Source organism: Trachinotus anak, unplaced genomic scaffold (assembly GCF_046630095.1).
Source record: "Trachinotus anak isolate AG129_WGS33_773 ecotype Australia unplaced genomic scaffold, CSIRO_AGI_Tana_v1 ptg000021l, whole genome shotgun sequence".
In the NCBI taxonomy this organism is placed as follows: domain Eukaryota; kingdom Metazoa; phylum Chordata; class Actinopteri; order Carangiformes; family Carangidae; genus Trachinotus; species Trachinotus anak.
Window position 1 is genome coordinate 28,952,428 of NW_027273872.1, and position 144,179 is coordinate 29,096,606.

Genomic DNA, 144,179 nt, shown 5'->3' on the forward strand with positions numbered 1-144,179 from the left:
GTTTTCTCTGCTTGATGCATGCCAATGATTTGACCCTTCTCAAACAGACTAACATCTTTTCCACGACCACAGAATGTGTCTTTCGACATGGTTGTTTAAGAAATGAGAAGCAACTCATTGCACCAGTTGGGGTTAAATAACTTGTTGCCAGCTGAAAGATAGTCGCCCATGCAGTAATTATACAATAGGAGGCTTGTACCTATTTGCTTAGTTAAATCCAGGTGGCAACTTTTTTTTTCGCCAGGCAGTGTATTTTTGCCTGGTTATGATTTTTTTAAATGTTGATTCCAATGTGACTTTAGGCTCTAAAGCTTCAAACTGAATGTTGTTGCTGTTGCTGTTTGTATAAATCCGTGGTTTAAAGCCCCAGGCCAGTCCTGTATTAGTCTATTACGCATAATAAAGTCTGCTAGCAGAGCACTTGTGAATGCGCAGCACCAGATCGAGAACATTTTTCGCTCGTTCTCATTGGCCAAAGGCATGATGGGAGTGACACTACTACGCAGTCTCTATGGGCCGCATAACGCAGAAGTAACCCGGAAGCCAGAAACTTTTTCAGTGTATGCGCCAGGCGAGCAACTTGTATTGAACTGAATGGTCTGGCATCCAGGTCTTATAATACATCCATGGGGTCCGCATGGTGAGGAGATCGGCATAATGGATGATCAACAGCACATCAGCTCAGATCAGGAAGCACTTCCATGTGTTGTTCCAGGGTCACAACATGTGATTTATTTTGTAATTTAAAGTTATAATCTGTAGCTTTTCCACATTAAAATGTCTAAAAAGTACTAAACCTATGTTATATATGTTTTTGAGTTATCCCAAATGTATCCATCAATTCTGAAACCAAGAGAAATACATAATTTTAATGATGGTAACGGTCCGTTTCATTTAGTTGACTGTCGATGATGTCATATCCTCTCTGCTGATGCATTGGTGATGTGGTTGCCCACCAGAAGCTCAAAACTGACTTGTAATCAGGTTGAAGTCACATTTTTAAGATACATTTCTGTTACATCTTGGTCCTTTTCAACTCTATATTTTTACAGGATGAAGGATTTTAGTTGTTGAATATCTGGATTTTAAATTATCAGAGGAAAGAGCCAGGCAGATGTTAGGGACCTCAGCTCCCGTAAAACATCCTGTGACTGCTGCAGAGCGTCAGCAAATCAGTGACTTTAAATGTGAAACTGTTTGATTCAGTGTTTTTACTGGTTCTAATCAGCTACTCTGTTTGTTGTGGGGAGGAGGAGACCTCTGTGGAGAATTCAGCTGCTGGTCAAAATATTCTGAACCACTGACACTGAAGTATCCAGACCTGGAGGAGACTACAAAAGAGAGACAGCTCCAGTCAAACAACATGGTTGATCCAAGTGTTGGGATCTCAAGCCATGTGTTCTGAAAAGAACAATGGAGAGGCCTACATGTCCCTCCAAAAGCCTGAGCCAGAGTTGGTCGACCGTTTGAAAAATGGTGCCACGACCTCCCACAATTCACACCTAGGTCTGAATCGGAGGTTAAATGTAAACTCAGCATCAGCATTGGCCAAGGCCAGGCACTCTCAGCAGGGATCCACGGCGACGTCACTCAGGTAATAAAGACGTCTTTGTTAAAGACAAAACAAAGCACACTGTCCCTCATCTGTGATCTTCTCTGCTGCCACCGAGGAACTCATCACATTGTCATCACCAGGAGAGCGAGACACGAACCGCCAAGCTCCCAGCCAAGGACCCAGCTGTGGATAATCAATGCAGACTTTCTTTTTCTAACTCCGAAGGATCGGAGCAATTCAAAGTAAGAGGCTTATGTCTGGGCAGAGACACAATTAGTGTAGCGTTTTATATTTGTAATTTGACCTGTAAGTGCTGCATATCTTGTTGTTTTAGATCGTCCACTGTGATCATCTTAATAAGCCAAATATCACTAGTTAAAGGACCAATATCCCAAGAGATGAACTCCGGTTCGCTGGCTCTGTTATTGTGTAGTGATATTGTGGTGATTATTAACTGCGGTGATGATCTCTTGTGGACTCTTTCCTCTCTTCACGTCTATTCTCCCTCTTTTCTCTCAATCACACACCTCATCTATGTACACATCTCACTCACATTAAGGTTGCCCCAGGGTGTGATCGCATGATAACACGTAAAGCTCAAGGGCCCCTCCCTTTGTTCTCGTTGTTCACGCCATTCACATTCCGTGGCCAGCCACCATCTTGGCTCTAGCGAGTACGTAACCCATGTCACGCTGCCGCCATCTTGGCTCCTACTGACATGTCACACATGTGACTCCGCTGCCATCTTTTCTCTCTCTCTCTCTCACTCTGTCCCTCACACACACACACACAGTTGTTACATGTGTGTTTGCCTGTGATGATCTAGTTTGTACCAATGTTTGTTGTAGTCACAATTGAATTTTAATAGTGTTTTATATCAAGTAATGTTATTTTGAATAATTATTACTCTTATAAATAAATCCTGTTATAATTTAACTCGTCGTTGTCTGTGATTATTGTGGGTATATTTGTGATAACAGCTGGATTCAGAACAGTCAGTGCTCGAATTTACCATTCATTTAACCTTCTGAGACTGCATTTTGAGCTATCAATTTGGTCATTGGTCCCTGGTGACAGGGTGGTGCTCCAAGGTTACTACTTGTAGTAAACATCTATATTTATATATTGGTGATTATCCCTGATAATCATCAATTTTATATGCCAATAACCAAATTGTCCCTACTTGTGCACAACACAGGTGACTTGATTTGTGTGCAGGGGCCATCATCAGTCACTCACATCCAACTGGTATTAAAATATCTCTGCAACTAATTCCCTTAATTATTATCCCCCTGTGGTCAGGGTCATAGTAAACCTGATACTTCTAAAGAACAGACAGGGTGAGATCTGATCATCAGATTAGCTCTTTACTTCCTGGTTTTTAACAAGTGTAATTTTGTCATCACTAAAACCATCCACTCATTTAATCAAGAGTTCCACTGGTGGTGACTGTCACTGCTGGAGACCAGCTAGCTGAACATTTACAATAACAAATTCTATATAGAATGACTTTCTGTCATGCTCAGAGCCCTCTGAGCCACAAACAGAGGTGACACATAAAACAACACAATGAAACATTTCAAAAGAGAGCTACCCCTGTGGAGTTGGACAATGTAGCAGATATATTTTTGTCATCAGATTATTTACACCTAAAAGAATAAAGCTAACATGTAAGCTAATGTATGCTAACGTAAGCTAACATGTAAGCTAACATGTAATCTAATATAATATATAGCTAATAATATCATGAACACAACAGGACTGGGTTCAAAAAAGGTCTATAAACACAGGATAAATGACTATAATCAAGATGCACCATTGGAAAATTAACAATGTTCATCAGGAGCTGGTAAAATGAACAGTGTCATAAATTGGATAATGATAGGAGAGAATATGTTTAGGCTGTGTATTGTTGGGTTGTTCTACTAAAACACACTAAGCTGTCTGTTATTACAATTGAAGACCAACAATTTTATTGTGATATCAACCCAGTTATGAGCAAGGAAAAAAAGCTTTTGGAGGATCCTACCCAGATACCTGGCTTCTTTCAACATGGAGCAGTGGCTCTGCCCTGAGCTCCCTCTGGATGTCAGAGCTCCTCCCTCTGAGTCTGAGTCTGAGTCCAGACCCGCTGCAGAGGAAACTCATCTTAGCCTCTTGTATCTGTGATCTCAGTCTTTCAGTCTCTACCCTGAGCTCATGACCACAGGTGAGGGTGAGGACGAAGATCGACCTGTGAACCGAGAGCTTTGCCATCAGACTCAGCTCCTCCTCTTCATCACAGCGGTCCAGTACAACCCCTGCTTCACTGCTGACACTGCACTGATCCACCTGTCTGTCTCCACTCAAACTGTCATGACCCCTCAAGTCACCTAGGCAGGGTAAACAGTTGGTCCACTGTTCCTCCTCCTGAAGCCAAGGTTGGTCCTTTCCAGCAGCTTTCCCCGGCCAGCTGAGATACCTGGCCCACTTCTTTTGAAAATGGGATCCAGCACCCTGGTCTGCCAGTCCACAGGTACTGTCCCCAACCTCCATATGACAGTGAAGAGGTTTGTCAATTCACCATGAACCACTGCATGTGTTCAGATTTATTGGACTATACATTATATAAATGCCTAAAAAGATAAGTTAATTACACTGAACACACACAAACACTGTTTATACCATGTAGAGGACAGAAGGAGGAGAGCTATGCATCAGTGTGAAGAGAGGAAGAGCTCGATGTGATTCTGTTGTATTGATGTTTGGTAAAGACGGGATCTGCTCAGAAAAGTGTGATCCAACTCAAATATGATCTATAAGATGTATAAGATTGATTGATTAGACATGTTTGTTATAGAGGTAATCAATACAATCAACTATCTAATCAGACTACACTAATACCATGATGAATGTGTTTTATTCTTCATCTTCCTCCTGTTTCATGTGAAAGCTTCCTGTAGAGATGTTTGAGCTTTTTTCATCCTGATGAGCACAGTTCAGGAGGAGAACACTGACTCTTGTCAGTCCTTTGAATATGGTGAAAAATGCTAAACATTTTGACCCTTAACTGTTAATAATTGTCTTGTCAAGCAGCACTCTACAGTCTGGTATTCAATGAAAACTGCAGAAGTGTATCTTGTCTTTAAATTCTTGTGATTCTGAAACTTTCAGGCACAAACCATCTTCTCCTGCTAATACTTGTGTCATGTACACTCACAAAACAACAGCCTCAGACATGTAAACAAGTTAATTAGGCAGCTAGTCTGGTTAGTTGGCAAATTACCCTGGAAGTGGGTCCCCATGCATTAGCTACAAAAACTAATCCAGGAGGGAAAGGCCTGTGTTTACTTTAATGCTGTGTCTGAAATCACTTCCTATTTACTGTATTTTATTTGGATCCATTTCTGCTAACAATCCCAACACTCCACATTTCATAGATGTGGAAACTAAGTCCAGCAAAACTCCACCTAATGGTGCTGACAAAAATGATGATTATTCATGAGCAGGCTTTGAATTACAGGGTGGATTGAAGGGTGTAATATGATTTCAGATATAAATGCCATTTCTTAACCTTGACGTTAGTTGAACATCTTGTCTGCCTGCCTCACTCCTGCAGTGGCTCCGTCCTATGGATGTATTATAAGAACAGGATGACGGATCTAAAAATGGTGCCCATTCAGTCCATTATGAATTGATCGCCTGGCGCGTACACTGGAAAAGTTTCTGTCTTCTGGGTTACTTCTGCGTTATGCGGCCCAGAGATTGCACACTGTGGTGTCACTCCCATCGTGCCTCTGGGCAATGAGAACGAGCATTCTCGATCTGGCCCCAGCATTCATGAATGCTGTGCTAGCAGACTTTATGGATGTGTAATAAGACTTCTATAGGACTGGCCTGGGGCTTGAAACCACGGATTTATATAAATGTCCAGTCAGGACTGGATAAGGTCTTATTCATGTTTGAGCCCTATGAACTTTCAGCTATTACAAGCCAAACCTCCAGTGTCACACAGCCTTCTCCGAAAGTGACATGTCCTGTCCCGCCAATCTCTGCCTGTCAGGAGAAAACATTTACTTATTTATAGTGGAGCATATCAAATAAAACACCTGTTGATTATTTGAGCGTGGCAATTTTTTTCATTGTCTTTGATCCACTAAAACTTTTCAGTTTTACTCACATTTGAATATATATTTATTTATTTATTAAGTCACTGTGAAATACTAAATTGTATTTAACATTGTATCAGTAAAATTTAGCACAAAATGTGAAAGTGAAGCTGTTATTTGTGACTACTTTCTGTCAAACTGAGCCACATGTACTAACGACCCTGCACTTTAACATGTAAACCACTGTATGCAGACTGCAGACTGAAGGACACAAACTGTGATGTGGGTTCATCACATAACATTTTCCACTTTCCACCTAAGAAGGAAATTAAAGTCGTTTAATTTACATTATGTGAGTTAAATTAAATATTTTTAAGGTAATAAATAATTGTCGTTATTGGATGATACACCATAATCATTAGACTTTAATATTCAGATTCTTTCAGCCTGCATGAAACGGTTCAACACTTTTACAATATTCCCTCAACATTGCAGATGTCCACAAATGTAGCTGTCACAGAACCCAGGTGAAAATACCTGGAACTACATGAACTACATTATTGTCACAGATATTTGATTTGAAAATGAAAAATAAATCAAAAGGATTTTTATAAAGATTTAATTTAAATGATAATGAATGCCACTGAAGATTTCACACACTGTATACTGAGCCCACACTGATGACATGGGGAGTTAGAGACATGATGAGGAGGACATCCATGACGGTTCTTCCCCTCAGGGACAGGAGGGAGAAGGGGAGCAGGCTGCACCATCACAGGCCACCACTGCTGACCCTGAGGATGCTGCATCCAGGCTGAAGTCAGTTATAATTTCAACATGAGACAGTTGAAGTCATAAAATAATGTATAAGATAATAATGCAGTCAGGCTGGTGAGCTTCAGTCAGGATGAGACACTGCTGGCACACATCACAGAAACTATCACATATAAGATGAATTACTCACAGAATTAAAATACCCTGAGGAAATCTGTTATGGGAGTAGTTATGAAAAATCATATTTGTGTCTTATGAGGGAATCCTGTCATTATGCGGCTAATATATTGATTAAAAACAATTGCGTTCCAGAAAAAAGCCTAAGAAGTGACGAATAACTGTGACACAGAATCACAAAATCTATATACCTTGATGTGTGTAGAAGACAACTTGCCTTTTCATACTAACTTTTGCTTATCCTTACAGCGCTAGCAGTAACCTGGCAACCATCCTCGTTCCCAAGACACAGCACAACCGCAGATAGAGCGCACGTACATAGCGGTGATGTCATTCAGAGAAAAAGAACTTTTCTGGACTTTTTCTGGGCTTTGAAAAACTTTTACAAAGATGAAAATCCCATGGATTAAAAATATACACTAGAAAGATTGATATTTGACTGTGTGTACAGCTGGAGGTGTCCCGACAACAGTTTTATAGGCATCTCTTTTACTGTTGCGGTCTATGGAAATTTTTTTTCACTGCAATACCACGAGGGGCCACTAGGAAAAATTGGCTGCAAGTCTGAGCAGTGGTGACGTATCCAGGTCTTACAATACATCCATGCTCTGTCCTAAGTAGCAGTACCTAACTATGTAGGTTGTTTAATACACTTTACTTTCTTACCTCCAGAGTCTCTGAATTAGATTATGTCAAGTAAATAAATAATAATAAATGTTAGTGTTAGCTAGTTTTTAACTTAAGCCTTAAGTTACAGTTTAGCTTACTGATAATAACTTTCAGCTGACGTTACAGTTTAGCTAACAAATGTTAGCTAGTATCTAACTTTAGCCTGACATTACAGTTTCACTAACTAATGTTAGCTAGTTTTTAACTTTAGCCTGATGTAACAGTCAAGCTATCTCATGTTAGCTAGTTTTTAACTTTAGTCTTCATTACCAATATAAAATTTCATATATGATCTAATGTTAGCAAATGCTGGTGCTCAGTCATGAGCAGTGAGACAGTGGAGGATTAGTTGTTGCAGAGATACGAGCTGATATCAATATAGAGTTTATTATGTCGTGTTAATAGTCTTTTGTGTGTCTGTGGTGGTTCAGTTAGTCTTTTAGATATTAGCTTCTATAATAGACACTTAAGTTAATTTGGACAGCTTAAGGAAATTGCTCTGAAATACAGGATTATACAGAGGCTGCTTTTCCAAACAACAGAGTTGTCGAGTGCACAGTTAGTGTGACCCACAGTCTGTAACAGCTATGAGAGTAAGTACCAGGCTGTACTGAGGCGCATGTAACCCAGAGTTAATGACACCAAAGAGCTTGATCAGACGCAGGGATGACAGGACGTTCGTTAGGTTGTCCCTGTTCCCTGAATCCTGTGAATGAAAGAGTGGAACTGTCAGCTTTTCTTGGTTTGAGTTGATTGAAGTGATGGTGAACCAACCCATATCAGAATCCTGGACTCTGGGATTTATGGACTGAAGAACCAGAACCAAGAGCTGCCACCCTCATCCCTTACCTGTCACAGTGGTAGGGTCAAAAGATCATAAACTGGATCAGTTTGTAGAAGAACTGATTATTATGATTAATCCATTGTGCCTTTGTGATCCATTGTGATCCTTTGTGACCCTTTGTGACCTTTTGTGATCTTGCTGTAACAGTGGACACTGTTGGTAAGGTTTGGAAACACTGGAGCAGCCAGTGTGTTTTAGTACTGTCTGACAGCAGTACAACTCAATTCACAATGTTATAGAAGTGATATAGATGAAAACACAGTGAGTGAGAAAAGAAGATTGTTGCTGAATTGAAACAGATATTTTTTATTATTAATATTTTTACCAGCAAACATTCTTTTTGTGATGACGCACTACAAAAAAAATGAAGCTGATGATGTCTGTAGTGAATTTCATGGCTATCCATCCAGCAAAGGTTGTATATTTCAGTCTGGACCAAGGTTGAGACAGACTGACAGACAGGCATTAGCATGAAAGGCAGTGATGTGATAGAAACAGCAGGACAGAATATCAGAGTGTGTATCGGCTGTGGAGCCTGATATCGGTGCAGCTCTGCACTGTGAGCAGAAGAGTGGGATGGGAGTGTACTTGTGTGTCCATGCATGCGTGAGTGGACTGTCAGTAGTCACAGCAGTGCCAGTACTTCATATTCATGTCTCTCTCTCCCTCTGTGTCTTCATCTCTCTTTCTTTCTCCCAGCGTCTCTCTCACCTGTTCATTTGTCGCTGCTTGACAGTTCTCATTATTGCCTTGGCACTAGCTCAGCATGTCCTGCCAAAGCAAGACACTGAAATGGAATTTGAGAAAGAGGGAGTGTGTGGGAGATTGTAAATGAAGAAAGGGAGGAAGCTGCTGACAGAGAGAGGGGGGAGAGAGAGAGAGACAGGAATCAGGAAAAAGGGAATCAAATGAGAGAAAAAAGAAAAAAGACAAAGAAGCAGGGAGCAGTGTTAGAGAGGCAGCAATGCTGCAGCATAATTAAAAGTCCTTAACTCTCAGCAGAATGACAATGAAGCAGCACAAACAACACTGACAGAGGTATTAACATGGACACGTACACCTCTACACAGACAAACACCCACACTGACAATACAGACACAAGTCAACACCGCTGAATATCAAGAGCAACACTGTACACACTCTAGCCACACTCAAACAATAACACAACAGCAGTGCAAGGCTTCATGCTAACTGAAGGTGACTACTGTAAAACACACACTCAGGTTAAAACCACTTTTTCTCTGTGGTGTTCTTCTTTCAGCAGCTTCACCTCAGTCTTCAGCCCAGAACACAGGCCTCTTTGTGACTGAAGGTAAATTCACACAAACATGACGGCCGACATTGTGACATTAGCTGTAGCTAATTACCAACATCTGGACCAACCATGTGTGTGTGTGCAGTGGTTGTGTTTGTCTTTAGGTTAGCCAGTTGTTTCCTTCTCTTGTCTGTGTGTGTTCATGAAGAGGTAGAAAATCACTGCAGATTCATGTTGTTCAGTTCAGTCACTGACTCTACAGTTTGTTCATTTTTTTAAGACGTCACATCACAGTTAAAATGTTCTTCTGTAGATAAAACATAAGTGAATGCATCACTCTTCAGACAGCTGCAGCGTTCAGCTCTGACTGTCCTCAGTCAGTGATACTGCCAGGATGTTATTCTCAGTCTGTATATACTCAGTACAAACCTCTGTATTGAGTTTTCAAATATTGAATTTCACACAAACCCTATTTTCCCAATAGGACACTTCGCTCTCTAAATGCAGGTCAACTTGTGGTTCCCAGAGTTTGTAAGAGTAGAATGGGGGGCAGAGCCTTCAGCTATCAGGCTCCTCTCCTGTGGAACCAGCTCCCAGTGTGGGTTCGGGAGGCAGACCCCCTCTCTACCTTTAAGATCAGGCTTAAAACTGTCTTGTGTAGTAAAGCTTATAGTTAGGGCTGGCTCGGGTATGTCCTGGCCCATCCCTTAGTTATGCTGCTATAGAGCTAGACTGCTGGGGGATTCCCATGATTCACTGGGCGCTCTCTCTCTATTTCTGTCTCTCTCCCCCTCTCTCTCTCGATGACTTCATGCCATTAACTTTGTATTTTTTCTCTCCCGTAGTTTGTGCTTCTCCTCTCTCTCCCTCTCTCTGTCCTCATTCTGCAGGTATCTCTGCCTTGGGAGCAGCAGGATCCAGATCCACCACTACTCATCTTTACTATTAACCACTGTTATCTGTCATTATTATTGATAACACCATTACCGACACAGCTGTTCCTGGTCTCTCTCTCTCTCTCCTCTCCCCTCTCCTCCCCCTCCCCCTCTTTCTATCTCCTCCTAAACCCAACCGGTCGAGGCAGACGGCCGCCCACCCTGAGCCCGGTTCTGTTGGAGGTTTCTTCCTGTTAAAAGGGAGTTTTTCCTCCCCCCTGTCGCCAAGCGCTTGCTCTTTGTGGGAACTGTTGGGTTTTTCTCTGTAACAAAGTAAGGTCTTGACCTTACCCTGTAAAGTGCCTTGAGATAATGTATATTATGATTTGTAATATCCACACACTGACAGACAGCAATGAGCAGGACTAATATCCACACACCAACAGGCACTGAGTCTAATAACGACCCCTCTGCAGTCCTCTGACAGTAACATAGACAAGTCAGTGAGGATGTCACTATTTCCTGGAGACAGTATGCATCGCTGTGAACTTGCTTCATATCAAACCCACAAAACTAACAGTGTTCAGTAATATGTTCAGACTGTTGCTGGTCCAAGTTATTACATTCCCTGTACCCATCAGGTCAGTAACCTGTTATCACATTATCTCTGTGGATTTCATGTGTTTTACTGATGTGTTTTACTGATGTTCTGATAATCACAGCTGAGCTGAGTCATTAGTGCTGAAAGCTTCTGAGTCAGTCAGTTCACATTCACTCACTTCTTTCATAAAGCCACATGATCCACACGCACACTTTTTACTCAAGCTAAAATATTTTACAGTGACACAGAATCACCTCAGTCATCCAGAGCTGAAAAATCTATTTTGAAATAATTTCAAAGTTTCATCTACATTGACTCATGTCAGACTCGTCAGACATAAGGTTGATCAGTGAAGCTTCAGGTCAGAAGAGACCTTGGTGTCAGGACTCAGTTCTAAATCTGTTTAATAAGTGAAGGAGATCAGGCTAAAAAGTGAACTGAAAGTCAGAGTCATAGCTGGGTGGAGGACTGAGTCAGGTCAGACTTGATGTTTCTGATGTTGTCTAGAGCAAAGAGTCAGGACCTGGGCAACACCAACCTTTTAATCAGAGTCTGTTCTGCTGCAGGAACATTAGTGGAATATTCATTTTCATGTTAACACCTGAGGACATTGTCTTTTTCTGGAAAAAAGGTAAAAACTGGAGTATTTTGTTCATGTAAACAAAGTGATTGATTAAATCAGAAGAAGCATAGAAGAAGTTGAAGGTGGAAGTGGGTTATAAAACAGCTTGCAGAGGAAGCAGGACAGTAGGAGACTGAAGTAGCTTCAATATATGTATGAGATTTCCAATTGAATTCATAGAAGGGGATCAGCTAAACCGTCAGCTGGTGTCAGCTGACAGTGACATCTGCTGCTATCAGCTGATCATGGGCTGAGATTGACTTTGTTTCCTGAACTCATGTTGTGTTTTCATTAACTCTATATGCAGTCACCAGACAAGTCAAACTCACTTCATGTTCTGTGTGAACCACCTATGATTAGACATAAAGTGGACCCACTCACATTTCTCTTACACAAAAGACAACAAAGAGAGAAGTTAATCAAATGATACTATATTACTGTATTAAAGGTTGTATGTTAATGTGTGTATATATTTAAGTGTGCATATTAAAGTTTGTATATTAAAGTTTGTTTAATAGAGTTTGTATGTCCCTCCCACACACTGATGTTTTTCTTCAGGCAGTGTGATTTGTCAAAGTGGTGTTGTAGCTGTCCTAGATGGAAGACATATTCACATATGCAGGATGCAGATCAGGCACCAACCCAAATGGCAGTGACATCATCAACCACAGAATACTGATGGGAAAAACCTGATTTCTCAGAAACAAAGTTAATTAATGCTGATGGTCATGACATAAACCTGTAACATGGTCACACTCACTTACACTGCAGTCTTTTCGCCTCCTGGCAGAGTAACAACACACAACACTATGACACTACTACACTACGACATGTCCTCCCATGAAACCCACAGCACAGTTCCATACATAGAGTCACATATTAGACATGCAGCTTTGTGTGTGCACACACACACACACACACAGACACACACAGGCACAGACGTTATGCATACACATAGGCGTGAGGAGTCTGCATTTACAGGGAGCTTAACTGTATTCTCAGCTCCCACTTCATACACACACAAACACACGTTTGAAGGGACTGTATTGATTATGATGAGTCCATCATCATGTCAGGTTATTAAATTATTGATCAGAGACAAAGACTTTTAATGCAATCCAAATGTCATGGTGTGTATATGTGTGTAAATATGTAGCTGTGTGTGTGCGCTTGTGTTCATGTATGAATCTAAGTTTCTGGTGTGTATGTGAATGTGCTTGTGTGTGCATGCGTGTGTGTTTGTGTTTGTACATAGAGAGAAAACACAGAAACTTCCTCCTCTATCTCTGTGTCGACTGATGATGCACACACACACACACACACACACACACACACACACACACACACACACAGTCATGTCTCCATGACTTCGGAGGACATAACACTAACTTACATTCATTACCTGAAGACTTGCTCTAACCCTAACTATGACCCCAGGATTTTTTAACCTGCTCCTTATTGTCCCATGTTTTTGGGTGTAAATGACAGGGGACAGCTCACAGATAGCTACTCAACGTACTGATGTGCTCCCTCCCTCAGATCCAGCTCCTCCAGGTCCTGCAGCAGTTGATGTGAGTACAAACACCACCCTGGTTCCATCCCACCAGGAAACTGAGGTGGAGGTCTGGTTCAGCACATTTCAACAGGCTGCTGCTGCTTTCCCTGGGCTCAGGATGCCTGCCCCCTACTGCTGCAGTCCAAATTGGCTAGTGAGGCACCAGAGGCCTGGGCAGGGCTCTCTCTTGATGATAGTCTGAAGGAGTGAAAAGCACCTTTCTTAGGGCTTATGAGCTGGTAACTGAAGATTATTGGCTGTGTTTTCAAAGCATGAGGAAGTCTCGTTTGCATTTGAAGAACTTGTCAGGGAAGAGAATATATTTCAATTCAATTCAATTCAATTTTATTTGTATAGCACCAAATCATAATATACATTATCTCAAGGCACTTTACAGGGTAAGGTCAAGACCTTACTTTGTTACAGAGAAAAACCCAACAGTTCCCACAACGAGCAAGCGCTTGGCGACAGGGGGGAGGAAAAACTCCCTTTTAACAGGAAGAAACCTCCAACAGAACCGGGCTCAGGGTGGGCGGCCGTCTGCCTCGACCGGTTGGGTTTAGGAGAAGATAGAAAGAGGGGGAGGGGGAGGAGAGGGGAGAGAAGAGAGAGAGAGAGAGAGAGAGACCAGGAACAGCTGTGTCGGTAATGGTGTTATCAATAATAATGATGACAGGTAACAGTGGTTAATAGTAAAGATGAGTAGTGGTGGATCTGGATCCTGCTGCTCCCGAGGCAGAGATACCTGCAGAATGAGGACAGAGAGAGGGAGAGAGAGGAGAAGCACAAACTACGGGAGAGAAAAGGAAACAAAGTTAATGGCATGAGGTCATCGAGAGAGAGAGGGGGAGAGAGACAGAAATAGGGAGAGAGCGCCCAGTGAATCATGGGAATCCCCCAGCAGTCTAGCTCTATAGCAGCATAACTAAGGGATGGGTCAGGACATACCCGAGCCAGCCCTAACTATAAGCTTTACTAAACAGGACAGTTTTAAGCCTGATCTTAAAGGTAGAGAGGGTGTCTGCCTCCCGAACCCACACTGGGAGCTGGTTCCACAGGAGAGGAGCCTGATAGCTGAAGGCTCTGCCCCCCATTCTACTCTTACAAACTCTGGGAACCACAAGTTGACCTGCATTTAGGGAGCGAAGTGTCCTATTGGGAAAATAGGGAACTATAAGCTCTCCAAGGTACGATGGTGCCTGACCATTAATGGCTTTGTAGGTGAGGAGGAGGATTTTAAATTCGATTCTGGATTTTACAGGGAGCCAATGCAGAGAGGCTAACACAGGAGAGATGTGATCTCGTTTCCTAGTTCCTGTCAGTACTCGTGCTGCCGCATTCTGGATCAATTGGAGGCTTTTTACTGAATTTTTGGGACATCCTGACAATAAAGAGTTACAGTAGTCCAGTCTTGAGGTAACAAATGCATGAACTAGTTTTTCAGCATCCTTTAGACATAGAATGGGTCTGATTTTAGCAATATTGCGCAGGTGGAAGAAGGCTGTCCTAGAGACTTGCTTTATATGTGAAGTAAAGGACAAGTCCTGGTCAAAAATGACACCAAGGTTTCTGACTGTAGCACTGGAGGCCAAGGTGATGTCATCCAGAGTCAGTATATTATCACATAGTGTATCTCTGAGGTGTTTTGGGCCAATTACAATAACTTCAGTTTTGTCTGAATTTAAGAGTAAGAAATTACTGGTCATCCAGATTTTTATGTCTTTAAGACACGCCTGAAGCTTGGCTACCTGGTTAGTCTCACCTGGCTTCATGGATAAGTACAGCTGGGTGTCATCTGCGTAACAATGAAAATTCATCTGGTGCCTCCTAATAATGTTTCCCAGAGGAAGCATATATAGACTGAAGAGCATTGGTCCTAGCACAGAACCTTGTGGAACTCCATGACTGACTTTAGTTATGATAGAGGAGTCATTATTAACATGAACAAACTGGAGTCTATCTGACAGATATGACTTAAACCAGCTTAGTGCGGTTCCTTTGATGCCGACCATATGTTCTAGTCTCTGTAATAAAATCTTATGATCGATGGTGTCAAATGCGGCACTAAGATCTAGTAGGACAAGTACAGAGACAAGTCCATTGTCTGAAGCTATGAGGAGATCATTGGTAACCTTAACCAGAGCAGTTTCTGTGCTGTGATGGACTCTAAAACCTGACTGAAAATCTTCAAACAAACCATTCCTGTGCAAATAATCACATAACTGGTTTGCAACGACCTTCTCAAGGATTTTGGAAATAAAGGGGAGGTTGGATATAGGTCTATAATTGGCTAAAACATGAGGATCAAGAGTAGGCTTTTTAAGTAGAGGTTTAATTACTGCAACTTTAAAAGCCTGCGGTACATAACCAGTTGATAAAGATAAGTTAATCAGACTTAATATAGAGGTGTCAAGTAAAGGAAAAACCTCTTTGAACAACCTTGTTGGAACGGGGTCAAGAAGACAAGTTGATGGTTTAGATAAAGAAACTGTTGAAGTGAGCTCAGGGAGATGTACAGGAGAGAAACAGTCAAAATATAAGCCAGTTACAGTGGACTCTGAGGCTGCTGAACTGGACAGTACATCTGAGCCAGCTGTGGGGAGGAGATGGTGAATTTTTTCTCTAACAGAGACAATTTTATCTGTAAAGAAGCTCATGAAGTCATTACAACTGAGGGCTAAAGGTATAGATGGGTCAACAGAGCTGTGGCTGTCTGTCAGCCTGGCTACAGTGCTGAACAGAAACCTGGGATTGTTCTTGTTTTCTTCTATCAATGATGAATAATAGGATGTTCTGGCTTTACGGAGGCTTTTTTTATACGCCAATAGGCTGTCTTTCCAAGCCTTTAGAGATTCTTCCAGGTTAGTAGAACGCCACTTCCTTTCTAGCTTCCTTGAATTTTGCTTTAAAGCTCGTGTTTCTGAGTTTTAAATATATTGATATTGAGTTTTTGATAGATGGTTCCTCACAAACAAATCTGCTGACTTTAAGTCAGTGAATTAAGTGTTGTTGGAAGAATTTAAGAATAGTGTTATAGAGAGAACTACAGTGCACCTGAAAGAACAAAAAGTAAACACCTTACAGTGAGCTTCAGTCCTGGTGGAGGAGTTTACCTTCATGCACAAAAGCATCTTTCTGGGTTTGGTGAAACATCTACTCATGAGACTACTAACAAAAATCCTAACTTTCAGTCCCAGTGACCCAAAGAGACCCCTCCAAGTCCAGAGTCGGACAGACAATGTTTCTGTTGTCATATGACTGGTCATGTCTCTGCTGATTGTCTGGCTCTTAAGGTTAGACAACAGCCACCAGCAGCACAGCAAAACAGGGTTGTCAGTTTAATTAAAACACTGAGGTCTTCTGACTTATAGGAAATGCTTGTTGTGCTTGATGAATGTTTCAAGTCATTCATTTTTGCAGCCATTGTTCATACATGGCTTACAAGGTGAGCCACAAGGTGCACCAGAGAGGAGGCATCAGACCCTCAAAGGAACGATGCATGAGTACTGTCTTGAAACACAAAGAGACTGGGATCAAGGTCTGCTGCTTGTGAAGCAAAGCAGAAGTCTCTTTACTAGTGTATTGGAGAGTGACATCAATGTTGGCAGCACTTCCTCCATCAAACAATACACCTTCCAGTGTCCTCCAACTAATAAAGAAAGAGGTGGAGTTTCTCTAACCCTGTGATGTCCTCTGAACTTTCCCTGATTGTTGTCCTATGATTTGGACTGACGCGTGTACTGTGGAGATAGCACAGGTGCAGCTGCATACAGAACTAAATCAAAACAACTCTGAGATCTCAGTTCACGATTCAGGCAGAAAAAATAAATCACATATCAGAGCAGTGAACAGACTGCAGAATATAAAGGAAAAGGGAAGTTTCTTCCCATGGGAAACACAGACTGAATGGTCATGGCAAAGCTGCTTCCTCATTTAAAAAAACAAAAGGCCTTTACATGGTAGGAGGATGATCATTTATTCACAGCAGACTTTCATAATATTTACCATAATTTTCCTCAGGCGTCCGACCAAGTTAGTTCAGGTGTGGAGAAGAAGGGGCTTCAGGCTCTTCTTAGATCAGGCACGATGGCTACACGCTGCTTAATTTGCTAGCTGGGTGGGCCTGCTTTCCTCTGAGGGACTGAAAACTAAATCAGATGTACAATGATGTACAAAGACCTGCAAATACTGCATCCCACTGCATTGGTAATTCTTCATAGCTGCAATACACTTAATTACATTCTATATTAGTATCCTGATGAAGTTGGGTTTCAGCCTGCAGCCCAAATTAGTTACATGACAAAAAGCACTGGAGGCCTCAGCTGAATCTGTATGCAACATGTTCACTTTAAAGGTCCCATGATGGTTGTCAAATATGCCTCATATATAATCGACATTTTGGGAAATACATTTTTTTTACCTCTTTAGTCAGATGAGAAGTTTTGTTTCTATATATCCAGAACAGAGATGCTGTAAGTATGTGTTTAGCTTAGCTTAGGTTAGGTAGCACAAAGACTGGAACAGGGGGAAATACTAGCTTAGCTTTGTCAAAAGTGAAAAATTACACCCTCAGTAGCTCCAATGCTGTTGTGTGTACATGTTGTGTCTTGTTAGCTAACAAGCTAGAAACACAATTATAATATGGCCCTGTTCAAACCTGACAAATAATGGCTGTTGACGATGTTCCTCTGATGCTAACTGCTCCCAGGTAGCTACTTGTGCCCAAACTCATTGTATCACAGACAGTGGTGATTTTGGCCTGAATTTAGGAGGATCCTGAAGACGACTCGCCTTCTTCCAACAGGTGTGTTTGAGAGAAATTAGTGATTAACCTGACAGTGTATCCAAGACAGGTGAACCTAAAGCAGACACATGGGAGAACCCATTAGAGATCTGGATCATTTACTTTGAATTAGAATTTTGGTCTGGTGTATGTTGTTTGATCTGGTCTTGGTGGAGGTCTGCACTCTCCAAGTGTCCGTTCTTTACAGTCATCTGTAGCTCGTGACCTAATTTGTTTAAGTGACTTTAAAACTATTTACAATTATCTACAACTTCTGCTTGGCACAGTCCTCTGACCCTGCAGGTCACACCAGTCAGTGAAGAGGGACATCACCAGACCTGTATTCAAGATTTTTCACTTTTTTCTTTCTCGGGGAAGGTGACAGTACTTCCTGTTGTTGTGGCCTTGTCCTGATGATCTGCGGAGCTCAGTTACAGGCTCAGGTAAACATCCATCAGGCCTTGTTTCAGCAGACTCCACCTGCAGCACTGAGCCACAGTATATTCAGTCACTCTGCAGCACCACAACCAACACAAGGAATCACACTGGTAAACATCAGGAACATGAATGTGTCTCTCCAAATACAAGCACTTCCATGTTTACACTGTGAGACCACCTTACTGGTGCTCTATACAGTATAAATATGTGTTGTATTTAAAACCAGGAGGGTGTCGGAACAAGGCTGGATAAAGTTCTGGTGTTCTGGATTATTCCTCTAAAGTATCTGACTCCTTCAGTCTGATCCACTTCGCCTTATTGTTCTCAGATCCATCCAGCTGTTGTTGTGTTGGTATGTCTGCAAATGTTTCTCAATAAAAGACATGTTAACAAATGGAGGATGTGTGAGTTCTATATTTGAAATGGCTACAGGAAGTATTGAGTTTGTATTAACAATACAATTCAATTTCAATTCAATTTTATTTGTCTAGCACCAAATCATAATGTACATTATCTCGAGGCACTTTACAGGGTAAGGTCGAGACATTACTTTGTTATAGAGAAAAACCCAACAGTTCCCACAAAGGGCAAATGCTTGGTGACAGGGGGGAGGAAAAACTCCCTTTTAACAGGAAGAAACCTCCAACAGAACCGGGCTCAGGGTGGGCAGCCATCTGCCTCGACCGGTTGCGTTCAGGAGGAGAGAGGGAGGGTGGGCGGAGGAGAGAGGAGAAAAGAGAGAGAGAGAGACCAGGAACAGCTGTATGATAAACCCTTGAGAATTCATCACCAATGCTGGTTCATGTTTTGGTTCAGTCTTGTTCCAGTGTCATCATCAGCATGTCCCTATGTTTCTACCAGATCACTTTATATTTCCAGGATGCTGCAGACAGTGTTCCTACAACACAGAGTCATTGCAGGATTGTTGATGTTGACTGATAGCAATGAATCGCACACCCCTTGTCTGTGGTACTTTGCTAGCATGGGTGTGCAGTGTGGAGTCTTCACCACCTGCTTCAAGGTGTCCATGCCAGCTTGACAATCACTGGTCCAGTTCCACTCAACTCCCTCCTTTTTGAGATGATTCAGTGGATCTGCAAGGTTAGCAAAATGGGGAATGACTTGGTGGTACAAGCCCACAAGTCCCAGGGAATGGTGTAAGGATTTGACATACTGAGGTACTGGGACTTAACTCCTGCTTAAAAAAGTTTTACTTTTTCATGCTGAGAGTGAGGTTGGTTGCCTGTAACCTCTGGAAGATCAATGCCTGATCACAAAGATACTGTTTAAGGGAGTGAGAGTGTATGATAATATCATCTATATAGACAAATCATATTTTCCATCTTGACTCCACCAAGACCTTTTCCATTAGCAGCTGGAAGGCTGCAGCTACATGATGTAGTCCAAATGGCATGAACTTAAACTAGAAGAGGCCTAGAGATGTTGTGAAAGCAGTCTTCAGCTTGCTGTCCTCTGCCAGAGCCACCTCCCAACTGCAACCCTAACCCTGACCCTAATTGCAAAGGAGGCACCATCCAGTGATTCCAAGATGCTATGAATGATTGGAATCAGACATGTGTCATCTACTTGCCTGTAGTCCACACAAAATTAGTCGTAATCATCAGGTCTAGCCACAAGGACCACACGGGAGGCCCAGGATGACTGGGAAGGCTCAATAATCATCTTTAACCTTTTCTTCAACAGGCTCTTCAATGATTCTCTTCTCCCAAGAAGACACCCAATAAGCCCTGGACCTCACTGGCACGTCATCCTGCGTGAAGTTGGTGTGTTTCTCCACAGCTGTCTTACCCAGTATATCAGAGGCGACAGAGGGTCAGTCTCTGCTGACCCGTCGGAGCTCAACAAGACAGTCTGTATTAATGGACAGCAAGGGTTTGGTTTCTATAGTAGATGCCCAGCAAAGAAGTAGCTCCCCAAAAGTAAGGCTTAGTAGAGGTTAACAACTTGTTGAGAGTAAGACAATATAATAATATAAACTAACCAATCAAGACAGCAGTAACTCCTGTATCATGACTATGGATAAGTACCTGGTATAACCCCCCTGAAAAATATCTGCTTTAAGACATTTCTTTACTTTGAATGGGACAAATTGGAATTGTCTTAGAAAATCCAAAGATGGACAATGGAAATTCCAACAAGAGGTAAGGCTTCCGAACAAGGACAAAGATTCAACAAGATCCTGGTGCACAGGCATTTAGTTTGCAGTCAATTTGTTTGTAAATCACAGACCTAACACTTGAATAAGTCACAGTGTCATTGGTACGCCTTAACTTTAACAAGGCAAAGAGAATCGACTTAAAACGAGGCTTTGTACTAATATACCAGAATGATCAATTCTACATCTGAAAACCAAGAAAGTTATACATAAAGACTTGCCATAACAATGTTACCTCATAACAATGTTACGGCCGCCCAGCCTGAGCCCGGTTCTGTTGGAGGTTTCTTCCTGTTGAAAGGGAGTTTTTCTTCCCCTCTGTAACCAAGCATTTGCTCTTTGTGGGAACTGTTGGGTTTTTCTATATAACAAAGTAATGTCTCAACCTTACCCTGTAAAGTGCCTCGAGATAATGTATATTATGATTTGGCGTTATACAAATAAAATTGAATTGAATTGAATTGACAGTAGACTGAAACCAGCTGACACTAGGCTGAAGCTCCATAACAGTTTTCAACTATATCCTAAATTTCACTCATCAACCACCATCCACAATCCAGACATATACTATGTTTTGACTTTGATGTCTTGTTTGTAATTCTTCAGATTTGCTTGTAGTCTCATCATGACTATGTCCAACAATAATCAATGTGCTAGATAAAATCTATTGAAAATTTAAAAGTATCATTAATTTTAAAAAAAACTTAAAAACAATCATAGTGCTCAATCACTTTACATTTGAACAACCTTTTAATTTTATTAATGAAATATTGACAGATTTCCAGTGACAGTGTTACCTGACGACATGATGTGTACTGACTTGATCTAAAGTGGTGGGTACATATGTTGTACAGGCTTGTGTCACTGCAGGGTAAGCTGGTGTGGATACAAGCCCAATGAAATAAAGTCTGTGTCTGAAAACACAAACTGTAGACACGGTCTGTTGTTGGGACCTATCTCCATGGACACTGCTGTCTGTCTGTCATCCTTTAGCCAATCCTTCATTCTGTTGCTCTTCTTCATCTCCTCCTGTCTGTCTGTTTGGTGCTTCTCTGTGATGTCAGAGCTCGTCATGCCTCCTACTGTGCAGTTTGATTTTGAGACAGAAAATGATGCAAGTGAAAGCAAGTAAATAAACCAGTTATATACATTACCTGCTCTCTATTTCTCTCCCTGCCTGTCCCTCTCTATTTTGATTACAGACACACACTGGAACAAAGCTTGCTGAGACTGAAAGCGTATGCCACAGCTCTGCACACCATAGTAAGATGAAATACAGGAGAAGGAGGAGGAGGTGTGAAAGATAGAGAGGCTCTTAGGTGAATTGTTTTGTTGGATTAATGTTGAGGATAAATAAAGAGAAATCTGAGATGTCTGTGAGCTGTGATGAGCTCCATCACTCCACTGCCTTAATGAAATCACCCAGCTCTTCATATTTCACTCAGCTACACAGTCTGACTAAGACCTCTTCCAAATATGGACACAGAATCACACACTCACACATGTGAGCAGGCACAGCTCTGTGGATGCATACACATCAAATATGGAGACATATGGCCTGGAAAGAGGAATGAAGGGGAGGGAGAAAGAGGAGGAGGGAGGAAGCTCAGAGGAGAGGAACTGAGTGATGAGCTGATCTCACAGGAAAACACATATGGTCCTATCATGCAAACACAACCTTCACACCAGCTCCTTTGTGCTGTGTCTACTGTGCCAGCATGATATCAGAGAGATCACATTACAGTAATATTCCTCCTTCTGTCAAAGAAAAGTGCTGTTATTAGTTGCCAGTCAAGCAGAAAATAAGTTATTACTTTTGTTTTTAGTACATCACATTGTCTGTCGCCTCGTCTTCACTCTTCCTCAGAGAAGGAACAACAGCGTCTTTCACATGGTTATTGTAACATTAGGTCAGAATGCTGAACCCAGACACACACACACCAAAAAGATGAAATTAATGATAGAAAGAATTTATGAAAACAAACCAGGAAGGAACAAAAACCATAAAGTCCAAGAACTCGGGAAAACATTGGAGCACAACGAACAGGAAACACAAAAAGGAAGTGACCTCACAGGAACACATACGATGACAACAAGGAAACACTGGAGAAAAAACAGAAGCAAGAAACATAACAAAACAGACAAACTGACAAAGACAAGGGAGAGCACAGAGACTAAATACACACAACGGAGGCAGGGTGATTGAACACAGGTGAAACACAACAGGGCGGGATAGACAGTCAACAAGGAGGGAAACACAGGACAAAGACAGAAAGTAAATGAGCATGAGACATACAAGGGACGTGGTTACAAAATAATAGAGGAAAAAACCTAGAAGTCCAAACACAGAGTCCTCCAGGGCAGACCAGGAACAGGTTTACACGCAAACATCACTCGTACCTCCCCCTAAGTCAGAAAGATGATGTGTGTCAATTTGTCAAGTTGAGCTTCTGTCAGACAAACACAACAGTGACATGTGAACATAGAGGATATGATGTCATTGACATCATGAAAGGGAGCGTTACCATGATTAAAACAATAGATTTCTCTGGATGCATTTGGGATAAGGTTTGTGTATGTGGGTATATAACCAACCAAGAACCAAATACAGATGAAACGTGGCTACTGAAACCAAACCCTCAGCTCAGATCAGCCATCAGGGTTAACCAGGACTGGGTCATCCCTCCTCCTGACTGAGCCGTGTGGGTCTCCTAACAGAAATGTTATCAACAGTACTTCAAAGAAAGGCTCTAGCATCTGGGCCTCCGGACCCTCTGAGCCCCTGTTTGGTGATCCATCTGTGGTTGGAGGAAGTATTATCAATACTTGGATGAGAAATGGCAGAAAAGGTGAAATCTGGAGTTGTCCTCAACCAAAGCTAATGTCTCTACAACGGATCAATGGGTCAGTGAGGAGAAAAAGAAAACGCATATCTGTGTCTTATTTAACCTACAGCAACTACAGTGAGTTATTTTATTGTATATAATTCTACTGAGGCTGATGTTTCCCACATACACACACACACACACACACACACACACACATATATGTATGCACACACACTCACTGGCCACCTGTTCAACTCCTTATTAACGCAAATATCTAATCAGCCAATCACAGGGCAGCAATTCAGTGCATTTAGGCATATAGACATGGTCCGGACAACCTGCTGAAGTTCAAACCGAGCATCAGAACGGGAAAGAAAGGTGATTTAAGTGACTTTGAACGTGGCATGGTTGTTGGTGCCAGACGGGCTGGTCTGAGTATTTCAGAAACTGCTGATCTACTGGGATTTTCCTGCACAACCATCTCTAGGGTTTACAGAGAATAGTCCAAAAAAGAGAAAACATCCAGTGAGCAGCAGTTCTCCTGGATAAAATGCCTTGTTGATGCCAGAGGTCAGAGGAGAACAACCAGACTGCTTCAAGCTGATAGGAAGGCAATAGTAACTCAAATAACCACTTGTTATGACCAAGGTATGCAGAAGAGCATCTCTGAACACACAACATGTAGAACCTTGAAGCAGATGGGCTACAGCAGCAGAAGACCACATTGGGTGCCACTCCTGCCAGCTAAGAACAGGAAACTGAGTCTACGGTTCACACGGGCTCACCAAAAGATTGGAAAAAAACGTTGCCTAGTCTGATGAGTCTCAATTTCTGCTGCAACATTCAGATGATAGGGTCAAAATTTGGGGTCAACAACAAGAAAGCATGGATCCATCCTGCTTTGTATCAACGGTTCAGGCTGGTGGTGGTGGTGTAATGGTGTGGTGCATCGTTTAAATTCCACAGCCTACCAAAGTATTGTTGCTGACCATGTCCATCCCTTTATGACCACAGTGTATCCATCTTCTGATGGCTGCTTACAGCAGGATAACGCACTATGTCACAAAGCTCAACATCTCAAACTGGTTTCTTGAATATGACAATGAGTTCACTGTACTCAAATGGCCTCCACAGTCACCAGATCTCAGTCCAAAAGAGTACCTTTGGGATGTGGAGGAACAAGAGATTCACATCATGGATGTGCAGCCAACAAATCTGCAGCAACTGTGTGATGCTACCATGTCAATATGGACCAAAATCTCTGAGGAATGTTTCCAGCACCTTGTTGAATCTATGCCACAAAGAATTAAGGCAGTTCTAAAGGCAAAAGAAGTCCAACCTGGTACTAGCACGGCTGTACCTAACAAAGTGACCAGTGAGTGTATATATATATTTTATTTTATTTTTTTTTCATATTGTCAACTAATCCCATGAAAAACTAATATGTAAATCCTAAACCCAACTGGTCGAGGCAGACAACCACCCACCCTGAGCGCGGTTCTGTTGGAGGTTTCTTCCTGTTAAAAGGGAGTTTGTCCTCCCCCCTGTCGCCAAGTGCTTGCTCTTTGTGGGAACTGTTGGGTTTTTCTCTATAACAAAGTAAGGTCTTGACCTTGCCCTGTAAAGTGCCTTGAGATAATGTATATTATGATTTGGTGGTAGACAAATAAAATTGAATTGAATTGAAATTCACTTTTAAAGAGATGGACAGTTTTTAGCCAATGTAACTTCCTGTCATGTTTTACACTGAATTGCTAAAATCTAAATGTAGAACTTTATCTTCCTTATTATTTAATGATAAAATTATATTTGATATTCAGTGAGTGACATTTATCAAGTAAAAACATTAGGTGGTTTCTGCTTCTAAAAGTGAACAGTTTCTCATATCATCATATTCATCCCTGTTGTCTACACCAAATAAGCAAACTGATGTCACCATGGTAATCTGATGATTGGATATTAAAGAATTTACAGATAATGAAATAATCCTTAGTAACATAAACTGTATTTTTATGAGGATCATTCAGATGAGCTGGTGTCACTGCTGATGATTCTGATGAAGACACATTAGACTGGATGAAAGCTCAGGTGTTCACATGTATCACTGAGGCGATATCCTGTCAAGGGTGCTTTTCCGGTATTTTGTTTGTCACTTCCTGTCTTAGATACACACTTCATCTCAATTAGGGGATGACGCTTTGCTGCTGAAGCCCCTGTGGGTGTTTTAGCCTGAAAGGACAGGAACATTTTCAAATCAATACCTGCATAACACAGCTCTCAGCTGTAGACAAGTGCTGTCCTCTGCGATATTGTTAATTTATTAATGTTGGCTTGGCCAGAAAGTTCCATTAAAAAAACAATATAACTAATCAAAGAGCAGGAGAGCGAGAGGGGTGGGGGTAGGGGTTTGGGGGGGATGGGGTAAGGAAATAGATGGTTGGGTGAAGATACTGAAGATTTTAAGATTGCAGAGATCTTAGGTTTTACATGGGCCTGATAAATTGCGTAAATCTAGGTGAAACATACCACAACGGTTGATTCACCCTATCCTGATGCCTACATCAGACATCACTTTGCATCACTTCTAATGTGTAAGCCCATTTCCCTCACCGCCAGCTTCCTGATTCATAACTGTGCTGCCATGGCAATACCATCCAATTAAAACTCACAATTTTCACAAGAAAGCATCATCCAGGTCTCAAGATTTTTCTGACCATGTTTGAGGTGAATGTGGTCAACCGACACTGGTTGCTTCTTGGGCCTTTATTGTAATACAACCTGTTTCCAAAAAAGTTGGGACACTGTGTAAAATGTAAATAAAAACAGAATGTGACGATGTGCAACTCATGTATACTCATATTTAACTGAAAATAGAACAAAGACAAAATATCAAATGTTGAAATGCTGAAATTTTATTGTGTTATGAAAAATATTTGCTCAATTTGAATGTGATGCCAGCAACACGTTTCAAAAAAGCTGGGACAGGGGCAACAAAGACTGGAAAAGTTGTGTAGTGTTAAAAAATAACTGGTTGAATATCTCACAACAAATTAGGTTAATTGGCAACAGGTCAGGTCAGTAAGAGGTTCACCACTCTGTGAAAGACTGCCTGGGCAAATAGCGCAACACTTTAAGAATAATGTTCCTCAACGTAAAATTGTAAAGAATTTGTGAATTTCAGCATCTACGGTTCATAATATTATCAAAAGATTCAGAGAATTCAGAAAAATCTCTGTGAGAAAGGGACAAGGATGAAAACCAGTATTGGATTGTCGTGATCTTTGGGTCCTCAGACAGCAGTGCATTAAAAACAGACACGATTCTATAGTGGAAATCACTGCATGGGCTCAGGAACACTTCTGAAAACCATTGTCTGTGAACACAGTTCATCGTTTCATCCACAAATGCAGGTTTAAACTCCACCATGCAAAGAAGAAACCATAAGATGGTCTGAGGTGAAACGGAAAACTGTCCTGTTGTCTGACCAATCAAAATTTCAAATTCTTTTTGGAAATCATGGACGCCGTGTCCTCGGGGCAACAGAGGAGAGGGACCATCCAGCTTGTTATCAGCGCACCGATTAAAAGCTAGCATCCGTGATGGTGTGGGGAGGTATTAGTGCCCATGGCTTGAATAGCTTGCACAACTGGGAAGTTTCAAAACTACAGTAACTGATCTCCTCAGCTCCCAAACATTTCAAAGTCAAGTCAAAGTCAAAGTCAAAGTCAGTTTTATTGTCGGTTATGCTACACATACAGGACATACAGCACAATTGAAATTTCAGTCCTCTCTGACACACGGTGCAAATAAAAAATATAAAAATATAAACATAAAATATAAATATAATGTAAACAACACATTTTTACAAAAGGACAGTGCCATGTAGTGCAATGATATCGTCCAGTGATACAGTGCATAAATAATCATGACAGTACATGGCAGTTAAAGGTGAGGTAGTGTGATAGTGCAATAAGCAGAGGTTAGTGAGGTCCCTGAGTTGGGGAGGGAGGGAGTTGAGCCTCCTGACAATCTGGTGAATGAAGCTGTCCTTTAGCCTGCTGGTTTTGGCCCGGAGACTCTGCAGTCGTCTTCCTGATGGAAGCAGGCTGAAGAGGCAGTGGGATGGGTGGGGTCACCTGCAATTCGGAGGGCTTTGCGGGTGAGGTGGGTGTTGTAAATGTCAAGAATGGAGGGGAGAGAGGCACCGATGATCTTCTCAGCTGCTCTCACTATGCGCTGCAGGGTCTTGCGGCAGGACACGGTGCAGGCACTGTACCACACAGTGATGCAGCTGGTCAGGATGGACTCATTGGTGCCCCTGTAGAAGGTGTGCATGATGGGGGCTGGGGCACTGGCTCTTTTCAGTGTACGGAGGAAGTACAGGCGCTGTTGGGCTTTTCTGGCCAGTGATACAGTGTTCTTGCTCCAAGTAAGGTCTTCAGAGATGTGCACACCCAGGAACTTGGTGCTGCTCACTCTCTCCACTGCAGCACCGTCGATAGTTAGAAGAGCATGCTGGGTGTGCACTCTCCTGAAGTCCACAACAATCTCCTTTGTCTTCTCCACGTTCAGACAGAGATTGTTGTCTTTGCACCACACAGCCAGTCGGCTCACCTCCTTCCTGTAGGTGGTCTCGTTATTGTTGCTGATGAGACCTACCACAGTCGTGTCGTCCACAAACTTGATGAAGATGTTGGAGCTCTCTTTCGGTGTGCAGGCTAAATTGATTAATTCAAACATTTTTTCAAAAATGACATTTTTATGACAATCATAATCTTTCGTCTCCAGGTGTGTGAGGGCTGAGTGAAGGGCAGTGGAGATGGCATCATCGGTTGAGCGGTTGGCCGGACATGCAAACTGGAAAGGGTCCAGGGAGGAGGGGAGGGCAAACTTGATGTGCAGCATGACAAGCCGCTCAAAGCACTTCATAAGGATGGGAGTGAGTGCGACCGGGCGGTAGTCATTGAAGCAGGAGGGAGGCGACTTCTTCGGGACCAGGATGATGGTGGTGGCTTTGAGGCATGTGGGGACAACAGCCTGGCTCAGTGAGGTGTTGAAGATGTCAGTAGCACAGTCTTTAAGGACACGTCCAGGAATGTTGTCAGGACCCGGGGCTCACGCTGTCTGGGGAAAGCGTCAACACCTGGTCGCCGGGAGGAGGTGGAGTCTTCTGTGCCGGGGTGCTGTTGTCTGCCTCAGAGCCAGCGAAGAAGTCGTTCAGCTGGTTTAGCAGGGAGGTGGAGTTGTCACAGGTATGCGGTGGGGGCTTGTAGTCCGTGATGGTCTGAATGCCCCACCACAGGTTCCTAGTGTCTCTGCTGTCGCTGAAGTGGGTGGCTATCCTCCTGGAGTACTGTCTCTTGGCCTTTCTGATGCCACGTCACAGGTTGGCCCTTGCTGTTCTTAGGCCCACCTCATCCCCAGCTCTGAAGGTGGCATTTCCTCATGTAGACAGTGACAGTCTCTGTGTACTCATGGAGGTCAGTGGAGTTGTTGTAGGTGGCTGCCTGTCTGAAAATGTTCCAGTCTGTGGTGGAGAAACAGTCCTGGAGTGCCTCAGAGGACCTCTGGCCACACACATACCTGCCTCCTTACTGGTTTGGTGACTTTTACCCGTGGTCTGTATGCTGGCATCAGCGGCGCAGAGAGAGGAGGAATGACGCGCAGGAAAGAGTCAGGCTGGTCGGGAGTCAAACTGGCACTCGCCTGCTAAGAGCATCAGCTCACTCCACCATTAGGCCGCCCCAGTCCCAACTTTTTTGAAACATGTAGCTACATCAAATTCAAATTGAGCAGATATTTTTCATAAAACAACAAAATTTCTCAGTTTCAACATTTGATATGTTATCTTTGTTCTATTTTCAATTAAATATGGGTTTACTTGATTTGCAAATCATTGCATTCTGTTTTTAATTACATTTTACACAGTCCCAACTTTTTTGGAAACAAGGTTGTATTACTGCTGCTAGTATTAATAATAATAATCCATATAATTACAATAGGATCTTCACACTGTAGGAAGAAGTGAACTGAAAGTCGAGGTCAGAGCTAGTTAGACATGTTAGGGTGTTAGAGGTGTTAGGAGAGGAGGTGTTCTTTGAAGGGATGAGTCATCAACAGGATCTTGAAGATAGTGAGGGACGCCCCTGCTCTGATAGACTTCAGGAGCTGGTTCCACCATCAGGGAACCACAGACCAGAACGGTCTGGACTGAGACTCTCTGTGTGCAGGGATGGTGATGACAGGCCACATTAATTAGAGGAACACAGTGGAGGAGTAGGAGCATCAGACTGACTGACTGAGTTCAGACCCAGAAGTCTCTCTGAAGGCAGCGTCAGAGACTGGATCTGGTTCAGGGTCAGGGGGATTTAGTGGAGGTGGATGAGGAGCAGAGTGATGAAGATCAGACTGGTTGCTGCTTCTGGACCATCTGTAAGGGTTTCACTGTGAGTGAAGGGAGGGCTGTCAGAAGAGGTGAGAGAGAACCAGGACCTGGACGAGGATCTGGGTGGAGGACTGAATCAGGTCAGACCTGATGTTTCTGATGTTGTACAGAACAACGAGTCAGGACCTGGAGACAGAGACAACTCTGAGAAGGAGTGAGACAGACAGACTGAGGTCGACAGTCACCTTAAGGTCGATGAGTGACATTATATGTGACCTAGCAGTGGGTGGTTTCGGGTTTCTATGTCTGATTTCTTTACTGCACAAACACTTCAGCAGAGTTTATGTTCATTATAAAGAGTGAATTCAGAAAATATTCAGATCTCATCGAATCATATAAAAAAATGTTTTTCTTCTTCAGTCTACACTCAATGCCCCATAATTATAAAAGTGAGGAGATTTTGTGAATTTTTTTTAAAAAGGAGAAACTGAAGTATCACACTGACCAAAGTATTCAGACATAAAAAATATAAAGCACCATCCATGTCTACTTTCCACCAGAGACATATCAAAATCTTTAGGCCATGAAATGTGCGTTAACATTCAACCCTGTAATAAAGATACACCCTGTGAAACTTTACACTCATATGTGTTCTAACCTTTGTGTTTGCTATTGATAAATCTGGATCCACCAACATTAATAACATTATTATTATTATTATTATTATTATAAAATGATTATATAATATCATTACTGTGGCGGTGCATGCAGATGCAGCGGCCCCGCTCTGTCCATATGGTGACACGGCAGGGGCTGAGGGAAACGTTCAATTCCTCTGCCTTGTACATGCGGCAGAATTAACAATAAGGTTGACTTTGACTTTGACTTTTTTATAAACAGTATTTTATAATATCATATTTATATTATATCTTGTGTGCTTAAAACAGTTACTTGTACACTCAAGATAAAAATATCATGTCTCATCATCAGGGTCTCCAGAGGTCAGACTTTGAAGTCTATAAACCATCATCTTGTTCCTCTCTGCACTGTTTCATATGACAAGGCGTAATAAAGTTTACGTCCTCTAGGGGCCGCTCACAGGGCTCCAGACCTCCACTCTTCTTCTTATTATTATTGATATCCTATTCTGAACTGTAATGCCTTTTGTGGGCATCAGTCGATTCCATTTCATTGCTTTTTGCAGAGTGAGGCTGAATTAGACCTGGGGAGAGACAGATGTGGGGGGGGGGTGTACAGCTCCATTAAGACAACAGTTAAAGTAGTGGTGACTACAGAGCAGAGAGGAGACAGCTCTGAACAAGAGTTATTAGTCAGCAGCTCACTACTCAGCAGCGAGCGAGGCCGGGCCCAGGTCTCCTCACCATGCTCTAGTACTCCAGCCGACATGTCTTGTGTCTGAGCCAAACACAGCCCTCACTGCTACCTGCTGAGGGCCTTCCTCCTGCCCTGATGATGATGATGATGATGATGATGATGATGATGATGATGATGACATGTTTCAGCTGTGGTAATGAAGATTTGGCCTCCACCCTGGATGGAGAGCAAACACTCACCAGATTTTTCCACAGTTCGTGCTGTGTTCAGGTCGCTTTGACATTAACAGACTTTTCTTCATCCAGATGAAGAGGAACTTTCCCTCCTTCTCCTCCTCCTCATCATGTCTGGGTCTGAGGCCCTGACACAGTGAGCCATCAGCTCCTAATGACAAAGGACTAAATCTACTGCTGCACTGTTCTGATACTGTAATGAGACTGAACAAGCAGCGTGTGTGTGTGTGTTGTGTTATCGTTGTCTAATAGTTAGTCTTAAGGGCTCAGATGAAGATTCAATTACTGTGGCCTGTTGTTGTTCACAGCCCATGGCTACACAAACACACACACTCACATGCACACACACTCACACACCAGCATGGATCTATATTCTGTCACCAGATTGCCCACACACACTTCAGACAATGCTCATAGTTCATTGATTCAGTGAAATTTGAATGCTCTCTACACACAGATAAACAAGTGCGCGGCCACACACTCACAACACACTCACAGCACACTCAACAACAAAGTCATTTGAGAGCCCTGAAGGAGCAATATCCAAATCTGCCAAAGAGAAAAGAATGATAATTCTATTGAGAGTCAATCTTGGGGCGTTTTGTGATTATGGTTATTTATTTAGAGCGGAGCCGTACAGTCAGCGTCAGAACTAACGCAAATATCGATCTCTTTTAGGATATGAAAACACCTGCAGGCCTCAAATCATTCCTCGCAGTCTCCCTCCACAACACTCATTCATTGGCTCCATCTCAACTCCTCCTCCCCTCCCCTCCCCTCCTCCAATTCTGCCACCACTTTACTTTCACTCGCTCGTTACCACCTCCTCATATTCTTCAGTCGATGGGTCATCTGAGGAAACATTTACCACTTGTGTTAGGACAGTTGTTTATGTGGCTCAGAATCACGTTCTCCTTCCCACCTCCACAACAAACCACCGTACGTTAAAGGGAACAGCAGCAGAGCCTGAGTACACAGACTCTGGTCCCTGTACTGGTCCTTCTGTTTGTAATGATTTAAATACCCTGAAGGTTCTTGGCCAAATGCCTGGTTCCTAGAGGAAGAACCTATTTAACTTATGTGTTCTCAGGACCTTGTTTGTGTCATGGTCTCAGCTGTGACTGTGGTTTATCTTGTGTTTCCAGTGCCCGTGTGTTCAGGTTCACCAGATCGGTGCTTCAGTCAGTCAGGATCAGTCTGTCACCTGCTCACAGCTCACCACCCTAAAACCTGCTCGCCTTCACTGGTCTCCACCTTCCCACCAGCCGCCATCCAACCCTACCCAGCCTTCACTCCCTGCTCTGCTCTGCTCTGCTCCGCCATTTCCCTCCTCGCCCTCAGCCTTTGTCTGCCAGAAGCCTCATCATCATCATCAGCCCCGCTCATCATCAATAAATAAAGTTTGACAATAAAACTTTATTTGATCATTTTCTGTATCTGGGTTCCCCTGGTTAAAGGCCCATATTTTAAGTTCTTCTGTGTTTTATCTGAAGTATTGATAGTGAGAGGAGATGATCTCTTCTGATTGGCTGAGAGCTCCAATACAGCAAATTTCAGGTAAACACTCAGCGAAACCAAATCCTGCAAGGTTGGATGGTGGGTGGGGCTTTGGGCCTAGACCTGCTTTATAATCAATAACACATGGACATCTACATTTCAACTGTATGGACCTTTAATCAAACAGTTTTACTGCCTCTGAAGCTCAGTTTAAAAAAATCAGCAGCAAGTTTCAAAGAAAAGCTCAAACATCATTACTGTGTTCACTTACTGGGCTCAGTAGAGCTGATCCAAGTTTTAGTCTGGTCCATGTGTCAGTGAGCTAAAGGTTTAAATTTGTTAAACCAACCCACTCCACACCACAATAGTCCAGTTGGCCCAGTCCAGGGATTCTCCATATCAGCCAGTTTAAGTTCAGGGTCTGGACCAGTCCAGCTCAGTCCAGCTCGATCCAGCTCAGTCCAGCTCAGGACAGCAGAACTTCAGAACTTCAAAATAAGAGCAGTGAAACATTTATCAATAAAACATCATCCTGACAGTGAGAGCAATAAGAGGGACAGGACTGAGGAGGAGGAGGAGGAGGAAGAGGAAGGATGCTTGATGAACGAAGGTGTGTCTGTGCTACACTAACTTCAGGATGATCTGTAGAGGATGTGAATGATAAAATAACAGCGATCATCAGCACAGAGAAGAGCTGATGAATTATTCACAGGGTGGAGGGATTTACAGTACAGGCCAGCTGACTTAGCTAAGGACCAGTCTCATTATTTACTCATCCCATCATCATCTCTGTTTGACCCACACCCTCCACACTCTATAACAGCTTGTTCATTTTTTATGCTGTCTTTATGCCTTCCCCAATAATTTCTGTTGTCTCCTCCTCCTCCTCATGCACTCATCTTTCATCTGTCCATCCTGGATTTCCTCTCATGTCTTCCTCCAGTCTTTCATCAGTCAGGTTTGTAGTTTCCTCTTGGTGTACACATTTGTGGTCCAGAGTATGAAGCCTCAGACACTGGTGATAAGTGTAGCCCCTACTGTGTGGGAGGCCACCACAAGACAAAGAGCACTGAATGGAGGAGATACCGTCCCTGCTCAAATTATTTTACTGCAGTCACACTCTACTCTATTAGTGAAACAAAATCACTGAAGTCAAAGTTCTGCAACAAAACTATATTGTTGCATATCATTTGAATGAGTTCACAGAAATCCTGGAGCTTTCTCCGTGGGTGTACAGATGACCCCCCTGATCAGCACAAAGAATGTCTGTTTGTCTTTTGCCAGGTATTTCATCAGAACAAAGTTCTGGACAAACAGACATTGTCATAAGAATTACATTGTTGTAATTGCATCACATATGCAAAAATAGGTTGTATTTCCTCCTTTGGCTGAAATAACCTCAATGAGAGGTTTCCTATAACTGTCCACCAGTCTCTGACATCGGCTGGCAGGAAGTTTTCCTCACTCTTCACTGCAGAATTCTTTCAGCTGTGTGATGTTTGAGAGGGGTCTTCCAAGCAGACCCCATTTCAAATCCCCCCACAGCCTCTCAACAGGATTCAGATCCATGCTTTGACTTGGCCACTTCAGAGCTCTCCATTTCTTTCTTCTGAGCCATTTCTTGGTGGATTTACTGGAATGTTTTGGGTCATTGTCATGTTGCAGGGTCCACCCTTCTTCAGCTTCAATTTCTGGACAGATGGTGTCACATTGTCCTCAGGCACCCTCTGATACATGAAGAATACATAGTGGATTCTATGATGGTTAGCTGGCCAGGTCCTGTTGCAGCAAAGCAGCCCCAAACCATAACATTTCCACCCCAAGGCTTCACAGTTGGTATAAGGTTCTTGTGCTCAAATGCTGTCTTTGGTTTACACCAAACATGTCCTCTGTTACTGTGCCCAAATAATTCAACAGCAAAGGAAACTGACAAACAGCTTCTTTAACACCAGTACACAGCTCATTCTCTACACTGCACCATACCTGCACACATCTCATCAAACAGACAGACTGAAGCTCACTTCTGTGAGCTGTGTGATCAGGACATGAATAAAACCATTAAATTGTTTCTCCAGTTAAAAGTTTATTATCTGACGTCTGATAAGTTGAGCATTACCACTGTTTTGCACAGATGATGATTCACCACAATGGACTCATGTGACGGTGGTTGTGCGGTCTGAGTTTTAAAAAATCAGCTTTCATTCCTCAAAAACAGAACGAGCACAGATTTTTATTTCGCTGCAGGAAAGTGAACAAATGAAAAGTTTTCTGGACGTTTATTCAGTTTATATGATCTTTGTTCTCTGGTTCTATCTCACCAAGACAACAGCAGGGAGCTCGTTTCAAACCGTCAGTTATGGGAAATGTGAAATTCTTCACCAAAGCAGGGGGAGTGTGTGTGAACTGGATCGCTTCATCCTCACTAACAAACAAAGATGGTGAAGAGAGAGTGTGGTCTCAGCTTTAAGCCCCCTGCTACAGTGATCCCTTCACACTGCCTCATGGTTTAAGATGGGAGGTAACACACCAGATGCTCTCTTGTGGGAGAGACGCTGCCAAGAGAAAGAACGGCATCAAAGGAATCAGTGAGGTTTAATAATGCATTCTGCATGTAACTTTAAAGATGCTCAGTATGGTCCTCACCCACATCCACAGTTTACATTCAGAGAAACTTTGTTGTCGTTCACATGTTGTCTTTGATGTACACACCTCACAGACACACAACCAAAACATACAGGATCATAAACAGGCCCTGTGTGTGTTTTATACTGACTTTCCTGCCTATGTTCCTCACATGTTTAATCAGCCTGGTTAATTATTTTTGTTACCAAGCAACAAAAACTACAGCCTCTAAGCCGACAGTGGAGTTCACACACTTCCTGTGTGAAGTGTGAAAAGTTTGAACAGCCTGAGGTTAAAGACGAAACCATGGCCTCATTCAAATGTTTTATGTTTGAACCTGACAGAGAAAAATAAAAGTAGATCAGGATGAACAATGTCACTGTTTGACCTGAACAATTGAAACACCTGATGTGTGGGTCAGTTTGAGGATCCTGAAAAAAGACCTGTGGAGATACAGATGTTAATCTGTAAACAGTGACAGTGACAGTGAAATGACCACAGTCACAGTCACCTGAGTCTGCAATGAATCACTTTCTTTATCATGTCATCTTGTCCTACACCGTGTCCTTCTGTCCCTCTGTCCCTTTTTATTTCTGTTGTTATGCTCATGTTCTTTGGAAGTGGCTCAAATGAAACATGATAATTAGTATTTACCACAGTGTCTAGAGTCTAATCACAGTACATAATGAGACACCAGTATAGTTAATCATGTGATACCAAATGAAAAGTAATTTTCCAATCTGATAATCATATTGTAACAACAGTGGGCTCCTGACCTGCTGTTATTGTCTCACAGTGTAAAGTCGTCTGTTCTCAGAGAGCAGATCTCAGATCAGTGAGTGTCCATGCAGCTGCAGATTCAGAGTTTCCACTTCTACAGAAATGAAAAGACAACCAGACTGAAGATTACAGAGTCTTTGTGTTTCTCCAGGCTCACAGAGCTCAGCACTCCGAACACCTGACACAGCTTGTAAAGGCCCAGTTTGAAGGTTTTCAGACAGCTGTGGAGATGCTACTGTCTCTGTCAATGGGCTCTCAGGCTGCTCTCAGCCTTTGTGCTAAGCTAGGCTAATCAGGTCCTGGATCTGTCTCTGTCCTGGACACGCAGAGATGAATCTGATCCTATGACCCTGGGTTAACTGAAGGTCATGTTAGGACCAGCAGGGGTACCGCCATACATCACACTGGGTTCAGTACAGTCTCTATAATTCACCATGTGGTGTCACTCACCTGCCGTGTGTGTGTGTGTGTGTGTGTGTGTGTGTGTGTGTGTGTGTGTGTGTAGATTGTGGTGACAAAGAGCCACACTTGTAGTGAACAGGAGTACTTTATCAGACCAACGTGTCTCAGCTGGTGGCCTTCATCAGGGTCGTCACAAAACACATCACAGGTAACATTTAAAGATATATTTTTGGGGGCATTTTTTGCCTTTATTGACAGGATAGTAGAGAGTGACAGGAAAGGGGCAGAGAGAGAGGGAGAATGACACGCAGGAAAGAGTTGGGCCGGTCAGGTGTCAAACCGGCACTCGTCTGCTAAGAGCATCCGCTCATGTGGTACGCACCCTAACGACTCCGCCATCAGGCTGCCCCACAGCTAACCTTTAAATCAGGTAAATATGAGACAGAAAAAATAGTGTAAACACATACAGACCTCTCTATAGGGCTTCCTCAAAGGTCATGTGACTTCAGGCCAATCGTTGTCTGAATTGTGGAGGACCTGGGTCAGTCTAATAAAGTTCTTTGTTTACTGCAGTGTTGCTGTAATTCTGGCCTCTGTGGACACTCTCCTCTCCTCTCTCCATGTACCTGAAGTTGTTCCAGAAACCTTTACACTGCTTAGATTCTGGTTCAGTGTGATGGATGATCTGGACTCAGGTGAGGTCGTCCAGGTGATGCTGCTCCTCTCGCTGACAGGTGAGTTCTCACATTGTTGTGGTTGTAATGAATGAGGCAGACAGGTAAGGAATCCAGACCAGACCACCTTGGTCTCCTTCACAGTGAATGAAGGAATGAAGAAGGTTTCGAGTCCTGTTGATTGTCAAAAGAAAATGTCACAATGTGATTGTATTTTATTCATGTAGCATCTTTCATTGAATAATTCCTCTTTAATTTTCCAAGCTCCTCAGGCTCTGTCTTAAAAACATCAGGTTGTTTCTCAGATGAAAAATCGTCCAGATATTTACTGACTCTCTGTGGAGGATGATGTCAAACTGGTCTAATCTGGACTAATAATTTCTGTTTGTTTAAAATGAGGATAACAGAACGTTACAGTGACTGACTGTTCATCCAAATACAGTTCTGGAAAAAATTAAGAGACCACTGCAGTTTTTTCTGAAATGTATGCATGACAGCCATTACATTCCAGTGTCTGTTGAATTCCAACACAAGCACATCTCATTCTACTTAATGAGGTACTTATTAGGTGATAACCTGAACCAAATCTTATTTAATAACTCGAATGTCACTCAACAACCGTAGGATGACATCAAGTGACCTACAAAAAGAATGGCAAATGGCAGATGGAGTGAAGTGCACGGCGAGAACGGTTGGAAACAGGCTCCTAGGGGCAGGGCTCTAGTCGTGTAAAGCTCTTCATTAATGAGAAGCAAAGAAGATCCAGGCTGAGGTTTGCAAAAAACCATAAGGATTGGACCATAGAGGACTGGAGTAAGGTCATCTTCTCTGATGAGTCCAATTTTCAGCTTTGCCCAACACCTGGTTGTCTAATGGTTAGACGGAGACCTGGAGATGCCTACAAGCCACAGTGTCTCAGACCCACTGTGTTATTTGGTGGAGGATCGGTGATGATCTGGGGGTGCTTCAGCAAGGCTGGAATCGGGCAAATTCGTCTTTGTGAAGGATGCATGAATCAAGCCACGTACAAGGTTATCCTGGAAGAAAACTTGCTTCCCTCTTCTCGGACAATGTTCCCCAACTCTGAGGATTGTTTTTTCCAGCAGGACAATGCTCCATGCCACACAGCTAGGTCAATCAAGGTGTGGATGAAGGACCACCAGATCAAGACCCTGTCATGGCCAGCCCAATCTCCAGACCTGAACCCCATTGAAAACCTCTGGAATGTGATCAAGAGGAAGATGGATAGTCACAAGCCATCAAACATACCTGAGCTGCTTGAATATTTTGAACCAGGAGTGGCATAAAGTCACCCCACAGCAATGTGAAAACATGCCAAGACACGTGAAAGCTGTGATTGAAAATCAGGGTTATTCCACCAAATATTGATTTCTTAACTCTTCCTAATTTAAAACATTAGTATTCTGTTGTTTAAAAATTAATATGAACTTGTTTTCTTTGCGTTATTTGGGGTCTGAAAACACTGCATCTATTTTATTATTTTGACCATTTGTCATTTTCTGCAAATAAATGCTCTAAATGACAATATTTTATATTTGGAATTTGGGAGAAATGTTGTCAGTAGTTTATAGAATAAAACAAAAATGTCCTTTTTACTCAAACACATACCTAAATATGGTGAAATCAGAGAAACTGAAACTTTTGCAGTGGTCTCTTAATTTTTTCCAGAGCTGTATATTCACTCTACATGACAGAGGTAGGTGTGCTGCCATGATAACTACCAGGTGTGCTGTCATGATAACTACCAGCTGCTAACCTGGGTCAGTGATTAGTTGCTTTCTTTGATGATATCATTTTTAGAAATATCATAATTTTTTTTAAATTAGGACAAAGTGATTTGTTGTGTTTACATATTTTAAACACAACAAATGTTTAAATAGCCTGGTACAAAAACTGTTTTGGTCTCTAGAGCTAATTTCCTCCTCCATGACAACTGTATGTGTTGAATTTTATATAACTCACCTGTTTACATTCTATTAAGGACTAAAGTTTGAACTTTGTTCCCACGATGTTGGACTGCTTCTTTAAATCTGACTCAGATGCAGAGACAAAGACAGAATGAAGTCATGCATTTTAAACTACAAGAAAACCTAAAAATATTGTTGAGAAAATAATGTGAAACAAGTCCAGCCATGACATCAACCAATGACTATTGACTGCCTCGATCTGGCCACAGTGGGCCCATTCACCAGCAGTTGATCCATGATGAGCAATTAGATGATTATTTCCTGAATGGTCCTGGGAGATGAGAAGCGTAAGCTTCATAGAAATTCAACTTGAGTCTCTGCTGCATTTTAACTTGTTTCAGAGGGAGAGTGAAAAAAAAGATTTGGAGATTTAACACAAGTAGTTGAATGTGAAATTTTCATTCCATGCAGCGGAGATGTCAGGCACGTAGCCAGTCAGTCAGCCAAACAGTGTTATTAAGTTTTCTGCAATGCTTCAGTTCTTCATAAAACCATAATAAAGGATCTGCTTTATGGATTCTCATCAGGATGCAGAGCCATATCCACATAACACTTCCAATTCAGCTCATTAATTTCTAGGCATTACAATAGTTGCTGGTACTCTGTGTATGTGTGTGTGTGTGTGTGTGTGGGCAGTCCAGGTAATACTCATATTGTAGGGACCTAAACCTGTTCCCACAGTTACATTATGGAGACAAAACATGTAACATGAACCATTACTACAGACAGGTACGAGTTATTGTTAAAGTTAGAGAGGTGCTAGTCATGGTTAAGGTTAGAGAGGTAGTAGTTATGGTTAGAGAGGTACTAGATATGTTAAAGTTAGAGAGGTAGTAGTTATGGTTAAAGTTAGAGAGGTAGTAGTTATAGCTGCACTTATACTATATACACATATACACTATAAATAGAGCTTATCTGGTCTAGCAAACAACACAAAGTCTCTGCAAGCTGATCATAACTAAACTATAACTGCACACTGTACACACACACTTACACACACACACACACACAGACAGACAAACACAGCCATCAGAGGCAGTTTGATTTCAGTATCTGGCCCACATACACTTCGACATGTGGACTTGAGGAGCCAGGGATCAAACCCTCTGATTAGTGGACATCCTGCTCTACCTCCTGAACCAAAGCACACAAGTGTGTGTGTGTGTGTGTGTGTGTGTGTGTGTGTGTGTGTGTGTGTGTGTGTGTGTGTGTGTGTGTGTGTTTGCGTGTGTGTGTACAGTGTGCAGCAGCTATAGTTTAGTTATGATCAGCTTGCAGAGACTTTGTATTGTTTGCTGTATCAATATGTAATTAGAAGCTGGGAGCCACTGCAGTCTAGACCAGCTGTGTGTGTGTGTTTGTGTGTGTGTGTAACGGCATGAAGTTCTTTATGTGCCATCATTATACTTATGAGGTACAGACAACAGCCCTGCAGCCACTGGAGTGTGTAAACACATACACACACACACACACAAACGGACGGTTTGCTGGTTAATGGAGCTCTTCTCTTCTTTAATGAGCGTTGTAGTCGTTCTTCTCTCCATTGTCCCCCTCATTACCTCTCCACACTCTCGTCCTCTTCTACTCTTCTGCTCTTTTACCTGCACCTCCCTCTCTCTTCTTCCCTCTTGTCTTTATTCCATGTCATCTGCCTTTTGTTAATATCTCTTCTTCTTCTCTTGCAGCTTTCTTCCTGTCCTTTTTCCTTCTTTTCCTGAATCATTTAATCTCTCTCTTCTTTCTCTCCTTATCTCCTGCCCTTCCTCTCTTCTTCTCACTCTGTTCCTTAACAGAACAAATGGGACAATGTCTCAGTGACACATTTCCACTGCAGCGACATTGATGTTTTCATTTATCTACAGCATGAGATCCATCTCAGACTGGGCTCAAGTTATGAGCAACTTCTCCTTCAAAAACAAACTCTGTCTTATGCTTATATGAAGTTGTCACTGTCATTATCTCCAGCAACATAAACGCAACAATGACGACAGTGTGGTATGCTGCTGGAGGTCGTTCAGTTAACCTCATGTATCTTTGAAAGGACTAATTAACTGGAGCACACTGATTAATGTACAAGCTTTTATCATGACAACAGATTAACACATGAGCTGTGATGGTGTCTCATCAGCAGAAGGCAGCCCACTGCAGATGTCTGATTGGATCAAACATATGACAACTAGGTGAGCTCACTGGACGATTCGAGTTGTGACAAAAAAACTGGTTTTTACTCTACAGCTATCACAGGAACCAAAAACTACTCCACTACAACAAAGTCAGAGAGGAAACCACATAGAGCAATAGTTTACCCAGATAATCTGAACCACTTCATTTGGAGGTCAAACCAACAGTGAGCTTCCAATCAGGTCAAAAATATATTACACAAACATGTTCGGCTTGTGGCCTTCATCATCAGTCATCCATCCCACCTGACAAGTCGTTAGTGATCACTCTCACACAGGAAACTGTGTGTAAGCATGGCAATTAGAGAACTGTCTGTCAAAGCTGAAGCAGGAGGAGGTGTCTATAAACTGTGACGGATGCTCACCTCTGTTTTCTCTTCCAGAAGAGTTTAACCTGGAGGTCTGTTTACAACCTGTCTGATCATCTGACTGAACCCATCATCACAGTAATTAACTAGCAGTGAGAGCAACTGATCAATACCATGGTCAGTGAAAGTGTGGGATCATCAGTCGATGAAGTCTGTTTCTGATGATTTGCCTCAGACTGAGCATCTGCAGCCTCCAGCAGCTGTGAGAATGCACTTTGCCATTGCAGCACAGCTGCACACACATTAATTAACACCACTGTGCATGTGCCAGTGTGAGTCAGTGGACTAATTTTATACTCTGGTCCTTTGGCAGGGTGTTATGAAACCACTCCAAGTTTAGCACATTAACATTTACTAACCACCACCACTGGTGTGGTCTAGTTTATTGTAGTGGACACCACATAAGCCATCACACATCACACTCCTGAACACATACAGTACACACACACACAAGTAACTGAGGGTGTTCTGAAAGACTGGGTTAGTGTTATCAACAGTTTATTCTGAACAACACAAAGCTTGAAAAGCCAATCACATTTGAAGCTGAGGAGAGTTCAACTCCACTGTTTTAATCACCATCGCTGGAGATTTCACTCGACTGGAAAAGACAGTTGTTAACAGGGGGGGTTAATCAGAATGATAAACCTTTTGGTGATTTTCATGAACTTTGACTGGAGTCACCATCTGTCTGTAAGTTCATCCAGGAGTCACATGATCACACCTGAGGCCTGGAGGATAGCTCAAGCACTCCTACCTGGAAAGGCACCGCCCTCCTCAGCTACAACCACCCCACCATGATGAGAGTTTATACTTCCTTCTTCCTTTGTTCTTTTTTGACCTCACCCATGTTGTGTGTATCCTAGCAATCTAGCATTGATCCTTTGAACCAGATTTAAGAGTAAGTCTTGGAAAACAGATGACGTTGACCAAGCCTGTGCAAGAGTTGCAGGATGTCCCCACTGAGTCTCTACCACAATCTGGGACCGTGGCAGTATCACCTGAGCTGCAGTGCAGGAAGCCATTGCTGCACTACCTACTCTATTCTACCTTGGAGCCCAACCCAAAGTGCACCAGATAGCCCCCTTGTTGTACTTATGGTAAGAGGCAAAGGAGACCTTCTACTCACTTGAAAGACTATGAAATTGATTTTATAAGAAACAACATGATTGAGAACTGCCACAGCAGCATGAGGAAGAGGAGGCAGAAAAATATAATAGGAAGTTGGATGACCAGGTTCATGAGGTTTCCAATGCTGCAAGTGTCTCACCAACCACCTGTCCAGAGTAAGGAAGCTTAGACAAGCTGAACAAGATTTGGAAGGGGCCAAGCGTCTTTCTTCTTTACTTCAAGAGAAAGATTTTGTGAGTTCCAGCCTCAGTCAGATGCCTCCCTCCTCTCATTCACTTTGTACCAAGACATCCAGTGCCCCTCATCTTCCACAGCGTTAGGTATGCCCACCAGGTCTCTGGCAGCTGCTAAATATGTCTTCCATTCCTGTTTCCACATCAGCTTCTGATTAGGCTTCACTTCAACAGCAGCTATCTTACCCTATACATCTTATCATTATCTGTTTGGTCCACCATTTCTGCCTCCAGTTCCAGCCAGGGTTAGGGGGCTTTGCTTCTCCCAAGTCCAGCATACTGAAGAATCTCTTCAACAGTGAAGTGGGTCTTGGCCTCACCTCCACAGCATTGTTTCTCCACCACAAAAACCACAACAGGGTTCTCTTCCACAATCTGGGATCAGGTCAAACTTAACAGCATTGCTGGTTTCTTCCTTCTTGGGGGTCCCAGAGCCACATCTCCCTTAACCCTAACCCTTTCTTCTTTTGTTTTGTTTTTTGACTTCCTTCTCATGAAAATGGCGTTAATAGTTGGCCCAATCTTTTTGAGCAATATAAGTATCAGATCTTGTCTGAGCATCTGAAACATCTCAATATTACAAACTTAACAACAGAACTTATGTTTATGACAACCAACCATATACTAAAGACATGGTCAACCACATCAACTTATCAATTCCAACATTATTGGAAATGTTGTAGGATTCAGCCTCTTTAAGTCCTCCACAGATCCTGCACCAGTACTGTTGCCTGGGTGGAATGTAGAATGTAACCAAGAGCATCATACTGACTTGCAAGAACTCTGTAAATCTCCCTCAGAGGAGCTGTAGGAGATGAAGTTCACAGGGCCCAGCACTTGTACCCCAAAATTTCTATGGCAGTTGTACTGGTGCCCTAAATTCACAGGATTTAGAGATGCTGGATTACCCACTGATGAATTTCAAATCCTTCTGGAAGATCGTTAGGTTGTCCACAAAGGACTGAGCAGTATTCACAGATGGAAACTTTGCAGACAGTTGTCCATATAAAAGGACTGCTCACTAGATTTTCAGAGGTCATCATCCTCTCAGCCTCTGGTGAGTTCATCAGCAGGTTAAAGGGAACTCTCCACATATCTCCAATCCTCCAATGTTCTCAGAGGTGTTGCTTCCCATATGATATGACTCATCCTCTCCTGATCAGCAGTGTGTTAACAGAGAATTTCATGAATGTCCTCTGAGAGAGCTTTACTCTGAAGACTTGCATGGTCAGGTATCCATTGCTTTCATCATTTCATCTGTCTGTAAGTCCATCCAGGAGTCACATGATCACACCTGAGGCAAGGAGGATGGCTCAAGCACTTCATGGTAAGGAACCGCCCTTCTCAGGTGCAACCACTTCACCAAGTAGAGAGGTTATATATACTGCCCTCTTCTTTTGTTCTTTTTCAGAAGACCTTGGATCCTACTTTCTCCTCACAGACCTCTAACATATATCAGGAGATATAAAGTGAGCCTGTGATCACAAGAAATGACTTCAAGAAAAAGAAGGAAGAAAGGCAGCATGCATCAGCGTTTCAGCGTTTATGGAAACATTCACATCCCCTTGCCTTCCATAACCCTGATTAATGTCCAGTAATTGAGGAAGGCTCAATGGGTCAGGCTTACAAAACACTACATGAAGAGTTGAGTTTGTTTTTGTTACATATCTCTTTTGTTAGTACATGCTACGATACTTCAAAGGAGCTATTTGTAAGTTTTGCTATTGCTACATAGCTAATGTTAGCATTAACGTCTGTTTACTCACCAGTCTAAGGAACTTTGTGAGTTCAGCATCAAACTTTATTCGTTACTCACCAACATGTCTCCAGTGGTGGAGACCAGTGTTAACTCTTGTGTCATGGTTTTTCCTGATGGACATTTCATGTTTGGATTTTTTGCCTTATTTCCTATTTCATTTTGACAAAGTTTTCCCTATGTATCTCTTGTTGTTTTTACTTCCTGTCTTTGTGCTGTTTCCCTCCAGTCTGATTGTCTGCCCTGCCCTAATGTGTTTCACCTGTGTTCTATTGCCCCTGCCTCCCTTGTGTATTTCTGTTCTGTTTTTCACTGCTTCACTCCAGCGTTCCCCAGTTGTCACCCAGTGTTATTCCTGTGGACATCTTCTGTTTTGTTTCTACCTCTGCATATCGTGTTTCTGTGCTCCTGTGTTTGGGACTACCTGGCTTTTGTTCCTGTCTGGTTTCTTTGGACTGGATTTTGTAAGTTTCTGTCTGGCATTAAATACACCTTTTTTCTATTATCCTGTTTTTGATATCTGCATTTTGGTCCTACTAGCCCTCAAATGTTAACTCTTGTCTCTAACATCTTTTCTTCTGCTGAAGTTAGCATACTAACAGTTAGCCCCGGTCCATCGCCTCACTGTAGCCTCCAGTCTGTCCTGAAGATGTATTATAACCTCGGGTCTTATAAAGACAATGATGACTGAAGCTGTTGTCAGGTGACCACCACCTGCTGCTGACAAGAAACCAGGTCCAGTAGCAGAGGAAACTTGTGATTTACAAATAGCACCCTCAACATTAACTTTAGCTAATCAAAAACTTGCAACACTATAGAGCTTCTGTTGAGCCAGGCAAATGACTGTCACGCAAGAAGTACAGGTGACCTCACAGCCAAACAGGATTCAGATCCATACTTTGACTTGGCCACTTCAGAATCCTCCATTTCTTTCTTCTGAGCCACTCCTTGGTGGATTTACTGGAATGTTTTGGGTCATTGTCATGTTGCATGGTCCACCCTGCTTCAGCTTTAATTTCTGGACAGATGTCTCACATTGTCCTCCAGCACCCTCTGATACATGATGATGACCAGGTCCTGCTGCAGCAAAGCAGCCCCAAACCATGACATTTCCACCCCCAGGCTTCACAGTTGGTATGAGTTCTTGTGCTCAAATGCTGTCTTTGGTTTACACCAAACATGTCCTCTGTTACTGTGTCCAAATAATTCAATTTTAGATTAATCTGTCTGTAACATATGGTTCCCAAAGTCTTGGTCTTTGTCTAGTTGGTCTCTGGAAAATGTCAGTCTTGCCCTAATGGGTTTTTTTTTTTTTTTTTTTTTTTGTTTGTTTTTGTTTTTTTGTTTTTTTTAAAGCATGGGTTTCCTCCTTGCACACCTCCTATGTAAACCTAACATGTGCAGTCCCTCTCTGATGCTAGATGCTGTTAATGTTGATGTACTTTGACATCAACTGTGGCAAGAGCTTCCTGTAGGTCCCATGATGACATTTTAGGATTGTTGGAGACTTCTTTAAGCATCTTGCGGTCTGCTCTTGGGCTGAACTCAGTTAGACAGCCTGACCTGGTCATGTTGGCAGCTGTTTTAAATGTTCTCCAGTGGAATGGCTAACTTCAAATTCTCTTTTCTATCTCTTCCCAGACTCATGTCAGTTTTCTATAGTTTTTTTTTTTTTTCTGAAGGCCTCAGAGAGCTCTCTGGACCTCAACATGGTGATACCATTCACTTCAACAGTCACAAGCAAACCAAACTAAATGTCTGTGGTTTTAATAAGACAGGCACCTCCAAAATGCTCTAACAATGTTCTAATAATTTGTACCTGATGTGGTTCACCTGAATCTAATGCTAGGCATTTTCAGTAATAACATTCATTTGGATTCAAGGATGAATTGATTAGATTTTGGCAATCAAAAGTCAGGGTCACTGTGACCTCACAAAACAGACTTTTAGCCATAACTCATGAAATCATTCACTAATTATGGCAGAATTGAACTTAAATGTGTACAAGGATAAAATGAAGTGATGACATTTTATATCCAAAAGGTCAAAGGTCAACTTCACTGTGACATCATAATGTTCTGTAAAAACACTTCTGGTTATTATTCAGCTGTAAGTAAATTATTTGTGTTGTCTATTTTTAGATTCTTTTTCACAGTGTGACACACTGACCAAGCTGAAGTGATCTGATCATCTCCAGGTCTGTGTCCATATGAAGAACTGCTCAGATGACATGTGGACTATCAGACCTCCTGTGGTTTCTGTGAGATCAGTGATGTCATGTCTAATTTTGAGGTATTATTGTAACTGCAGTGAAAGTATCTCAGTGGACCCAGACCACAGTGAGGACAGAGGTGATGCTGTGGAAAGCAGCAGGATGTTTATGTGGCATTTAATAGTCGCCAAGGTTACCATGGCAGTGCACCTGCATCTGTCCTGACGAATATAGCTGCAAGGTGCCAAGAAAAAGTCATGTTCACATCAAACAGGTGCAATTAGGCCTCATCTACCCACTGACACAGCCCACTTCCTGTTTGTGTGTGTGCTGTTGGCTCAGCAGCAAGACATAGGCTCACTGTGCTGCTCTCTTCTATTAACACTGAACATTTCCGGCTCACCTGGAGTCCAGGTAAAAGTCAGTTGTGTTTGTCTCACACCTCAAACCACTCATGAGTTAAATGTTCTCATGTTAATTCAAATGTAAATTATGATCATTAAACTTAGTGTGGCATCTTTAATCCTCCACCAAGAACATCATGTGACTGAATCAGCTTTACCATCATCCTCATCAACAGTCCACGCAGATGGTTACTACTGATTATTGTGTTGACTGGGCTCCAGTGTCCAGGTGCATCACATATTATTCCTACAGCAGCAGCTGGTTTACCCTGTTTGTATGAAATTGTGACTGTGTGTGAAGACAAAGGTGTTGTGAGTGATCACACAGTCATCAGGGGACGAGTCACACAGTGATGTTAGTGATAGACACTGTCTGTCTCTCTGTGGTGCTGCTCTTAGTTTGACACCAACAGATGAAGCTGTAACAGTTATTAAAACAGTTGGATCCGTTCCATTGACAGACAGATGTTTCCAGAGGCTGTTTGAAAATCAAACACCTTCAGTTACACTGCTTTATATCAATAACACACTGGATGGATTTAAACATGCACTACCCATTAATCAAAACAGTGGAGGTCAGTAACCACTGGATGTTCACCTGAACATTTAAAGTTGTGACCTGAGCTCTAACAGAAATAATGTTTTCTGATCCATGTTGTTGGATCTGTTCTTTAAATAACCATATGGAGTTTGTTTGATTGATTGTTTGTTTGTTTGTTTGTTGGACAGGGATAGTGCAAGTTAACACAACTCACATTATGACACACTACTACAAAATAAAGTTCACAAATAAAAACAAACTTTTTTTTGCTGAACATGTTAGAGGTTCAGATTCAGGTGCCCTTTCCTTTCCTCTTTCTTCATTCCTCTGTCCTCTTTCTTCTGTCCTCTTTGCTCTGTTCTTGTTCCTCTGTCCTTTTCCCTCTTTCCTCTGTCCTTTTCTCTCTTTCCTTTTTCCTCTGTCCTCTGTCCTTTTCCCTCTGTCCTCTCATTGGACATCAGGACTGAGTTCAGGTAGTGTTCATGTTGAGTCATGAGTCCTGGAATCTCCTACATGAACATGAAGTGCACCCTGCTCTTCGGACCTGTCCACAGCAGTATGGAGGACAGCAGATGTCTTTCAGCTGGTGGTGAGACAATGAGACAGTGTGGACTTTATAGATGCAGAGCTCATGTCACGTGCTGCGTGGTGGAGTGGAGCTGCAGTGATTGACTCGTTGGCTGTAATAAGCTCGGATCAGCAGTATGGAGTTAGTTGAATCTGGTAGAATCTATTAGTTCTGGAGAATTTCAAGTGAATGTGCAAATAGAGGCGACACTATCAGCTGGCTGCACACCTGGGGAAGGAGACAGAGAGGGGGTGAGAGAGGCAGGGGAGAAAAGGGGAGAGAGAGTGGTGAGATGATGCTTAATGTGGTGTGTAATGCTGTTTTTCTGTCTGTGATTGGCTCCATTTAACCCTGAGTAACTCCCTCCCTCCCCACCCCTCCTCAGCTTCATAATGGGCTAAGCTGCTGCCAACCTATAGGCTGCACATTTTAGGTGGGTGGGGGGGGCACTGCTGAGGCCCCTAAATGCTTATCTTTATCTGTCCTGACCCAGTCGCTGTTACCTGTCTAACCCACATCTGCTGTGAATCAGCAGAAACCAGAACCCATCACTGGTCCTGGGAGGGGTTGGTGAGGGGGACATCATACAGATCCATCATGTGGAGAAATGGACATCTACCCTTATAGACTGGTGACATCATGATCATGTGACCTCGGGCTGAGAGGGTGAGAGGCTGTGACTGTAGCACACCGTGTCAGCTGTTGCATTCAGGGGGGATTCTATTCCACGGACTGAGGGTGAATTAACATTCATCACACTGAACTGATCAGTCATTACTACATTTTAACTGTTCCCAAGAAGAAAGGGATTTTATTTTACCCTCCACTGAGGGCGAGCTGCAGCCAGAGAACAGAGTAGCTGTGGTGTCCTCTCCTGGTTCAGATACAGTCCACCTAAAGGGGAAACAATAACAGTGGTCTCTGTATGTCCCTGCCAGATGATGGACTCAGGTAGAAGATCGGATCCGTCCCTTAAGGTGAAACACAATCATTGACACACACACAGAGATCCAGATCCTCAGTGGTTTGATTTTTCCCTCACTGTGTTTGAATCTCAGCATGTGACTCAGTCGGACGTGACGTGTCAGCAGGTCCCACATCAAGGAAGAAAAACCTCATTCACTTCTAAACCACTCTTAGCCAGCTGTTGTTAATACATTAGCTTGAGGGAGCAAGAAGAGGCGGCATTAGGTGACTTTTTATTTCTCTCCATTGAATGATGTCTCCATGGTTACCCAGTACGAATGGCACTTCCAGCTGAGGTATCCAAATGTGGTCTGGCTGATCCAGTTGTTTTGGTCTTAGTGGGCTCTGGGTGCAACTTGTATTGATGTGTTCGTGTAAATATAGAGAAACCTGGTCCCCCATCTAAACCACTCACACACCTGGAGTCAGCCTTTCATGACTGACTGAAATTCTGAGCACAAGGTGGAAACCACCCAACATCTCATGGCTAGTTTGCTCCGTTGTCATACTGATGATGATAACAGGTGGTGAGGGAGAACATTCCTCCACCTTGATCTGTCCAAATCTTGTCATTGACCTTTGACCTCCTCCCACTGGGAGCAGTGTTGTTCTGGTCCTGATGTCGCAGAGAGTCAACACTGACACAAAGAGAACTAAACTGGTGGAACAACAACACTGGACAAGAGCAGTGCTTCATCTGTCCAACATGGAGTCAGGGTTCAGAACAGCACAGGTTCAGGTTAAACCTAACCAAGCCATGACCATTATTATAGTAACAATGGCAACGAAGGTAGGTATGCCACTCTCAGTACAGTCCACATGCTTATTATTGTAACCATGATAACCAAGGTCCGGTACGCCTGCCGCTGTAGGAGTGCTGTTTCAGGAGACACTGCTATGGGTCGTATCAGAGGGTTGATGGTTGGTCTGGCTGGAGGACTGGTTGGAGGATTGGTTGAGAACTGGTTGGAGGACTGTTTTGGACTGGTTGGAGGACTGGTTGGAGAATTGGTTGGACTTTAACAGTAAAGATGATAAAGACAGAAACTCATGTCACAACTGTTTTGAAGGTGTTCAGTCTGTAGTTTTGTCTCTTTGTGGCTGCTCCACAGCTCTGACTCTATCCCATTAACCACCAGGTGTAACAGTATAAAACTGACCTGTAATAATGACCTGAAGAAGAACCAGTTTCAGCAGGTCATGAATCTCAGCGTAAAATGAATCAGTGTGTTTTGGAGAGAACCTTAGAGACACAGTCTAATATACATCCTGGTTTATTGTCCTCAACAGTGACTCGGTTTATTTGCACATTGCCAGATGACTATTTTAAGAGCTAATATATTTTTCTTTGTCTTCTCCTCTTTCTGTCTCTATTTCTCACACTGTCACTCTGTTCTCCCCTTAATTCCCAGCTTCTCCCACTCCCCTCCCTCCCTCCCTCTTCCGAGTAGCGCCCTGTAACCAGCAGTGATTTGATTACTGTGTGCTGCTACGGTCTTTCTTTGTTATCAGCCTTCATAAATGTTTAAGGAGCATTAAGGAGACGCAAACAGAGCAGACAGACAGAGGGGATATCTTAATGCCTAAATGACCATTACCCTTCTCCATTTACAGATTAAAAGCTTTACTCTGTTTCCTCTACCTATCCCCCTGCCCCACCCCCCACCGCCCCGCGCTCACATCATCATCCCTCTCTCTGCAGTCGTCCTTCAGACCTCTGGAGAATCACTTTTGTTTAGATGGTGGAAGTAATGAAAGATCAATGGGAGAAGAAGAGGAGGGACAAAGAGGAGGGGCAAAGAGGAACAAGTGGGACAGAAGAAAAACTAAAATGGTTCATATCTGAATCTGATGAAGTGATTTTATTGAAGATCACACCGATACAGTGGCAGTCATGCAGTGATGATGTTGTTCACAGAGAAACAGTCTGGATGGGTCAGGATGAGTCACTGTGTTACTGGTGCTTTTGGTAGTTTACAGGTTTCCACTGGTGATGTTTGGTATCTTAGTTTAACCTGACCCCGACCAGTCATCTCTGCTGCACTCAACCATAACCTAAACCCTCAATAAAGAAGGACATAGCCTCTGTGACGTCACCCGAAGGTTTCTGACTGAGCTGCTCCACTGTTGCCATCTTGGCAGTGCCTGACTCCCCCCCTTACTCCCAGCTAATCCAAAAATGGTCAAAGAGGTGGGGCACGTGGAGAGCCGGTTTGTAGAACATATATGAAATGAAACACTTGTCCTGTAGACTTTGGTAAAGGAGAGTAGCTCTGCAACATTAGCAAGCTGATGTGGACAAAACATGGTAGAGGAAGAGTTTGATTGGTGTTTGATCAGCATCCCTTAGAAATGGCCCCAACACCACTCTGCAAGATTAGCTCAGGATGTAGTCTGAACTACAGTACATTTTGTTATTTTTATAAACCAGTGCAACCATGAATACCTCTGAGACTGTTTGAAGGTATGCACCCTTATCCCCATTTGTACAAGTTGATGCAAGACAGACACACAAAGGTCACAGTTCTTGGAGAGAGATGAGGGATACAGTGAAACTCAGCCAAAAGAAGACTCTGATGGTTCTGATGACTGATGATTCTAATGACTCTGATGGTTCTGATGACTCTGATGATAGTTCTGATAACTGATATTTCTGATGGCTGATGACTATGATTATGATGACTCTGATGGTTCTGATGACTCTGATGCATCTGATGGTTCTGATGACTCCGATGGTTCTGATGACTTTGATTACTCCAATAGTTCTGATGACTCTGATGGTTCTGAATGTGCTGATGGTTCTGATGACTCTGATGGTTTTGAATGCGCTGATGGTTCTGATGGCTCTGACTCTGATGGTTCTGATGACTCCTATGGTTCCTATGACTCTCAAGACTCAGATAGTTCTGATGGCTCTGAATATGCTGATGGTTCTGATAACTCTGTTAGTTCTGATGACTTTGATGAGTCCATTGGTTCTGAATGCTCTGATGGTTCTGATTGCTCTGACTTTGATGGTTCTGAATGCTCTGATGGTTCTGATGACCCTGACTCTGATGGTTATGATGACTCAGGGGTTCTGAGGACTCTGATGGTTCTAGTGGTTCTTTTGGTTCTGATGGTTCTGATGACTCTGATGGTTCTGATGACCTGTTGAATGACCTACTGCTTATCAAGCCTTGAACCCTTCAGAACTTGCTTCCAAACTAAAGGATGCATATCACTGTGTTTGGGCACAATGCCATAGAGTTGTCCACCTTCATCCCAGCTACTCAACAGTCAGCTGACTGGAGGTTACTGTTTGATGAATCCAGCAGGATCCCATCATTAGCTCCCTCCATCAATGAAATGGACACCATCCACTCCTCAACCGCAAGTACAGATTCTGTTCATGAAAATCAGAAGCAGAGTTGGTGACCAGCCAGAGCTTTTGTTGAGCCCAGCATTCATTGAGAACATGGCTGACTAACTACCCAGTGTAGCAGTGGAGCCCTCAAGGTCTTCTAGGCCTTCAGAGGAGGCCAAACATATCAGCATTTTAAATGTTAGATTTAATCTCTTTCATTTCGTAATTATTCTCTTCTAATTCTAATTTTCTAATTTAATTTACCTTTTATCTACCAGGTTTGCTTCAGAAATTAAAGAGTTACTGTCCTAAAACCATTAAAACAGAGTTATCCAATCAGAGCTTTCAGAGAAAAGGTTAGCTGTATCACTCATTGGTTAGAACTTCATAACCAGGACAGAAGGCTTGAAGCCAAGTAGCAAGTGAATTAACCAATCATAGTTTGATTTACAGTGGGTGGGAGCCAAGACCTTCCTAAAGACTCAAGACCAGAGCTGTCTCCCAGTGTTTCTCTTCTTCTGTCCAGGACTTCAGTCACACAGTACAGATGGTAAAGTGATAGGACAGTCAGCAATAGACTTCACAAGACAATATTCACAACCTGGCTACTTTAACGAAGACCCCTTTGATTCTTTTGATCTGTGGACTCTTCAGGACTAAAGGAATATAACTAACTGAGGAACAGACAGACAGTTGGATTCAGACCTCTTCAAGGTAGGGAGTCACCACCGCTTCTCCTCTTGCTTGGTTTATGATGCTGGTAAATCTGAACATTTGAATTATGGAGAATCTACCTGAGCTAACAAAAAGCAAAAATTTAAGCATTTATATCTGTAGGTTGCTGTTTAGCTTGAGCTTTAAAGTTGTCACCGGCAACCAGAATTCAGACAGTGAGCTGTTAGCTGCCTCAGACCCGTTACATGGATCCATCTCATCCCAGGCTGGTGCTCTTGGCAGTGTTGGAGCCTCTGTGTGAGATGCTTCGATCAGTGATTGTGTGTTTTTAAAATTTATCTCGGGGCTGCAGCTCACTCTCCGGTATTTCTGGTTTAATAGCACTGGGTGACAGGCGTGTTTACACCACTGGTTCCCAAACTTTTCCAACTCATGGCCCACTTGAAAATCTCAAATATGTTGGCAGCCCACATCCAACCCCCATAAGGAATTCTTCAACATTTCCAATATTTTATTGATCGTGTCTTTTTATAACATTCAAAAACATTATTTATATTTAGATTTTTTTTTATGATTACATTTTTAACCAAAATTGTACTGTTATGCTCATTTGTCAGCCCGCTTGCAATACCTTTGCAGACTAGCAGCAGGCCCTGACCCACAGTCATGTTTACATCACTGCTGATCAGAGTTGATAAATACCTGAGACTATTGCAGAGTTATGTGACCTGGGAGTGAGTGCTGATTGGACCCTTTTATACTGAAGACAAAAGCCCAGGTGTTAGTGGGTATTAACAGGTTTTTTTGACCAGTGTTAAAGGGGCTATGGTTTTTTTCCCCCCTCTACTCATGGTTCATCACTACAGCCCAGTTTCTTTCTGTATTAAGTTGATTGGACAATTTCACGCCTCACAATTTCTGTGCAGGACCAACTGCAGGACATAGCGTGTCCCCTGTGTATCAGCACAAAAAGTATGTATGTGGAGTCATACATACCTGAACCCTAGTTATCTCCCATAACCGCCATTTTTCCTGGACCTCAACTGTTGCCCTGAGTAGATAATAGGGACTGGTGGTTGAAGGGATGGCTACAGTGTGACATGTATGATGTAGATTCTATCCTGACACTTCTCACCTTTGCAGCCCAACTGTCTACTACAGGACAATGACCGGTTTGCTGTAGCAGACAGTTGGCCTGCCGTCAACTGTCAACTGTCCCTAATGTACAAAGACGTTGGCACTGGGCGTTACTCTGGGTTTTGTTGAATCATCCAACATCACAAGTCTTGTCCAGCAGTAGGGTTGGACTATTGCAGCTAACCCTGAGGAAGACAGGAATAAATCTTCTCCAGTCCAGGATGGTCTCAGTCCCATGACCCCCCTGTAGAGACTTTGCAAAGGTGAAAAATGTTTCACTGGTCCAAGACCAGCACAAAATCCACAATCCTCCTTCTAATCCACCAGCTAGAGATTTAGACCTTTGATTATCTTGATATTTGTCTGGACTTGAGTCTTTAAAGTTAATATGACATTAAATAAATTTCTCCTGCAGCAAAGCTCTGACTCACCCTCCTCATCAAACCTTTTATATCTGCTCCTGCAGACATCTGGGGCTCTATTGTTGTGAATCAGTGGTGCACAGCTCAGGATCACAGGGTGTGGTGCTTGATGTGTGGCAGTATTTGTGGCCTAAGGTGCTCAGTGTAACTGCAGCAGAGATGCAAACAGCATGGGATTAGTCAGAATAAATTAACAGCTTGTGTGCTGATGACCAATCACATCAGCCTGTTTTAAAGTAGAGCATCATCAGAGCAGAGAGCAGCTATCTTGTGCAGAATGAACATGTGGTGAGTGACCTGCTGTAGTCGTCAGAGGACCGCTGCTGCATGGAAAGCAGGGATTCATAGAGGATGAGGTCAATGTCTGTGGCTGTGCATTATGGTACATGATGACTCACACTACACATGACTTAGTGGGAAGTAGGTTGTCCTGATTGTGATGTGAGTGTGAAGTGAAATTAAATTACAACAATTCAATTCAATTCAATTCAATTCAATTTTATTTGTATAGTGCCAAATCATAATATACATTATCTCAAGGCACTTTACGGGGTGAGGTCAAGACCTTACTTTGTTACAGAGAAAAACCCAACAGTTCCCACAAAGAGGAAGCGCTTGGCGACAGGGGGGAGGAAAAACTCCCTTTTAACAGGAAGAAACCTCCAACAGAACCGGGCTCAGGGTGGACGGCCGTCTGCCTCGACCGGTTGGGTTTAGGAGGAGATAAAAAAGGGGGGATGAGGGGAGGAGAGAGGAGAAAAGAGAGAGAGACCAGAACAGCTGTGTAGGTAATGGTGTTATCAATAATAATGACAGGTAACAGTGGTTAATAGTAAAGATGAGTAGTGGTGGATCTGGATCCTGCTGCTCCAGAGGCAGAGATACCTGCAGAATGAGGACAGAGAGAGGGAGAGAGAGGAGAAGCACAAACTACAGGGGAGAGAAAAAAAAAATTTAATGGCATAAAGTAGTCAAGAGAGAGAGAGAGAGAGAGAGAGAGAGAGAGCCCAGTGAATCATGGGAATCCCCCAGCAGTCTAGCTCTATAGCAGCATAACTAAGTGATGGTTCAGGACATACCCGAGCCAGCCCTAACTATAAGCTTTACTAAACAGGACAGTTTTAAGCCTGATCTCAAAGGTAGAGAGGGGGTCTGCCTCCCGAACCCACACTGGGAGCTGGTTCCAGAGGAGAGGAGCCTGATAGCTGAAGGCTCTACCCCCCATTCTACTCTTACAAACTCTGGGAACCTACACAGCTGTTCCTGGTCTCTCTCTCTCTCTTTTCTCCTCTCTCCTCCCCCCACGCCCCCCTTTTTTTATCTCCCCCTAAACCCAACCGGTCGAGGCAGACGGCTGTCCACCCTGAGCAAGGTTCTGTTAGAGGTTTCTTCCAGTTAAAAGGGAGTTTTTCCTCCCCCCTGTCGCCAAGCGCTTTCTCTTTGTGGGAACTGTTGGGTTTTTCTCTGTAACAAAGTAAGGTCTTGACCTTACCCTTTAAAGTGCCTTGAGATAATGTATATTATGATTTGGGGCTATACAAATAAAATTGAATTGAATTGAATTGAATTGAATTGAACCACAAGTAGACCTGCATTTAGAGAGCGAAGTGTCCTATTGGGAAAATAGGGAACTATAAGCTCTCCAAGGTATGATGGTGCCTGACCATTAATGTCTTTGTAGGTGAGGAGGAGGATTTTAAATTCTATCCTGGATTTTACAGGGAGCCACTGCAGAGAAGCTAACACAGGAGAAATGTGATCTCGTTTCCTAATTCCTGTCAGTACTCGTGCTGCCACATTTTGGATCAATTGGAGGCTTTTTACTGAATTTTTGGGACATTCTGACAATAAAGAATTACAGTAGTCCAGTCTTGAGGTGACAAATGCATGAACTAGCTTTTCAGCATCCTTTAGACACAGAATGGGTCTGATTTTTGCAATATTGCGCAGGTGGAAGAAGGCTGTCCTCGAGACTTGCTTTATATGTGAAGTAAAGGACAAGTCCTGGTCAAAAATGACACCAAGGTTTCTGACTGTAGCACTGGAGGCCAAGGTAATGTCATCCAGAGTCAGTATATTATCACATAGTGTATCTCTGAGGGGTTTTGGGTCAATTACAATAACTTCAGTTTTGTCTGAATTTAAGAGTAAAAAATTACTGGTCATCCAGGTTTTTATGTCCCTGAAGTAAAGTAAACACTTTACTTCATCACTGACGTGAGACAAAAGTCACAAGCCAAAAGATAGAAATTTATATTGAACAAAACAAGAATCTAAAGGACCAGATGTTGAAACTTTTCTCTGAGACTCTGCTCCATGTTGACATGACTGCATCACATTCATGCTACAGGTCTTCTGTTCTGCCACATCCCAAAAGGGTCCTACTGGATCCAGGTATGGAGACTGAACTGGACTCAGTGTCATGATGATGAAACCAGTTTGTGACATGGAGCATTATCATGCAGGAGGTAGCCGTTAGAAGATGGTGAACTGTGGCCATGAATGATGAACATGGTCAGCAACAAGACTCAGACAGACTGAGACATTCAGACCAGGACTGTTTAGTGTTAAGCCCCAAGCGAGTCCAGAAAACATCCCCACACCATCACACCACCACCACCATCTGGACAGGTTGGTCCATGGATCCAGACTCTGACCCTACCATCTGCTGCCTCAGGAGAAATCCAGATCCCTCAGACCAGGTCTTCACCTGTCCAGTGTTGGTGAGTCTGACACACACACACACATACACACACACATACATATGTATATGTATATATATATATATATATATATATATATATATATATATATATAATGTCCAGGGGTTGTGCTGCTGTTTGTGATTTAGCTTCCATTCAGATGCCTGTGTATCTGCTGACTGACACAGTCTCACTTCAGAGACTGAAGGCAGTGAATATGATTAATGGAAGAGTAACAATACAACCACATATCTGCAAGTGTGTGTGTGTGTGTGTGTGTGTGTGTGTGTGTGTGTTTGTGTGTATGTGCTTGTTTTCTTTTGTGCCATCATCAAATGAGTTGTGAGATATCAGTGTGTTTTCATCAGTCCCACACTGACAGCCTCTATTAAAAACACCCTTGGACTCATTCTCGTCACAGTGTGACAGGAGCTGTTCCCACGGCAGCAGGCTGACGAGCCGAGGAGCAGATAGGAGTTAACACAAATCCAGGTTCAACCTGATTTATTTACCTCAGGCCAACATGAACGTGCAGCTCCTCAGCTGATAAATAGGAGTGACAGGACAAATTATGTTTGTGAAACTGAAGAAGAGTTTCCTCTGAAGCTGAGCAGATGGTGATGTGATGGTGATGTGATGGTGATCCGATGGTGAACTGATTTTGATCCAGTGGTGACCCAATGGTGATCTGATGGTGATGTGATGGTGACGTGATGGTGATGAGATGGTGATGTGATGGTGAACTGATGGTAAGCTGATGGTGACCTGAAGCTGAGCTGATGGTGATGTGATGGTGAACTGATGGTGACCTGAAGCTGAACTGATGGTGATCTGATGGTGAGCTGATGGTGATGTGACATTGACCTGAAGCTGAGCTGATGGTGAGCTGAAGGCAGTCATGAAGATGTTATCACTGAGGCTGGATCTTGCTTATATCAGGCCATTTGTGTGGGCTACAATCTGTCCTGTGTTTAAACTCCTGCCTGAGGGAAAATCAATCTGTCTGTACAGTCAATTTAAATGACACTGATCCCTCGGTGTACTACGTGTGCATCATTATGTATGTGCATGCTTATTACTGTGGCCATATGTTCATGCACCCAACACCCTCAGCAACCAGTGTGAATATCACTCTGCCACACTGAGACTTGATAAATGCAGACTTTGGCAGATGCATATAAATGTTGACTGGTCGTCGTCATCCATCAGTGTTCACTGGTCAGAGCCACAGTTAGTGAGGCTGTAAATCTCATACATCACTGTTCACTCACACCCTTGTGTCTCTATGTCCACTGCTCTCATTATGTTTTAACTCTGAACTCTTCCTTTTGCAACAGCTGAGACACAATCCTGTGAAAACATCACAATTACCACGCAAGCTTTTCTAATGGAAGCAGTGATGCAGAGGTCTGTAGACACCATCGTCAATGGATACCAAATAAAAACAAACAAAAACTTAAATAATTAATAAAATAAAAAAATGATGATGATGTTCTTATTTTGTTGCTAATGCTGCAAACATCAAAACTATCACGTAATAAATCTCATACAGTGAATATGTTAGCAAACACATTCTAAATACAGGCAGCAAGCATCATCATCATCTTTGCTTTTCAGTGGTGATTCTGATTAACCTCTTTTAGCTATGATTTTTGACTCCACTAACATCCCATCTCTGATTGGCTGCTGAACACAGTGGAGTCAGACTGTGTGTCTGCTGAGCAGGAAGTGGGCAGTGGCTTTATCAGAGCTTTTCTGAAAACATCTGCAGCTGGAAACGACACTGATGAGAGTAAACCAGGGGACTGAAGCAGAAGTCACCAACAGGAAATTAGAAAAAAGTAAAACTAGTCATTTTGTTCTGTTTGAAAAGTGACAGAGTTACCTGTTATGTGTCTGGATTTGAAATGACAGAGTCTGTGAGGGTAAAGTGATGAGCTTCACATTAACACAGACTGAAGCCTCATTCAAACACAGTCTGAGCCTCTGGGGACAAACAGACAGCTGGACACCTCAAAGCGAGACTGTAACCACTTTAACACAGATCCAGGCTACTGCAGCACAGAGTCATAAACAACAGAGAGAGGAATCAGAGAAATCTAGAGTTAGACAAATTAAAGAACACTGGAGGTGGGGGTATGGAAATGTCAGCTCCTACATTTATTTAATTCTTCACATGTGAACATAGCAGAAGCATGGTGTGTTTCCTGTTGGGGGGAGTCCAGAGGGGCCAAAGGTCAACAGAATGGTCAACAGAAAGATTTCATGCAGGGCCACAGACACGTCCCGTGGAGGGGAGGGGAGGGGGGGGGGGGATTCAGCCTCTGTCAACATACTCTAAGTGGAGACATTTATCTCCACCTGCTCGGCCCCAGGGCCCAAAGAAAAGTTTACAGAGACATCATCCATCTGACAGAGAGGATGAAAGACAGCGGACAACTTCTCATCCAATCACTGAGTGTGTGTGTGTGTGTTTAGAGTGTCATCCTTTCAATCTCCATGGCGATGATCTCCCATTCAGCCAGGCACCTGCCAGGATAAGAGGTGGAGGAGGAGACAGGAGCGGGTTCAGTCAGTCAGGCAGGAAAAAGAAGGATCAAGATGGCTGCCGGCTCCTCGCCAGGTGTCAGAGGATTGAAAAGAATCAGAGCTCCACAGATCATTCAGCTCCATTTACCTTTAGGGATCACCCAGGGTGCAGCAGCCGGGGGCAGATGGGGGGAGACGGGGGTAACCCTGGCAATGCATGAGGACAGTGACGAGCGTGTGCATCTGTGTCAGCTTCAGAAAACTTGCTAAAAAAAGCCTTCAAAGAGAAACATGTCTCAGACAGTTCAGAGAGGAGAGAGTCCACTAATCCTCCAGTCCACCTGTCCACCAGTCCACCAGTTGGTGGACTGATGGACTCGTGGACTCCAGGAGTCTGATACAGTGTGACTCTGACTGATACACACAGCTGCTTCAAACACGTAACACAGTATGACAAGAAGGGAGAGGTTGTGTGTTTGACCAGTGTTTGGATTAAGTAGATGTTAGTCAGAAGTCTCTGTCCAAAACCATAACCACAGCTGCTGAACATGGTTTACTTCTGTCACCTTTTACCATCTGATACACAGACACAGGTCCTGATACAATACAGGAGCTGAAACCCACCTACAGTCAGACTGAAGAGTCAACACACTCTTCCTCACACGGGTGAAAAGTTTAATTCATAAGAAATAAAACTTCACTCAGTGGTTTAACTTGGTTTGGTTGACTAGTTATGGTGATTAATGAGCAGACTCAGATGTTTTTGTGTTACTGGGACATTGTTATGACTTTACATTATTAGTGTTTTCTTAACATTAGCATCATCTCATTAGTGCAACTGGGGACCATTGTTTATTTATACCAATCATCATTTATCTTATCCAGAGTCACATGATAAGGTCATCAGTTCAGGCACAGTAGATCAGCCTGGTTTAGACACAGGCTGTAAGCTGGGGAACAGATCTAACCTAAATCTAGCAGTTAGCTAGCAGCTAACCTTCATTTAGCAGTTAGCTAGCAGTTAACCTGAAGTTTGCAGTCAGCTAGCAACTAACATTCATCTGGCAGTTAGCTACTAGCTAACATTCATCTAGCAGTTCGCTAGCAGCTAACATTCATCTAGCAGTTTCTCCTGCTTCCAGTATGTTTTATTAAACGAGGCTAACATGTCACAAACATGACATAAATGCCCAGTTAGAAGGTTAAGCACCATGATAAAACACAGTCACACTGGTTGTTGTGTGACCACTGGTAATGAAACATGTCTGACATTTCAGGAATAAAGTTTAAATATTTGAGAAAAGAAGTTGTAACAACAAAGGAAAGTTCAGAATATGAAACACATTGTTGCTGCTTTTCCCTCAGTATCAGTCAACGGTGACCTGATACTCTGATGGCAGCTGTAGAAGCCTCACATTGACTGTGTCTGAAATCACTCACTCCTCTCTCTATAGTCCACAATACAGTGGGTTCACCACTCTGTAGTGCTGTCTGAATGTACAGTGAGAATTATTATACCCTATATAGTGACTCACAATATCCTATAATGCATCATAAAAAGTTGTGTACAACCAATGGTCACTAACCAACAATATATACGATCATGCACTGCGCTTGTGGTGAAAGACAGAAAAACGATTCAGAGATTACCAATGTAGAGTCTGAAAGTGTTTTTCATTTTCACTGATGAGCTCAGTGTATTGTCCTCTACATAGACTTGTCTGGACAGTGAGGAGGGAGGAGGGAATAAATACAGTCTATGTTTCAGACACAACCAGTGACTGCACCATGTGACCTCAGCAGAGCTGTTCAAACACACACTGACATGTTTTGGAGGACATCATGTTTGTGACTGACAGCGGAGAGAAGTCCAGGACTTCAGTGACAGTGTGTGTGTGTGTGTGTGTGTGAGAGTGAATTGGAAATTGAAAAAGGACAGAGGCTTTGAGTGTGTCTGTGAGTGTGTGTGTGAGTCTTTGAGCACTGATGCTTTGGGACCTACAGAGTGTGAAATGGAGCAGGGACACACTGCAACACACACACGCGCGCGCGTCTCTATCTCCCCCCCCCCCCTTCCCCTCTCCTCTCTGCCTTCATTTTCCTCTCCTCCCCTGCTTTTCCCACTTCCAATTCCACCCCTTCCCCCTCTTTCTCTGCCTCTGCTCCATCCCAACATTCTCCCTCTCTTTCCATCTTTTCCACTTCCTCTGTATCTCTTTGTCGCTGCTTTATTCCACCACTTTATCTCTGTGGATAAAGCTCTCCCTGCTGTGGAGTTTGTTTTTCCCCCAGCTCCGTCTTTATCTTGTGTTTGGATGTGGTTTATTTGCAGCAGCATGGAGAGGGGGGGGAAGCTTCCCCATGTCAGGCCAATGATGGATTAGAATACTAAAATACTGGAGAGAGAAAGCAGACACACTAGATGCTCCAATCTGACATGGTGTGTGTCTTTGTGTGTGTCTTTGTGTGTGTGTGTGTGTGTGCATGCACTTTCCTGTGTGTAAATAACAGTAATATAACGATAAAAGATGCTTCTTTCCAAGCACACATGGACACACACACACCTCGACCTGGAGCCCCCCACCCCCGTCCGCCTGCCCCTAGGTTGATTTAATGCATGGATTCTCCACTTGTTTATTTCACTACATATTAATGTAAATCACTGGTGTCCACTCTCTCTCTCTTGCTCTCTCTCTCTCTCTCTCTCTCCATCTGTCTGGATGACAAACAGCTGAGACAACAATTACGATGAACAATGGTGAACATAAAGGGCCGGCCCCCGCTGGCCCCGTCAATCACATGCTTGCACTCCCCTGGTGACCTCAATTAACCCCTACTATTGGGTGGTAGGAGGTGGGAGCAGGGCTGAGGAGGAGGGATATCTCCACCTCAGATGTAATTCAGTCAGCTGACACATGTGCAGCGATGATATGATATGATGATGATGATGATAATGATGATGACTGAGACATTCACTGACCACAAGGAAACATGAAGCTCAGAGTGAGTGGACAGGACCCGGACTGGACCCAGTTGGAAGGTGGACTCAGAGCCTACAGGTGGATGCCAGGTGGAAGTGGACACTCCTGTGAGCAGCAGGAGAGTAATCAGACCACTGAGCTTCTGAGGGGTGTCCATCAGTCTCCATGTGCACCCCCACTTCGATGACAACCTTTGGGTCACATTTTATCTGTGACATTCATGTGTTTCAGGCTAACGTCAGCCATCTTTGTCTGTAGGAGGTATCACTGATGTCTAAAGGCTGAGTGTAGCTATCTGAGGCTAACTGACATAACTAGTTAGCTCATGTAGCTAACCGCTAGCTAACCAGGAACATGATAGGACTTATCAGGCCAAGCTATAAGCTGCCTGGCTTGCTAACTGCTAGTTAGTAGAGAGTTAATCTGGTTGTTAACCAAATGATTTGTTTGGATCCATGTCAGCCAGAGTGGACTGGAGATGACTGACCAGGTGTAACCAGATGTGACCAGGTGTGACCAGATGTGTGTGACCAGGTGTGACCATGTGTGTGTGACCAGCTGTAACCAGGTGTAGCCAGGTGTGACCAGGTGTCAAAATACTAAATCCAGTCCCAGCAGGTAACAGACTCTTATCAGAGGCAGTTCTTTATGTCTGACTCCTCTGTTTGATTTGTAGAACTGGTCTCAGCTAGATTTTAGTACGAAGCCATGTTACAGCATTACGTGTTAATACAAACTCACTTCTTGTGAGTACTTCCTGTGAGCATTTCAAAAACAAGATGTAGACTGGTTCACACCACCATTGTGTCAAAGTGTTGAAAGGTACATTATGTTTAATTACCATAATGTACATCCCTGAAGTGACCCCCCCCCCCCCCCCGCCATTAAGTGAGAACAAAAGCAGCAGGGTCAGCATGTAACTGCTCACTGTACTTTTTTTAACAGCAAGAAACAGGGCTTTTGTTGGGGACTATTTTCAGCAGCGGATTAATCCACATTTGGTGCTGTAGTGAGTTTTTGTAGCAGCAGGACAATGTGTGTGGGACTGAGTTAGAATGATTGTGTGTTCATGGTGATGAAGGAAGGTGTGTGTGTTTCTGAAAGGGGATGAGTCACAGACACAAGAACCTCTTCTCACGTCTGTTTCAGTCATTTCATGAGATTTATTGACAACATGTAGAACTTGTGTTTTACCTTTACACAGCTGTCAGGACCTGCGTCTATAACCTTTACACAGCTGTCAGGACTTGCGTCTATATAATGAAACACCTGATGAGTCATTACAATAAATGAATGTTTCATTGTAATCAGAGTCTGTTAGATCAGCCTGATTACTGAGGACACACTCCTCATCAGTGTCAGACACCAGGTGAGTTCACTGAGGGACACACACACGTGTGTAGGTCTTTGTGTTTCTTAGCAGTTCTTCACAGCGGAGGTTAAAGTTCACTACAGACCTGTCCCCTCTCTCTCTCTACTCATCCTTTCTTTTCTTTTGTAGTTTGTGACCTCAGCAGCTTCAGGAAGCACAGCCCCCCCCCCCCGCGCAGATGAGGTTAATTTTACGTTCTCAAAAAATAAAGGAACGAGGAAGAAAAACATTAGTGTCAGCAGAAGATTTATAAGACACAGAGAATCAGGAGCTGATCATTCTCTGCTCACTGCTCTGGGGTTTTTCTGTTGTCACTATACTGATACCCCCGACCACCGCCACCTACCCACCCAACCACCACCCCTCCCCCCAGGAGGAGCCTGTCAGATGATAAAGAGATGATGTCAGGGTCTGATTATTAGCCCCCAATTCTAAACAAGTAAAACATCAAATGCACAAAGACATGGCCTTATTTTGTTCTTCATTTCTCCTCTGTACATCTCTCCCCCTCTTTCTCCCTTTCTCTCTTTGCCCCCAACCATCTCTCTCTCTCTCTCTCTCTCTCTAACGCTGGTCGTTTTGTCTCCGTGTGTTTTTGCCTTATGCGGAGTTATTTGATTTGTTCTGCTGTTTTAGAGCTCATATTGTTTCATTGTTTCTGTTGTGTTGTTTTTATTATTCATATCAGTGCCTATGGCAGCCTGGGTCCTGGTCGTGGTCCTGAGTCAGTGGGGAGGGAGACAGGGACGGAGCAATAAAAGCAAGAGCTGCATCGGCTAAATACATGGCAGGTGGAGGCGTGTGTGCGTGTGTGTGTGTGCTTGAGTGGGAGGGAACGATGAAGTGAAGATTTATATTATAACAGAAAGCTTTACCCAGTGTTCTTTGCAGTCTCTGGCTCCCAGCACACAAACACACACATTACACACTTGGCACAAACACACACAGCACACACTCAGCACATGCTATTCATTAAACAACAGAGACGAGTGTGTGATCTGTCATTCACTGTGGCAGCACCTAAACATCAGCATCACTCTGATGTCAGGTGACCTAACACAGTCTCCACATCAGGGGCAAGCCATCGTCCATCAACACGTTAAACATCTCAATCACTTTCTGTTTAGAGAAGTTCAGTATTTTACAGTCAGTGTCCTCACAGGCTGCTGTTAGCATGCTAACTGTTAGCATGCTAACACAGATGTTACAGATGTTTTGGGAACATTAAAGTGAAGCAGCAGGTTGGCTCCTCAGAGGTGATGTCATCATCCTGCTGACGAACTGTTGCTTCAACAGAACCCTTTCACACGGGGGAAGCAGCGGCAGTGAGCAGTGAGGAGTGAGAGGAGAGGAGAGAGGAATCAGGACTGAGGAGGGATCTCTGAAGGACTACCCCCCCATTAGAGAAGAGTTATTGATTGGACGCTTCTGATCAGTTGATCATCTTGGTGTATTGAAACATATTCTCAGAGAGAGGAGGCGGAGTCAGAGTTTGACTGTGTTGTTGTTTCTGATCAGTCTGATGTGAGAAACATGACACAGCAACAACACAACCTCACCTGTGAGTCAGTGTCTGACTCACCTGGATGATGTTTGCATGCTAACACCTGAGTGAGCCGCTCACACTAACATACTGTCTATGATGTCAATATCTACATGAAGCTGACTGGCTGACGGCAGCATGCACACGCCCTGCACAGCTCACTCTCCTGCAACTGCAGTCATACCGGGTCGACCAAGGAGCCGTCTGCAACGGAGTGAGGGAAGGAAGCAAGGTAGGAAGGGAATGACTGAAAGGATGGTATTGACATAAGGTGAAGTCCAGGTCTCCACGATGATATCTGTTTACAGCGATCAGTCCAGGAGGGTCCATCACATGTGAGCGTGTTTGTGTATGTGTGTGTGTGTGTGTGTGTGTGTGTGTGTGTGTGTGTGTGTGTGCACGTGTGTGTGTGTGCTCGCTTTAGCCCCAGCTGAATGAGGCCGATAGGAGCAGGAGCAGCAGTAGAGTGGGTTTAGCAGGGCCGGTGTTGAAGCTCGGGGCCACCCCGGTCCCTGAGGAGCCCAGGTTGGAGACAGTTGCCCTCTCTGAGTACAGAGGGATGATGTCGAACTGGCCACCTTCCTCACCCTCCTCCTCTTCTGTCTGTGTCAGATCCTCCTCTTCCTTGCTCTCCACCACCTGGCAGGGAGACAGAAGATCTGTGACCATCCTCACATTCCACTGATCAAACTGATCATCAGATCTGATTATAGATTATCAGTTTATTAGAGATGTGTCTGCAGATGATGAGTCAAATTTCAACTGAAATGATCAAACAGAATTTATTATTTTTCATATGTTGAAAAATAATCTGTGAGTTTTGCTCTGAAGAACAAACCAGCACAGATTCATCATGAAAACTGCTTGTCCCGACTTCCTGTCGAAACAATGAAAAAAATCTTTTAAAAAACCATAGGAAAAGGAAGTTTTTATTTATTTGGACAAGAAGGAAGAACTGGTGTCTTAATAAAAGCACACAGTCTAAGACCTCTGTCACATTCATGTTAAAGGTCCCCAGTGTTTCATCTGAAGTGTTGATATCCAAGAAGAACCAAAAACCATCTCAGTGTAGTCTTAGATCTTCTCTCTCTCTCTAGTAACAACAGGTTGTTGAACTCTGAGCTTCTCCTTAATATTTCATAATATAAACAGTTATCCAATCAGATCTTTTGTTTGTCGTTGTCTCTAGGCAGAGTAAAGGTTACTTAGCTCACTCATTCGTTAGGACAGAAGACCTGAGATTTCAGACCTGAAAGCTAAGCGGTGTGCATCATGTCAATGCTGACAAAAGTTTCAACATTTATATCATCATATATTTTGTTTCGCTGCTTTGCACGAGCTTTAAACTAGTCGCCGGTGACCAGGGGGGTAAATATTACAACTTAGGGGGCAGAGCCTTTTAAGATTGGATGGTTGGCTCAGGTGGGCAGTGCTTGGGGCGTGGCTGAGGGTCGATGACTGTTTTGTGGTGACATCACAAAGTTCCAGAAGTCCTGACAGCTCATTTTAAGGCTCAGTTTCTGAATACAGGCTGTCTGCATTTCTCTGTGGACTGAGGCTTTAATACTTTCACAGTATTAATATAGAACCTAGACCTGCTTTAAAATTGTCTTTTTTTCAGATTTAGCCATTCAGGAGGAGCTGGGGCAGCTGCAAAAGCTGCAGGAGCTGCAGGAGCTGCAAACACAGCTGATGTCCTGCCTTCAGGCTGCAGAGATGGATCATGGGTAGGTTCTTCTCCCTAATTTTGTTCATCAGTAGTGACACAGATTCCAGTCTGTGTCATGTACTGTCATCAAAGATGAAAAGTTAAAGAAATTAAACCTTTTTTCCTCCAGTTTGATCTGTCTCTGTCTTTTATCCTTTGATCTGCTGCTTTTATAAGTGACTGGTGAGGGAGACTGAAGAACACTGTTCATGTTTCTTTGAAGATAACTGGAGTGAACAGGACATACTTGGTCTTTTAAAGGAGCTCTATTTAAGTTTTGCTGTTGCTACATAGCTAACGTTAGCATCAACAGCTGTTTACTTGCCAGTTTTATCAACAGCTTCATCCATCGTTGTCTTTGTAAGACCAGAGGTTATAACACATCCTCTGAGCAGATACGTCTTCAGGATAGACTGGAGGCTACAGTGAGGAGATGGGCCGGAGCTAGCTGTTAGCATGCTAACTTCAGTAAAGTTAACACTGGTGTTTGTCTCCACCTCTGGAGACAGATGTTGGTGAGTAAAGAATGAAGGTTGATGCTGAACTTACAACGTTTCTTCTAGACTGGTGAGTAAACAGCTGCCAATGCTAACGTTAGCTATGTAGCAACAGAACAACTAACATACAGCTCCTTTAAACTGACGCTGAGCTAGTGTATAGTTGGAGGACTGATGGGGGCTGACCCCAACATATAGTCCAATAACAGACAATGTGGGAACAAGTGGAGCCACAGTGAACAGCAGGTGGATATCATCAGGGTAAACCACCTTCACCTGACAACAAACTACCTGTACATCAACTCAGGATACGAGCACCATCCTGTTACCACTTGGAATGATTTGAATGCATTTGAATTTTGCATTTTGAGATTCAAACAAGATCAAAAAAGGTTATCAATACCAGGTATAAAATGGTCAGACGTCACAGATCCCGTTAATACCAGGTAAAAACAAGGTTGTAAAGATACTTATAAATTATATTATAGATTGTAAATACAGTCTACTAATTATTATGTTTTCCCAGTTTTTACACAATGACCGGAACATTAACAAATAGGCTGTCGGTTTTTTTAATACTCAAATGAATATGATTTTTGCATTCCGATTGGCTGCCCAGCACTCTGTTGATAAAGCTCAAAACAAATATGAACATCTCTGCAAATGACGATAGTAACAGGCTGTAAAATGACGTTAACATCCCCCTCCCTACACATTTGACTGTAGAAGTGAAACAGTGAAAACAAAGAGCTCGTCTGTGCCTCTGAATGTGACAGATTTCCTCTGCTGCTGCAGAGACTCTGAACCTTTCAAATTCTGGAAAAATCACTTTAGAGAAACAAGCAAAAGCTCCTTGGAGAGACAAGACACACTGCTGAGTGAAGGACAGATGAGATGTGGAGCAGGTATGGATGGTGGGGGAGCAGGAGGGGAAGATGTAACACTGAATGAACTGAGCGAACGAGTAAAAGAACAAAAGGTAGGATGGAGGAGCTGAGGAAAGGAAGAAGGAGCTGAGGAAAGGAAGAAGGAGAAGGAGAAGAAAGTAAGGAGGGAAGAGAGGGATTTGGGCATAGAGGAGACATATGGTGTTGAATAAATTCATACTAATGAAGCCTGACTGATGCTCAGCTTCTAACCAACACCTCATCTAATCCGCTCACTGGGAGAGAGACACAGATGGACAGAGAGAGAGAGAGAGAGAGAGAGAGAGAGCGGAGGAGAGTTAGTTGGAATCCCCTCTTGTCTGGAGGCCCAGATTATCTCTGGCAGTGAGGCATGCTGGGAGCCAGGGAGCCACAGTCACAGCAGACTGTTGTCTGGCCAAGGTTACAGTAGCCAGGACCAGGATTGGATTGGACCACATTTAATGGTCAGTGTGGACGAAGGGCAGCCCAGAGCTGAGGCTCTGACTGCGTGTGTGTGTGAGTGTGTTACTGTCTGCACATCGCTGAGCTGCAGACACAAACGTCATCCAACAGGACTGAGACCAGAACACTTCAGGGCCAAGACTCGACTGTGTGCTGCAGACTGAAGGCTGATTGGCTGGGAGAGACCAATTAGACAGACACAGTCAGAACAGTCTGAACATTTGTTTGCTCACAGTTGAGTTTGGACCCTGGTCCTTGTGTGTGAGTTCACATCTGAACACACACAGGTGACCCTGCTAATAAAAGCTGACTGACCTCTTTCAACTAACAGTCGAGTTTGTCTTTCTAGGGTTAGGGTTCTGACCCTGATCCGAGCCAATTGGAGCCAGAGTCTATAAGGAGCTGCTAACAGGAGATGCTTTACATATCCATATACACCCTTTCAGTATGCTTGTGTAGTTTCTGATGAGGCAGGTGTAGCGAACCTGTATTAGTGTGTTGTCTACTCAGAGCTGTGTGTTATTGCCATGGATGTATTATAAGACCTGGATACGGCGCCGCCGCACAGCCTTGCAGCCAATTTTTTCCAGTGGCCACTCGTGGTATTGCAGAGAAAAATCCCCTGCAACCCAAAAAGCATTTTTCCCATAGACCACAATAGTAAAAGAGAGGTCTGTAAAACTTTTAACAGGAAACCTCCAGCTGTGCACACAGCCAAATATCAATCTTTCTATTCTACATTTTTAAGCCATGGGGTTTTAATCTTTGTAAAGGACATAAAGCATCACTACAGCACTGCACAGTTTTGTTTTTGTTTGTTTTTTTTAAAGAAGACATGATGTATAAATATGCTTTTCAATGAGTGAAGGAAAACTTAATAGCTTTATCTGATGAGTTGTAGTTGTCTGTTACATACAGCATCTATGTCTTAAAAATGCCTAAAAGACTATTTAAACTCTGCCTGGTTATGATTTTTTTATGTTGATTCCAATGTGACTTTAGGCTCTAAAGCTTCAGTCTGAATGTTGACACGTTTCCCTCTAACACCAACAATAAATGAACTCTTTACACGTGAATTACCAGCGATATCAACGACTGTCGGGTTTAAAACCACCTTACTTATCAGAACATTATCTTCACTGTTTGTTGCTGTTGACATTTGTATAAATCCGTGGTCTCAAGCCCCAGGCCAGTCCTGTAGAAGTCTTATTACTCATCCAAGTCCTCTAGCAGAGCACTCATGAACGTGCAGTGCCAGATCAAGAACGTTGTTCGCTCGCTCTCAATGTCCAAAGGAACGATGAGAGTGACACTACTGCACAGTCTCTATGGGCCACATAACACAGAAGTAACCCGGAAGACAGAAACATTTTTGGCGTATGTGCCAGGCGAGAAATTCGTTTTAGAATGAATGGACGCCATTTTTAGATCCAGTATTATTACAGCCTCATGCTAATCTGTTATTAGCCTGAGATTCTCAGCACTTCCTGCTGCTCCTTCACTGTATAAGCCTGCCAATGGCATTACCTTGAAACTGTTAATATTCCACACTCAATTAATGAAATTACTACATACCCTATGATCAATAATATTCTGTCATCATTACGATCACATTTCATTTGATAATAGTGTGAAATACATGACAGTAAACCATTAGATCACATTCTGCATGTTAAGGACTTTATTCATCAGTTTTACAGCTGATTTTATTTTTCAGCCTTTGATCACTATGAGAATAAACTGTGTAGATTCATTAATAAATCACTATTGTGTATGTTGACTGTTGTTGTATTTATGACACATGACTGTAAACTAAATATCTTCGTACTGTTAATAACACTTGATAATGTGCCAAACACCTAATGTGCCCATCAGCCTCAGCTGTGCTTTGTGCTATTAGCATGCTAACATGCTAAACCCAGACAGTTATTGCATGATAAACACCATGTTAGCAAAGTGAGCAATGTGGTCCTGTTTCTGACGTTTCATGATGAGACGATTAATCAGGAGAATAATTAGCAGCATCTCTTATTGATGATGATGATGATGATGATGATGAAGTGTACTCACGATGTTGTTGTGCTCAGGCAGGTGGTTGTTTCTCAGCAGCTCATCCTCCTGAACCAACGGGGAGGGTCTGGGAGCCGGAGGGGGGGTGAGGTCTGCCGGCAGGGAGCCGGGGCTCCCCATCCAGCTGACAGAGTTACCTGCACGGAGACACAGCCCATCACTCCCTGTGTGTGGATGGGTGTGTGTGTGTGTGTGTGTGTGTATGTGTGTGCGTGCTGCAGCTGAGTGAGCATAAACCTTCACATCTATTTGGCAGCTTTATTGTCAGAGCTGTCGGCAGCTGGATAAATCTCAGAGCTTTATGGGAAGTGCATCGACGAATTGATCCAGACTTTAGTGTTTGGACATCACAGCTGAGTGTGTATCGACAGTCTGACTGGCAGCCGCTGTGATTGAGTGACAGCTGGGGGGCTTCACCCTCCAGCTCCTCTCCTCCTGCTGCACACACACACACACACACACACACACTGAGACTCTAATGAATGCTGAAGCTGTAGCATGTAGCTGACACACACAGAGGTGCAGCTCCGTCTCTGCAGGTCGCAGCCACCCAGACACACTCATCATGTCCACGTCATTCTTCATTTATTCCCTTTGAGCTGCAGCTCAGAGCTTCACTGTGGTGACACATTTGTTCTAGTCTTCAGATGCATTATTTAAAACAGGCTTTATTGAAACAATAAGATAGCAGCAGTCCTCAAACAGCCCCCAAAATACTCTGCTGCTTCGCTATGAAAAGCATCTGAAAGGCAAGCAGAGCATCATGGGAAATCATTTCCTTCTGTTCTTGTAGGTTTTTTTTTAATTAGACAAATTGATGCACAGAATCAGATCAAGTTTCATCATTTTGGTTAAATATTTTTTCTGGTTGTTTCCTATGTGAAGATGAGATAAGAGTCTGGCGTGGTTAGCCTAGCTTAGCATAACGACTGAAAGCAGGAGGGCACAGTTGGCCTGGCTCTGTCTAAATCTCACAACAGGAATGTGAAACAAAGGTGGGTCAGTCTGTGAGTGCAGGTTTGGTTCAGGTGTGTGACCTGTGACCTTTCATTTCCCAGATGAGTGTCATGTAGAGTTTTACTCAGCTGTGCTCTGACTAATCAGCAGGGGGTCCCAGGTAAAGCAGGGCCCACCTGGTGCCACTCCAGGTGATAATCAGGTGTGCTCCTGCTGGACTGAGACTAAATGAACCTCTGACACCTGATCCTGCAGTCATTAGTCAGTTTCAACATTAATGACCCTCACTGATGTGAATCTGGTCTGACGATGTGGAGCGTGTGGGCTCAGACTCACGCAGGCAGCTGTTATAGGTGAACATGCGCTTAAGCCTCAGACAGTCCTGCCACTGGTTCCCGCTGCCCTCACAGCTGCACCACAGAGACACATCAGCTGAACTGTTGCTGATGTAGTTGGGTGTCATGATGGTACCTGCAGGTCACAGGGGTCAAAGGTCACCAAACAAACCAGATTTCAACATCAATGAGTTTGTATCACAGTGATTCAGAGATGTAGACTCTATTCTGGGTTTAACTTTGAGCTGATTTATGTTTTTTTAGTGGACTCTTTAAACCCTGAACCTAAAGATGTGAGATCAGATCTTTAAGGTTAAAGATAGAGTTTTCATCAGTTTACTGATAAACAGAATCTGGAGCCTTTTGACCACTTTTACCTCTTAAAGAAACAGTAACAGTGAAATGCAGATTCAGTCTGTGATCAGACGAAAAAGCTTCTTTACATGAAATTACAGCTGATCCACTGAGAACAGCTGTTTTTTCTCCAGTTATACAAAACTGATTATTTTTCCTGTAGAAGAAGGTGCAGCCTGGGGTCCAGCAAGGGTCAGGCTGGATGGTGGACTTGGTTTGATCCTGGATCTGGTGAGTGGTTTGGGCTTGATTTAATGAGATGTTAAGTAACATGTTCTGTCTTTAATGAGGCTTTAGTCATGAGTTTGAAAAGGAAAGATGAGCCACAGTGTAGTCTCATATGGATGATGTCGACATGCACCAATGTGATCAGGGTCAGATGTTGTTGACTCTGTTCTGTTTTCACAGTGTTCTGTTACAATTTATCCTTCAGGTCTCAGAGAATATTATAGGGTTTTTAAAGACTAACTCAGTAGTGTGAGGTAACCCCCCCCGGTTGTGTCCCATACCGATGAGTCCAGCGTAGGCTCGGAGGCAGAGGCCTGCTGAGTCCTTCAGACAGCCGCTGGCCATCTGAGGAGACGGCTGGCAGTTGCTGAGGAAATCAGCCAGTCTGGACCTGGCAACGACACAAACACCAACATCAAAGATCACATGAGGAGACGTTTGGACCTGAGTCAGTTCAGGTTCAGTGGATGTGGGATTTTTTTTTTTTTTTTTTAGTATCATACAAGTGTTGACATATTTAGTGATTTTCTCTCTCTGATAGTTTTTCTGTTCCCTCAGACTGGAGGGAACAGAAGTCACACTTTGTCTCCCATACATTAAACATTAATTAATAAATCTGGAGTTCTCATCATGTGACCCTCCTGAGTCTCACTGACCTGGTAACAGTGAACCAGCAACAGACACAGGTCAGTTCAGATGAACTTCGACCCTCAGGTCAGTGGGATTCTGTCGCTGTTGGAGTTAATGTTGTATGTCTACTGACTGATGTGACTCACTCTGATCAGAGTAACGACTCCTCAGTTACAGTCGGTTACATCCTGACGATAACTGAGACACCACCTCATTGAGTGTCTGCTCCACAGAGTTCTAACAACAGAGAGTCATGCTCACCTGTGCTCAGGTTTACCTGAGCTTGAGGTCACTATGTCTGACCTGATGAGCTGTCAGTGATCAGTATAATCTGTAGAGTTTAGAGCCTCCACCGGTCACTGTCCTGGTGTTCTCTACAGCTGGTCAGAGCTGAGATTGAAGGACTCGACCATACGACTATAATTAATATTTATTCACACAAACAAGCACAGACACACGCTGTGCTCTGTGGAAGCAAAGTTACATAACTCTCCTATCAGTTCTGCAGCAGATACAGACTCATGTCATTTTACAGCCATTTAAATGTTGTCATCAACAGACAGTATCAGACTCAGATGTCGGTCTGGCTCCAGGACCAACCTGCACAGGTCGTCACGGCGACAGAAACTCTGCTGGTGGAGGCAGTTCGGTTGGAGTCCCTCCATGTCCTGGTAAGAGCAGGAGGGTACGATGGTCTTCCTCCTCCTCTCTCCACACAGGGAGTTGGTGCAGGGGCAGAAAAGTACGCCCAGGCTGTACTCCTCAGGGACCCGCTCCAGGAAGCGCCGCAGGGCCCTGTGACACTTGTGCTGGTTGCACCGGTTGGAGCCGGGAACCCGCTTGGTGCAGGCCAGGACGTACTCGGACCGCAGGGAGCCACACTTCTCATACAGGCCACAGTCCTGTGCCGCCTTCAGGCACTGGTTCTCACCGTCCAGTTGCATGAAAGACGAGGCTGAGCAGCGGAGGAGACGGTGAGTCAGCAAAAAAAACACAATAAATAACAACAATCAACAATATATATAACAAAATATAGCAAATCTACACTTAAAGAATCGTCACTAGCACTTATTGCTGCGCTAACACTTCTTATCGCACTTAACCTTGATTGTTCCCCTTTCTGTAAGTCGCTTTGGATAAAAGCGTCTGCTAAATGACTAAATGTAAATGTAAATGTAACAACAACAACAATTATCATAAGAATACAGTGAAGCAGAAAGGTTAAAGGTAGCAGCTTGCACAGTAAACCAAAGAAACTAAAGAATCAGGCTGAATCCAGGTGGATTTGTTCAGACCGTGTGACCTGTCACAGTCTCGGTCTTTTGGGTCTGGATTCTGTGATCATTCACATCAATCGTCACTATGACCTGGTCAGCAGAGGTTGGACCAACCGAGACACTGGTGAGCCAGTCCTCTGGCCCCACTATAACTGACTGCTTAGGGCTCCACAGAGGTGCAGTGTCCAGGTGTCAAATCCAGCTCAAACCCTACATCACATCCAGTCTGCTCCTAATACTTCAAAAACCAGACTAGTTAAAGAAATGAATCTAATCTATACCACAATACCCAGCACCACTGAGCTGAGGCCACAGGAACAACCTGGGATGAAATGTAGGTCCTGAGATGACAACAGTAGTGTCCCCATGGTCACTAGTCACCGTATCTGTATTGACTGATATGTACTGATTATCATGTCTCAGGTTATTGATTCACTGAGCTGTTATCCTGGTGTGTATTTGTTTGACTGGTGAGACAGAACTATAGAGCGTCTGCTATTAATCCTCCAAGTGTGACAGTGATGGATACTGACTCAAATCATAACAAGGACTGTTTGTGTGTCAGAGTGTGTGTCTATGTGTCAGAGTGTCTGTGTATGTGTGTGTCAGAGTGTGTGTATGTGTGTGTGTGTGTGTGTGTGTGTGTGTGTGTGTACTTGTACTTGCTGCACAGTAAGGACCAAAAAAAGTATTTTACTATCAGAGTGAGGACATTTTGGGAAAGTGAGGACATTTTGGCCGGTCCTCACTTTTTGAGACACCTTAAAATCACATTTTGAGGGTTAAGACTTGGTTTTAGAGTTATGGTTAGAATTAGGTTTAGGTTAAGGTTAGGGTTAGGCACTCAGTTGTGATGGTTAAGGTTAGGGTAAGGGGCTAGGGAATGCATTATGTCAATGAGTGTCCTCACAAAGATGGAAGTACAAGTATATGTGTGTGTGTGTGTGTGTGTGTGTGTGTGTGTGTGTGTGTGTGAGTGTGTGTGTGTGTGTGTGTGTGTGTGTGTGTCAGAGTGTGTGTGTGTGTGTGTGTGTGTGTGTCAGGGTGTCAGAGTGTGTCTTACCTGCCACTAAAGATGCCATGCGAGTATCCATTGGGGTGTCCTCATAGGGAGATATTTCTAGCTCATCCTCTCCTGGAGAGAAGGAGACACAAACAGCTGAGTGACAGAGATGCTCACCTGATCTCCCTCCAACACGAGCAGTGATACTGTCTCCACAGCTGAGCTGATACACTGCTCATGTTCTCTGTGAAGGTGGTAAGGTGTTCAAACACCACCGCAGGTCATTTTAGAAAAGTCTTCTGGGAAACATCAAACAGCTAAAACAGAAGAGACTGACCCTTGTGGAACACTGTACATCTTCCCTGAGGAAACAAGGTGGCTGGAAACAAACCCTGACCCAGTCTAGAACCAATGCTGCAGAACCTGAGACATAAACCTCTGCACAAAGAGCTGATGACTAACTGGAGTGAAGAGCCAATAAAAAACATCTAATATGATTTACACTCTGTAAAACCTCTGACAGAGAAGATGAAGCAGCTGCTCAAACATTTCAGCGTTTCTTCCCGTCATCAAGAGTCTTTTCAGGGAAACCTGAAATCTGACAGAGGAGAGACACTGAACTCCTCAACCTCGTTACAATAGGAAGTAGTTTGGTCATAGATCCAACTGAAAGGTGCCGTCTGGAAACTGGTCAGTGTTCAGGTGATCTGGTCATCACAGAGTCAGTGAAGGACTCATCAACAATGACAGTACGACATCACCTTCACCTCTCTGTCCTTTAACTCTGTCAAGACCAGACCAGACCAGATCAGATCAGATCAGACAAGATCAGACCAGACAGATAAGACCAGACCAATCCAGACCCGCCAGATCAGACCAGATCAGATCAGATCAGATCCCCCAAATCAGTCCTGACTAGACCAAACCAGATCAGACCACACCAGATCAGATCACATCAGACCAGACCCCCAGATCAGACCAGACACCAGACCACATCAGATCAGATCAGCTCAGCTCAGATCACAGTACAAAATAAATGTAAAATGAATATATCAAACACTAAAAAAAAAAAATTAAAAAGATAAATAATATAGTATAGAGATATAGTATGTACAAATAGATATAAAAATATAAATATGTTAAATAAGATGAGGAACACTGCACAGTTTTCAGCAGGAGGAGGGACAGACCTGGTCTTTGGTCTGAGGAACAGACCTGGTCTGAGTGGTCTGAGGGACAGACCTGGTGTGCGTGGTCTGAGGAACAAAACTGGTCTGTAGTCTGAGGAACAGACCAGGTCTGTGGTCTGAAGGTTGTTCTGTCAGGTCGTTCTGTCAGGTGGTTCTGTCAAGTCATTCTGTCAGGTTGTTCTCTCAGGTGGTTTGTCAGGTGGTTCACTCAGGTTGTTCTGTCAGGTGATTCTGTCAGGTGGTTCTGTCATGTCCAGGGTTTCCCACACATAAACTTTACTTGGTATATTGACAGCTGCCCAAGTATAATTGGCAACGCATTTCACCTAATACAATTGGCAAACAGATTTATCTTTGTTTTTAATTTGTTCAAAAGTTGCCTCCCTGTAAGCTTACCTTTGCTTTAACCGTGTCTCATAACGTTGGCTTACGTTGGCTTGTCTGTGACTATCATGTAGCCTAGGCTCCTCTTTGTTCGGTGAGTGTGGAACTTTATTACAGTGGTCCGCATGTAGCCTGTACGATAGAAGTATTACGCCCCTGCTGGCTCAGCAGTTGAGATTGTCACTGGTGAACATGAGACCTGCTGAGTTTCTTACAGACAATATGCTATTCAAATCAAAATGAAACGAGTCCTTATTGGAAGGAAGAAAGAAAACAATGCCCCATGTCATACGCATCTTTGTTTAGCATGGATCCATTCAGTTGTTTTAAGCTCGCAGGACCCTCTTCCAGTTTCTTTTTGGTCAATTTACTCTGAGCTAGAATATCAATAAAATGCTCAAAAGGGGGACTACGGATGCTGCAATAATGTCTATGTTTTGAAAAGTGGAGCCTACGTGTTCACAACAAGATCTTTTCAGAAACAAGTTTGGTGATCGCACACCTTTTTTGCCCCACTGCCAACCAGCCCTGGCTACTAATCATACTAATCATATCATATTGATAAAACACTCTGCACGTAAATGTTGCAATGGCCCACTAATGATTTTAACTTGGCGAGATACATTCTAGTGGGAAAGAAACACATTTTAACTGAAGAGACGTAGGTTTTACTAGAGAAGATACATTCCAGCAGAAATACAATTCTGAAGAAGACAGAAGTTGAATATTGTAGACCAGAGGAGTTGCAGGCAAGGTAAGTTGCAGCTGTTTTAATCCATATACCCTTGTCGGTCTATGAGGGAGAGTTTAGGGGACTGACCGGCTACACAGCTGTGTATGTTATGACTTCAAAACAACAAATGTTTGATTGCATGACATGTCAAATCACACAGGAGCAGGTTTATAGCTTAAGTTCACTATCATCTCGCATGCATTTTACAGACATGAGCATCACAAATTATTTTAAGGGAATACGGCGTGAGGAGACGGTCCCCCCACCACCACCACCGCCAAGTATATCCCAGATCTGTGGGAAACACTGAGGTTGCTCTAAACACTATGGCCAAACTCTGACTTTTTTGCTCTGTGACTTTCCGGATTCAATTTGTTTCCCTGTGCTTTTCCTAGTCTCGTGGTTCCTGTCTGGATTTTGGTTTTCCTGCCCTGCTCCATGGATTCCTGTTTGTATGCCAACCTCTGCCATCATCATTCATCACGGTCACCAGCCCTATTCCCCTACTCCCTACAGGATTTAAAATGAAAGACTTATTTTTCACTTCTACCCTCTGCACTGCTTTGTGGGTCCCAATCTAGTCAAAGAACCTCACAGAGTCTCACCATGCTCCACCTGAATGTTACCATCACCTCTGAGACACAGCTGAGTGAGTCAGAGTAAAATGAGGCTACACAAGAACGTGTAGCACGTTTCATCAGACTCCTCTCCACATCCACTCTACCTGCTCAGGTAGGCTACAGGTAACATGATCTAATGATCCAGGTGTTTCTTCTTATCACTCTGCCTCTGACACCTCATCATGTGGACAGGATGAAGGATGAGACGAGGGTGAGACTGACAGAAAGTCAACCACAGTCCTCATGTGATTGGATGTAGCTTTTGTCTTGATTGACGAGTGGACTAGTCATTTGTTCCTCAAATAATTGAAATACACTCCAGAGAACAAATTCAATCAGGAATGTAATGGCATGTAAAGTGTTTATGTATGTAAATCCTATCCCAGGCTATATATTTATTGTAATGACACGGTAGAGCAGCCAAGCAGCGTCAGGAGCTGAAGAGTGTGTAATTACACTAATGCTCTGCTGACTAATAGGCCACAGGGGAGAGAGTCTGCTGGCTACTGCAAGCTCACTTACTGAGTGTGTGTGTGTGTTTGTGTGTGTGTGTGTGTCCAGTGTGAGCTCTTTGTGACTGAGGCTGGTTTGGGATTATGACACATTTATGGTTAATATTAGATTATGTATTTACAGTAGTAAGTGATCCTCATTAAAACAATCAGACATCTGTTCTACATGTTGTTGAGTTGTTGTATTGTGTCGTTTGAGTGTTGAGTTGTGTTCTCTCATCATCACAAATGTTTCCATCAATTCTCAAACAGAAATCAGTGATTTTAATCATGGTAATGCTCCGTTTCATTGGTCGCCTGTCAGTGATGTTATATCCTCTCTGCTCATGTGTCAGCGTTGTGTTTGTCTGACAGAAGCTTAAACTGACTTTGATCCAGTTTGAAGTCTCATGTTTCAGAGCCTCTTTTTCCTCCTTGGTGGTTTTCAGCCCTATATTTGAACCAGATGAAGGATTTTAGTTGTCGGGCGTCTGGATCTGAAGTTATCAGAGAAACAAGCTGAGGAAATGTTAGACAGTTCAGCTACAGCCTATCAGAGACGTCCTGTGTCACTGAAGACCAATCACTGACTTTAAATGTGAAACTGTTTGATTGAGTGTTTTTACTGGTTCTAAACAGCTGCTCTGTTTGTTGAGGAGAGTAGGAGACCTCTGTGGAGAATTCAGCTCCAGGTCAAAACCTCCTGAACCACTGACACTGAAGAATCCAGACCAGGAGAAGACTACAACTTCCATTTAATTGATTTGAATTTGAATGATTTAAAGACCCTTGGTTTTTAATCACACATTCACGTAGACAACAGAATGTATACAGGATACATGAGGCAGCCATCGTGCGCTGGCGAAGGCATGGCCTGGTTAAAAGCAGATGTATCTCCACCTTTAGGGGTTGATCGATTATCAGCCTCTCTCTGTATATTTCACCTCTGGGCCAAATCATATTCATGACATGAATTTCCACTGATGCTGATGCTGTTTAGCTGTATGTTGATGTGAGACGTTCAGAATAACTGAACGGTTTCTTCATCCTCTTGAGGTAAATCAGTCATTTGTGACATGAGTCTAAAAAAATACAATCTGACCTTTATTGAGTTTATTGAGACTTAAACACTCACCACAGCACTGTGTATTAATCCATCGCTGAAAATAGACTGAGCCTTTTATAGAAATTCAGTTTAAATCAGTTTTTCTAATTGACATCGTTGTGGATGGAAACCCAGCCACCCCCCACCCCACCCCCCACCCCACCGACCTGGTAGCAGTCGGACCCTCCAGTAAATGCGCAGGCACTGCTCCTCCTTGCGGTAGCCGCGCTGACACTTGCAGGTCAGCAGAGCAGGGTGTTTGGCGAGCAGAGCATCCTGTCTCTCCAGGCACTCAGCGGCCACCTGCTCCCCCAGCGGCGACACCGCCGCGTCAGCCGCACACAGCTCTAAGCCCCGGTACAGAGCCTCACACCGGGGGTCGGCGGAGCAATCCCGATGAGCTTCAACACAGTCAGTGGGAGGGAAGGGAAAGATGGGAGCTGAGGCCGGCAATGCATCTAAGGGAGGACAGAGATGGATGACATGTCAGAGGAGTAAGGGTCGTGAGTCCTGAGAGGGACAGACAGACGTTAATGTTCAGAGACACAACCTGAAGCTTTGTCCTGTGACACATCATCAACCAGGAAACAAGTCCAGTATTGTGTTCAGGTTCTGTCGAAGTGACACTGCTGCATTTCTGACAGTTTGAGCAGCCTCCAAACATCCAACGCTCCAGCCAATCACCTGTCTGCTTTGTGGTGCAAAGCAGACAGGCAGCCTCGCCTCCACCCACAGCGTCCCGTTAAAGGCAGCATCTTCCTCCTTTGATAGACTGATAAAACCCAGGTACAGTTTTCCTGCATGGAGCTACTGATGAGTCTATGACCCTTCTGTCTCCACGTGTCTCCACGTGTCTCCACGTGTCTCCTGTTTCCTCCTGTCTCAATCTGCCTCCACCTGTCTCCTGTCTCCACCTCTCTCCACCTCTCTCCACCTGTCCCCTCCTGTCTCCTCCTGACACCACCTTTCTCCTGTCTCCTGTCTTCACCTGTCTCCACCTGTCTGTGAGGCTGCAGCAGCGGGAGGAAGGAGAGTCTGTGGTAAAATCCAGTGGCAGATATTCACAGAGGAGCAGAGGAGTTGTGTGAGGACAAATGTCACACAGGGAGGAGAAATAAGGAAACGGAGAGATAGATGGAAACTGAGCGAGGTGGGAGAGAGCGAGCAGGCGAGAGACATAGAGGCAGAGTCAGAAAGCGAGCGCTTCAATGTGAACCTTGATGGGTTGGACACGCGCACAGTATGAGGCACAATCAGAATGCAGCACCGAAAATGATGTTCTTAGAGACACACAAAGATGAGCGGACACACAATCACAAAAACAACACACACACACACACACACACACACACACATACACACACACACACGGCTGCCCTGAGGACCCTTTTATGTGTGTGTCCTGCTGGGAGGGAGACTGTGAGGCACAGAACCCATCATTATTACCAGAACACAATACTGCACAACCAGGGGGAGGGAGTGAGGGGGCAAAGCAATCTGTCTGGCACACACACACATACACACACACATACACACACACACACACCAGAGTCAGAATAAAGTGGCTGATGCAGCATAAACAGCTTCACATTCAGCAGCTGATCAGTTGACAGTATGTAAATTGAAAACTGAGTCTGTTGATGAGAGAAACATAAAACTGCTATTACATCAAACCCCACCTCAGCCCCGTCCCCTCCATCTGCTGCTCTGGAGATGTTTCCACTCTAGACTATTATGATGTTAGCAGCTCCCTGTGTGGTCAGTCTCTCTCTCTCTCTCACACACACACACACACACACACACTGCTTTCAGTTACTCTTCCACACACCTCTGATCAGTCCAATCCACTGCTACACAATTTCAGACAAACGGCAGAAGATGTCTGATTTCAAAATAACAGCCCAGTGAATTCAGTGAGTCAGGGGGGTAGTGCTCCACAGCAAGTGTTGACTAATTGTCTAATATTTTCAAATGGTAAATGGACTGCTCATATACTGCTTTTCCAGTGCTATTGACCATTAAAAGCGCTTTACAATGTAAGCCACATTCACCCATTCACATACACAGTCATACAGCACTTACATCTACACATGGAGCACTTCTACCATTCACACACACTCATACACTGATGGAACAGCCATCAGAGGCAGTTTGGGGTTCAGTGCCTTGCCTAAGGACACTTTGACATGTGGACTGGAGGAGCAGGGGATCGAACTGATAAGTGGATGACCTGCTCTACCACCTGAGCCACATCCACCCCAAGGTTGTCACTTTAGGTTTAGTCCTAATATCAAAAGTTCAAAAGTTTAGTGCGGACTGTAGTGGACTGTAGTGGACTGTAATAGGCTGTAGTGGACTGTAGAAGACCAAACTGGCTGCTGCTTCTGGACCATCTGTAAGCGTTTCACTGTGAGTGAAGGGAGGTCTGTCAGAAGAGGTGAGAGAGAACCAGGACCTGGACCAGGATCTGGGTGAAGTACTGAATCAGGTCAGACCTGATGTTTCTGATGTTTTACAGAACAAAGAGTCAGGACCTAGAGACAGACAACATAGTCTCAGAAGGAGAGCTGGTCCTCAAACATGATTCCAGGTTTCTCTGGACCCTGGCTGGGGTCAGAGATGAAGAGGAGATGATGATGTTGATATGATGATGAAGAGACTGATGATGATGAAGGTCTTAGAGTCAGTCTTAGAGAGGTTCAGTTCCTTCATCCATGAGGACATATCAGAAAGACAGACTGAGATCCATAGAGACAGACTGACGTCCATACAGACACAGGCTGAGGTCCACACAGACAAACTGAGGTACACACAGACAAACTGAGGTCCACAGAGACAGTAAAGTCGTCTGGTGGGAACACCAGGTAAAGCTTGGTGTTGTCTGCATAGCAGTGACATGAGAAAACATGAGAGGATAACTGGACCCGAGTAGGAGGAGGTTATTGTAAAGAGGAGGTGCTTTTTGTAAAGAGGAGGAGGTTATCTGCAGCATCATATTTAAAGTGCCTGTCTCTTCATGTTGGATCCCATCTCCGTCTGGTGTTCAGGCTCTGACAGTGAAGTGACCAGGTCCAGATCAGCTGTGCGGGTGGTGCATTTGTGGTTGTGGTCCTAGTGTGAGGATGATTCAGGTGCACAAGGAAGACAAAAGTGCAGAGCAGCTGTCCAATGAAAAAAGAGTATTTGTGTGGTGTCAGTTTCAGAAAAAGTCTCCTCTCTTTTCACGATCAAACACATACAGACAGTTTCATTTTCCATCCATTTTCTTCCGCTTATATGAGGTTGGGTCACGGTGGCAGCAGGCTAAGCAGAGAATTCCAGGAATCCCTCTCCCCAGCAAACACTTTCCAGCTCCTTCTGGGGATCCTAAGGCATTCCCAGGCCACATGGGATATATAATCACTCCAGCCAGTTTTGGGTGGGGCCTGGGGCCTCCTTCCAGTTGGATATACCCAGAAAACCTCCAAAGGGAGGCACCCGGGAGGCATCCTTACCAGATGCCCGAACCACCTCAACTGGCTCCTTTTGACATGAAGGACCAGCTCTACTCCGAGATCCCCCCGGATGTTCAAGCTCCTCACCTTATCTCTAAGGCTGAGCCCAGCAACCCTACGGAGGAAACCCATTTCTTTTGGTCTCTACCCAGAGCTCATGACCATAGGTGAGGGTTGGAATGAAGATCAACTGGTAAATCGAGAGCTTTGCCTTCCAGCTAAGCTACCTCTTCACCACAACAGTCTGGTACAAGGTCCACATTACTGCATTATTGCTTTTGTTAATGACAATAAAGATTTAGTCCCAGTTAATGTTAATGACCTTGTTTCCTCTCGTCAATGGGGAGAAAAGCCGTTGACATTTTGTCACAATTATCATTGACACCACTCCTCAGCACCAGACCGTGACGTCAGCAGTCACTGTATGTGCACCATTGTAGAGTTTCCCTATGACTGTTGAACAGGTTGGGAAATGAGAGGACATTCACCAACAGTTCAGCTTAGTGTAAAGACAGGAAACAGAGACACAGTTCATCTGACTGTCCAACAAAATCCTCCTTCAGCTGCTCTAGAGATCACTAAATCACATATCTTCAAATCACAAACTACTGAAACATTAAACAGAAACATGAAGACAAAACAATAAACTTGGTTCAGGAGAGAGTTTATCTGCAGCAACAAACAAGTAAACGAATATCCTGGTTTTTCCATCAATACATCATCTAATACTTTGATGCTTATTTTTCTACACTGTCACTAATCACAGCAGCTTTTCTCCAGTGAACCCAGTGAAAGCAAAGCCCCAGACACACTAATACCACATCAAAAACATTGCTATCTGCTGGCCTTTACTAAGCCTCCTGCTGAGAACACAAGGAGGAACGACAGGTCCACAGTCACCGCACCAAACCTGGGCAGTGATGTCTCTGCTGACGACAATTATTAAACTTCTCCTCATTAAAACAACCACACCTCTCTTCTATATATTAACAAGTTGTGTTCTTACATCATCACAAATGTTTCCATCAATCCTCAAACAGAGAAATCTGTGATTTTAATCATAGTAACACTCCCTCTCATTGGTCACCTGAAGAGTGTCGGTATATCCCTTCAGGTCCTGGTAGGCGGAGTTAGCATTAGTGCACCTGGATCGCCTGGCCAGTCCATCCAGAATGAATTTCCTCTCTCTCCATCACTCCCTAACTGGATCTCCCACATGCACCACGTGGCTTCTTATGTTTGGTTTGGTTTACAACACCACCTTTCATCCATCCACTTACTAACACCACTGACCTGCTGACTTCTCAGCTCACATCTGCACTTACTGAATTTGGTTTTTATTCATGTAAATAAATGTGAATTGTTCTTTATCTAAACGTCAGCCGTTAATTCCCTCCTTTGTCCTGGACTGGATCCAGGTCGTTACTCAGTGACCTGTCGATGTTGATGAGTTGCTGCAGTGTGTGTGTGTTTATATTTTTAGTCTTTATGTTGTTCATCTGGCAGGTCATCATTAACTGAGCAGCTCTGGAGTCATTGTTTGTCTTATTCAGCAGCAGCTGACAACTGAAGGAAGTGAAGGAAATGTGCCAGAGTGAGACAGCCTGCACACATGGCAGCGACTAAAGCCAAACACTGAGGATGAGGCCTGATGAAGAACTCAGTGTGCCTCAGTCAGGTACAGGGAGCAGAGAGGGGTTGACACAGCTCTGACTTTAATATGAGATGTGGATGTAGATGGATGTGGTGAGAGGATCAATCCTCAAATACTGAAACTACAGATCCAAGAGGTTTCTGATCCAGGATCAGTTCTTAAAAGATCAATATAAAGTCTGAGATTTGAGATAAATGTGTATTTCATCATCAACAGAGACACAGTAGAGTAAGACCGCCAGCTCCAGGATCTGGTCTAAATAATATCTGGTTTATAGGGACTACTTCTCCTTCCGCCTGCCACAGTCACATGTATAAAAGCATAACTGAACAGTGTTGACAGTGATGATAACTGACTTCTAGTTTAGAACAGCAGCAACGCTGTGTGTGATGTGTGTGAGATGTGTGAATTTGTGTGTGATGTGTGTGACTGTGAGGACTGTGGCAACACCACAAGCCTCGTTAAGCCTGTGAGATTTAAAGACAGTACAGACCATGATGTGGTCTGAGGGAGACAGACTTCATCATCCAGACACAGACCATGGTCAGAGACTCACACCTGTTCACCACATTCTTACAGCCACTCACACTGATGGAAATAAATTTGTCAGATAATTAAATAAATATGATTTGAAATTAAGTGAGATTTGTGTTTGTATCAACAACCGTCAGTATCTCTTTGTTTTAACTATGACCTCCATCTCTCCTTGACCTCCATCCCTCCCTGACCTTCCCTGAGTACTTGTTCTGATGGTGGAAACAGGAGTTTGACGAACAGGATGCTGGATGGAAGTGTGACTCACTCTGCAGTTTGAACTGATTTTAAATCAGTTTTTCTTTCTGGAGCAAAACCCACAACTTCCAGTTTCACTTTTCTTCATGTCAATGAACAAAGATGTGAATGACTGACAGTGCTTTATTGCAGCCGCTCTTCATGTTGCTTGTGTTGTGTTAACAGATGCCAGCATCTCTGCTGCACCTCTCAGTGACAGGACTCAGGAAACAGTCTGTACAGGGCCATGCTGACCACACAGGGGCCTAGCACAGAGGTGAAAGGGTTGCTAACACAGCCTCACCACAGAGGATCATGAGGTGATGAACACGTATACGTGCCTCAGTTGTTCCAGAAGCTATCTGTCCCCAGGAGGAAGCAGCAGGGCAGATTAAACCACTGTGTGTGTTACACAGTTCCCATCATGTTCAGGTTTATCATTGTTTCCCTCTGATGGACGATGAACATCCAGATCACCCTCCTCTGCACATCAGCCCGGTGTGAGGCTCAGAGGAGGCTGTGAAGACGACCACTCACACTGAGTGCGTTTGTTTAACATTCAGTCGACAACTGGTGACCTGATGCTGCAGGTGAGTGTGAAGCTTTGTTTGAGAAACACACTCTGATCCAATCAGACTGACTGGTCACAGGGATACAGACATGATGTTTGAGCTGTTCTTTGGTCCAGGTCTGTGTAGGATCAGGTCCACATGAAGACAGTCACAGATTAATCTTATGACCCCTCTGTTCTGCAGCTGGCTGGTATCATGTTAAAGTCAGTATCAGCAGTGCACACCTATCCTCCCTCTGCCTCTCTCGATGGACCCAGACCAGGACTGACATGAATGGACTCAAATTAATAACCTACACTCTTTTCACCACTTGCTTGATTTTTCTACATATGTCCTGTGGTGCTAGATGGCTATATGCCACACAGTTGTTGGCTGGTGCCTTTAAGACTCCAGGTTGGTACCAACCAAGAAATTACAGCATGACCCCCACCACATGTTCAATGAACAAGATATACCATGTGTCCTATCAGTCCAAAGAATTCAGCAATGTTTCTATTTATTGATTAGGCACTGACCTCTCATCCTTATAATTACTATCAAGATCATAACATAGACAATGTATACTGCCAAACATTATCTATCTATCTATCTATCTATATATATATATATATATATATATATATATATATATATATATATATATATATATATATATATATATATATATTAAACAAAGACGTGTATTTCATTTGTGAAACAGGTGGATTGGCCTTTAGAGGTGGATTTTGTTACCTCTGGACAAAATGACAAAAAAACATTATGCTTCATAACCTTTTAGAGACAAGAGCAAAAGAGAAATAAAGGACAGAACTGGTGAGTTTAGAGATCAGTCAGAGGCTGAGCAACAGGCAATCTACACACACACACACACACACACACACACACACACGATCGCTAGCCTGTAACTATTAGCTAGTTTCTAACTTTAGCCTATAGTTACAGTTTAGCTAACTTATGTTAGCTAGTTTCTAACTTTAGCCTTTAGTCACAGTTTAGCTAACTAATTATAGCTAGCTGATACCACACCCTTGTATTGTCTTGTCATTTCATCACCAATATAAAATGTCATATATGATCTAATGTTAGCAAACACTGGTGCTCAGTCATGAGCAGTGGAACAATGGAGGATTAGCTGTTGCAGAGATACATGTCGTCATCCATATATAGTTTATTATTTCATGTTAATAGTTTTTTGTGTGTCTGTGGTAGTTTAGTGTTTTATCTTTTTGATATCAGCCTCTATGATAGACACCCTCTTTGTTTTCACTGAGGAAAAGTTTGTGAATTGAAGGCTCAGTAATTCTTGCAGCAGTGGTGGAAAGTACATTTATTCTCAGTACTGTACTTAAGTAGAATTTTGAAGCACTTGTACTTAACTTGAGTATTTCCATGCGATGCTATTTTACACTTCCACTCCTACATTTCAGATTGAAACATTGTACTTTCTACTCCACCACATTTATTTGACGGTTTCAGTTAAACAAGTAAGAAACGGTGAGGACTGTAACACTTCAGTTCACTGAGGCACAGGTCTGCCATGTTCTGGGTTCCCTTTCACCCTGGAGAAAAAGTCGACTCCCCTGATTGTCACTGTATAATTCACCCTCCGGGTACAGCCAACATTTGAACAGTTGGTTCACAGACTGTTTGAGGTCAAAACACACAGACTGGACTTGTGGATGTAAATAGAGGGTCAAAGTGAAACTGGGACATTCAGGTTTTATTCCAGAAGTAAGAAAACCTTGTTCAAAACCCTGTGGACATAACATTTCTAAAAATCTCAGTGTCACATTGACTGTTTCATATTTAGATGAGAACAACAGTTTTTTTTTGGAGGAAAGATTGAATATCACTCTTTATTCATTATCTATGGTTTTCATGGCCTTTACTTTTCTCATCAGCCCATGAGATTCTCAGGCTAAAGGCCAACTCAACAGAAGATTCTGTGAGGAAGATGAGGGCTGCCACTTTGCTGAGACGAGTCTGTGATGACACCACAGAGAGTTTAACTACAAAGTTAAAGTCTCTGACAGAACTAGTTAATATCTGAAAAATGTCATAAGAAGAGAGCTTTGGGGAGTTTTATGGATGTGGATAAAAGCAAGTCGCAGTGACATACCTTCACTGCCAAGCTTGTGGTTTTGTGTTGGGAGCTGTAGTTTTTCCTGTGCTCACAAAGTTGCCTGTGAAAATCACAAAGGTTTAAATTTCTCTTAGCAGAGCCAGGAGCACATTCATTTTTTTCATCAGGACCAATGAAATGAAAGACAGTACTGACTCACAGAAGCTAGTGGAACAGAGGCTGGTCCAGGCATGATGGTATCTCTGTTAGTTCTGAGCGAGGTGAGCTGATGGGAAGATATCTGTTCTTCTGCTGAACCAGTTAGCTCCGGCCTGTTTCCTCACTGTAGCCTTCAGTCTGTCCTGAAGAAATAGCTGCTCCAAGGATGTGTTGTAACCTCTGGTCTTATAAAGCTGAAGCTGGTGCTGACAGGAAACCAGGTTGAGCAGCAGAGAAACTTACAGATAAAATCTTAAATGACTCCACTTCATGAATGAAGAGACGAGAAGTGAAGCTGCTCGGAGGAAATAATGGAAAGTTTGAGCTCAGTAGACACACTCCACAGAGAAACACACTCCACACGCACACAGTGGGTACATCTGTTGCTAACTGCAGCTAACATCTGTACAATTGGATGTTTGGGAATAAACAGCCTAGAAGGAGTGGGCAATGCAAACTAAGATGAGAAACGACCCCAAGTCCCAACCATATGAGAAAGAAAACAACAGACACAAATAGATTCTGGTCGGTTTCAGATCAGAGGCTGAGCTGCAGCTCACAGTCCAAACAAGGTCAGCACATCAGGTATTAGCTAGCTCATGTAAAAATTAACACTAAAGGAAATAATACGAAGTTAAAATTAATCACACACATACACCAAACATACACCTGACAACAGTAATGTGTCATCTTTTTTTTCTTTGGGTCTGTATAATTTTCTTTCACAGAGGACAGATGAACCGACAAATACACATGAGCTGTGATTCAACTGCAATACATCACCTGAAGCTACTTCAACTATAAAACAGTTCGTCTTCTAATAATGATGCACTTCACCATCATAAATAATTAGTAACTTAATTCTGAGGCAGTAATATAATCTCCATAAAAACTACTCCTGGCTTTTACAGTGTATTTTACATCATGTGCCACAGGGCTGGATTTAATGTGGAGGCTGCTGGATTAGTTCAGAGCACAAAGCTCAACGGTAATCCACAGTGATTCTCTTCTATTATTACAGCTGCACAGTTTCACTGACTTACCTGAATATAGTATACATATACTGTATACTGGCTTTTGTTTTCAGCTCTTATCCTTCTCTCTGTTCTAATGTCTTCCTCTTATATTTGGCACAGAGAAACTGGCTGTGGTGGAGAAACAAGGTCTGTGTTTCTGTGGTTCTGTGGGTGAAAGTATTCCCTCCACTGTGATGAGAAGTGGAAGTGGTGTGCTTAGGACAAAGGCAGGAATCAGTGGTCGGTTAGAAGGAGAAGTGATGGCAACCACAGCCAAGTAAACAGACAGAGAAATGACACCTGGAAAAAATACATCTCAGCAGTGACTACATTGTTTGCTGGAAAATATACTGTTGCATTGATGAGTGCTGAGGATCAAGATACAGAACAGACATAATCACACAGACTCTCACTGAAATGCCCTTTCGGTTTCAGATGGTTGGAGTCAACATTTGGAGACTGAGATAATCAGTAAGTGACCAGGAAGGTGTTCAAGTTCAATTATTCATTAGCACTTTACTGTAAAGCTGAAGTAGAGCTTTGGTATCTAAACATGCAAAGTCACATGCAGCTGACTCATGTCTCCAAAAGGTCTTCAGACATCTTCAGTAGCCTTTGACCTACTACAGCAATGTTACAGTAAGATACACTGATGTGGGTTTAATGAATGACCATGTTTCATGTTTCACTTATACAAGAGAAAAGTCTTCAGTAATTAGGACTCTCCTCCTCATGGAAACTTTCCAACAGGATGTGCCAGAGGATTTCCTATCCTCAAAAAGTATTTTTCTCAGAAACAGCTGTTGGAAAAGGTGGATCATCCTACAATCAAGGTTGTCCTACAGTCAGGGCCATCTTAAAATTAGGGTCTTCCTGCCGCCAGGGTTGTCCTACATTCAGAGTCGTCTAATAATCAGGGTCATCTTCTAATCAGGGTCATCTTATTATCAGGGTCGTCCTACAGTCAGGGTTGTCAAATAATCAGGGTCATCCTACAGTCAGGGTTTCATGCAGCTGACTAATTTCTCTAACTCATTTACATTTATAATTACTCATTTGGCAGATCATTTTATCTAACAAGGAAGGACAGGAGTAATGCTTCAGTCCAGTGGGAAACCATGTAAGTATTTAGTACTACATCTATTTAATAAGTGCAGGGAACAATGTAGGGTCATCTTCTAATCAGGGTCATCTTATTATCAGGGTCGTCCTACAGTCAGGGTTGTCAAATAATCAGGGTCATCCTACAGTCAGGGTTTCATGCAGCTGACTAATTTCTCTAACTCATTTACATTTATAATTACTCATTTGGCAGATCATTTTATCTAACAAGGAAGGACAGGAGTAATGCTTCAGTCCAGTGGGAAACCATGTAAGTATTTAGCACTACATCTATTTAATAAGTGCAGGGAGATTATATAAGGAAGTGCACCAGAAGCGTATAGGAAATGCTAGTTTAGACATGTTAAGTTTTTTAGGAAAGGAGATGCTCTCAGAAGAGATTAGTTTTCCAGATATTCTTGTGTGGTGACCAGGCTTTTAGGTTAACCAATTGATACACTCTAACCTTAGCTCAGTGTTGCGCCACCCTGGGAATTTCACCCAGGGAATTATTACAATCTTAAGGCACTCAGATCCGTCATACAACAGGGCAGAGACGAGGTACAGTTACAAAATTACAGATTATAAAACACAGAACTAAAAAGGCTGGCAGGTGGAAGCGAACAACCGATAACCCTCCGCAAGGCAAGGCAGTCCAAAACGGGGCGACAGTCCAACAGGCCAAGCTGTGCGGCAAAAGAAATTCGGCCCCCAAAAATACAGCAATTCTCTAGACAGGGCAATCCTCTAAAGTCAGAGTAGTTCTCTAGAGGCAAAGCAATTCCCCGTAGGCAAAGCAGCAGTGGTTGAGCGGGCAGTTAAATGTTACAGTCTTCCCCCCCAGTAAAGCGGTTACCAATCCAGCTGCTTCCGTCCACACACGCAGGAGAGGGGAAGAAACCAAGGCAGCGCTTTTTCTGTGGCGGCGACCGGCAAACACACACCGTTTGCCACATGCACAGCGCAGCAACAGCTCAGTGCATGAAACAGAGGACCTGTTGTAGGGCAGTGTTATGCAACCAACAGTACCCCTGGCGGCACGGATGTATACGCTCTTGCTTCAGGTGACATGCTTTGGTCCTGTTATGTGCACAGCCTGTGAATACACGTTACTGAGAGACACAGCTCGACTCTGTCTGTTATTTACGCACCTACACCTGTAACATGGTGTCAGAAGCTTGCACTGGAACCCAGAATGAGTGTAACGTTGCTTGTTGCTGGAACGGCGTGCTTTTATTTGTTTTGATAGGCTTAGTTAGAAGTTTCAGTTAGCCTGCTAGCATTAGCATCGCGTCGAGACGATGGCTTCCAACATTCCTCCACCGGAGCCCATGAAGATGACCAGGGAACTTCACAGCAACTGGGTTAACTTTCGCTTGGAGTTTGAGGATTATTTGCTTGCGACCGGGCTCGACAAGGCAGAGAAGCCGGTGCAGGCAGCAACGCTCAGGAGGCTAATGGGGAAGGACTGCCATCATGTTTACAAGCACAACCTGGGACTCACAGCGGAAGAGCAGGAAGACGCGGGAGCGATACTCAACAAACTGGGACAATACTTCACACCCACCAGAAACGTCATCTTTGAGAGGTATGTTTTTGGCAACCTGAAACAAGAGGAAGGAGAACCTGTGGATGCTTTTGTTACAAGACTGAGGGAGAAAGCTGCCACATGTGAATATAGAGCTATAAGAGACGAGCTCGTTAGGGACAGGCTTGTGCTTGGAATAACTGATGAGGGGGCCAGACGACGCATGCTAAGAGAGAAGGACCTTAAATTGGAGGGGGCTATTGACATTGGCCGTGCAGAGGAGGTGCTGGACAATAAGTTAAAATCCATGTCACTCAGCAGCTCCGTGCCTGGGGAGAGCGTCAATGTGGCATATGGACAGTGACCAGGACGGAAACCTACCAGCAGGCCATCCGAGTCCACCGACACATCTGCACAGCCACAAAGAGGCACAGGTGACTGCAAGTACTGTGGCACACTGCGCAGACGGGGGCGAGACCTATGCCCCGCGTTTGGAAAGTCATGTCACCTGTGTGGCACCGCTAATCACTTTGCCAAGGTATGCATGAAAAGAGGCCAGCAAGCACGTCAGTTGAATGCTGTGGATGACCCACTGCTAGTGGACCCGAAGGACAGCGACCGCGATGAGAGAGATGTGTACACAGCTGAGAGCGTGGGGGCAGTGAACACTGAAGGAAAAAAGTGGTTTGTAAACCTACCACTGCACAGAGGGGTCCAGCGATGCCAGCTTGACTCTGGAGCCACCTGCAATGTGATGAGCATTAAAGACAAGATTAGACTGGCACCAAGAGCGCCTCTTCAGAAAAGTCTCACCAGACTGAGCCTCTACTACAGTGAGTGGATGAGCTCAATGGGCGTTTACAGCACACAGTGTGTCATCAGAGGCAGGGCACACAAACTGGACTTTGAGATTGTGCGCACCAGTCAGAAGCCCTTGCTTTCAGGGGAGACATGCGAGAGACTTGGCCTGATACGTTTCACCATCCCCGATGAGCTGAACAAAGTGGAGCACTGCAAGACAGGTGAACTAACCAAAGACTGTCTCATTAACACTTACAATGACGTGTTCACCAGCCCAGTTGAGTCACTGCCAGGCGATGTTCACTTTGAGTTGTATAGCACTGTGGCGCCTGTCCAGTGCGCACCAAGGAATGTTCCTCAAGGCGGCTGTTAAGGCGCAGCTGGACCGATATGAAAAGGATGGACACTTAACCACAGTCACTCAGCCTACAGACTGGATTAGCAATTTGGTCATAGTGAAGAAACCGGACAAGTTAAGGCTTTGCATCGACCCTAAGCCCCTTAACCGCGCCCTGAAAAGGTCCCATTACCTCATTCCCACTTTAGATGACGTGCTATACAAGCTGCCAAAGGCACGTATCTTCACCCTGGTGGATGCGTGTGACGCATTCCTGCAGTGCCGCCTGGATGAGGAGAGCAGCTTGATGACAACATTCTGGACGCTGTGGGGTAGAAAGCGATGGCTGAAGCTCCCTTTTGGCGTGTCAGTTGCACCGGAGCTGTATCAGAGGAAATAACATGAGCTGCTGACCGGTTTGAAAGGGATTGAGCCCATAGCCGATGACATCCTCATAGTCGGCTGTGGGGACGAAGAGGAGGAGGCTGTTCACGACCACGATGCAAATCTCTTGGCTCTGATGGATAGATGCAGGGAAGTGAAGCTGAGGCTGAGCATAAAAAAGCTGCAGTTTCGAGTGAGGGAGGTCCGCTTCCACGGCCACGTACTGTCAGCAGAGGGCCTCAAGGCTGACCCCGAGGAGGTCAGGGCGGTCCTGGACAAGCCAAACCCCACAGATGCAAAAGGGGTTCAGCGGTGTGCCGGCTTTGTTAACTATTTGTCAAGGTTCATGTACCACTTGTCGGAAGTGTGTTAACCGCTGAGGAGGTTGCTGGACAAAGAAGTGCCGTGACACTGGTTGCCCAAACATGATGCTGCCATGAAAGAAATCAAGGCGCTGGTCACAGCGGTGCCAGTTCTGCGCTACTATGATGTCAGCAAGCCAGTCACGATACAGAGCGACTCCAGTTAGACGGGGTTGGGTTGCTGTCTGCTTTAAGGGGGACAGCCGGTTGCGTTTGCCAGACGGAGCAGAACTACGCACAGATCGAGAAGGAGTGCTTGAGCATTGGATTCGCTTGTCAATGCTTCCACTACTACTTATATGGGAGGGGTGATGTGACTGCAGAGACCGACCACCGCCCACTAGTGTCAATCTTCACTAAGCCCCTTCTCAGTGCACCAAAGCACCTTCAAAGCAAGCTCCTTACACTCCAGAACTACTGCCTCATGGTGGTGTATAAGCCAGGCCCTGAAATGTATATCAGTGACACACTCAGCAGGGCTACCACCCCGCCACAGAGAACGGACTCTCAGTACAGACGTGACATGGTCTGCAGCATGCAGCAGGAGCAGTATGACGTGGCAGCCATTCGGCAAGCAGACTACCTGAACGTCACCAGCCAACACCTCGCACAGATTCGACGACACACAGAAGAGGATGTGTGTCTTCAAACACTCAAGTCGGTTGTGCTGGGGGGATGGCCAGGACACAAAGAGGAGAGTCCCAGGGCCATCAGAGAGTACTGGGCCATCAGGGATGAAATTAGCGCACAGGACAGTATGCTTTTTAGGAGCCAGCGTGTCATCGTTCCAAAAGCTACACATCCTGAGATGCTGAGACGGATCCACTACAACCACGTGGGGGGTGAGGCTTGCTATCGACAGGCCCGTGATACTCTCTACTGGCCTAATATGCAGGGGGAAATTAAAGACTATGTGCAGCAGTGCTCAGTGTGCAACGAGTATGCACATGAGCAACAGAAGGAGACGATGATGTCACACCCGCTCCCCACGTGTCCTTGGCAGCTGGTGAGCATTGACCTGTTCAGCTACGCAAGGCAGGACTTCCTGCTCATGGTGGATCACTATTCTGACTTCTGGGAGATTGATCTGCTCCCAGACCTGTCAGCAGAAACGACTATCTGAAGGTGCAAGGCGCAGTTTGCACGGTACGGCATCCCTGACCGGGTCATTTCCGACTGTGGAGGTCAGTTTGACTGTGGAGAGTTTTGCGCATTTGCGAGGGAGTGGGGCTTCGAACATGTCATGTCCTCCCCAAGGCACCCAAAAGCTAACGGCAAAGTAGAGTCTGCAGTAAAGATTGTGAAGGGCCTATGCAGAAAAGCAGACCGTGGCAACGAGAACCCCTGGACGGCTTTTCTTCACTGGAGGAACACGCCCACTGAGGGCATGCGCTGCAGCCCAGCACACTGGCTGATGTCACGGAGGCTGAGAACTCTTCTCCCTGTGGCCGACCAGCTGCTGGAGCCTCAGGTCATCACTGGGGTCACTGACAAGCTGAGAATGAAGCATCAGGCTGCAAAGCTGATGTATGACAGATCTGCGAGGGATCTTCGGGAGCTGGACATAGGCCAGCCCATCAGAATGAAACCGCTTCCAGGTGACAGGACGGGCCGATGGAGGAGAGGTGTATGCCTGCAGCAGGTGGGGCCGCGGTCCTATCTCGTTAATGTGGAGGGAACCGCCTATCGTCGCAACAGGATTGATCTCCGACCAGCGGAGGTTGCACTTCCACAGCCCTCAGCCCACACAGAACGGCCACCTGAGCAGCCTGGGGACACAGGTGCAACTGTAGGGTGCCATGCGGGCAGGGGCAGCGCGGAGGAAGTCGTCAGCAGCCCTGCAACGTCTTCAAGGTCGTCAGCCCCGAGGTCACCGCCATCTTCCCCACAGGCTGTGACCACACCATGCCGTGAGTTACAGGTCCGGGCCCGGAGCGGGAGGCATATTAAGCCTCCAGACATACTCGACCTCTAGGTCATACATTGAGGTGGGACTGACGCATATGCACACACACACACACACACACACAGGACAGTGGACATTAGTTGGTTACAAAAAAGAAAAAAAAAAATAAGAAACAGAAGATCAAATGTTCTGATGTTACAGTTCTGTCTTTATTCTGTTTTTATTCTGTTTTTATTCTTCCACAAAAGTGCTGGTTGACATTGAATTTCTATCTCTTCCTGATAAACTATTTCTATGGCACTATTTTGATGTTGTTGTTCGGTGTTGTATTCTGCTAAAGAAAGGGAGATGTTGTAGGGCGGTGTTATGCATCCAACAGCCCCCCTGGCGGCACGGATGTATACGCTCTTGCTTCAGGTAACATGCTTTGGTCCTGTTATGTGCACAGCCTGTGAATACACGTTACTGAGAGACACAGCTCGACTCTGTCTGTTATTTACGCACCTACACCTGTAACAGGACCCACTGGGGAAGCAATAGAGAAATCCAGTGACACCTACCGGCTTTTATATCCCCCCTCTCCCTACTGCCATTGGCCAGAGGGAGACATGCAATTAGAGGTCATCTTTTTTAAACTGATAACACAGAGCCACAGTGCTCATCATCTTGCTACACTTGAAAATAAAGAGAGCTGCTCTGATAGAATTCACTAGCTTGTTCCACCATCGGGGAGACACAAATGAGAACAATCTGGACTAAGATCTCCTTATATTCAGCGATGGCAATGCCAGATGACATTCCCTGGAGGAACAGTGGCTGAGAAGGATCATAAGGTTGTATGATTGCGTTCAAGTCGATGGGTGCAGACCCAGAAGTCACTCTGAAGGCAGCATTAGTGACTTGAATTGATTCGGGCAGCCATGGGTAGCCAGTGTAGGTCGATGAGTAGTAGAGTGACATGTGCCCTTTTGGGCTGATTGAAGACCAGACATGCTGCTGCATTCTGGACCATCTGTAAGGGTTTCACTGAGCACAGAGGAAGGCCCGCCAAAAGAGCATTGCAGTAGTCAAGGCGAGAAATATCCATGGCCTGGACCAAGAGCTGGGTGGCACACTGAGTCAGGTATGGCCTGATTTTCCTTGTTGTATAAAGCAAATTGGCATGACCAAAAGACAGATGCAGTATGGTCAGAGAAGAATAATTGGTCATCAAACATGACATCCAGGTTTCTTGTAACCTTAGATGGTGTCAGGGATGAAGAGGTGATTGAAGGTGTTGTTCCTCCATCCATGCAGATATGTCAGAGACACAAGCTGAGATCTGCGCAGAGACCATGGGGTCGTATGGTGGGAACGACAGGTATAGCTGGGTGTCGTCAGTGTAGCAATGATAAGAGAAGCCATGTGAGTAGATCATTGGACCAAAGGAGGTGGTGTATATGGTGAAGAGGAGGGGTCCCAGAACCAATCCTTGGGGCACCCCAGTTGGAAGGGGATGTGCTAAGGACCTTTTCTCTTGCCATGACACAGTGAATTAGCACTCAGTAAGATGGGATTCAAACCAAGATAGGGCTTTGCCCAAAATGCCCATGTTGGAGAGTAGGGATAGCAGGATGTATCAGGCTGTTGCTGATCAATTGCACCAATCACCAGAAAAAATTCCTTGTATGTGAAAACATACTTGGCAATAAAACTGATTCTGATTCTGATTCTGATTCTGATGTAGTGGTTCACTGTATTGAAGACTGCTGAGAGGTCCATCAAGATAACAACTGAGGACTGACCTGCAGCTCTGGCTGACCTTCTGTCACAGACAAGGCTGTTTCAGTGGAGTGACCACTCATAAAGCCCAACTGGTTTGGATAGAGGAGATTGTTCCGTGATAAGACTTCTGAGACTGCTTAAAAATTGCCATTTCTATACTCTTTGAACAGGTTGACAGTTCTCTACATGAGCAGGGTCAAGTGAGGGTTTTTTTATAAGACAGGTTATCTTATAAGCAGTGTCATCCTACCATCAGGGTATTCTTTTACTCAGGGTCTTCCTACAATCAGGGTTGTCCTACAGTCAGGGTCGTCCTACAATCAGGGTAGTCCTGCAATCAGGGTTGTCTTGCAATCAGGTATGTACTACAATCAGGGTTGTCTTACAGTCAGGGTCATCTCATGATCAGGGTTTTCCTACAGTCAGGGTCATCCTACAGCCAGGGTCATCCTACAGTCAGTTTGTCATAATCAGGGTTGTCCTAAAGTCAAGGGTCATCCTACAAACAGGGTCATCTTATAATCAGAGTAATCCTATAGTCAGGGTCGTGTTATAATCAGGGTCACCCTACTATCACGGTCATGTTATAATCAGGGTAGTCCTAGAATCATGGTCGTCCTACAATCAGGGTCGTCTTATAATCAAGGTCAAACTACAATCAGGGTTGTCCCACAATCAGGGTTGTCCTACAATCGGGGTCGTCCCACAGTCAGCATCGTCCTACGACCAGGGTTGTCCTACAATCAGGGTTATCCCACAGTCAGCATCGTCCTACGACCAGGGTTGTCCTACAATCAGGATCATCTTATCAGAGTCATCTTTTACTCTGGATCGTTCTACAATTGTGGTTGTCCTACAGTCAGAGCAGAGTCGTCCTGCAATCAGGGTTGTCCTACAATCAGGGTCAACTTATAATCAGGGTTGTCCTACATTCAGGGTCATTTTATAATCAGGGTTGTCCTTCCGTCAGGGTCATTTTATAATCAGGGTTGTCTTACAATCAGGATTGCCCTACACTCAGAGTCATCTTATAATCAGGGTCCTAAACTTGGTTGTATTTTGTCTGAACCTGATTTTTTTAGCTTGATGATCTGTCCCTATATCAGAGGAGTGACAGGTTTAGAATTTAACCTAACCTTGGACACTCTGACTTTAATACCATACCAAAGCCTTGCAGCCTCATTTGACATCAAATGAATAGTTGATTCATGTCTTATCACTGAAGTTTCAGAGCCAATAATTGGAGTCTGACTGACCTTGTAACTGAGCAAAAACTTTATCATATTGTTAAAATTAGTTCTGCAGCACCAGGGTACATCAGCCAATCTAATAATAGAAAACTTTGAGGGAGCAAGACCATGCAGAGCAGTTTGCAGAAAATCAGTAATATGAGCTGAGTTTTGGTTCCCCCTCTCTGCCACTTCACGCTGACAACCCAGTGCCCCCCTCCCCTTCTACCCCCAGATGAACCAGAATCAGTTGTACAGAAGGCAGTGTGTCACCTGCAAATTTCTAACCACATTTTCACTGAGAGACTCTGAATCACTAAGCCTCTACATTCTCATTTCCCTGCTCCCTTGTTTATGAAAGGCTGAGGTAATAGAGGAGACATAATTAGTGTAATTATTATCAAAGAGCACAATAATAATGGCTGAATATTTGCAAAGGTCTCAGACAGTGATGAATGCAGCACATTTTTCTTTACATTTGGCAAAGGAACCCCTGCCGAGTCTCTAGTCCCTGTATTTTGGGAGTGTTATAGTCTGAATGGAAAAAGGGGCATCAGCTGTGACCTGCAGGATCTACTCAGCACTGTGATGTCAGCCTTTAAGACAGTAACGCTCCGTTCACACATACAAGCCATAGCCTGCAGACACAACATGGTGCCAATTATCGTGAACTGAACCTCAAAAAGCAAGCTGAGACTCAGGCAGAAAAAAGATCTGAAATGAAAAACTATGTAAATAAACTTTGACTAAATGAAAGAAAAGCTGTGTCACAGTTAATGGCTTCTTTAATCCTCTGCTATACAACTTTAACAACCTGCTGGGGTTTAAAGAAAGACAAGTCATGAAAACACGCCGCTTGGTAACAACTGTGTCATGTGACTGTATTAAAATTACTGCCCAATCAGAGCTGAGTGCCCATGAGCTTTAGGCTTGTGAGATCTTCAGGATCCTGAACACAGACCACAAATGAGCTCCTACCACTACTGAACCAGAACTACAAGTACATCCATTCACCAGACTGCTTTAAAGGCACATTTAGAAAACCCTTTAATGACCCAGTGGCCATCAAGTGAACTGCAGTCAGCTTATGCTAGGCACACACTCACTGTCACTTAAACTTAAAGGCCCAACTCATAAATGTCTGCATCCTCTTTCTCCTCTGATTTTATTCTGAAAGTACTGACTGGAACTTGTGATTTGTATTTGTCTGCCACTTTGATGTTTCTTTTGATTGTTTGAGAGTTTGCCACTATTCTTCTCTCACAATGCTGTCTTCTGTTTACAAATAATGTTACAACCAATCAGACTTATTTATATGCATAAGGGACAAGGATGAAAACATGACCTTCAGTCCCTCACTGCATTAAAACCATCATGGCCGTATGGTGGACATTCCCACAGGAGCCCTGGAACATTGCAGAACACAACTGCCGCAAACAAAGTTTGTCTCTACATCTACAAATTAAACTTCAGACTCTACCATGCAAATCATACTGACCCCTGACCACGTTTCATCCAGAGTCATGGATGTCGTCCAGACTGTTGTGTTCAGAAGTACTTTACCTACATACCTTTAAATATTATGGTTCCAAGAGGATGATTCACAACTTTCCACATTTTGATTTTCAATGTAACCTCTTCTCTACTGTCACTGGGGGGTTGAACTTTCAGGTCTTCAAAAGATTCTGCAGTAAATGTTTGTTGACTGAAACAAACTGAAAGCACGAGACTTGTTTTATGATGTCACTTCTGTTCCTTTGCATTTGTGTTGTGTGTTCCTGCATCTGCACAGACAGATGGTGAACGACACACAGTCTACATCACTATTATTCTGTACCTGAGACAGTCCCACTGCTAGAGTCAGGAGCCAAAAGCCAACTGTCCCACAGTCACACCCAAAGGCTGAACGTATGTAGAGTCCCTGATTTTCCATGTGAATGCCTTCCAGAGGAGTCTTCCCTGTTTGTTTTATTCATGATAATCTTAGACAGAGGCTGAGGGTGAGGGGTGGGGGGCTATGACAGCAGGCTTTTCACTCCAGCCATAAACAGCTATAAACTGTTGCAGCAGTTATAAAGTGCTTTGCCTTCAGACACGGTCAAATGACACATAATAATATGTTGTTGAAGCCTCAGGACACTGAGTTGTCTCTTTTCAGTTTTTAGGATTTGTTCAAATTTCGACACATTATCTGAGTTTTCAGCTCATCCTTCTGTAACTTCTGTCTCTGTTTTATTGTCATGTGTGAAACCTTGTAGGATGTTTTTCCCTGGCAGAGAAACCACTGACTATGAGTGTTTTTGAAGATGATGATTTACCTCTTCATCAGACCTCTGTGTCATCAGCTTCAAGCTTCTACAGTCACAGAAACACGTTGGACTCAGTGAGTCTCCAGACATATTCTGGATCTGAAGCACTGAACTAAATGTCTGGCAGACGGGGGCGCTCTGTACGAAAGACTAACTGGGGATTGTGGGTCCAGCCACAGATCTAAGGCCAGTCTTTGACACATCTGTCATCATAATAGCAGATGGGCCTCAGGTCAGACCTGGGATCAGTCCAAGTCTGACCACAGAGAGCAGCGGTACCTTCAGGGACCACCGACTCGTGTCTGACACAAAGTTTGGGTAAGGACATACCAACACACACCCACACACAGCACTCCATCTAATGCTTGTCCACGCACTTCACTCACTCACACACACACACACACACACACACACACACACTCACACAGCCAAGGAAGCAGAAGCCAACACACCATCTGCCGTCCCTGTGTTTGAGCTCCAAATCCCAGTTATCAACAAAACACACAGAAGACATCCAAACTTCCCTCTCGGATACAACAGAGAAGAATGGCATCACACACACACACACACACACACACACACACACACACCTCTGCACCCAGATCAGATGGAACCAGGTGGACGGAGGCCAGTTAAGTTGCTCATTTTTCATTAAATGTGACAGAGGAAGGAAGATGGATTTCCTCACTTCTTTCACCTCATACACTTCAGTCCTCCTCATCTCCCTCCCCCCTCCTTCTCTTTCTCTCCTCCTCTGCCTCCCATCGTGACCCAGGATGACCGCCTCTCCTCTCCCAGCATTTTTTACACTTATCATCAAAGAAGGTTCATAATGCTCATTTCTCCGGCCTCATTGCTCTTCATAGAAGTCGTCGTCTGTCACTGGAGGTCAGAGCAGATAAGGACCCCCACCACCACCACCACCACCACCACCACCAGCCCTCTCTGTCTGCCACCCCACCCCTGCCTGGTGGAAGGACTCCTGTTGTTCACAGCTCTAACCCCTGCAGTGCTGTGGAATCATCGTAATAGTTGTGCTACCACGGTAAGACAGCCTGCACTTTCAAACACGACACCTGTGTCTGTGCGTGTGTGTTTGGATGACATCATGTCTAAGGTTAGACAAATAGATCACTTATATTAATTATTTTCCTTTAATATAAATGAAGGTCAGATGGATCGGCCGGGCTGAGATGCGTGTTGTGTGTGTGTGTGTGTGTGTGCGCTCTCCTGCAGCAGAGCAGAGCGGAGCAGCAGCAACTGTGGGGCTATCAGAGGTCTTTAATGATGAGAGAAATGTTTTATATGTAGTACTAACTTGTGTCAGTATTTAGTGAAAACATGTTTAGAGCCGTTTGCTGCCATTATCAATCCAGCGGCGGTGGTGTTTTTTTTTCCATAATCGGTCATCGGCTAAGGGTGATGGAAAAAAATCGGTATCGGCATCGGCCCCAAAAAACCCATATCGGTCGATCCCTACTCAGGACCTCAGTCTGGTCTCAGAGAACACATCTACCACTTCCTCAGGACCTCGGTTCAGTCTCAGAGACCACATCTACCATATCCTCAGGACCTTGGTCTGGTCTCAGATACCCCTTTTCCACCAAACTGGTTCCAGGGCTGGTTCGGAGCTAGAGCCAGACTTAGCACCAGTTCTTTGGTTTTCCACAGACAAAGCACTGGTTCCTGGCTCTCAAAACTGGTGCTAGGCAAGCACCAACTCCTTGCTGGGCCAGTAGAAAGAACCACGTTACGTTGGGGGCTTCGGGCTTACGTCAGCGAGCGGGGGCGGGATTATTGACCGTCTTCTCGAGCGTGATCGCTGTTCGCTGCATAATCGTCGAGCAGTATTTACTTGCTGGATCGCCAAATTTTGCTCCCCAAGAAAGGCTCGAAAAGCCAACAGCTAGTGACAGAGGTCAGGGGATGTTTTTTTTTTTTTTTTTTACTCCGCCCGGGCCCGGTATTATTATTTTTTAATAACGCAGGTTAAAATACGGGATATTTACGGGAAAATACTAGTACGGGAGGAGGGCGGGAAAGAAGGGTAAAATACGGGACTTTCCCGGCCAAAACGGGATACTTGACAGGTATGACCGCAACGTAGTTCTCCATCTTTGTTGTGGTGATTGAATTTGGCGCTTGTTCTATTGAGGAAATGACATGACGTATACGTATACATTGACGCGATGACGTGGCTCTCTGGCTGGCACCCGCCTGTGGAAAAGCAAACCGGTTCGCAGTTGAACCAACCACGAACCAGCTCTAGCACCAGCACTAGCACCAGCCCTGGAACCAGTTTGGTGGAAAAGGGGTAAGAGACCACATCTACCACATACTGTGAAAGTATCAAAGCCTCAGTCCACAGAGAAATGCACACAGCCTGTATTCAGAAACTGAGCCTTAAAACGAGCCATCAGGACTTCTGGAACTTTGTGATGTCACCACAAAACAGTCACCACCCTCAGCCATGTCCCAAGGCCCGCCCTCCCAGACCCAACATCCAACTTTACAGGACTTGGTTTCTCTGAGTGTTTACCTGAAATCTGCTATATTTTTATTGCATCACTCAGAAAACAGTCAGCCAATCAGAGGAGAGGGTCAGAGCCTCTCTTCTGATTGGCTGACTGACCTTTTGTTACTAGAGCTCCAGAGAGAAGCCTGAGACAAGAGATGCAAAACTACACTGGGAAAGATTTTTTGGTTCTTAAAATCACAAATATATCTTCTGATGGAGATCAATACTTCAGATAAAACACTGGAGAAGTTAAAATATGGAGCTTTAAAGTCTCAAAAAAAGTCAGTCTCCATGTGCTAAGTGATGCCAGGGGAATTCCCAGAATACTTCATCTCCTTCTGTCATGACGTCAGACTTCAGTAAAGTATCATCAGACGTGGTCGTTCTCAACCACTAAAAACCGGACAAATCAACCAGGAGACAGATTCAAAATGAGCATTCACCATAAAACATCATTCAATCACGGAGTCTCTTTGACTGTCCTGGTGTGGCTGCACATGTCAATAACCACAAGTCTTGATTAGACACCAGGTTCCTTGGATGTATTGTCACGAAACGTGAAATTTAAACTGTCGGTTAACAGATTTGAACAAAAGTCAGAAGAAGCAGTGACAGATATTTTTGTGTCTCAGGAAGATGGTAACAGGACCAGGTGGTGGAGGGAGGAAGAAGACGGACCTCGTTTCAGTCTCAGAGACCACATCTAACACATTCTCAGGACCATGGTCTGGTCTCAGAACCTCGGTCTGGTCTCAGAGACCAATCTACCACATCCTCAGGACCTCAGTTCGGTCTCAGACACCACATCTACCAAATCCTCAGGACTTTGGTCTGGTTTCAGAGACCACATCTACTACATCCTCAGGACCTTGGTCTGGTCTCAGAGACCACAGCTTCTACATCCTCAAGACCTCGGTCTGGTCTCAGAGACCATATCTACCACGTCCTCAGGACCTTGGTCTGGTCTCAGAGACCACATCTACCACATCCTCAGGACCTCGGTCTGGTCTCAGAGACCACATCTTCTACATCCTCAGGACATCAGTCTGGTCTCAGAGACCACATCGACCATATCCTCAGGACCTCGGTCTGGTCTCAGTGACCACATCTACCACATCCTAAGAACCTCAGTCTGGTCTCAGAAAGTCTGTTTTCCAAACTGGAGGTGTGTTTGAAAGATGTGAGCACACAGAGGGTCTGATAAAATATGCTGTTGCATTATGGGTAATGTAGGATATACCTCTGCCTCTACTGGTTTGCTGATGTGTCAACATTATGGAGGCTCCTCAGTGAATATCTTTGAATGGACTCATCATTATTATCAGACTGTGGTCTATGATTGTAACTAATCACTTTCTTGTTTTTTCTAACATATTGTTTGATGGAAGCAAGGAGTCAACTCTGAATATTTCACCTCAGGCAAATGCAGTTTAACCCTCTCTCTCTTCCCCTTTCTTGTCACTCTCTACTGTTATGAATAAAAATCTGTTTTAAAGTTATTGGGATAGAAATATCTGTAGATGTTATTTAATTGTTTAATACTGAGAAACTCAACTGCTCCTCTTCATTAGGACTGTGTGGGTATGCTCCTCCTCCTCAGGACTGTATGGGTCTGGTTTGATCACATCTGATTGACTTAGATGTTAAACTCTGATTGGTCCATGGGAACAGGTGACAGAGAGGACAATCTCTGTTAACCAGTGGGGTCATCACTATGGTGAGAAGCTGACTGTTTTCAGGAGGAACCCAAAGGTGGAAGCTGTGTGCTATTGTGATCCAGATAAGACGGTAAATGTACTCTGTGGGAAAAGTACTGGTATCACTGTAGGTCTTCAGAAACCCACTGGCGGAGTCTATGCAAAGTGAGCCCTGTTACCCCCCCCCACACACACCCACACACACACACACACACACACACACCCCCTAAAAACTACACACAAACACACACACCTGCGTGCACACCGATAAGACGTCAACCACTGCCGCTCCAAATGTGTTTGCACACCGGCGTCGGTTGACTGCACTTCCTCATTGAACGACTTGAACAATTTATTCTGACGCGCTGCTGAATCCGAGGGGGAATTTAGATTGAGATGGAAAAAAAGAAAAATCAGACACGACCTGAAAGCCTGGAGGGGGGAGGGGGAGAGAGGGGGGAGCCTGGGGGAGGCTGACGCAGAGAGACAGGAGAATATATGAGCATGTCACTCCACATTACAATGTCACTACAAGCTGGACAATCGTTAACATGGCTAATGGACACAGCAGGTTCGTGCTACAGGACATGTTGCTGGTACAGCAAAGGGTCTGCAGATCCCAGGGGACACCTGGGGGGCTCAGGAGCAGCTCCGCTGATCACAAACATTTTAAAGGTACAAATGATTTGACACCACATATTATTGTAACGATCTTGTTTAAAGGTCCATACAGTCTAAATGTTTTTAAAGGTCCATACATTCAAAGGTTTTTAAAGGTCCATACAGTCTAAAGGCTGATGTCCATGTGTTTTTTATTATAAATCAGGTCTAGGTTCTATATTAATACTGTGAAAGTATCAAAGCCTCGGTCAACAGAAAATGCACACAGCCTGTATTCAGAAACTGAGCTTTAAAACGAGCCATCAGGACTTCTAGAACTCTGTGATGTCACAAAAAAATAGTCACCACCCTCAGCCACACCCCACCGGGACCCACCATGAAACCTTGCAGGATTTGGTTTTATTGCATCACTCAAATATATCTTTTGATGGATATCAACACTTCAGATAAAACACTGGAGAAGTTAAAATATGGAGCTTTAAAGTCTCAGTAAAGGTCAGTCTAAGTGCTAAGTGATGTCAGGTGAATTCCCTGTATACTGCATCTCCTTCTGTCATGATGTCAGACTAGAAAAGCATCATCAGACGTGGTAGTTCTGTCCTCTTAAACTCTCAACCATTAAAAACCGGCCAAATCAACCAGGAGACAGATTCAAAATGAGCATTCACCATAAAAGTTCATTTAAACACTGAGTCCCTTTGACTGTCTGGGTGTGGCTGCCCATGTTGATAAACACAGGTCTCGATTAGACGCCGGGTTCTTTGGATGTATCGTCACAAGACATGAAATTTGATTCGGTTATCAGATTTGAACAAAAGCCAGGAGAAGCAGCAGCAGACATTTCTGTGTCTGAGGAAGATGGTAACAGGACCAAGTGGTGGAGGGAGAAGGAAGATGAGAGGTGATGAGCTGGAGCTATAGACGTGAGAGAGGATCCACATCATGGACGACATGTCAGAGATGATGAGGACGAAGCTGTTACTGTTCTGCCTTCAGTCAACAGGGTCATTACAGCTGCTTTATTTTACTTTACACAAGAGATCAAATGTTTTTCACACAAATAATGGTTTAAATAACTATGGTAACATTTCCAAGGTAGACAACCAGTGTTTTAACATTGGTCTCTTTCTCTCTCTCTCTCTCTCTCTCTCTCTCTCTCTCTCTCCGTTGTTATTCTATGGCCTGCTCATTTTTATACCAGTAACATTTACACTGGTTGAAATAATGAATTAATAATTAAAGGTCCATCCCAAATGAAGCTCAGTTGAGTTCTGTGACTGAAACAAATAAAACAAATTACAAAATATTCAGACAGATCTCACTGACTCTCTGCAGTCTATACACACAGTGGTAACACACCTGTGTGTGACAGGTAACACCACATGCTGGTCATGAAGTCCTGATCATTTCACTCACAACGCACAGACTCACATCACCACTGCACAACCACACACAGAGGAGTGAACAAGGTCATTCTCAGGACATCGTCTCACCCAACACTCAGTTAATTACTGAAGTGATTGTTAAAAGCTGATGCTCAGCTCCTGTTCATCCTGCAAACACTGACACAGGATCAGCTTTTATTCAGGTTTTCAACTGTTCAGAAACTGTGCCTGTTTTTAATTCATCAAATTATTTATTTCCAGTCTACAAGAACCCTTCAGTTAAAACCACAATCAGAGCTTCTGCTGCACATGAAGAAAAGGAGAACCATCTGTACCACGTCAACAGAACATGGAAAATACAAAAGGTGAAAAATAAGATATAGAACGGTTCTGCAGTATCTAGAACATTTATTGTGAGGAGAGGGATTGTGTTGGAAATGTTCCTGAGGATGAAAATCATCTGCGGCATCGTAAAGATCTGAGAAGGAAAATCACAGCTGGAGGAAAATATTTCACTGAGTCTGAAAAAAAATAAATTCACATAAAAACCAGTTCATCCCGCCACTGTTCTGGTCTACGGACAAGGTTTAAGGTTCTGGTTTACAGACAAGGTCTAAGGTTTTGGTCTACGGAGGAGGTCTAAGGTTCTGGTCAACGCATGAGGTCTAAGGTTGTACAGAGGATTACAGGTGCCTGATTTCAGCAGGTTTTCAGGTGTTTGACTGATTTAGTATATTTTTTCTGATGATTCACTTTTTAACTTGAAATATTTCATTCATTCCATTTCATTACATTATTATTATTAGGAGTAGTAGTATCATCATCATTATTTCTGTTGTCTGCCTTTTCATCCACAAATGACACAAAATATGACATTCAAAAAGTCACAGGGTGGCTTTAAAATATTGTATTTTCTATATGTGATGTATAATTTTATTTTTGTGGTGTATTTTTTAAATAGTTGTATTTTATTCCATATTCTGTATCTATTTTCTGATATTTCTATTTCATCATAAAAAATAAAAAATTCGGAGCTCCTCTGTCTCCATGTAGACTAAATAAATCGTAGCCGTAGTCTGCGGCTGGCAGTCTGATCTGACTCCATCAGTGAGCCGGTCTCTGGGCTCAGGGTCTGGGTTCAGAACTCGGAGCTTAAGGGCGTAGTCTAGAGGCGCTTTGAACCAGAAAAACCGGAGGTTTTTATTATGAACAACAGAAAAACTGAACCATGAGACTTTGAACAGCCACGTGAAGATTTTCTCTCTCTGCTCAAACGATGGAAGAAAAACTGTTTTACATCCTCATGGCTCCAGGACCAAAATGAACCAGACCAGAACTGAACCCAGAGTCAGGTCTATGAAAGTGAAGAATAAAAAGAAGAGTGATGTGTGTTCACTTTGAGGCTCCGGAGGAGACGAGACTTTTCTCTGCAGCTAAGAACTGAAACAGACTGAAACCAATGAACGCACCTGAGAAGAGGAGAAACAGCACAGCCCCGAGCAGGATCATGGTGGTCGTGTTCGTGACACCGTGGGGGGGGCAGAACGAGACGTGGGACGGGACCTGGTGCGTCCTCCGGTGGTCCAGCAGCACCGCTGTGCGCCCCGCAGACTGACGCTCTGCCCGCCTCTACATTCACCGCGCGGACTCCACCGGCCGTTCTCCCGCCTTTTGTTCTGCGACGGTAAAGTCCCTCAAGTTTCAATCCCCAGACGGAAGCGGCAGCAGCAGCCTCGGAGGACCAGCAGCAGTCTCTGAGAGTGACTGTGTCAGAGAGAGTGTGTGTGTGTGTGTGTGTGTGTGTGTGTGTGTGTGTGTGTGTGTGTGAGTGTGTGAGCCCGCGCTGCGCGGAAGAATCGGCTACTGTAAGGAGGAGATGTCAGGCGTCAGGCTGCAGCTCTGCCCGCAGACAGTAGTCATGACGCAGCTCCGCTGGTGAGGAGGTCCCGGCACATTCTCATGATGCTGAGGCAGGGGTTATTAACTGGAGATACCCCTCCTCCTCTTCTGCCCCCTCCTCCTGCTCAGATCATCATCATCATCATCATCATCATCATCATCATCACCTTTAGGGACAGTCTTGTGTGGAGTCATTAGAAATGAGTGGTGAGTGTTACATATATATATATATATATATATATGTATGTGTGTATATATATGTGTGTGTGTGTGTGTGTGTATATATATATATATATGTGTGTGTGTGTGTGCGTTTTATGCATCTATAATCTTGTGACATCAGAATTCACTGAAGCGCTGAATCAATGAAAGAGCAAATATTTACAGTGATAATAATAGTCAGTGTTAATGTCTCGGTCACTGGAGTTAAACTGTCCATGAGATCTGACTGATGTCCACTGACACAGTCTGACAGATCAGAGCTGCAGTTTACACACACAGCCTACACACCTTTAGGCTCAGTGCTAGGAGCTTTCATTGTGACTGGATCATGGTCTTTAGATCCACATGAACTCCTCATCACTGTGGTTCACACCTTCAGACTCTGATAAACCTGGTTCCTCCTCCACCTGAGCAGCAGAGGAGCTAGAGTAGATCAAACCCTGAGCGAACAGAGGGAGAACCCTGGTTCTACTGCTGGACAAACACTGAATGTTCTGCTGCTTTAATGTTAATGTTAAAAAAAATAAATTTACCACCTCCTGTTTTATTAACTCATCAACATACAACCTGTTTCCAAAAAAGTTGGGACTCTGTATAAAATGTAAATGTAATGTAAACAGAATGTGATGATGTGCAAAATCATGTAAACCCATATTTAACTGAAAATAGAACAAAGACAACATATCAGATGTTGAAACTGAGAAATTTTATTGTTTTATGAAAAATATTTGCTCAACTTGAATTTGATGCCAGCATTTCCTTCTCTATCACCACCATCTCAGTGACACACTTCGAGGGAACTTCTCCAGATTTGGCACAAACATTAATTTGGACTCAAGGATGAACTGATTAGATTTTGGTAGTCAAAGGTCAAAGTCACTGTGACTTCACAAAACACACAAACCAATAATAATTCATTCACTAATTATGAGAACATTAAAGAAGAAGAGACCGTGATCACAGGAAACAACCAGAGGAGGTGATTCTGGTTCTACAACGCACACCTGTAAAACACTGTGTCTCACATTAAACTCTTCATTTAAGACTTAAATCCTGCAGTCATTTGGAAAACACGCCTGAACTTCCCACCACACACACAAACACACACCTGAGAACAACTGAACAGTCTGAGTCTTTAATATAAATCTCAGGTGAGCTTCTGTTACGACTGAAAACATGGAAACAGTGATTGGAAGAGGAGGAGAAAGAGGAGAAGGAAGACAGAGAGGAAGATGAGGAAGAAGAGGAAGACAGAGAGGAAGAGCAAGAGGAGGTGGAGAACCATGTCTAGAACAAAGAGGACCTGTCAACAGACAGACACATCAGACACTGTGTTGGATCATGGTCTGACAGTGAGGGAGTCCAAGCAGAGTCCAGTATTTTCGTTACGTCAGACTGAGAACAGTCTAATCAGTCTAAACAATCCTCACTGATTCCAGCTGAGGATGAAGCAGCATTAATCTTCATCAGAGAGGACCAGAGAGTAACACAGTAATGACATCGACTGTGCTGTTGTACAGTCCAACGAAGGAGGACGTGACCTGCACCACTGCCCCCAGTCTGGAGTCTGTGGGGGCCTCAGTCTCAGTTGTTGCTGCTCTGACAGACTCATTCAGATGGTTAATGTGTGTGTCATTGTGTAAAGGATTGTCAGGTTGTGATTGTGTTTCATTTTGACAGAAGTAAGATGTTTGTGTGGAGTTTGACACAATGAGCCAAACTGACACCGGTGTGCAAATAGTTGCGTAAGCAATCACACAACACTGTAATAACTTGTCTCTGTTGTCCAGTCATCAAACACAGACACACAACTACATGAGCAAAATGAACATCAGTTCTAAATGTTGTGGGCTGAACCAAACAACCAAACACAATTAATGAACACACACACAACAAATAAAACTTATCATGTGAGACAATTCATGTCAGAGTGACAGACCTGTTACAGACCTGTCAGGTTATCTCTTTTATTTATATATAAATCGGAGAACCAAGATGACACCTACAGTCCAGATCAGTCCAGATAAGACCAGTGCAGATCTGATCAGATCAGATCAGTCCAGATCAGACCAGCAGAGAACAGAGACAAAAACATTTTATTCATGTGTCCACAGCTTCTTCAGCCAACTCACAACTCTTTCACTGTAATCACAGTCCATTTACATGATGATACACACACACACACACACACACTTCCTCACACACACACACACAAACGTGTTACAACCTTGTCCCATCTAGTAGATTACATGCCCTTCCGTTCACCCCCAAAGGTCATTGAACCTCACGGCCCGTTGGGCAACAAGCTGTTCAGCTAATCAGCGGAGATCCCTCCTGTCTGAAGGGAGACATATGGAGAGCAGTACTGTGACATCACCACAAACAACAACCACTGTGATGTCACCACAAACAACAACCGCTGTGACATAGAGGCTCTGCAGTGGTGTCGTTCATCTCTGTGTGACCACATCTGGCTCCACCATGAAGGCCTCCTGCCACGTCGGCTGTGAGTCTTAAGAGTATTAAACCTGAAGTTACCTGGATGACCTCACCTTTGTCTGGGTCTCTAGAGGAAGAGAGGGGTCTCTGGAGGAAGGGAGGAGTCCCTGGAGGCCCTCCTCCAAAGGGTTTTCACAGTTCAGGTCTGTGAGAATTAAAAGCAAAGCCTGGACCTAGGTCACAGCCTCACATGGGCTTAATGCTGCACACAGCAGACACACACGTTTCTGAGGAATGATCCACAGACAACAGGCCAATTATCCAGATCACAGATGAAAGCCCAGGTGAGTCAGAAATATTATAATAGTAATATAACAGCATGCTCTCTGAATGCATTAATTACAATAATTGACTTGGTCCTGACTCACAGTGTAAGACAGCTTTGTGTTGTTGCATTAGGCCTTTTGAATTGACAGAGTTGGTGGTTGAGACCTGCTCGTTGGGCAGACAGGTCCTCATTGTCCCTGTGTGAAGTGGTCAGGACTTGACATATTATTGCTGAGCTGCTGGAAAAGCTGCAGTTTGAATTGTTGGTTCTGAATCATTCACACTGTTTGAATTTTCATTCGTCGTTTTTCACGTGTTACAGTTTTCAGCCTGCAGGAGACGACTGAGTGGAGACACTGTCACAACAGTGAAATTATAACATCCAGACCAGGAGTGTGGAGTTCAGTGTTTGGAGCACCTGTCTGACATATTCAACTTAACTTTGGAGCTGTCTCATTCTTCCTTATTGCTGGATTTAGACTCACCCTTTCCCTCCTTTTAAAAACATTTAAAGTTACACCCCAGTCTGTTTCCACTTGTGCAGTTTCTCCTCACCACTGGTCTCATACTGAAGATCCAGGAGTTCTGTTCGATTCAAAGCTGAGCTTTGAACACCACATCACAGAGTTCTCCAGTCCTGCTTCCTCCAAATACAAATAACCCTGATCTGGAAAAAGTCACTTATCTCTCACATTAATCTTCTTCTACAGACCTGACCACTGTGACGACTCCTCCCGCCTCAACTGCTTCAAAATGCAGCAGCTCAGCTTCTGATTGGTTTTAACAGATTACCTCACATCACCTTGATCCTGGCTTCGCCTCATTAGCTCCCTGTCTGGACACCTTTAAACTACGCCCCAAGCTACGTAACGGAAACGTTACATGAGCCATCGCAGCCTTAGGTCCTCAGGCCCTTCTGGCTGTTTCAAAGTCGAGGCATAAATCTAAAGGTGACCGAGCTTTTGCCTTCAGGACTCTCGACTTTGGAACAACCTGGTGGATGAGATGAGGCAGAGTCAGTGACTAACCCTACCAACCTCAGTTGTTACAGTTACAATAATAAACATGCAGTCTGTACTGACAGCAGCGTCCTTACCATCATTGTCGTGGTTACTATAATAATGGTCATGGATTGGTTAGGTTTAGGAAAAGATGGTGATTTAGGTTAAAATAAGTACTTCCTCCACATTAGACAATCTTTGTTGTCATGGTTACAATAATAACAACGAACGGTCAATGATAATAGAAACAACATAAACTGCTACTTTCACATGGGAATCAAACACTGCTCTCCTGTGTCATATTCCTATGCTTTGTTGTCCTATCCATCCCCCCCAACCTCCTCCTGACATGGACTTTGTTGCTCCATAAATTACATCACCACACTTTTCCTTTTGCTCCTGTCATCATTACTACGACCACTAGATGTCGCCTAGCAACGAAACCTACGATAACCTGCTGACAGATGACCTATGGGCTCGTTTGTTACAGGACAGTCTCTTAATTTCTGTTGTTATAATGTTGTTGTTGCTTTTGCTTCATTAAACAGTTTTTAAAGGTCCTAAATAAATAAAGTTATTATTATTATTATTATCATTATTATTATTATTAACTACAAACCATATAAGAGGTTCCTTTCTTGACAGCCAGAGTTTTCCAGAATAAAGACTCCAGTTTGAGAAAAAAAAGTTGTATTTAATTAAGTGTTATTAAACAAGTTTAAGAAACCGTCAGTAACCATCAGTAACAGATCAGTAATTATCAGTAACCATCAGCAGACGTCAGTAACCATCAGGAACCATCATTAACATATCAGTGACAGTCAGTAACCATCAGTAATCATCAGTAATAATCAATAACACATTAGTAACCATCAGTAACGGTCAGTGATCATCAGTAATCAACTGTAACCATCAGTAACACACCAGTAATTGTCAGTTACCCTCCGTATCCATCAGTATCCATCAGTAACCATCAATAACAGTCAGTTACCATCAATAACTATCAATAATCATCAGTATCCATCAGTAACCATCAGTAACAGTCAGTTACCATCAGTAACTATGAGTAATCATCAGTATCCATCAGTAACCATCAGTAACAGATCAATAATTATCAGTAACCATCAGCAGACGTCAGTAACCACCAGTAATCATCATTAAAATATCAGTGACAGTCAGTAACCATTAGTTACCACCAGTAACCATCAGTATCCATCAGTGTCCATCAGTAACCGTCAGTATCCATCAGTAACACACCAGTAACCGGGGGGGGCTTTATGAGAGCAGACGGTGGGGGGGAAGATGTTTATAATGGCACCATGAAATAACACTAAATGACAATGTGATGCTGTTGATGAGTCAAGAGGTTTGTCAGAGGAGCAGTATTCTGACAATGACCTGAAACAGATCACACAAGAGCTTTTAAAGAGGAAAGAGAGTCATGATGTATGAGAGTCTGTCACTGACTTTAACCCAATACTTCACCCCACCCCAGCAGAGAACAGATCTCAGGTCACAGTTTGACAGAAGGACTGAATCAATCATCAATAATAGATTATTAACAAATGAAAAGAAAGGAGTTGGTTGGTTTTCATAGTTTAACCAAACACTAACATTTTTTTAATTAGTCTTTTATCACTTTGACCAAATCAAAGTTTTATTGTGGCCACTGAACACTTTAGTTGTGTTTTAGTTGGATTGATGTAGTCACTGTTGGGTATCACTGTCTTCCTCCTCAGAGGCAGCTCAGTCATCCTCAGTCTACCAATAAACTTTTTTAAAATATCTGCAAAACAAGAGAAGAGAGAGCTGCGATTGAACCAAATTGTGATGTCATCAGGTTTGAAAAGGGGGCAGGGCTGCATAAAGTAAAGTAATGTTTACATTTATCAACTTAGTTCAATGAGTCATTCTATATTCTTATATTCGTTCTTATAAACAGTCTACCCTCCCTGATTTGACTGTCTACCCTCCCTGATTTGACTGTGGTGAAAAAATAATAGGAACACTACAGTCCTCCAGAACGACCACACAGGTGACTCAACACTTCGTTAACACAGGTACAATAAAAACTGAACATTGAAACCTTCATGAAGGAGGATTTATGACAGGACTGTTCTGTTAGACTGACAAAGGTGTTCCTAATAAACTGCGAACTATACTGGATTTAGTTTAAGTGCAACATGGAATTATTGTTTCATAAAGATAAAAAAAGAATATGACAGTAGTTCAGTCAGCCTGATGTTGACACAAACACACACACACACACACACACACACACACACACACACAGACACCCTGACCAAACAGGCTCTATGTAATCAGATAAACTACAGAGCTGAAGAACTATAAGCTGGTTGATGACATCATGACCTTTCACATTACACAGTTATGATGTCATGTCATTAACAACTGGATTTCATCTGGTCTGAGACTCGGTGTTGAGAGATGCCCCCAGACCTGGTTTTGAAATGTAATCAGTATTGGCTCAGCAGTGATCCACTCAGTGATCCAGCTCTGTGTTTCACAGAGACCTGAATGGAGTGGTGACCCATCATCACAGCAGCTGCTGCTAACAGGAGGAACAATCAGAGAAGGGGGAGGGCCGGGGGGGTGGGGGTGGGGCAGATCCGTGTGAGCGTGAATAACCAGATACTGTTACCAAATCTGTTACCAAATTTCACAAACAAACAGTGGGAACTCAGCCTCTTCCTCTCTCTGAGGTGTAGCTCTCATTTCCTCTCATAGCCTTTGTTTCTTCTCATCCATCTCCTGATCCTCTCCTCACCTCCTCCCCGCTCCTCCCCCCTCCTCTGAATGCCTCCCTCTCTCCCCTCCAGGTTGCTCTCAGCCTCCTCCCGTCCTCCTCTCGTTACCATTTTATAGGCTTGTTAGTTCCACTTGAGATGCCAAACAAAAAACAATCCAAACCCAGCGAGCTGCTACCTTTCTGCAGAGTCTAAACAAACAGGATATGAGCTGAAACAGTGACACAGTCCACCCCCACCCGCCCGCCCACCATAAATCCTCATATAGGATTTAGACACTTAAACACACACAAGCTGTGTAACAGCAAACACAAAGTCATTTTTTACCTTTGAATTCACAGGGTCGGAGCAGATATAGTTCTTCAGTGAATTCTGCCTGATCGATGCCTCACTCCTCAATAATAATTAATTCTAGTTTTTATTGGTATTTATTAGGGTGCATCCCTTTCGGTGCATCCGAAATGAAAATTCTTGGCCGAAAACAAAAAATGAGGAAACCAAGGCCAAAAACCGAAAACAGAAACACCGAAAGAAATGATTATGTCAATTATTAGAACCATAGCATTTTTGGCTACGATGTGTACTAACCTCACTAAAATCAAGGCATTGCAATAAATCAATTACAAAAGTATGAAAATATTTATTTAGCACTGACATTACAACAATGCACAATATAAATTAAAATTAAAAATAAAATGTTTAACTTGACCCCACTCATGTGTACATTACATAGTAATGTGCAGGCTTATAACTGACTGGCCTGCTGAAAGGCTGTAAAAATTAAATATGTTCTCTCATAAAAACACAAAGTGCTTTTTAAATATTTCTCTGTAGGACTACTACACACAGGAAACGGGATAAGAGCCAGCATGTCTGCAGTGTGGACTTATTTCACTATCTCAGAGAAAGACCCACGAATAGTGATTTGCAAAACATGCAATGCTGAAATTTCAAGAGGGGGTGCATCTGCAAAGAGTTTCTCCACGTCGGGTTTAATTTATCACCTGAAATCCAAACATCCCCATCACCATTCTGAATATGAGAAGAATGCTGCTGGCTGCACTGTTTGCTCGCGATCACGTTTCCCGCGTGCTGGACGCGCTGTCTGCCACGTGATCACAAGTTTCGGCCGTGTTGTTTCGGTGATTTAGGTCTTTCGGCCGAAAACCGAAAATGCACTTTTGGGTCATTTTCGGCCGAAAATTTTCAGTGGCCGAATTTTCGGTGCATCCCTAGTATTTATCAATACACTTCCTATGGAGAGTGTCTCTGTCCAATCACAGTCACGAATTCAATTCTCTAAAATATACAGTGGCATGGACCCAACTGTACACTCACTGAGCACATTATTAAGAACACCTGTACACCTGCTTATTCGTGCAATTATCCAATTTAATCGAATTCAATTCATTTCATTTGTATAGAACCAAATCCTAATCTACATGATACCAAGGCTCTTTATAGGGTCAGGTCAGACCTTTATCATAGAGAAAAAACCCACCAGGTTTCACAAAGAGCAGCAGGGGGGAGGAATAACTCCCTTTAACAGGAAGAAACCTTCAACAGAACCAGGAGGTGGGGGGAGGGGGGGACCAACTGGGTTTAAGAGGAAAAAGAGGGGGAGGGGAGAAGAGAGAGGGGAAAAGCAAGAGAGAGAGACCAGGAACAGCTGTGTAGGTAATGGTGTTATTATTATTATTTTTTATTATTATTATTTTTTATTCATGTTGTATTGGTGGGTCTGGATCCTGCTGCTGCAGAAACTGAGATACCTGAGAATCCAATCCAATCAGTCAATCATGAGGCAGCAGTAGATCCAGGTGAGGAGCTTCAGTTCATGTTCACATCAAATATCAGAATCTCAGACACTCTGACTGACATGATTGTTGCTGCTTTGAGTGTTTCTGAAACTGAAGACCATGTCAAGGTCCACTTCCTGTCACCAAGACTAGAAACCTGAGGCTGCAGTGGACTCAGGCTCACAGACACTGGACAGGTGAAGACCTGGTCTTATGGATCTGGATTTCTGCTGAGGCACCAGATGGTAGGGTCAGAGTCTGGATCCATGGACCAACCTGTCCAGGTGGTTGTCAATTGATGGTGTGGGGATGTTTTCTTGACACACTTTGGGCCTTAATACCAATCAGTCCTGGTCTGAAGCTCTGTTTGTCTGGGTCTTGTTGCTGACCATGTTCATCCTTCATGGCCACAGTTCACCATCTTCTAACAGCTACTTCCTGCAGGATAATGCTCCATGTCACAAACCGGTTCCATGAGTTCAGTGTCTTCTTGTTCAACCATTATAGTTGATGACAGCCATGACATGTCTCATTTTGTTGGGTCTATGACTGCACAGACCAACGTGTGGCACTCTGGACCTGACAGAGGATGTGGAGCTCTGGGATGTGTCTCCTCTGACTGCAGCTTCCTGAACTATTTTCCTCCTGTGCCATGAAGTTCCAGCTTTTCGGTCAATTCCAAAACTCTTCAAGGAGACTTCCAGGGTATCCTTGTTGTGTTTTTTGGAGGCCATTTTGCACTCACTTGCTGTCAAAGAAGTCTTGTTTTTGTCTCATGCAGGGCATTCTGATGCATCTGAGCTGTGCCTTTACCAGCAGGGTGGGGATGCTGGTAGGTAGGAAGGTAGGAAGGTAGGAAGGAAGGTAGGATGGTAGGAAGGTAGGAAGGAAGGTAGGAAGGAAGGTAGGTAGGAAAGTGAGTAAGGAGGAAGGAAGGTAGGTAGGAAGGTAGGAAGGTAAGTAGGTAGGTAGGTTGGAAGGTAGGTAGGTAGGTAGGAAGGTTTTACATTATACTTGGAGGAATTCATTTTAATTTCATGTATTTGTTTGACAAAGATTGATTTTCAAGCAGCAGTGTATCTTCTATCAATATCAAACTTTCATTAAACATAGTTCACTATGAACAATACTGACATTTGACAGAAGTTGAAGTGTATTAAAATCTGAGGGACGGTGAGATTGTCATGTGTGTATGTTGTAGATTTGTTTGAGTGATGGATCATAGAAGTATAAAAGACATGTTATGAAAGTTTTTCAAAATATCCAGAGGAACAGAAAAATCATCATCACCCAGTTGAATGATAACAACATGTGAGGTGCAGCTCCAGTCCTCAGTTCTTTACATCTGCTGCTGCTGTGTTGTACTCCTGGCTCTCGGTGACAGACTGTTCCACACTGCTATCAGAGCCATCAGCACCCTGTCTGTCAGGGTGTGTTTGTTTTCTGTGGTGGAGGGGAGGTGCAGCCTGAACAAACATGTCCTTTGAGTCAGTGGCTGCAGAGCTAATATTGACCAGCACGCTCGGCAACATGCAGCAGGTCAAATTAAGCACAGTAGTGACGGTCACAGTGCAAAGAGCTAATAACACGCCTTATCACCTGGATGAATTAGCCTCTGTCTGTGAGATTGATCACACCATACAAATGCACACATGCACGCTGCAGTAGTGTAGGTTGTGTGTTTGGATCCAGCCTGTGTTGTATTTTCTCCTCAGGTGTTTATTCCCTTCCACCTCATACGAAGAACAGTGTTATGAAGCTAAGCAGAGACTCACTCACTGCTGTCTTTACATGATGTGGTCAGAGCTCATGAGGCAACGTCAGACAAGTTCATCCTGTTAGTGTCCCTGTTCATGTTTATAATTTTCAGTTCAACACAACAAAAAACTGTTCAGTCCTGCTCCACACAAAACCTCACTGTACACACACTTTTTATTGCCACAAGCGCGCACACACACACACACACACACACACACACTGTTGTTTTTCTGTTTCTGTTCTGTCAGACGACTGAATTAGCAGAAACAGTGTTTTAATTATTGATGACTATTTAGAACTTTACCTGTTATTGTACATTCTACTTGTATTTAATCCAGTCTGGAGACTGTGAGGAGACGTTCTGATCTCAGGTGAAGAGATGTTCTGATCTCAACTGATGAAAAATAATTTAAAGAGGAAACAAAAACCCCTTGTTACTGACATCAGCAGAGGGGACAGAAGATGCTGGACCTGCTGTCTCATTATCAGCACATTAAAGCTTAGGTTTCATGGCTCCTGGTCAAATATTAAATCATAAAGTCTGTCTATGTTTGCTCTCAGGCTCGATCAGCACAGCAGCACTTCCATCACTTGTTGAAGAGGAACACACATCAACTGTAACACTGCTACACAAGTTCGACAAAGGTTTGTCATCACACTGTTCTGTTGATTTCATTCGTCAGTGGCTGATAATTTGGTCCCATATATTTAATTTCTTGAGGCTGTAACATGAATAATAACTTGAAAATCAAACTCAACCACCACGCTGAGATGACTTAAGTGTGTTTTTAATGGAGCGCGAACAAGGCATTTCACCTGCAGCTTCCTCAGGCTCGCTCAGCAGAATCCTGAATAATCATTCATTAATTAACACTAAATAACAACTAAACTTAACTTATTCCCCCTTAAGTGAGGTTAACATGACATTTCTGTACAATACTAAGATAAGAAACACAAGTGACCCAATAGACCAATGTTTTTATCCGAAGATTTTGTTTCCCTTAGACCTTCTGAGGCTTGGTGAGACAGATTCACTCATCTTGTTTTTTTGGTTCTTAATCACAGTTACTTCTACACCGTCCTAGGACTCATGGTTAACACAGGAATCCTTGGCTTGCTCCAGCTGGTTCACCTAGATCTAAGATGACTCTGTGTGACTGATGAGGTCAGCTGATTCTGAGTCAGTGATGAGCTGGTCTATTAGCTGATCAATGGATAGAACAGTGTGATGTACACCGGTGTTGTGGGTTGTGTTGTTTAGCCACTCACTCAGTATAGAGGAAAAAGTTTATTATTATCATTACATTATTATCTCAAAAGTTACATGTTATCTCCATCACATGATAACAGGTCAAATATCTCGTTGGCTCAAGAAAACCAAAAGATGATGTTTCTAAATTATTATCCATCTGTTACTTCATAAAGTTAATGTGTAAAAACATCACAAATGTATTTGTGACTGAAGCACAACAGGACTGATGACTGATTGAGAGACACAATAACAAAGACATTCTGTCTCTTCAAACTTCTCTTTCTGGTCATTTTACAGTAAACACAGTGAAATCTCAACTCAGTCTTTGTCTTTAACTGATGTGTTTTGGTGACATTTTGGTTATAAAATCAGGATTTGACCAGAAGAGGTCCAGACCTGGTCTAGTTTTTCTTGCTTTTCTTGCTTGTTTAGGCTAATGTTAGCGTGTTTAGGTTAATGTTAGCCTGTTCAAGCTCACAACATCAGCAGCTACAGTCATTGTTGACAGAGGTGTGAAGCTCTGGTTCTGGTGTGCAGACCGAAATATAACTGAGGAGGAATAAACACACAGTGGAACATCAGCTCTGCTTGAACTATCAGCAGGAACTTTACAGACACATGCCCTCTGACAGATACAGACATCACATGTCAAACCCAGTGCATCTCATTGGCTGTTACTATCCATCATATAGTTCTTGCATGAGCATTTCATATATGACAATACAAAAATATTCATCCTCTTAAGCAATTGAGAACACGTTTTTCATACATGTTAACAGTCACTGTTCAGTCTGTTAAAGTACAACACTGATTTTTATATTTATAATTTTCACACCACACATCTGTCACCATGTTAGGCATTTAAATTACTGCTGACTATACAGAGATGTGTGTGTGTGTTAGTTAGTACAGTGTTAGAATTTGGTATGGAGACTTGTGGTACTCTATTTACTATCAGGACCTGATCAACCAGAGTGACAAACTGAGGAACCCTGAGAGGAGCCTCAAGTGTCCTTTAACTTTTAAAGCGATGTTTTTTAATTGGGTCGGGAGTGTGCAACAGAGGCTAATATTAATTAATGTCTCTAAACTAATATCACTATATCTCACTAATTAACTTCAGTTTAATCTAAAACTACAGCAACCAACCTCATTCCCCTGACAGTAAACCTTTATTTTGAAGGAGCCATTTTATAGTTTTGTCATGTTTGTTTTTTGTCGGGAAAACAGATGATACTTTAGTACCCTCACTGAACAGAGCTGTCTATAGGTGGAATCAGTGCAGCGTTAAAACTGAGAGTCTACTGTATGATAGCAGTTTGTACTGTAAATAGCACAATTATATCCAGTGCAGAGCCTCCCTGCAAACATAGAAGACTAATACAAGAGGATGCACCGACATTCAGCATCTGCATATGGAGCTTATTGTTGCAGCTAATTGAACTGAGCAGTGTACGCATCATGTGCCTCCATAAAGAGAGGTGAACAAATATGTGGAGGTTAAACGTAGGTGGAAATATGTACAGAATTAAAGGAACTGCAGCCTGAGAGTGTGTAGTTTAAAACACATAAAATACTTAACAAAAACACTACGTCTACCACAGAAAGAGAAAGAAATGTATACACACATCACAATTACTATATACCTATTGTCCCTGTATTGGTTATTAACATGATATTTATTATTAATATATTGATTGTTATTATAGTATTGATTGGCATATTTGCAGCCTCCTGAGAGAAAGAAAGAAGTACTTTTATGTGTCAATTGGTCACTTATATCTGACATCAAAAATAAAGAAACTAACACACCCAGGTTGCATTAGTGTGCACACCCTTCTAACAGCTGCTGGTGCCTAATTGTGTTTTAAAAGATTGAACTAATTACATTACAAAGGAAACCAAAGCCAATTTGCCTTTTCCTGAAACCAACTGGAGGTTTCCTAATCAGATCAGTGGAAACCAGGACTTTACTGAAGAGCCTCTGTGTTAGAGCAGAGGTGGTCATAATGAAAACTGTACAGACTGTTTCTGCAGGGCTGCAATGGAGACGACTGTCATTGTTGCTGGATCAGCAGCTCTGACCTTCACTCTGTTTGTGTGTCAGTGCAGTGGAGGGTGAAGGAACGTCAACAATGGGGAATCTCACCCTGAGGAAATTATTAGAGGGTTTACCCACTTTAGGGCACAGACCATGAAAAGGTCACAGGTCCAAGACCACCCAAAGTGCTGTAGAGTAAAGGATCAGTGATGGGACAACAACACCAGGGAGCCAGCCGCTATCTGCCCCCCAGCTGCTGTCCTGTGAAGAGAAAGCAACAGTTAGCACAGCTACACAGTGTGGGGAGGTTGCACACACTGAAGGCATTCTAACACACCCACACTCATGCACATTAAACTATCAACGCATAGGAAGAGGGGGAAAAAGAAAACAATTCAATCAGCAGGAGGAATCTGAGGATCAACAATTTATAATAAATACAAAATAAAACACAAGAGAATACACTGGCACCTAATGACCAACAACCAGCCAGCCTAAGAACAGCCTACTGAACTATATGAAACCCCCAAAACAATCAACAGAACAAAGAAAAAAAGAGAACAGGGACCCCACGCTTGTACAATCACTGCCAAACCAGAGACACACAAAACAAGACACACAAAGAAATAAAAAAACAGAGAACCAACCAAATGAGATTAATAACCATAACTTTAGCTATAGTTACCACACTGAGTAAAACTATAGAGGAGTAGTAGTAGTAGTAGTGACAAAACAGCAATCGTACCATGGCTTGGAGGACGGATTTGGAGATGGCCACACACTGTGATACACAGCCTGGACCACAACACCTGCCAAGTACACTAGATATAGATACTAAAATTACTAATTAATCATTACACTCAAATTAAAAGCAATGTCAGCCCACGCATACACACCACAGAGCAGCAGCACAGTTTTCCGGACCACACGGGCTGAGAACCACAGCTCAATCACTATATACAGCAGAGAGTCATTTAGTTACAGTTCTGACAGAAGCTGCCCACAGTTAAAATTAAGTTGACCCAGCCCACCTCAGCAAAACAGATGCGTTAAACCAAGGCGCAAGATGCACAGGCAACTAGCACGGCACACGGGACAATCACTTCACGGCAACAGCCTACCCTACAAGCACAGAGGAGCTGGATCATGCAGAGACACCTGAGACGCCAGTCACACCAAACAATAGCCACACCAAACTACAGGCACACAAATCTAAAACCACATCTAACTATAGTCACACCAAACTACAACCACATCAAACTACAGCCCCACCAAAATAAAGCTGAAACATTAGTAGTACAGCCGAAAGCCAGCTGAACTTAAACAGCATCATTGGAGGTGACAAGGACCACCCACTTCCAGCAATGGGGGAATGGGAGACATGATCCGAACTGAGGTCTGATTCCTGGAGGGAGGGCGAAGGCCAAGGTTAGTTTAACTTGGATCACAAGGAGCTAGGACAAAGTGTGAGATCACATGGCCTGAACTGTGGAGACTGGAGCCATTTCACATCTACTTCCCACTCCAATCAAACCTCCACACCTGTAAGAGGATGAGAAGCTGCATAACTGGCATCTTAAGATTTTTTTGGGGGGGGATTTTTTTTTTTTTTTCAGTAATTATTTCTGTTTTATGTACAGTGACTTACTGTATACTGATGCAGTAACTGTAATTCTATTTTTCTTTTTTTGGTGTAAAAACTTTTCACAAAAACTGCTGTAAAAAACTAAATTGATTACTGCAGAAAATCTACTTTTGAGTTGCATAGAAGACTGTCTGAGAAAATGACAATACTGTAAATTAACTGTTCTCTGAATATTTTCAATTTTTGTATTGTGTGAAGCCTGTATGATAACATTCAAAGATATACAGTACAAAGTTGTAAAGACAGCAGTTGTCACAGTCACTGGAGCCGACAAAGGAGAACCCAGAAGCACGACAAAGAGACAGGCGAGTAGCAGGGGAAGATCAGTTTACTAGTTCCAGAAAACAGGCAGAGTCACCCCTCCAGTCAGGGTTTGGAGGGGCGAAGAAGTGGGCTCTCATTAACAGGTTTGACCTTGGAAACATGGAATGTGGGGTTAATCCTCATGGATGATGGTAGACGGAGACGGACAGCCACAGGATTGATTTTTTTAGAGATCGGGAACGGGCCCACAAAACGGGGAGCCAACTTCTTGGAGTCCACTCGCAGAGGAAGATCCCGTGTCGACAGCCAGACACGTTGTCCTGGGGTGTACCGGGGTGCAGGATTGCGATGTCGATTGGCTGATCGTTGGTAACGGTCGGAAGAGCGCAGGAGTGTGGAGCGGGCCTGCATCCAAGTGCGCCGACACCGTCGGATGAATGCCTGAACATAGGGAACGCTGGCTTCCCGTTCTTGTTCCGGAAAGAGCGGTGGTTGGTAGCCCCGGGAGCATTGGAAGGGTGAAAGACCAGTGGCTGAACTGGGCAGAGTATTATGAGCATACTCAATCCACAGGAGCTGCTCAGACCATGAGGAGGGATTGCGGGAAGCAAGGCAGCGCAGAGCTGTCTCCATCTCTTGAGTCATGCGTTCCGCTTGACCATTGGGCTGTGGGTGAAAACCAGATGACAAACTGACAGTAGCCCACAGCATCCTGCAAAAGTCGGACCAAAAGTGAGAGGTGAATTGAGGTCCCTGGTCAGAGACCACATCAGATGGGAGACCATGTAGCCGGAACACATGCTGTAACAAAATTTCAGCCATTTCCTTGGCAGTGGGTAATTTGGGTAATGGTATGAGCCGGGCAGCTTTGGAAAAACGATCAATAACAGTGAGTATAACTGTGTTATCGTTAGAAGGTGGTAGGCCGGTGACAAAGTCCAAAGAAACGTGAGACCAGGGACGGCGAGGGACTGGCAGAGGATGAAGGAGACCGGATGGAGCTTGATGAGAGATCTTATATTGAGAGCAGATATGGCAAGCAGCAACAAACTCCCTGGTGTCCCTTTCCATGGAAGGCCACCAGAAGCGCTGTCGAAGAAGGGCCAAAGTGCGTCTCACCCCAGGATGGCAAGCCAGACGAGAAGAGTGCCCCCACTGGAGAACTTCCGAACGGAGACTGTCTGGAACAAACAATCGGTTCTCTGGACAAGCACTAGGAACAGGGTGTTCAGTGTGGGAGCGTTTCACCCTCTCCTCCACTTCCCAGGTTACCGCCCCGATGACGCATGCAGAGGAGAGTATACCTTCAGGCTGGGATGGGGAATCTTCTGACTGGAACTGACGGGACAGGGCATCAGGCTTGACGTTCTTGGAACCCGGTCTGTACGAGAGAGAGAAGTCAAAACGGTTAAAGAAGAGAGCCCACCTTGCTTGACGAGAGTTAAGTCTCTTGGCTGATCGGATGTACTCAAGGTTTTTGTGGTCAGTCCAAACCACAAATGGTTGCTCCGCCCCCTCCAACCAGTGTCTCCATTCCTCCAGTGCAAGCTTGACCGCCAACAGCTCCCGGTTCCCAATGTCATAATTCTTCTCCGCTGGGGCCAGTTTCCGGGAGAAGAAAGCACATGGGTGAACCTTCTGGTCCTCAGCCGACCGCTGAGAAAGAACAGCCCCGAAACCGGTGTCCGAGGCATCCACCTCCACTATAAACTGGCGAGCAGGGTCTGGAAAGATGAGAATAGGAGCAGAGGTGAAGCGTGACTTCAACTCACCAAAAGCCGCTTCAGCCACGGAGGACCACCGGAAGGGCTCAGTGAGGGAAGTGAGAGCGGTGAGGGGAGCTGCCACTGAACTGTAGTTACGAATGAACCTTCGATAGAAGTTGGCAAATCCCAGGAAGCGTTGAAGCTCCTTGCGTGTGGATGGAGTTGGCCAGTCAGTGACTGCCTTGATCTTGGCCGGGTCCATCCGGATGTTGCCAGTGTTGATGATGAAACCCAGGAAGGATACCTCTGAAGCGTGAAATTCACACTTCTCTGCCTTGACAAAGAGCTGGTTCTCCAAGAGCCTCTGGAGGACTTGACGTACATGCACCACGTGCTCTTCCCTGGACTTAGAGAAAATGAGAATATCATCCAAGTACACAAAAACAGATATGTTGAGCAGATCCCGCAGAACATCATTGACTAATCCCTGGAAGACTGCAGGAGCGTTAGTGAGCCCAAATGGCATGACCAAATACTCATAATGACCACTAGGAGTATTAAAGGTGGTCTTCCACTCATCGCCCTCCCTGATTCTCACCAAATGATAAGCGTTGCGGAAGTCAAGTTTAGAGAAAATGGTAGCCCCTTGTAGTAGTTCAAAAGCAGAGGAGATTAATGGAAGAGGGTACCTGTTTTTTACAGTAATGTCATTAAGCCCCCTGAAGTCAATGCAAGGTCGTAGGGTCTTGTCCTTTTTTTCCACAAAGAAAAACCCTGCTCCAGTGGGAGACGATGATGGTCGTATGATCCCTGCCACCAGGGAGTATTTCTCCATAGTCTTTGTCTCAGGAACTGATAAGGAGAAGAGTCGCCCCCTAGGGGGAGATGTACCTGGGAGGAGGTCAATGGCACAATCATAAGGGCGATGTGGTGGCAAAGAGGTGGCCCGGGCCTTATTGAAAACCTCCTTCAAATCCAGGTAATCAATAGGAACTCCTGACAGGTCTGGAAACTCAGAGGGGACAGTCAAACCAGAGGCAGTTGACAGGGCAGACTTCAAACAGACAGCATGACAATGAGTACTCCACTGCAGTATAGTTCCAGAAGACCAGTCAATGTGTGGATTATGTCTCCTAAGCCAAGGAAACCCCAAAATGACAGGTTGTTGTGGAGCATTGATCAGGTGAAAAGAAAGAGTCTCCGTGTGATTACCTGAAATGGTCATTTGAAGGGGAGTAGATCGATGTGTAACCCGGAAGAGGAGACGACCATCCAAGGCTGAGGCGTCGATAGGTTTCTCCAGATCCACACGACCAAGACCCAGCTGGGAGGCAAGAGTCATATCCAACAGGCTTTCATCCGCACCAGAGTCAATGAGGGCTGGAACAGTCTGATAATTCCCAGAACAGAGCAGCTTGACCTGAACCAAAGGCCGAGAGGGCATTTTAGAGTTCACAAACCGGCTCACCAGCGCCCTCGGGATGACTGGTGAGCCATGTCTTTTACTGGACACGAAGAGGCGAAATGGCCGTCCTGACCACAGTACAGACACCTGTTCTCCCGGCGCTGTCGTTCTGCAGTGGACAGCCGTGTCCTTCCCAGCTGCATAGGCTCAGGAGCGTCACCAGGAACATTAGTGCGCTGCTCAGAAGGACGCCCCGGAGTGCCAGGGGAAGCAGCAGACCGGACTCTCTCCCTGTGCCGCTCCCGCAGACGACTGTCTATGCGGATAGACAGAGACACAAGTGCGTCCAAATCAGCAGGAAGATCGCGGGCCGCCAGCTCATCTTTGATGTCATCAGAGAGGCCGTTGTAGAAGGCATCGAAGAGCGAAGCAGCGTTCCAGTTACTCTCAGCTGCTACCGTACGGAACTCAATAGAGTAATCGGATACAGACCTTCCCTCCTGCACCAGGTTAAACAAACCCCGAGCGACCTCTCTTCCGGGTGTGACATGGTCGAAAACTTTCCGCAGCTCATCGGAGAACAGCTTGACAGATGAGCAAATGGCCGATTTCTTCTCCCACTCTGCGGTTCCCCAGTCTCTAACTCTGCCGGCAAGCAGAGAGACAATATACGCCACCCGAGACCTTTCAGTGGGGAAGGCGGAAGGCTGGAGTTCAAAGGCAAGGGAACACTGCACAAGGAACGGCCTGCAGCTACCGGGAGCACCGGAATAACGTTCCGGAGGAGGCAAACGAGCATCCGATATAGGAGGAGTCTGGACAGGAGGGCTGACAGGCGAGATCAGAATCAGGCAAACAAATCCGACAGGGAGCAGGCAGGTATTCGGAGTCCAAGAAAGGCAAAACTGGGTCAGAGCAGGAAGGCAGTACTGGGAAATGCTGGAAAGCTTGGCAAAAAAGAACACAAGACAATCTGGCAGGGAACAAATGAAAATGGACTGGTATATATACTGAGGAACTAATGAGCAAATGGACTGCAGGTGAGGAGGAGATGGGCGGGGAAAACCAGGTGAGGGAAATGAGTAGATTGTATGGCAGGGAGGGAAGGCAGGATCTGAAATGACAGGAGAGTTAGTGACGTGATATGGAACCAAAATAAAAACAAACTAAAGAGTTAGTGTAGCTATGTTACAGCAGTGTTTTGTGTTAAATTCATCAGTGTGTTGATACTGCTTTGAAAGAGTACTTTAAATTGTGCATGTGTGTATAATTTTAATCCAAAAATGTCCTTTTGAAATAGGATTGTCAGGTTTAAATTGCAGAGTTTCATTTTGACATAGAAGTGAGATATTCAGCTCCAAATGTTGTGTCTCATTTGGCTTGTGTGTGAAGTTTTGACACAATGAGCCAAATTCTGCAATAACTGTGTAAGTATTCACCAAAAACTGTAAATAACCATTGTTCATGTACTGTAAAACCAAAACAAAAGTTCACTAATTAGTCTTTTCATCATAATTAAAACCAGCTGAGTTAACTTCACTTCCAGAACAAGTTCAGTAAACTTCAGATAATAAGTTGAATGTACAGTTTGACAGTTTTGATCGTAGCAGAGTGATATCATTGTTTCTGTTGGTCACTGATTTAAAATGTGTGGTTGTGGACTAATTAATGATCTTGTGTCTCAGCTCTGTGTCGTTAATAGTGGTGAAGGACTGAGTCTGGAGCAGGTCTCTGTCTCTTCTTTACTGCGTCTCTTCTGATTCATCAAACTTATTTAATCCACTTTAGATGATTCTCTGCTGTTTCACTCAGAAAACGTCACAATACAGGAGCGAAAGATGTCATTCAGAAACACAGAAGTTCTCACAGCGGAGAGAGGGAAGAGATCATTACAGAAGAAAGAAGAGTGGGAAAGATGGAGAATGTTGAGGGCTGGGTCCTTCATCACTGAGCAGCTGCTGAACTGCAGTCAGATGACTCAAGTTGATTTCAAAGTCTTTACAGCGTTGTCACAGTCATCTGTGTGTGTGTGTGTGTGTGTGTGTGCGCGTGCGTCAGAGGGGATGAGGACTGAAGAGTGATGGAGAGTGACAGCAGACAGATTGGTGACGCTCACAGCTCAGCCTCAGGTGAGACTGGAGACAGATCACCCCCACTGATGTTCACAGGAAGGGGGGGCACAGCTGTTTTTCTGAGTGTGTGTGTGTGTGTGTACGTGTGTGCCTTTCTGTTTGTGTGTGTGTGTGTGTGTGTGTGTGTGTGTGTGTGTGGGGAGAGACAGAATGAGCGTACAGTACAATCATGTACACATGCTCGGCCTGTAGTTTTGGCCTGTGTATGTGTGTGTGTGTGTGTGTGTGTGTGTGAAACAAGGCCCTGCGGCTCAGGATCTGCTGTCGCTAAGCAGCTGACACTTCTTAGCAACAGACTGACAGATTTTCACAAACTAATTTGACTCTGAGGAAACAACACAAAACTTTTCACATCCTGCAAGTGGAAAATGAGCTGCTGTGATGATGATGATGATGATGATGATGATGATGATTACTAACAAACACACAAAGAAAGACAGAGAGTGAGAGTGCAGACGTTGCACACAGATGCTGATTGAACATCTTGATGACAGGTGAGAGGGTTCGATCACCTGACAGCTCTGTCACTAACACATGATCAGGACCTGACACCACAGCGCTCACTAACCAGAGCAGGGTCCTGTCTCTTTTAATGTGGTGTGATACAGGTTTCCAAAGGTGCATTCACTCATTACCTGCCCTGTTCTTCATCAAACTGTCAACAAACATCTCACAGCAGAGCTCTGACATTGTGTTACAGTGATGGATTTTAACATTAGTTCAAACAATAAACTACTTTTAAAGTTATGATCTGTTCCTCATTAAATCAACCAGAACTCTGTTCTATATGTCGTTGAGTTGTGTCCTTACATCGTCACTAATGTTTTCATCAATTCTCAAACAGAGAAATCTATGATTGTCATCGGTCACCTGTCAGTGATGTCATATCCTCTCTGTGCTGTGACTTTCAGTATGTGACTCTTTTATTCTGTTTACAGTAAATCATCCCCAGTTCAGTTCATCTATCATCCATGTTAAACTGTAAACTGAAGATGTGTCTGTACTGCTGCCACTGTTCCCTGTATCTGCATTCACTCTCTGACCAGTTACGATAGTGGATAAGGTGCTCCCAGCATTTTACACTACAGACCCACAGTCTTCAATACTGAGAGAACGGTAGGATTAGGTTCCTTCTGGCCCTGTTCTCCTGTTCTCTTGTCTTCTCCAGTTCTCCTGTGCTCTCCTGTGTTCTCCTGTGTTCTCCTGTTCTCCCTTGTGTTCTTCTGTGTTCCCCTGTGTTTCCCTGTTTTTCTTTTCTCCTGTGTCCCCCTCTGTTCTCCTGTGTCCTCCTGTGTTGTCCTGTGTTCTTCTGACATCCTGTGTAGCTGAAGAGCGTCAAGCAGTCACTGACTTTAAATGTGAAACTATTTGATTCAGTGTTTTTACTGGTTCTAATTAGCTGTTCTGTTTGTTGTGGAGAGGAGGAAACCTCTGTGGATAAATCAGCTCAAGGTCAAAACCTCCTGAACCACTGACACTGAAGGATCCATTCCAGGAGAAGACTTCAATTAAATCATTGTCATGACAACTGTCAGAAAACAGTGTCCTCACTGACCAGGAAACAGACCAGGTTTATATTTCTGTGATAACCTCATGATTCAAAATAAAACTAACAAAATATATCTTACACATTACACTGTTTTTTAATTCATCATCTTCTAGACATCAAGTCAAAACTCAGCTGGTGTGGTGAACTAGTTTCCGTTTTCTCACAGTAAATTAACTGGTCAACTCTGGAAGCACTTCAGTTATGTTAACATGTGTGGTGGTGTCAGGTCACACATTTAACTAGTATCATGGCAGTTCTGCAGTCACCTGTTAGATGTCAGTCTCCTCAGAGTTTATCTCACATCAGATCTGCCCCGACGGCCTGCAGAGAGGTCGACAGTCTGCTGCAGACTTCACCTGAAGCTGAAACCATGGAGACACACCAACAGAGCCGTAACCTTGGTAACACCTCCTCATCGAAGATGTTTGTGTCTGTTTGTGATTTAAAATCATGTTTAAAGAGATTTCTTCTGAGGATAATCCATCTGGATGGACACTGATGATTTTCATCATTTTCATTACTTTCAGCAGCACAAATCAAATTTCATGAAGTCCTGTTGTTCTGAGGCGTCTGTGTCAATAAACTAAATGACATGTTCTGTACCTACACAGTGTCTGTAACCTGTGAATGAAGGAAAACCAGCTACACAAACACCACAACTACAAGTGCTGCACATTAAGACACACTAAAATAAGACTTCAGCACTTTAACAGTCAACACAAACTAATTTTTATCACTTTGTAAAGCAGCTGTAAGTTTCAGTCGTCGCTGCTCCAAGGCCAGAAGAACAGGATCTAATCAAAAGGCCACACACACACACAAACTCACAGATACACAAGGGCCACATCACACACACCCATCTAGTGGGAAATTACAAGGCTGACAGACAATGGTCTTGTGTGTGTGTGTGTGTGTGTGTGTGTGTGTGTGTGTGTGTACTTGTACTTGCTACATAGTAAAGACCAAAAAAAGTATTTTACTAACAGAGTGAGGACATTTTGGGAAAGTGAGGACATTTTGGCCGGTCCTCACTCTTTGAGACACCTTCAAATCACATTTTGAGGGTTAAGACTTGGTTTTAGACTTATGGTTTTTAATTAAGTTAGAATTAATTTAATTAAACTTAAGAATTAAGTTTAGTTTAGGGTTTGAGTTAGGGTTAGGGTAAGGCACTCAGTTGTGATGGTTAAGGTTAGGTTAGGTGAAAAACGCAGCACTCTTAAGAGTGCTACGAGGGGCACGGGCACACGGGAACCCATAAAAATAAAAAATAAAATATAAAAAAAATAAATAGGTCTCCCTTAAAAACTTCTTGTTGGGTTTCAGTGTTTTCAAATAACTTAGGGGTGGTGGAAGGCAAAGGCCATGGACATTAAGATCTTTTACTGTGTAATTGAGTCTTCTGCCGGGACCAGGTTTCAAACTCCGGTCTACCATATGCAGGTCCATAGCCTAAGCCACTCCATCACCAAGGGGACACAGAAAAATAACAATTTATAAGAGGGTAAAAATAATTTAAAAAATAAAGATAAAACCCCACAGTTTAAAATGTATGTGTGTGTGTGTGTGTGTGTGTGTGTGTGTGTGTGTGTGTGTGTGTGTGTGCTTGTGGCAATAAAAAGTGTTGATGTGAACCGGTGACAGAGTAACTTAGCAACAACATGAAAAGGGCAGGAATTAAATGACACACACACACACACACACACACGCACACACACACACACACACACACACACACACACACCTCTATATTAACTCCATGGGGACCCTCTGATGGTCAATAAAATGCCCTGAGACCTTGATGCAGATCTGATTGTCCTGCCCTGTTATCTGCTGTGTGGAGATAGTCTACAGTAATTCACTTAGGTCCAGATCCTTCAGATAAAGTCTCTTCTGGGAACACAACAACAACAACAATAACAACAGGACACTCATGACAAGAGGAAACACACTATTCCCAACTCAATATCCTCCTCTTTTTCTCTGCCTGCTCTTCTTCTTTTCATCTATCTGTCCATCACCTGTCTCCTGTCTCATGATGGACTCACTCACTGAGAGGACCAGATCCCGCAGAGACCACCATCTAAAAAACTGACACCCCTTCCACACACACACGCATGATGAGTTCAAAACAAGTGTTTAAAGGATGACACCATCACTGTTTACCTCACTCCTCATTAACATAAACACACACACCTGACAGCACACAGCACCAATCAATAAGCAGTTTTAAATACTGTAATGATATATTACTGATGTAATAATGTAAAGACCTCTTGTGGTTTCTGTTTCGCTGTATATTTAACTTGTTTACAGACAGCGAATCAAATAGTGTCTTTTTAAACATGTGACAACTCCACCCCTTCCCGTCAACCTGTTGGGTGGTGGGTGGGCCTGGAATCACCTGAGGTGGGGCTATCTGCTGCTAGCCGTCCCTCCCTCTCCTCACCTGTTCACTCTCTGTGCATTTACATTGTGCATCTAAATGTCCTCAGTGTGTTTCTGCTGTGTGGACGCGGATTTGTTTGGGGAAGTGCTCATGTAATCATTGGAAAGTTATTAGTTTGAAATGAGGAGAAGGTAAATGTTTGTTAACCAACTTATAGAAGAAGAAGAAAAGGAAGAGACCAGTGGTAGTCTATGCAGAACAGTGGTAGTCTATACAGACCAGCAGTAGTGTGTACAAACCAGCGGTAGTCTATACAGGCCAGTAATAGTCTATGCAGACCAGTGGTAGTGCGTACAGACAAGTGGTAGTGTGTACACACCCATAGTCCCTTGACTTTCTTTAAACCATTGTACTGTCTCAGCCAGAGGCTGGTGTGGTGGTCTTTTCTCCTCATAGCTTGTACCTTGGAGATTAGACAAAGATAATATTGTAGGTTAAGTTGTGCTAACTGTTGGTTCCTGTCAGTGCCTGTTTGTTTTCTTTTTATATGCCTCCAGGATCCAGTTGCTTACCTGGAGTTGGGTTATGGGTGACGACCCTGCTCCTTCCTGTCTGCCTCTGGTGGGTGGGGCTGGAAGCCCCTGGGGTGGTCTGTAGTCAGTCTCCCAGTGAGAGTCTTCTGTCTTTATTGGTTTTATATTTGCTTTGAAGCTTGTGCAACACTCTTTATCACCAGAGCCTGGGTCCCTGTCTGTCACAGCTCACCATACACATTAAACTAACATACAGATCAAATGCAGGTTTAGGTCTTATTAAAAACCAAAGTGAAGCTGACCTGGAGGAAGGACCCATCTGGACCTCCTCAGTCATATAGATGTAAAGTTCCTCTCCATGATTAAACCCAGAAAAACAAAGCTTTCTTTCTCAAACTTACATGCTTAGAAGTTTTTACCTTTGTGGTCTTAAATGTTCTAGATGTTATGACAATATTGAACCCTCTGATGAAAAATGTCATCAAACACCTGGAGAACACGAGCTCATGTTTTGGTCATGTGCAGTAACTACTGGACTGAGATCTTTAACATATTGATTGAGGTAACTGGGACACTTATTGAGCCTAATGCCATTAACTGCTGATTTCAACATCCCTTGGTCGCCGTACCCTGGGCTTCAGGGAACCCTAACCCTAACTCTAACGTAAAAAGCAAAATCAAAATAAAATTACAGAGTTCAACACCCCGCCACTCTAGAAGGATGTTTTATAATAATTCTTAACATTAGACCTATTTTAGGGCAGAATTAAAATGTTTTTTGTTTTAGTTTTTTAATCCAGTCCTCTTGTGCCCTCTGCACTCCTTGAGAGTGCTGCGTATCTTATTAAACCTAACATGATTGGCTCACTGCCTAATATTGAGGGGACGTAAATCACCAACACCACCCTCTCACATTCCGTGGATAAAATATATTTTAAATAATTCACATCTTGAAAAAATCAGAGATACATTGTTTTCCCTGAATAAGATCTCACTTTATTTATTTACTTGTTATCTGTAGGCCTATTTATTTATTTCGCCTATTTATTTATCTATTTCTGAGCGGAGGGTGAGGTTCTCAGGTTTTCTATAATATAACTGTTCGTGTTGTGTTAGCACTCTGTTGTTGTGTTTTACTGTTTTGTATGTTGTTGTTTTGTCAACTGTGTCACTTTATTATTTCAACGTCACACTGTCAAGTGCTTAAACACAATTTTCAGTTTATGTATTAAAAAAAAAAAAGGATGTGTCTAGCTACGTCAAAATATGTCACACGTGTCAAATACCATGAAAACCAGATCAGACCATGAAGTCAGATCCTCTGTTCCCCATTGCAGCCATTTGAGCAGCTTGTAGTCAATTGTATTGATGCCCAAACATGTTCAAAGTCTGGCAGCAACTGTCTGTTCATAAGCCAGGTGTCAGAGCTCAAGGTATCCAGCTGCTAACCACCGCAGACCATTACTGCTCAGTCTACTGTATTTCAGTCATTGGTTTCCCAAAGGCAATTCAACATGATCAGGGCTCTGATCTTATGTCTCAAATGTTTGAAGCAGCTCCAGGTGAAACACAATCAACCACCTGTATAAAATTGCTCAGAGCCAAGGGGAACTGGAGAGGCTCTATCAAACCTTTAAATCTTTATTGTGGGGCTATAGAAGTTGGAGGAAGGACAGGGGTTCAGTCCAAATGAGCTGGTGTTTGGGCATATAGTGTGTAGGCCCCTTACTCTGTTGTACAATAAGGTGGCACAATCTGAACCTCCTCCAAACGTCACTAATTACGTCAATGGGATCAGGCATCAGTTGATTGTGGCTGTGGAGAGAGCCTCGGAAATTACACAACTGTACAATCATACCAGTTTAGTTCAGGTGATCAGGTGTTGTGTTGTTGACACTGGTTAATTCTCCATTTCAGGCAAAATTGCATGGTCCATGCACTTTTTTACACCAGGTTTCAAAGCTGAATTTTCTGTTGGAAACACCAGAGCTTTTAAACCAGAACTGTTAAAACCACACTATACTCGGGGGTCAGGGTCTTGTGCAATAGTTAAACCAGTGTTGGAGGCAGATACTGTGGGAATGTGTCTCACCTGATGAGTTGTGAGGCAGGTAAAAGAACTCACTAGGTCTTAATCTTAGCCTTAGTCTGAGGAGCAGTGCACTGAGTTGTCTGCTCTTATTAATGGCTATCTGTGTTTGTTTAATGACCTTCCAACTCATGCACATCCATTACAGCATGACATCAACACCAGTATTTTTACAGAAAACAGAAGGTAACGAAAACAGAAATAAAGAACATGCTCAACAATAACATCACTGAATCTTCCTTCTCCAGATGAGTGTCTCCCTGTTCACTGGTGGATACGGCAGGTTAGAGTCCAAGGTTTTTACTGACTCTTGTGAGGTAAACTAAACCAGATACAAATCCATTGCCACACACTGAAGACTGTGTTGATCAGGTGGGGTCAGTTTAGGTTGTCAGTAACTTTGATTTTGAACTTTCTGCTTCATAACTCCTTCATGTTTTTTTTCCTGTTCACTGAGGAGTATAACTTAAGGGATGCAGGATAGGTTCAATGTCAGACGTGTGGCCCCACACACCGTGATTTTATTGGTTTAACTGTTGAATTTGGGTGGTGTTAAATGACGATTGTGATTGGATGCTATCTGGGAGTGTGGAGATGAGAGTCGATTAGTATGTTAGTTGTATGGCAGCATGAAAAACCACACCCAGTGTTTTTCTTTATTTTTCGTATATTATTCTGTTGTTATAGTCAAATTACACTTTGAGACTTAAGCTGGTAAGGTGGGATTTATTTTTGTTAGTTTTTTTTTTTTTTACATAATATTATTTTTATTTTGTTACAGGTTTGTTACAGTATTATTTTGAGCAGATTTTGTGTTGGTTCTGATCCTGTTCCTGTTGATCAGGAACATGGATCTCCACTTTCCTCCACTGTGCAGTAAACTAAGACTGAGATCCAGATCAAAATGAGATCCAACAGGAGAGACCTGAGACAGTGCAGTGAGGGAAAGGAAGGCTTTTTGTTGTCAGCTGACAAGAACTGAGTAGAAGTTACGAAGAACAGCTAATATCAGTTTCTTTAACTGACTTTATTTTTTCTTGTCTTTTGAGGTGGCAGAGACCATCATCATCACCTTCATCATGCCACCCTCCCACCACTTCTGGGTTCTGTGGATTGAACCCAAAACAAGACAGTCAAACAGTTCCTCAACACAGAGGATGAGAAACTTCAAGAGGACAAAGGCTCCAGTCTGACTGATGTGCCACCTTCAGGGGAACAGCTGGTGGATGAGCTGATTGGACTGAAGGTACTTACTCTTTTTGGTAAATGAGAATTGAGCAGTTTCACTTCTCTGTCATTTTACAAGGTCACATTTTGACTTGACTAACATTGTTTTGACTTTCATTCCACACCTTCAGAGTTGCTCAGGAAACTGTCTCTGCATGGGGAGGGGTCCTAAATGGATCTGGTCCTCAGCTGCATAAAATGATGTTAAACCGTGTAAAAAGGTGTGAGGTGCTTCTGGTTAGTCCTCTCTTATTACCAGTCATTTTAATATGAAACAGTAGAATGGTGGTTGTGCTATTATTTATTTCTCTCCTTCTCTCTTCTCTCCTTCTCCCCTGCTTTCCCTTCCCTTTCTTTCTCCCTTTTCCTTATTTTATCCCTTCCATTCTTTCACTCATTATCCTCCGCTCTCCTTCCCTTTTTTGTTCCTTCTCCCCTTTTTGCTTTCCTATCCTTTCCCGTTCTCCTTTTCATTATTCTTATCAGGTCTTTATCTTTTAGGCTGAAATGTTTGTTGTGTTCTCACTCTCAGAAACCTGGTCTGTGGAGTCTGGATCCTGTCAGATGTTGGCTGAGGAGACATTTCTCAAATGAATGTTGGGTCTATGTCACAGTATTTATATATGTACAGTAATAATATATGTCACAGCATTTATATGTGTACAGTATTTATATATGTATAGTATTTATATATATGTACAGTAATTTATATATGTCAAAGTATTTATATATGTACAGTAATTTAACACCATTAAAGAGCTTGTTTTAGTATCACAGACTGACATGATCATTGTCCTGCTGCAGCGTCAGCTGGCAGACTGACACCCTGACATGGTCCTGAACAGACCTGGGTCCCCTCTATGATGGAACAGGTAGTGTTTGTTAAGATTTTATATATAACATTTATACATAAATACAGGTTCACTTTCTTTCTGTCACTACCATATGTGTGAGTATGAAAAATAAAAGGTCAGTGTTTTATTAGTATATATGATGTTGTTATTACAGCTCCATTAACGTGTGTTGTATTTCACTGCTGTAGATGTTTACAGTTGACACACACACACACACCAATCAGTGACAAGTCAGGAAACATGGTCACGGTCTACTTCCTGAGTCACAGTGTTGAATAATGACCAGAGGTGTTTTCCCTGAACATAAAACCAGATGAGACCAGGACTGAATTGTTTGGTCTCAGACTCCGGTCTTTTTTTGAAAGTTTTTTTTCTCTGAGTGACATCACTACTGTGTACGTGCACTCTATCCAGCTGTGTGCTGTGAGGATGGTTGCTAGGTTACTGCGAGCGTCGTAAGGGTGAGAAAAAGTTAGTATGAAAAGTGAATAAACAGCACAAAGGCAAGTTTTCTTCTGCACACATGAAGGTACATTGATTTTGTGTTTTTTTTGTCACATTTATTCATCACTTCTTACCCTTTGTTTCAGGAATGTAATTGTTTTTAATCGATATATTAGCCGCATAACTGGATTCACTAAGATGCAGTTTTCTTAAGGGTATTTTAATTTCGTAAGCCATTTATCTTATATGTGATAGTTTCTGTGATCTGTGTACTAGCAGTGTCCCATCCTGGCTGGAGTTCACCAGCCTGTCATCACAACAACCGCGTTATTATTTTATAGATTATTTAATGACCTTCACTGTGTCAGCGTGTTAAAATTATAATTGACTTCAACCTGAATGCAGCGTGGGATGGTGCAGCCTGCTCCCCTTCTCCTTCCTGTCCCTGAGGAGAAGAACCGTCCTGGACGTCCTCAACATCGTCTCTCTAACTCCCCACGTCCTCAGTGTGTGTTCAGTATACAGTTTGCTAAATGTTCAGTGGCATTCATCATTTAAATTAAATCTTTATAAAAAATAATTTTGATATATTTTTCATTTTCAAATCAAATATCTGTGAAACAGAACAGTGAAAAACAGAAAGAGCAATGACGCATAAAGCATTGCTACAGCACTGCACAGTTTTGGTTGTTTTTTGTTTTTTTTAAAGAAGAAAAGGCCGTATAAATATGCTTCTCAATGAGAGAAAGTAAACGTAATAACTTTATCTGATGAGTTGTAGTTATCTGTCACATTCAGCATCTGTAGCCGGAACGGTCTGCAGGTCCCGACTACACTGCGTTGTGTTCTGGTGCACAATCAGATGTTGGACACAGGGATATCTTGTTGAACTCAGGTTTATTCCTGTTGTATAACCAGAGAGAGCAATACGCTGTCACATGGATTTCATCTTCACAACAACACGCCTCTCGCAGTCAAGTTCAGCGCCGACTCACTATGCACTTAAAATCAACTCAAAACATTTGAATCAAAAAGGAGTAAATAAAAAAATTATATATAGAGGAATAACAAATGTTGTTACTTTATGTTTCTAATAGCATGACATTCAATTAAATTACACTGCTTTCTGGAGGCTCAGCCTACATTACAACTATTAAACATGAGATGAACCATCAACATTTGTTAGTCAATGATTTGATACCAAAATAAAATACATATTACACAAAAGAAAATTTTTTTTTTTTCTTCCACAGGCGCCCACAGCTACTAGATATACAAAAAAACACATCACTTAACATAATAAACCTGAGGTGAACACTTTTGCTGAACCTGGCAATGGGAGTACGATAAATACACATTCTCCTGTTGTATAACCAGAGAGAGCAAAACACTGTGACATGGATTTCATCTTCACAACAACATGCCTAACACAAGAGAAAGACAACTTAAGCGTGCAAGATGCGAGGGGATGAAATGGCGAACAGCTCACACAGAGAAACGTGTTTAGCTAGCTCACGCTCTCTCAAAATATCCAAATCTCATTCTACAACTGATATACACCATTGAAAAACTACAGTCACATTACCAGACAATATTATGATAATTGTTGCCCCTTAAATCAACATTCAAACATAAAAATCCCACTTTACAATTGTGCGATTCTAAATACATACCTCTCGCAGTCAAGTTCAGCGCTGACTGATGAGAGACAGGAACTAATGCGATTACATCTGCCTGCCTTCACAATAAAAGCTCAAAATTTTAAAAAATAACAAAAAAAAAAAGGGCACAAAAATTCAAACTAATACAATACTCCCAATACCAAGAAGAATAAACATGGAAACAATAAAACTGGTAAAGGATTTTGGTGAAATTAATACATATTATACAAGAACACTAACTGTGAGAAATAAAAATAACAAAAATTATTTCCGACCACTTGTTCTATCTGTTACACATCCATATCTTAAAAATGCCTAAAAGACAATTTAAACGTAATAAATCCGCGGTTTAAAGCCCCGGGCCAGTCCTGTAGAAGTCTATAACACATCCCTAAAGCAACTCATATTGATCTGAATCCGCGCCATTTTTAGATCTAGCATCCAGGTCTTATAACACATTCATGGGTGGAGCTGACCTAAGAGCCAAGGTCACTATGCACGCCCACCTCCACCGGCTATCTGACGGACCGTGCGACGCTGCTCCGTGTGAATCCGAAATCAGTAATTTTCCATTAATCAAGGTAAACTTTAACACTGAGTGATAACTTACTTTTAATAGCTAACTGCATGCATGTCCACATGTGGAAAATATTACACAAGAATGTAATGTACACAGAAATAATGAAATGTTATTGTAACTGAAGTTACCGTGTGCTAGCTTACACACAGAGAAAGCTAACTGTATGTAAGCTAACTGTAGAGCAGCAGCAGTATAACATCTTGCAGTAAAACCATAGACTGTAAATGGTAAAACACTTTACTGTGGTGTTTTAAAATTGGTTCTGTGAATCAAAGGTTATTACCTGACTCCATGAGTGTTAACGATGACAGCGGGTTGTCAGTGTCGTTAAGTTACAAAACGATGATGTTATTACATTGAACTGTTGGTGTCTATGCTGGAGACCTCCAGACCCAGCAGATCAACAGAAATGAGCTCATTTACGCCATAGATCAGTGTTATTGATTAATGTTTATTCTCTTAGTGCAATCGATCGTCATGTGAGTGTGCAGTAATATTAAGTGTGGTTCAGTGTTCTTAGCTATTCGTTAATTTCCTCGTTGAAAATGGGCGTCAAAACATCTGTTGGAATTATTCTTTGTCTCTTTCAGATTAAGTAACATCACTGTCTGCTTGGATTGATTATTGCATCTGCACCCACTCAATGCCCCTGAAGTTAGTATTAGTTTCTATTATATTATTTATTGTAAAACAGTACAGCAGTTTTTACAACTAACCACAGGGAGTACTGTATTGTTTAATAAGAGTGCTTCTTATTTAACCTTTTTCCTGCTAGAATATCAGACATATCTCACTATTACAATGTTTATTTCCATCCGGCCAAGTTCTGGATCATTGGGGACAGCTACGTCCAGCGTGGAGCCCAGAGAGCTACAGAGACCATGGGGAACAACCTTGGTGATGATGGTGTCTCCATCCATTGTTTTGGCTGGGGATGTCTGAAGTGGAAACTGTCTAACACCTCTACTACTTGTTACTAAAAAAGGGGTTGAACAATTTATTATGCAAACTTGTGACAGTTCATCTTTACCTTGATCCACAAAAATATTTTTTATTTTTATAAGTTACTGAATTTAGTAAATTTTTTTTACATACCTTTCCAGTGTTGTTGATGGTCAATGATTTTTAAAGGTGCAATAACAGTATTTCTGAATCTCTTGGTCAGTTTGTTGATGGTTTTATGGTATGAATTATATCTGGTATAAATTTTGACTATAGCAACATGCACAGACTGTACAACAACACACTGATGCAGGTTTTGCCAGAATTTGTAATTAGAAGGCTGTTTCTATGT

The 144,179-nt window shown here is 43.4% G+C and overlaps 1 protein-coding gene and 1 long non-coding RNA gene across 3 annotated transcripts; one reads left to right on the forward strand and one right to left on the reverse strand.

The window, feature by feature from the left end:
• The first annotated feature begins 43,776 nt into the window (after positions 1-43,776).
• On the forward strand, positions 43,777-47,600 carry LOC139605990 (uncharacterized). Of its 2 annotated transcripts, XR_011684521.1 has the most exons (3): positions 43,777-44,709; positions 45,051-45,285; positions 46,963-47,600. It is a non-coding gene; the product is annotated as an uncharacterized lncRNA (long non-coding RNA). The 2 variants fall into 2 exon arrangements; XR_011684520.1 differs by having other exon boundaries at positions 43,777-45,285.
• A 16,843-nt stretch (positions 47,601-64,443) lies between these two features.
• On the reverse strand, positions 64,444-110,843 carry gfra3 (GDNF family receptor alpha 3). The gene is made up of 8 exons (XM_071457587.1): positions 110,371-110,843; positions 81,339-81,629; positions 76,709-76,780; positions 74,969-75,323; positions 74,020-74,129; positions 73,158-73,292; positions 71,865-72,001; positions 64,444-66,858 (listed from the first exon to the last, which is right to left on the reverse strand). Exons 1-8 carry the CDS (start codon positions 110,408-110,410, stop codon positions 66,640-66,642), a joined length of 1,359 nt encoding a protein of 452 aa, XP_071313688.1. The 5' UTR covers positions 110,411-110,843; the 3' UTR covers positions 64,444-66,639.
• Positions 110,844-144,179: the final 33,336 nt, after the last annotated feature.

What these genes read in the sequence shown, in the direction of transcription:
- gfra3 (XM_071457587.1), bottom strand. Translation starts at nt 110,410, where the DNA reads ATGATCCTGCTCGGGGCTGTGCTGTTTCTCCTCTTCTCAG. An exon ending in GCTGTTTCTCCTCTTCTCAG is followed by an intron (nt 81,630 to 110,370) that starts GTGCGTTCATTG and finishes GTCCTCCCTTAG; the next exon opens with ATGCATTGCCGGCCTCAGCT. An exon ending in GAGGGTCCGACTGCTACCAG is followed by an intron (nt 76,781 to 81,338) that starts GTCGGTGGGGTG and finishes CCTTCTCTCCAG; the next exon opens with GAGAGGATGAGCTAGAAATA.